The 107,939-nt window shown below is 43.5% G+C and overlaps 1 protein-coding gene across 21 annotated transcripts; it reads left to right on the forward strand.

Annotated features, from left to right (window-relative positions):
- The first annotated feature begins 18,085 nt into the window (after positions 1-18,085).
- MAPK8IP3 (mitogen-activated protein kinase 8 interacting protein 3) lies at positions 18,086-100,392 on the forward strand. 21 transcript variants are annotated; one of them, XM_065732251.1, is made up of 31 exons: positions 18,088-18,461; positions 31,019-31,139; positions 31,912-31,982; positions 33,138-33,229; positions 38,738-38,761; positions 41,540-41,684; positions 46,386-46,632; positions 49,270-49,372; positions 51,835-51,953; positions 65,513-65,524; positions 68,790-68,847; positions 69,786-69,938; positions 71,904-71,985; positions 73,632-73,783; positions 74,397-74,453; positions 74,898-75,068; positions 75,694-75,820; positions 76,393-76,488; positions 77,643-77,804; positions 78,722-78,887; positions 79,335-79,520; positions 80,123-80,309; positions 90,042-90,164; positions 90,425-90,505; positions 91,033-91,100; positions 92,507-92,655; positions 93,500-93,671; positions 93,803-93,916; positions 98,661-98,840; positions 99,102-99,245; positions 99,801-100,392. In XM_065732251.1, the coding sequence occupies exons 1-31, from the start codon at positions 18,144-18,146 to the stop codon at positions 99,920-99,922; spliced, it is 4,002 nt and encodes a 1,333-aa protein (XP_065588323.1). In that variant the 5' UTR covers positions 18,088-18,143; the 3' UTR covers positions 99,923-100,392. The 21 variants fall into 21 exon arrangements, with proteins under 21 accessions (XP_065588342.1, XP_065588323.1, XP_065588324.1 ...); XM_065732252.1 differs by having other exon boundaries at positions 73,635-73,783; XM_065732254.1 differs by having other exon boundaries at positions 73,653-73,783.
- The last annotated feature ends 7,547 nt before the right edge of the window (positions 100,393-107,939 follow it).

Genomic DNA, 107,939 nt, shown 5'->3' on the forward strand with positions numbered 1-107,939 from the left:
ACCTCCTTATTCCAGGCAGCCCCATGCCCCAACCCCACTGACAAGACACCAAGGGCTCATCACCGCCAACTCCAGCCTTCTTCTCTCTACATACTAGTGATACCGCTCTAGATTTTAAGAACCAGATTCCCATTAAGTTCATAACACCAGGATATGCTCTCAATGTTTGGTTTCCCTGACAGAGTGAAACTCAGCTCTCCTTTCTTTCACAGAGTTCTGCCTCCTTTTGCTGATGAAGTACAGACAAGATGCTTCTAGCTCACTTGCACAGGAAATTTATTAATGAATCTACTAGCAAATACTTGAAAAGACATAATTTATTTCTTCATTTTCTTAATGGGAGAGAAAAAAATACAGCAAAGCATGAATACAGCAGGCAAGGCAGAAGCACTCAGTGCTTTGCAGCAGACCACCCTGTGCTTTGCCACCGTGCCAAAACACCACATTTAAGCCATCTGCCCAGAAATTAAAGCTGCAGGGGCTGGAAGGAATATACATCCTCAAGCCAGCTCTGTACAGAGATGCCGCCTCACTGGGGATGCTTGAAGAGCATTAGCAGCCTCCTGCCCAGTGGGGCAACCAGGGAGGAGCCATAGGGTCTCCTCATCCTCTGAATGCCACGGATATCAGGGTCTGAGTGAATTGCACGACAGGACTCAATACATGAATGATCAGGCTTCAGTTTATTACCCGGACAGCCTTATTCTTATTCTTTAAGACAGGGTGTCACACTCCAATATAAAGGAGGGCAACGAGGTTCTTAGATTATGTATATACCCAGTGTGAGATTAAGAAACAATGGTTCAAATGTTGGACCGACCAGTTTATTACCACTATAAACCAGGGAGATGGGGAAGGCGGACACTGTTAAGGGTGATGGGGAAGGGAAGGCAAACGATAGGAAAGATAGGAAAGAAGCAAGGATTTGTACAACGCGGGGAAAGTCACCATCCAGGATCCTAGGGGCGGTCCGGTTGCAAGCAGCTCCAATGGTCCAAGGCAGAAGAGCAGGGGCGGCAGAAGCAGGGAGAACAGCAGCAGCGACGGGCAGCCTTGAGCAGCAAGCAGTTGTCCTGGAGAAGCGGCACCGGGTCAGCGCAGGAGAAGCAGCATGGGGAAAGTCCAGGAACAGCGTCAGTCAGCATCAGAGAAGCAGCGAGGGGTCAGCACCGGAGAAGCAGCAAACAGTGATCAGCACGTGAGGGTTCAGATGGTAGAACAACTCGAAGGAGCAGTGAGGTCCAGGAGAAAGCAGCATGTCTCAAGCAGCAGGCCCAGGAGGGAGTTGGTTTCCGATGGAAGAACACCAACACAGCAACAACAACACCAACAAAACCACAACAATCTCATGGTGGTTGATCCCTCCTTTATCCTTCATTTCTCTTGCCTACTGACAAATCCCGTGCTAGCCTGCCAGGCAATCTTCTCCTGAGATGACTATCTCCCCATGGAGATGAGTACCACACAAAAGAGTGTTCAGCGGCCATTGAGCTGCAGCTTATCTCTCTTTCGTTGCCCATCTGCTTGTTCCTTAGACAAAGAATTTCACAACCCTTGCCCAGGACTAGCTTGGTCATGTTCGGACATGTTCATCAGCAAACTTTGAGGCAATGGTATAAAATATTAGTCTCTTACACAGGGGCGTACAGAGAATAGCACATAATCACTGGCTGAGAGCCTCAGAGAATGACAACTTTAAGCAGTTCCCAACAATTAACAGCAGTGAGAAACCATCCTGAAGGAGGTAACTCTTGATATCATCCTAATCCTAAGAAACCAGGCAGAATGCGTCGGCAGCGGATGTGAAAGGCAGTGCTGGCCTTGTTGAAACTTGTTTGAAACAAGTGAAAGTCCCTTGTTTCAAAGTGCACTTTTCCTCTCCCACTCGCCACAGACCATCTCCTGCTTTTACTTTTCTCAAGGTTCACACAGTGTAGTTTCCTTTGAGCACTGTATCAGTGTGGCCAGTGCATAACACAGAGCACAAAGGGAACACCTGCTAGCTAAACAGAATAGACTATCAAGGACAGCTTACTCTAAAAAATACCTATAGTTACAATCAGTAGTCCTGTGAGGCCCTCTTGGCTGAAGGCAGGATGAACAACATAATCACAGAAGTTTCCCATAGACAACTTGGCAACTTGGGTTGCTCAGCTGAAGCAGTTCATGTCCGCTTTGAGTTGTTTGTCACTTGGCCTAGGAGCATCATGACCTCCTATCAACATTTAATACTTTTCCATGAGTATATAGTCTGTGCTGCAGTGCAAACTGTGCTTGTACATATCACTGTGACCTCCCTGCTCCTGTAGCCATTTCCCAACACTCTGAAGTCTCTTCTGGTTCCTGCTGGCTAATTTCCCATGTGGTCCGCATACATGGCATGGGTCCCCCAACTCTCATACAGTAAGGGAAAGATGTACATCACTGGATCTGCAGCATGTCCACAGAGATCATGCCAAGGGCTCTGGAAACACTCAGGGAGGATGATGCTAACCCTTGTGTTAGAACCACCATCGTGGTCACAGTGCCACATACCTGACAGATGCTGCCACCACCACTCATCACCCACTCTAACCTTATGGCCAGGGGAAAGTCACTCAAGGGGAGCATATAGCATATCAGCAGGCAGGTTGTCCGTCCAGGTCAACAGAGTCAATGTCTGGGCACAGTCAGTTATTCTGGCAGCAGCATTTCACTGCCCACTTCATACAGCTGATGGCCAACTTCAGAGGGCTCAGACCCCATGAGAGTCCACCAGACAGAGACTTGCATCACCAAAGTGCCTAGCCTCCTTCTCTTAAGTTCACAGCAAGCTTTTTCCTCACTGGGCATCTGCTTCAGCTGACATTTCCAGCCCCAAACAGCCCAGGCTGGGCAGGAAGGACGCAGCATTGTTATATTTCTAAACCAGGAAGCCATCCTGCCCTTTAAAGCTCCCCTAGTGACATGCTGCAGACTCATGCTGTAGCTTAGCAAATGGAGCCAGCAGCAACATGACTGTGGGTGACATGTGGGTGCCAGGAGTACATACTCAGTGTCGCAGCTGCTGGCCCCAGCTCCAAGGCAATGCGTCATGCCATGTCATAAACAAATAGTACACTTACATTTTCACTGCACTGCACCTACAGCAACACTTGGAAGCCTTTCATTAACCATATATTAGGGATGGCAATGGCCTGAGAGCCAACACTTCCTCTTGGATCCCAGCACTCTATCCATAGCCTGTGGCATCTCTTAGACTGCCTTAGACTCATGATCTTAGACTGTCACAAGTCCACGTGGCCAGATGAGATTCACCTGAGAGTGCTGAGGGAACAGGTGGAGGTGATGGCTGAGCCGCTTTCCATTATCTATCAACACTCCTTGTTGACTGGTGAGGTTCTAGAAGACTGGAGGCCTGCCAATGTGACTCTCATCTACAAGAAGGGTTGTAAGGGGGAACCGGGAAACTACAGGGCTGTTAGGCTGACCTTGGTGCCAGGGAAGGTTCTGGAGCAGATCTTGGAGCAGATCTCCCTCAGATCCCAGTCTTGAGGGAGATCACACAGCATGTGCAGGACAAGCAGGGGATCCAGCCTTGTCAGCATGGGTTCACGAAGGGCAGGTCCTGCTTGACCAACCTGATCTCCTTCTATGATCTAGTGACCTGTCTGGTGGATGAGGGAAAGGCTGTTGATGTGGTCTACATAGACTTCAGCAAAGCCTTTGACACTGTCTCCCACAGTATTCTCCTCCAGAAGTTGGCAGCCTGTGGCTTGGACAGGTACATTCTTGGTTGGGTAAAGAAGTGCTGGAGGGCTGGGCCCAGAGAGTGGTGGTGAATAGAGATAAATCCAGCTGGCGACTGGTCGCAGGTGGTGCTCCCCAGAGGTTGGTGCTGGAGCCTGTCCTCTTCAATATCTTCACTGATGACCTGGATGAGGTCACTGAGTGCACGCTCAGTAAGTTGGCAGATGACACCAAGTGGGCCGGAAGTGTCGATCTGCCTGGGGTGGGTAGCAAGGCCCTTCAGAGGGATCCAGACGGGCTGAATAGCTGGGCTGAAAACAATGGGATGAGGTTCAACAAGACCAAATGCCAGGTCCTGCACTTTGGCCACAACAACCTCAAGGCAACACTACAAAGCCTGGGGCAGATTGGCTGGAAAACTGTGTAGAGAAAATGAACCTGGGGGTATTGGTCAGTGCTCAGCTGAACATGAGCCAGCAGTGTGCTGAGGAAGCCAAGAGAGCCAATGGCATCCTGGCTTGCATCAGAGACAACATTGCCAGCAGGAACAGGGTGGTGATCATCCCCCTGTATCAGCTCTGGTGCAGCTGCACCTCGAGTACTGTGTTCAGTTTTGGCCCCTCACTGCAAGAAAGACACTGAGGCCCCGGAGCATGTTCAAAGAAGGAGAACCAAGCTGGTGAGGGGTCTGGAGCACAGGCCTTATGAGGAACAGCTGAGGGAGCTGGGATTGTTCAGCCTGGAGAAGAGAAGGGGAGACCTTATTGCTCTCTATAGCTACCTGAAGGGAGGCTGTACTGAGCTGTAGGTTGGCCTCTTCTCTCGTGTAGCTAGTGACAGGACTAAAGGGAATGGCTTCAAAGCTGCACCAGGGGAGATTCAGGCTGGATGCTAGGATATACTACTACTCTGAAAGAGTGCTCAGGCACTGTAATAGGCTGCCTAGGGAGGTGATGGAGTCACCGACCCTGGAGGTGTTCAAGGTACATTTGGACATCGTGTTGAGGGATGTGGTTTAGTGAGAGCTAATGGTTGGACTGGATGGTCTTACGGGTCTTTTCCAACCTTGGTGATTCTGTGATTCAGTGATTCTGTGATTCTCCAGCTAACTCACTGCAGTCCACTCTGCATAGGAGGAATGAAGCCAATGAGCACAGGCTCTTCCAGATGTGTGACACCAAAGCTCTGCAAGCACATGTGGGCCCAAAAGAGTTTTCTCTTTTTATATTTGAAACCTGATCATAGAATGGTTTGAGTTGGAAGGGACCTTTAAGATCACCTAGTTCCAACACCCATGTTATAGGCACTGAGTTTAAGTGTTTATCCTCAGAGTGATTGAGTATAAGAAGTTGAGGTGTCTGGAGAGCAAAGAGGCTTTAATCTCACCATCCATTCATTTGAGACCTACCAAGACTTCTACCCTTTATTTAAGTTAAGCATTTGAACTAAAATACATATAAATATATATACAGTCAAAATTCCCAGCCAACATGCATTTACCAACATAAATTACTTTCAAAGAGAGAAGTTCAGTTCAACTGATTTTCAATGGAAACTGAAGCTTTAATTAGAACAATAATTGTTAAAGAAATACCTGGGTCATTCACACTGCTATTTCCCTTGGTGTAGGCACTGTGGACCACCTTTCATACACCTAAGCTCCTATTGTTCTCATGTTTTCATGAATCACAATGCCCTGGACTTGCATCATGAAGGTGTTCACTGCAAGAAAAACAAACACACATTTCTATGAGCATCACCTGTTGCATTGCTTTAAAGGGGCATCAATACTTTTTTCACACATTTTTCTCTGTCATCCAATGATGACCAAATACCTGAAGTTAAAACAACCATTCCACTTCAGTCACAAAATTACCTGCTCCACAACAGATGCCAGCCTCCCAAGGGAGTCATAGTCATCTCCTCTTGTTACTACAGCACTGTCCAACTTCACTATAATCCACTTTGTGTGCTTCAGTTCACTGCAGTGTGCACAACTGAGTAGCATGGTGACAAATGGAATGTCAGTCCAACAACAGATGGATTAATTCCTTAAACTCTGGGTATGCTGAGGGAGATCTGTGGTTAAAGAAAGAAAAACAAACAAACAAAAAAACCCAACACACTGTTTTAAGTGTTTTATTCCAACTTCTGAGTCCCTTAAGTCACATAATATTTCTTCCCTTTCCAAGGCTCACAATACACACCTCTCAGTGACAGGGAATGAGAAGCCAGCTTTGAAGACACTGAAATAAAGCATGAGTGAATAATTTTTTTAGCAGCACTAACCATCCCTAAGGTATATAAAGCAATGCCTGATGTGTTAAGAGTTTTGACTCTGGGAATAAAAAGCCCATCCAACTCACAACAGAAGTACAAGTGCTACTTTTAAAACACTCGCCTTTGCCTTGCCCCACTAGATACTTTAGATTCTAGATACTCTAGAAACTTAGATAGTTTTCCTGTCTGCAGTACTGCAGAAAGCCTGACTGATAGAAAAAAAAACACAGCTTCCACAAAGCCTGTAAATCAGATAGTTTCTCATTCTACTGGGATGATGAACATATGAATTATAAGCCATCTGCCTACAGTACAAACAGTCACTGGAAGGAGCAGAGACAGTAGCAGCACTGCTCAGGTAAGACAGAGCACACACAAGGCTTGCATCTCACTTAAGATGATGAACAAGGGAATATTTCTCAGCAAAATCTTTGTTTAAAGCTTACAAAGGATTGTAAGGCAAAGCAGCCCATTATCAGCATAGCAGATTAAACAGAATAGTGTCTATTCAGGTACAAATGGCATTAAGCAACAGACTGGAGCCTTTCTAATTGACAAATGTCCACAAGCATAAAAACAAGTCCCAAATTAAACAGATGGAATAAAGGCAGGTGACAAGCACTTCCAATATACTTCATAGAAGGTTTTGCAGAGCCACAGTTAATGATATCTGAAGAGGCAATGGTGGAGATGCTCTTATGCACAAAGTGTGCTTAAACGTATAAGAAGCATTATAAGTAACGCTGCTTTAAAAGTATTTCCTGAAACCACATTGCCTTATCTTCTATCTATTTCTTCACACATTATCATTCAGAAACTGCGTTAAACCAGGTCAGCTTTTAGACAAGTATCAGTGCAGTAAGGAAAGGGGAGAATAATTCTGACATTATTACACAGAGATATGGCTACTGACACAACACCTTGGGACCAAAAGAGCGTCCTAATCAAGATGGCACACACTCAATCCTAACTAAAACCGTATCTTAAGATGCAAATACTTCTTCAATAAACTGAATCTTACTGCATGGGCAGACCTTATCAGATTTTATTTAATTTATTCAGTCTAATTTTTGTATTCTGTAATAGTCCAATAGATTCATTTATAACCTAAAATGGGTAATCTCAATGTTATTTCTGCTGATGTAAGACAGGAATTAACACAGTGCTACAGAAAAGAGAAGCTTGACACTTAACAATGTTTTACATTTGTTTGTTTGACATACAGCAGCTTAAATGATTGATCATAACTGAGAACGATACCAACTTGCCACTCTTCTGTATGAAGTAGAAAACAATTTGGAGATTAATTTTATTTGTTCCTCATTTTCATGAAGGAACACTTGTAAATGGAAATAAACATGTCCTACATAAGGAAGAAATTTTTAAACTTTTCTTCCACCATTGTACATTACTATGCAGCACGTGTCCACCCTACAGAGCAGAACAGAAAATAAAATCCATTTCAGAGCTTTCCATTCTCCTGTCAGGAGTTTCGAGGCTCAGAAGCTTCCAATAAGGCAGCTGTTCAGGGACAACCAGGATCTAAGAATACAGCACGTGTTCAGAAAAGCAAGGAAAAAGACAAGAGTCCTAGAATAAACAGAGAACTTGAATTGGTTTTAATTCAGTTCTAATTCCTAACCTAACTCTATTGCTAAGCTAACCCATTCCTTTTACTTTAGACCACAGTGAGATGCAAAATCAGCTCTCACGTTATTCATGAAAAGTATTTCTAGTGATGCAAATCCATTAATGTGGTTCATGCGAAATTAGGGAGCAACTAATCTAGCCACCCAGTCAACATTTTGGACAAACAGGTTTCCAGGCAGTTTAGTGCTGTATATCCAGTACTTTGCCAACAGTTTCACTTTCTTAGTATAAAAGGGAAAATGAACAAGACTGAAGTACGTGGCACTGCAAATCCTTTCAGGTAATCTGTGTGAGGCTTGCTTCCCAATAGTACAGATGTAGCGGTTCTGAATACACAAGATCCAAACAGGACCACAACAGAAACATTGCAGAACAAAAAATAACTAAGAAAAATATCAATCCATCTTCAGAATGCAACTGATGAAGTAACCAGAGCTGCTCGAATACTGGATACTGATTATTGCAGTGCTAAGGTACAGTTTGGACAACATTAACTATGACCTCAAAGAATACAGTATGTTTTAAAGTATATGGCTCTCTCAAGTTGTGCAGCAATGAAGGGACGGGAACCCAGCTTGATGCAAGCTAATGTTCATTTATTAAGCAACAACTCAAAGCTTATATATGCAGAAAAGCTGCGTGTGTTAAGATTTGATTGGGCGATGGTTACATTCCTTAAGGTTAAACATCTTAACAATACAAAGCACTCCTAATCATCGAAATAAACAGTTTCCTATCGCCTTCTGTTACAGTATCCTGTTTCTTTTCACTCCTCAGATGTGGTTATCTCTGCCTTGTCCGCTTATCTTTACACAGCCTGCATCCAAGGCTTGTGGTCAAATTTTTACGTAGCCAGCAGCTCTGCCTGGCTTGCACCCTTGCCATTATCCACAAAGTTGGATTTTTGTAACAGAACACAGAATTACAATAAACATGTCCTATTCCTAAATACTATCTATAGGGCACTTATGTACTCATACGCACGTTTCCTGCAACTATCTTTTCACTTTTAAATAACCCACATAAATTTTAGCCTCAAACCTCACAGTATGTGCCTTATTAAAGAAACCTGTGGACTGAAAATTGGTGTGGGGCATCAGGTATCATTAGACCATGCTTCCCAAGAAAGCATAAAGAACTTAAAAACAGAAACGCTCTTACTGGCATTCTTGACTTGAAATCTAAGTCAGAATGAAAAATACACCTTCTCAAACACCCAGCTGAATATTACAAAGTGTTAAAGTAACAGCAAAGGCACAGCTTCAAGCAGCTCCAGAAAAGGAAGCCACCCAGGCGGAGCAGCGCCTGCGGTACCGAATTCTCATCCACTCACCTCTTTCACGCTACCGGAATTTGTAGGGCAGTGATGATTACTATCAGCGTTATGTTAGCACGGAGGTTCGAGTTACTTCCAGGACTGACATTGCGGTCAGCGGTTCTCAGCTCCACCCAACGACAGCGCCGCTGCACTCTACTGCTCTCTGGTGGTCGCCGAGCGGTACAGCGGACAGTGCCCGCGCGAGCTACGCGGCGGAGCCCTGTGCGGTGGCTGCTTACTTGCAGGGCGCAGCGAGGTCCCGAAGGAGCTGTGAGACACCACCACGTGAAGGAACTCTACCGGCCGGAACTGGACAAGTGAAAAAGCCCGTCCAGCAGCTCCTGAGAAACTCTACAGTGCGCCTCTTGGGCTGACGCCGGAGCCACTTCGTGCCGGCCCCGGGATGCTGCGCTGCTGGGGCCGCTCCACGCCAGTAACGCGCGCCACAAATCTCCGAGTTGTTCGGGTTCCACTGCTGCTGAGAGCACCGGCTGGCGGACGGTGCAGGGCTGGGAAGGGAGGCGGACGCCTGTCAGTTCTCCGCGGCAGTGAGCAAATTGGATGCCGCGAGACACTCAGGAACAGCTGTGAGCCGAAACGGTCCAGTCTCGGGCTTGTGAACGCAGACAGAGATAAGACAGAGCGCGGAAAGGACGATCAACACCACCAAGAGCTACAGCTAAGCAGGAAATACTAGCGCTGCTTCTAAGCAGCTACCGAAACAGAACCGCTCGCCTGCGCGGAACAGAGCCTGCAATACCAAATTCTTTTAATGGGCGGCAGCAGCGAGCACTTCAGCGCTAGTGCGCGTGCGCGGTCTTAGGCAGGGCACCTGTCAATCCCGCGGCGCCATCAGCCAGTCGGATGTTGCGGTGTGCGCATGGGCAGCCGAGAGCCAAAATTGCGGCTGTTGGCGCGAGCTCGGGTATAAAACCGCTGAAATCAATACACAAGGGGCATTCTGGATTGGAACGGAGGGGATGATTGAGGGAATGGTGTTGAGCCGGTCGTCCAAAAATTGACTGCTAGCTATTTAGTGGGTTTACACGGGTAAACCCAATATTTTTATTTATTTACTCGGGTGCTATTTATTGGGTGCATGCAAGCTACCACCTGGAGGGCTAATCACAGTAACGGTTGGAGGATTCGCTGTGCTGATTGGTCAGAACTCAGAGATACCGCTTCCGCACGGCTGCGCGCATGCGTTATGCCACCTGCGGGACCGAAGCGCATCCACAGTGGCATTTCCTAACGCTGGCCGCGCGGGGGCAGCAGATACCACGCTAAAATCTCCCATGGGGTTGACGCGAGCTTGTACCGCAGTTCTCTCGCGTTCCGTTCTCTTGCTTCGGGCAACGTTAGAAGACGAGGGAGGAGAAAAATAGAAAGAAGAAAAAAAAACAACGGAGAAAATCAAGAAAATTCTCTGCAAACCCAGGAAAACTGTGCTAAATGTTTATGAATATCTGTAAAAAAAAAAAATTAAAAAAAAAATCAAACCGATGTTATCACCTTTGCGGTTTTTTTTTCTGTTCATCTTTTGCCAGCATCTAAGGTGATAAAAATAGCTGCTATCAGTAGGACAGTTGCATGCAGTGCAGCCAAGGGTGGTCTGGAATTCTTAATTGAGCAATGCACAACAGTTGATCAAATTTTAGAAAAAACACAGCAGTAACAGCTTCCATACTTAGACTCACCATTCTGAGATGCTATCTGGTTCCCCCAAGTCAATATCCACTGGATCCGTTTTGACATTGAGCCATTTTACATCACTTTTCTTCACAACTGGTGCCAGGATCTGCCTCAGGGTGCTCTGACCACGGGCACCACCATCATAGATTCATAGATACATTAGGTTGGAAAGGACCTACAAGATCATCTAGTCCAACCATCCTCCTATCACTATCCCTACCCAACTGCTCAATCCAATCCCTTAGCACCTCTTCTAAACGCTTCTTGAACAGCGCTAGGGATGGTGCCTCAACCACCTCCCTAGGCAGGCCATTCCAGTGCCTGACCACTCTTTCAGAGAAAAAATGTTTCCTCAGGTCTAATCTAAATCTTCCCTGGTGCAACTTGTGGCCATTCCCTCTCGTCCTGTCATTATTTATCAGGGAGAAGGGGCCCACCCCCTCCCCACCACAACCTCCCTTCAGGAAGTGGTAGAGTGCAATAAGGTCTCCTCTGAGCCTCCTCTTCTCCAGACTAAACAATCCCAGCTCCCTCAGCCGCTCCACATAAGACTTGTGCTCCAGACCCCTCCCCAGTTTTGTTGCCCTTCTCTGAACACGCTCCAGGGCCTCAATGTCCTTCTTGTAGTGAGGGGCCCAAAACTGAACACAGTACTCGAGGTGCGGCCGTACCAGAGCTGAGTACAGGGGGATGATCACCTCCCTGCTCCTGCTGGCTACACTATTTCTAATAGTGTTATTATAAAGGCCAGGATGCCGTTGGCCTTCTTGGCCACCTGGGCACACTGCCGGCTCATGTTAAGCCGAGCATCAACCAACACCCCCAGGTCCTTTTCCTCTCTACATTCTTCAAGCCATTCTGCCCCAAGCCTATAGCATTGCATGGGGTTATTGTGGCCAAAGTGCAGGACCTGGCACTTGGCTTTATTGAACCTCATCCCATTGACCTCAGCCCAGCTATTCAGCCTATCCAGATCCCTCTGAAGAACCTCCCTACCTTCAGGTAGAAACCCACAACCATTTTAAGAGCAGTGGGTTTCCCAGTCACTGTTTCATGGATTTGATCTACTCTAGACCTGAAGGAAGAATTAACAGGAAGTGTGAGTACATGTAAGTCATCATGAGGCAGGCATCTCAGCATCACCTCTGGGTAACAGGTAATGGATTTTTAATCACATCTCAATACAGCAGTAACATTTGATGCTATAGAAGAATAATACAAGAACATTTCTCAAGGAGGCAAAGAACTTTATGACCACCATCTTGGAAATGCAGCAGAATTTGCACACAGTGCTCAAGATGAGGTCACAGCAGAGCAGATAAGGTGGACAATCTCTTCCCTTCACCAGCTAGCAACGTTATGCTTGATGCACTCCAGGGTACTCTTGGTCCTTTTGGCTACCAGGGCGCACTGCTGACTAATTCAGTTTGTTGCTAACCTGAAGCCCCCAGTTCCTTTCCTCATGGCTGCTCTCCAGCCTCTCGTCCCCAAGTCTGTATGTAAATCCATGGTTGTCCTGTCCCATGTGCACAATTTGTCCCTTTTCTTGTCCAATTTCATGAAGATGGTGATTGCCCCAGACCTCTACTATGTTAGTATATTCTTTAAGGCCTCTCTATCCATTCCTAACTCAGTGCCATCTGCAAATTTACTTCATATGCATTTAAGTCTTCCATCCAGACCATTCCTAAAGCACTGAAGAGAACTGACCCTGAAATGGAGCCTTGAGAATCTCACTGGTGACTGGCCACCAGCCAGATGTAATTCCATTAACTATGATTCTTTAAATCCTAACTGTCAGTCAACAGTTCACCCACTGTATTATATATTTGCCTAGCTGCATGCTGGACATATTGTTCAGAAAGACATTGTAAGAAACAATATCAAAACCTTTGCTGAAATCCAAAACTGGCTTCACTTGGATAACCCACTAGGTAACCTTGCCATAAAAGGAAACATTAGATAAACATAACTTCCACCTCATGAACCCACGCTGACTATGACCAACGACTGCTAAGAACAATACCATCACTGACTGCAGTAGCAAGGAGGCATAGGAAAGAAGGCATCTCTTACTTGAGCTGCTCAAATGCCATACTGCGTAAACATGGCTTCATACAGGGCCATTAGTCCACTCTGGCCAGCTGTTGCACAGGTTCAGGCCTCTAAGACTGCAATAGCCTACAAAAATAAAAAACGTCTGTTAGGCAGTGACTTAAGTTGGTTCTAACCAACATTCAAAGAAAAGTGGGGCTGTTGCCAATCACTCACCATATCTTTTAGCTGACTTTGGCCTGAATGAAGTGATTGCTTCACATTCTGAGAAAGCAAGATCTTATGATGGAATCAGTGTTCTCCAGAAGCTACAGCACCAATGATGACCATCATCATCTCTCAGCCCTGATTCTGCAGCATTGACACCTGTAAGTACAGAGAACAAGAACTGGGATGCAGAATAAGATCATTGCTGGCCTGACAGTTCTGAGCATTACAGATATCTTACACTAATTCTTGCTGACAGAAGTGTTCTGCTTATCAATAGATGTACAAAGCAAGGCAACCACCCTCTAAAATACTCCTGTACACTTATTCTGACTGCTTAGGAGCTCTGTTAAAAACAGCATGCAATCTATACCTTCAGCTACTCCTTCTTTCCCTTCTCCCTCCCCCCTCCCCCCAGTTTTAATGACAGGCTCATGACTGAATCCTCACAGTACATTGCTGATCTGAGCATGTGGGATGGGTCTGGACAAGCCATAAATATGTCTTTTATAAAAGTTGTCATGTACTGAATCTACAGTGTGCTAGCAATGTAATTAGGCATAATAACATACATAGAATGAAATGTTTACAAGACTTAAGACCATAAATCATGGTGAGATGTGATATTCCCATTGCAGTTATGCTTTTAGGGTAGGTTTAAATTCCTTTCACTTTGCATAACATGTAGTTTGCAGGATGACGATAATGACTGGAATTACACTCATCTTTGAGCTCTAAATCAAACTAATGTCAGGAGCCTTTCCACAGAGCAGCCCCTGGTTTGCCTATCCTTCCCAGTTAAACTTGGTGCAGGAACTGGAAGTGGACAGGAGATGGCTTTCTGCTGCCATTGTGCTCAAATTCCACAGCCTAAAATCAGTGAATCTGAGATCTTGCAGAGTCCTCTGAGGTTTGTCTGCAGGGGTTTTCTGTTACTATTACACAGCACAGAATAGCTGGGACCTATCCGAGCACAGCCACATTAGCACTTCCTTTGCACTGATAACTCTATTATACTCAGGAAATGCCAATGTGCTGAAGGCAGACTGTCAGCCACACCGGGGTTACACAGATCAAATGCAGACTGCATTCCAGTCCTCAAGAGCTCCTTTGCCCTAGTCCCACTCTAGCACTCCTTCCCTGCATGGTCTCTGTGGATTCACTCAGTACCTGTGCCTCTGTTTCTTCAATCTCTAACAGAGAAACAATATCCAAAATAATGTGCAAGACCTAAATTGTATTTGTAAAGTGGACATTACAGAATGTACTGCTGTTAATCTTTGGTCTCATACATAACTGAATACAGCTTTTTAATACCTCAATCACTGATATGTGCATCACTGTAATCCCACTCTGTTCTGTATTAATTCCACTTGTAGGGTACGTTATTACAAACAGATTTCAACCTTAGCATGCATCTTCATTTGCTATATGGAAAAATTCCCAACATCCTCTGTTTTGTCACCTTTTTTTCTATTTTTTTCCTATGTCATAAGGCTATTCTGAATGGGGCCATTTTTTTTCTCTCTGCCTTTGTTTGCATAAGTTTAGTGCGCTGCTCTTATGACTCATGCTTGGAGTTTTTCATGTTACTTCAGTACAAATACACGTTTGAAACTAATTCTAAAAACTGTTTAGATGATGAGAACATGCATGGGCCATAGAAACCTTTTCTGCTGGTACTATAGACAATTTCTTCAATACACATAACTGGGATGATTTTGTTTCTTGTATGTGAAAATAAGCAAATCCATTTAAAATTTAAAATCCTCTCCAGATTGTCAAGACTATTTAAAGGACTAAATATTGCAAAGGCAGCTAGATGTACAAATAACAACTAATGACTGCAGAAAGCTGCTTGCCTATGAAAACAAATTTGTTTAATTACTTTATTAGATGTATTGCAAAGTGGAGATTTCAATGGCGCTGTAAAATAGTCATGTCTTTTTTTTTCCTTTTTTTTTCCCAGCATTTATGGACTTCAATAACTGTGACAAATCTGAAAACCTATTCCTGATTTTAAGCTGTTAGTTTAAGCAATTGTTTGTCTGATCTCTTCCTTTTACCAACCAAACTGAAAATGTTTCTTTGTAGTGAATGGGCTATAACATTCTCTTAACCTCTCCTTGGTCATTTTCCTTTATTATTTTTTTAGAGCATTAGGGACATTGAGACCCTGGAGTATGTCCAGAGAGGGGCAACGGAGCTGTGAAAGGTCTGGAGCACAATGGGGTCTTATGAGGAATGGCTGAGGGAACTTAGGAGGCTCAGGGGGGACCTCATTGCTCTCTACAACTCCTGAAAGGAAGTTGCAGTAAGATGGAAGTTGGCCTCTTCTCCTAGGTAATAGGGAGAGATAGAATGAGAGGGAATGGCTTTAAGTTGTGCCAGGGGAGGTTCAGGTTGGGTATTAGGAAAAAATTCTCTGAAAGAGCAGTGATGCACAGGCTGCACTGGCTGCCCGTGGAGGAGGTGAAGTCATTGTCCCTAGAGGTGCTCAGGAAATGTGGATATGTGGCACTGAGGGATGTGGTTAGTGGGCATGGTGGGGATCAGTTCATGGTTGGACTTGATGATCTTTGAGGTCTTTTCCTACCTCAGTGATTTTATGATTCTAACAAATGCTAATTGATTCTTAAGGAAAAGCTCTATAAATATGTATGTATCAAGAATCTCAAACTTCATCTGTCCATCCTTGCATTTTTAAGGGTCGAGTCTTGATTTGTAGAATTCTGAGGGAAAAAAAAAGTAAGAAATCAGGATTTGGATGAACGCTATCTGAAATATAGCACCATAGAAGTTTTCTGACTGTTAATACTATGCAATTAACATAAACAAACATGATTACTGTGAAGTTCTGCATCACCTCAATAGGTTCAGGCTGAAGTAGTGCCCCAATAATGAAAAAAAGCATCTCCTAATATCTAAAATTTTACTACAAGAACAAATTGGCTTTTCTTCCACACTGACAAGTCCTAGGGGTCTGTTCTGCACATCTAAAGCAGACAGACATGGGTGAAAATTGATTGAGTACCAGAGGGGTGGAAGAATTACTATGACTTTTTCTTGCTTTTGTGGGCATAAATATTGCATGAATGTTGAGGATAGGCACGTTGTGATAATGGAAGAGCAGTGTTGGATTCTACAGTTGAAAAAATCATTAGAATCAGTATCGTTAGAACTCGAAATTGCAACTGCCACCAAAAACAGTTTTGCTTTATATTTATATTTCAGTTAGATGGAAAACTCTGGAAAGTTCAGAGAAATAATAATGTGGATAAGTTGAGATAGACTGGAGAATTTCTGATCATCAGGTGATTGCACAGTTATTTTTAATATCATAAAATCTTTTCTAGGGCTTGCATTTTTTAGCAGCTTTTCTAATTATAAAATCATTTTCTCCTTTGCCTGTGTTCATCTCTTCCAATGATGTAAATTACTTACCTAGCGGATATGCCCTTTTTATTTCTTATTAGAATGCCTAAATGAGAAGCTTTTGAATTTCACAGACATGTAAAAAATTTAATGGGCTTATTTGCCTTTTCTTTGTCAAGAATCATAACCATATCTCCCTGATACTTCAGACTCTCTCTACTATCTCAGCTCAGCATGTAGTAAAAAGCAGTATCTCTCTCATATAGGTTATTCACAAAGATAGTTTGCAAAAGGGCATGAAGATGAATAAGGATGTAATGAAATGGGGTCACCATAGCAGTGAGAATGGGTGAATGCTTACACCATATGCATTTTGGAGAATTATTTCCCATTTCAAACCCCTTAGATTCTGTTAAAATATATTATGTAATTAATTACCACATATATGAATTGTCTTTTATGATATGAGCAGTGGATACTGGAAAGCAGTGTTTTACTCTGAGAATGTGTTTTGGCTTATGGAAATCTGCTGATGAAACTCTGTGGCTGCCCTGTTGCTTTCAGGGGCTCAGGTGCTGGAGTTTTTTAGCACTTAGGACAAACAGTTTTCCCTCTGTTTTTCCCACTTGATTCATTCCTGTCTGAATAGGCCCTTGATCCTTTCACAATTGAAACCACAGCCACTTCACCTTGAAAGAATAATTACCTAAATTGAAACAACTATTACATATGGATGCAAAGAAGTGACCTAATTTTCATAGACCCTGGGCAGAAACATGCCAGTCTGAAAGAGCTTGGAGCTTTGCATTAGTAATTGGGTTGCAAAATTAGGTTCTAACTTTTGACTCCACCCTCTTCCAGAAATATTCCTCCTAGGTCAGGCCTCAGGCTGAGCAACAGCCGTTTTAGATGATGCTCCTTGCCTCCTCATGAGATGGTGGAGTATTCAAAGGTGTAAATGTGGAAGGATTGACTTGCTTGAGACTTTCATAGCATTCACTTTGAATGCCTTCCCAGTCTGTGGCTTGTTAGGGTGCACAGGCCTGGGACAGCTATCTGCCATGGAGCACTCAGCAATGCGTCTGGGTCAGGATGCTGAGGACTGAGCTTTAATTCATTAGGAAGAGCTAAAGGGATCAAAACACAGCGGCAGATTTGCTGTGGCCACATCCTGGCACCGCAACGGCAGTGCGGCTATGCGGGTTTCTGACGCGGGCAGCAGTGCCTCGTGTGCCCGGGGGCTGCGAGACTCCGTGCGGTGAGGGCCAGAGGTCACAGCACGGCGGGGTGGGGTGGAGCGGGGCAGCCCTGAGCAGAGGAGGTGAGGGGAGGCCTTGTAACGGCTGCAGCTCCTCACAGGGAGCGGAGGGGCAGCGTCAGGGCCCGAGGGAGCAACACGGAGCTGTGGCAAGGGAGGGCCGCAGTGCTGAAGGAAAGGCTCTGCCCCAGAGGGCGGTGGACACGGCCTCGCGCTGCCGGAGCTCACGGGACACCGCTCTCAGCCATTGGGTTTGGGTGATGCCGCGTAGGGCCGGGGGTTGGGTCTGATGGTCCTTAAGGATTCCCTCCAGCTGCACGTCCTGGGGTTCCATGATTCTAGGACTTCCCGCGCGCCACCATAGCCCGGGCACGGCCCTGTACGCACCGAAAGCGCCGGAACTGCCCTACCCTGCCCACCCCACCCCACACGGCCGCAGCTCCGCGCCCCTTAGCCCCAGGGGCTCGGTCACGGGGCGGGGCTGCGCGACTCATTGGTTCCCGGCGGCGGCGGTGAGGCGGAGCCTGGTGGGGGTTTCGGCATCGGCGGAGCAGAGGGGAGTACTGTTAGGTCGGCAGGATGCTCGAGATCCAGCTGGACGATGGCGGCGTGGGGGGGTACCCAGGCGACGACTATTGCTCGGGCTCGGTGATGTCGGAGCGGGTGTCGGGCCTGGCCAACAGTATCTACCGCGAGTTTGAGCGGCTCATCCACTGCTATGACGAGGAGGTGGTGAAAGAACTGATGCCGCTGGTGGTGACGGTGCTGGAGAACCTGGACTCGGTGCTGACCGATAACCAGGAGCATGAGGTGGAGCTGGAGCTGCTGCGGGAGGACAACGAGCAGCTTCTCACGCAGTACGAGCGGGAGAAGGCGCTGCGCAAGCAGGCCGAGGAGGTAAGCCGGCTCCGGGGCCCGGCCCCGCCGCTAGACCCCGGCCACCATCTTGTGCGCGGCGGCGCTGGCCGGGCCCAGCGCTGAGTGGTGTGGAGAGCTGGGGGGGGCGCGCGTCCCCGAGGTGGCGAAAGTCCTCGGTGGAAGGGGGATAACCCCGCATAGCTGCGGTGCCCCCAGTTCGAATACCGGCGGCACGCGGATGACTTGAAAATTTCTGCTGACTTGTGGTTTGAAACACGTGACTCTTAAATCGTTAATTTCTTACCTGTGCTTCTCCTGCCTTATAAATGGTGGCCTGTCTCGTTTCAGCAGACTAAAGGCAGGCAGACGCCTCTTCCAGCGGCAGCAGGATGCTGATGTTCGGGAGTAGACCACTGCCTGTACCCATGGGGCTCTTCTCTTGCCCGTGGCCCTTTCCCCAGGGCCAAGCCGCGGGGCCCTGACTCCGCGGGGCTGCGCCAGGCGCTGTGTGGGGCTGTGGGAGTACAGTCGCAGGGGGCGGACAGCCTCAGGTCACAGGGCCTCCGGCGGGGACAAAGGGGAGGAGGTGAAGTGTACTACCCTCACCATGTGCATCTTTTCGGCCATAGGTGAGGCCTGCCAGCCCTGGCTTCCAGGAGCGGTAGTCTGTGCAGTGGGTTAAAGCATTGGTGATGCTAAAAGTCTGCTGGCCCACCATGTCATCCTCATTTATTTTCGAGACTACTGAAGAAATATATATTAATTAATATATACATCAATGTTTATATATATTTGTATGTGTTTTATATGTAAATATATATATTGGGTTTTTTTGCTTGGATATAGTAAATGAAATATCTTCAGAACTCCAGAACAATGTAAAGCACCATACAGTATTTTTATGGAGGTTTTCTTGTTGCTGAATAATGATGTATGAGAATCTTGCTGACTGATTGGTGAGGATGACGTGAGCCCAGAACACTTACTGTCCATTACTAATTCTGAAAGATAGAACCAGGCAATTAAGATTTTTGCCTCAACTTTTAATTGTGTTAATTAATCAAATTTATAGCTAATCTTTTCAAATTTTTTGGAGGACGCATAGGGATTGAAAAATGATTCCAAGTATGCATGACATAATTCCATAGAGTCAGTATTTTGTGGCTTCTGAGAATTAAATATTTGGAAATGTACCATTCATGGGGAGGAATGGGATGTCAGGTGGGGAATGGAACAGCCTGTTGGAATGATCTTGCTTCTTTCTGCCCTTGGCTTAGCAGGTATGGAGTGTGCTTCTTTCGATTGTGCCTGTTCCTGGAAGCAGATACAGTGACGACAGTTACATCCCCTGCAGGGATGCTCGGAGTCCACAGTGGAATGCTGTTGGCCAAGATATAGAAAAGCACTCTGTCATTCTCAGGCTGAATGGGCAAAAAAGTATCTGCAGATGGCCTTGTTAGCAGGAAGGAATAGTTAATGTATTTCTTATGAGAACAAATGAGTTTTGCCCCTCTGCTGTCTCTATTATGAGCTCATGTATGTAAGATACAGATGTTACTTCCCTTTGCCTGTGACTAAAAGAGCATCACTTACCTGCACCTGTTTCCTATAATACCACTTACTGTGCAGTAGATTAAATGTTATGGAAGTGAAAATCCCTGCTTTTTACAGAGAATTCTGCTGTTCTGCTAGTTGTAAATAGATAAATGCTTTCCCCATCAGAGTGTGCCTTGCAGTTCTGCAGCAGGGGGAACCCATCTCTGCCCCCAAGCAGCTTTTGGTGCTGTGTGCTTTGCCTGTGTGCGTCCTGGGTCTGCAGCTTCCAATGCCACCTTCACTGGGGGATCCTTCACTGGGAATGAGGTTTAATCCTTCACCCTTGATTTTTCTACCTGTGTTAATGATCATTTCAACAACTAAAGCAACACTGGGATACTCGGAGTTGTTGATGAAAAATTCATTTGTTCTTCTATTGCAATATCATGTTGGAAGACCTGGGTTTCTAATTACATTGTTAATTTATTGATTTAAAGTGAGCTAAAACCAGAAGTGAACGTTGTTCTCTGGGATAAAAATGGAGTCTTGTATCCTCTTGTTACCACTACTGTAGAACAATCAAATCTTGCTTTTACATGAGTGTGTAGGGATTGTGTGTATGGCTCTGTCCTGTTAGGGCTGTTTGCAAATCCTTCATTTCCCTTCCACTGAGTGCTTTGAAGGAAAGATTTCTGTCCTGGTATTCTTCCAGGTGTTTCCCCATTATGGTTGTATATACTATCTTTTAAAACAATCTTTTCCAAAAGGAAAGCTTTTCTAGATACTTTGACTGCAGAGTGACTCAATATTTTCCATTTGCCCTAAAATAGGGCAGCAGAAGCAGTTGGACAAGAGCACTGAAATCAGAAATTCCTTGAAATGAAGCAGTGCTGTCAGTCTGTGATTACAGGACTTAGAACGTAACATTTCTTTTTCTTGACCTCTGAAATACTGAAGATGTGGAACAGGATCAGATTTTTGGTATTTTTGTGTTCTTCCATCTGTTTTGTATTGTGTGAGTTTAGAGCTGCAGTACAAACTGCCAGTGAGCTGGGGGTGCCCAGGAGCAGGCTGGATAGGGCCTATGGGTGGGACTGGGTGCTCCTTATGTTCCCTTCCAATCCAAAACCAGTCTGTGATTATGTATTCATTAATCTTGAGATGAAGTTCCTGTGGTGCTATTAGGCCATTGCCCCCAGGAACTTAGAAAGGTGGTAACCACTTTCAGGATGTGAGAAACATTCAGAATCAATAATTTCTTGTAAGGCAAAGATCTTCATGTAGAAAAAAATCTATTTATTATTGCAGTAATGGGCCATGCCCCCTTATGGCAAGGGAGGAATTGTGCAGCTTATCACTGAAATCTACTCTATTAAAAACCCTCACTCTGACACAGGTGATACCTTTCGCTCATTGGTTGAGTGTATCAAGCTCACAGTTTTTCTTGATGTGGTTGCTAAAATATTTTTCCATATCAGTTTATCATCTACCTGTTGTTCTTTCATTCTTCAGTGGGAAACAAGTGAACAATGCATATTAGGCCCCCCTCCATTTTACAGGGGTGACTGGAGGACAATGCATATTAGGCCCACCTGCAGTTCCCTTACATTACCTTGCCCTGGTCTTGGTAGTCTGATAGCCAGGCTACTTGGCAAACTTACTCTTCCCTGTACTAAGCTATACCCCAATGATTCATTGTGAAGATCGGCCCCTGCAGTCTATACCTGAAAGTCTATACCTTAGTGTTAGTGTTCTGCAAAAATGCAGCCTATTTCTCATGAAGAGATATTTTGCTTTTCGTCACAATCAGCACTAAGGTCACATGCACCAAGTTAAAGAAGTGTGTTTATCTCTACTTAAGTTTAAAGCAATGAAATAAGTGAGGTGATACAGCAAGAATAATACAGAATAAGGCATTACACCATCAGTGGTTACATTGATATGTGAGGATAGCAGTAATGATTAAGAAAGACAAATCAGCAATTACCTGAATACTTTACCATTGTCCAGATCTCCAGTTGCAGCAAGGACTTGGAGCTGTTCCTGGCAGTTGGGGGGTCCTACACAGTGTGTCCACTCATAGGCGAAGTCTCCAATTTTGCTACTGGGGTCCAACTTTTATATTGTTGAATAAACAAGTTTACATGACAGTTAGGCAGAAACATAAAATCACAGAATAGCTTCTTTTGGAAGGGACCCCAGAGATCATCAAGTTCCTTCTCTCAGTCACAGACAGGGCCATCAATCTCCAGTTCTGCTACTAGACCAGGATGCCCAGGGCCCTATCCAACCTGGTCTTAAAGACCTTGGGTGGAACATCCACAACCTCTCTTGGAACATTTGGTTTCATTCTCTTTTGTTTTCCATCTCAAGCCTGTCCAAGACTCAAGGAAGAACCAAGAAAGTTTGTGTCGTACTAGGCCTTGACACCATTTAGAATAGACAAGGAAAGGTTAATACATTCTCATAATACTTTATCTAAGCTACATCCCTTGCTAATGAGAGGTTTTGTCCAAGGTACATATTTTGCTAATGCTGCACGTATTTGTCTAATGATCAAATACTGATGATATGTAACACTGAGTTCTGAGATTCATCTAGTGTTCAATTTTAGTTTGAAGCTTGCTGTTCAAGCTTTTGCAGTTCAGGAAAACATAAAGGACTGGTATTTTAAGACTGCTGTTATTATAACACTGGGGTTAGTTTGAGGAAAAACACTCTTGGTAACGCAGAAGCAGCATGTCCTTCCTCATGGCTCTTCATCTTTCCCCTCTAAAATGTTTCTGTGCTGAACGTGTCTAATAAGCAGAAACTCCAGGTTCGTTTAATGTATTAGAGGTGTTCGGATCTGGCAAACAGTTGCTGGAAATTACTTGCTAAATACAGTTCATTATTGTAAATGTTTCTAATGTATTATGTGAATTCTACACTAATGAGACAAAATGCATTTGGAGACTTTTAATTTCACAAGTTGTATCCATCTTCAGAAAGTTACCTTAATGCTGGTTTTGCCAGGCCCAGATGAAGATGGCATCCTGCCTTGAGCAGGGGCCTCGGAATCAGGGGAACTGGGAGGGAGGGAGGAGGTGGACAGCAATCAGCCTTCCACAGGCTGTAGGTACCTACAGCAATTGCCTCAGTGCTGAGGTGTGAACTGCAAAGGGTATGTAGGTCAACTCACTCTCCTTGCAGGACTGAGGCAGGACCATGCAGGCCTGCCTCAGTGCGGTATGAGCCCACATCCTGGATGCCTACCTGTGCAACCTGGTCTAGGAAGCATTCTTTAGTGGTGGGGTTGGACTAGATGATCTCTAGAGGTCCCTTCCAGCCTCTACAGTTCTGTGATTCTTTGATCCCTCAGAAAGCTTCCACCTCTGCTACTGCAGCTCCTTGAAGATGGAGGGATTTTTCTTGAAATTTCAGATTGGTTATTTTATTGGTTATTTTATTTCGTTTGCAGTGCACTTCTTTTTTGTTTCTCTTCTAATTGGGGTTTGGCCGTCCCTACCTCAACACACTGCTCTGTGGGACAAATGCTAGGTTCATAGGTTCATAGGTTCATTAGGTTGGAGAGGACCTACAAGATCATCTAGTCCAACCATCCTCCTATCACTATCCCTACCCAACTACTTAATCCAATCCCTTAGCACCTCATCTAAACGCTTCTTGAACAGCGCTAGGGATGGTGCCTCAACCACCTCCCTAGGCAGGCCATTCCAGTGCCTGACCACTCTTTCAGAGAAAAAATGTTTCCTCAGGTCTAATCTAAATCTTCCCCGGTGCGACTTGTGGCCATTACCTCTCGTCCTGTCATTATTTATCAGGGAGAAGAGGCCCACCCCCTCCCCACCACAACCTCCCTTCAGGAAGTGGTAGAGTGCAATAAATGCTTGGAATGCAATAGATGCTTGGTGCTGGAAAAAAGTGTGCATCCCCTGGAGGACAGGATCTCAGCATCAGAGCAGTCCAGCTACCCTCTCCTCTACCACACTTGCAAAAGCACTGTCTGTCAGGCACAGTCTGAGTTCATCATACTTCTGTCTTCAATTGTAAATACAGTGAACTAATCTGTAATTGGATTTTTTTTTTTTTCACAGTGTATGCTGCTGTGAAAAAGGCGTTTCATTTTTGCCTCCTTTTTCAGACTGCTAACATTTTTGATTTTGGAACTTGGTAGTTAAGTGGGTTGAAAAGGCTTCTGTACAATGCATTTATTAACAGCACACTCAAAAGAAATGTACAGTGTCACATGGCATGTTTGAAACTGTTGTGGAAAGGTACCTTCCCTTTCCCACTGCAGAGAGAGATGTCATTTTGGAATATTTAGTGGTACTCTTTCACCCATTATTTAGAGCTTAGGAAAAAAATGATTGAAGTAAAACTGAATCCTTTTTTTCTATTTGATTGTTTATTGGTGTAAATTAGATTATGTCTTGGAGAAAGCAGGACACGTGTTTAAGGAACATCCAAGCTCATCATGTTGCAGCAAACATGTGATGGGAAGTGCATGGTGCACGCAGACATGGAGATGTGTGTGCAGACATTGCCATGTGTGAGATATGGAGGAAGTGAGTTGCTGGGTGCTGACAGGGCACAGTTCCTGCACCCGGCCATGGTTCTTCCCTCTTTAATCTGGAGCTGCATTTAGGGAAGCAAGGAACCATAATGGCTTGAGGAATGAATGTGCAGATTTTGTGGTATTTGTTGTAGGGTTACCTCTGGTAATAAAATAAAGAGGATTGTGTTTCAGCATTTAATTTGATGCATGACTTATCCTGTGATGTTACTAAAGGAAACTGTATAGGTTTTGTTTCAGAGCTAGATTAGAGTAAGCAGGTTCAGAGCTAAGGTATTTTCAAGGAACAAATACATTTAAGTAGCTTTTTTCTTTGTAAATTTGAAGGAGTTAAAATTTGTTTTGTTGTGATGAAGTGATGGTCATTGGTGGCCTCAGCCTGGGTCTTCCTGGCAGGGCATGCAGCTGGCTCGCATTCAGCATGTACCAGAACCCCCAAATCACCTTTCTGGAGTTACTTCCCAGTGTCCAGCCCCCACTCAGTGCACAGACCTGGGACTGCCCCATCCCAATGCAGAATCCAGCACTTCTCTTGTTAATCCTCATATGGCTGCCAGTGCATGTCTCTCTAATTTGTCAAGCGCTCACTTCAAGGCCTCTTTTACCCTCCAGGGAGTCAACAACTCCCACTAATTTTGTAACATCTACAGCTTATGTGTAGGACCTTGCATAGTAATTTTTCCTCTTAATCTGTAACTTGTTTTGTCTCCAGAAAGTCACCACTTGTAGGAGCATAATAGTGGAAGGGACTTGATGTCTCAGCATGTCCAGTCCCTCAGTGTTGCAGGTGATTGCCTTACATAAGCTGTTTCATAAATTTATCAAGTTTTGTCTTAAAACCATTAGTTAAATCTCTTGCCTCTACTCTTCTAAGAGTAACCTCCTTCTGAGTTCCACTTTTTAAAATTTGCATTTAAACAATTTAAATTTAAATTGTTTTTACTGGTTTGTTCTTGTGCCAGCACTGTCTTTTACTCTAAGTAACTTCTCCCTCTATTTATGCCTTTGATGTATTAGTAGAAACCAGTCCTGCCCTTGGTCTCTATTGCCTCAGCAGTGCAAACAGAGCTCTGCTTGCTGCACACTGGAGAAGGGCAGCTTGGAACCAGGTGCCACACAGAGATGTCTCTGCAGTCAGTTGCTGACATGTGGTCAGCCTCAGCTTCCCTGACCCCTGCATGATTTAGGTAACACTTTGCCATGCCTGGTGTCTTGGTTGATCCTCACTGAGCACATGGAGCTTCAATAACAGGTGACTTTCCTGGAAGGCTTTAGCAGTGTGGTAGCATGAATAGGTTTATTGGAGTGTTGCATTGCCTTTCTCAAAATCACAGTGGTAGATTTATGAGGTGATCACCCTGCTCGTTCACTTGTGTGACATCCTGCTCGCTGGAGATGGTAGCATGTCTGTCTCTTTGCCTTCTCACACTGTGTTGCACCTGGCCTGAAGCACAGTCGCTCTGTGCTCAGCTCCTTTAGCTCGAGACTTCTTGTCTTGCAGCCAAAATGTTCACTGCTATATGCAAGCCCTTGCTTAGTCCCAGTATCTCTCTGGCCTTCAGCATCACCTGGTTCCTCCTATGTGATGTTTTGATTCTCTTCATGAGTGACATCTCCCAGTCCTGTCTCTCCTGCAGCACTTGAGTAGTGCATCCTGTCTTGTCAGCCCGGCTTACCACAAGGCTGTCTTGTAGAGCTCTGCTAGCAGCCCATGTTGCCTCTGTGTTCCTCTACAGCACTGGTCCTATGGCTTGTGGGGGCACAGATTTATCAGGGCTGGGGGTTGGGAAGAACCCTTCCGCCTCCCCTGGCTCTGCTGTAGCACCAGGCTTGCTGCAAGGGGAGCATCTGAAAGCAAAGCTGTTCTATCCTTGTAAAGAAGGCTCAGCTCTCTTGGAATAGGAATGCATGAGATAGTTTTGTTTATATATACCAAAATAACAATTTTGTTTCACAAAAGTATTAAGCGACCAGTCTACAGCTATAGAGTAGCTAACTCAGAGAAGATGTATTTGTGAATCCTTGAAATTAGCAACTGAAGCAAAAACCTTTAAGAGCTGCAGTTGTCAAGGAAATGTTACTTTGTTAGGACTGTGTGCTTCTGTTCAGATAGAAATGTTTCTTTAGGAGAGTTTGAAGATAACAAATAGTTGAGTAGGGGGCATAGCTCAGGGCATCTGTCCATCTGACAGTGCAGTGTACTGCTGGGCTAGTAAATTGTGAATTCAAGGTTGAAATACAATTAAAATGGCTTTACAGTGTATCAGAAAAGATGGGGAGGAAGATACTGTTCTCTATGTTCTTATGTCGATGTACCTGCTAATGGCCTTTTTCACTGTCAGCTTTACTTGAGATCAGAGACCTCAGCTGAGTCCATATTAAATGTTTTTATGTTTAAATTTATGTGTGAGGATCTTCATGTGAATTGGTGTTAGGTATTGTGAATAGTCAATACAGAAATATTCATAGAATTCATAGAAAGTATAAAATGGTTCCTGATACCAAGGCTGGTTTGTATCATAAAGTGTATGGTGAAAGTGCTCTGAAGTTCAGGCAAAGCTCAGCAATGAAAATACATGAGAGTTCTGTATCATGGCTGTTAAAACTGGAACATTATATCTGCAGGACATATTAAAATGTGGAGAACCCAAGCAGAGCATAAGATAAGACTGAGAATGCCTTTGTCTATTGCTAAGCTTTGTCACAAGTATGAGAGAGATTTCCTAGCAACCATGAAATTTGATGTGATAATTACTTGAGAATTTCAAAAAGCATAGTGCGGACAAATGTTCAGAATTACTGATTGCTTCATTTCAAAGTTGAAGCTGAAGTTCTTTTTTTCTTCAGCTGATCATTTGCTACCAGAATTTGTTTGTCTGCAGTTTCTGTTGGCAAACTTAAGGGAGTGTAATAGTTTGGTCTTTTGAACTCTACCTTAACTCGAGGTAGTTACTGCAGATAGGATGCTGAGATCCTTCTGAGATGGAGAAGTGGTACAGGCTGTGCTTTGATTTTGTGCTTCCCAATGGCATATTTTCCCATGATGTAGTTGCTGTTTGGGGGCTCTTGCACAGGGATGACGAATGGTGGTTTACTAAAGGGCAGTAGGTTTGCTCTGATGGGGAGGCTGCAGGTACAGAGGGGTATTGTGCTTGCTCTCCAAGGTGCTGTTATGGTGAGGAGTGGCTGTGCTGTTGCCCGAGGCTGAGCAAAGCAACAGAGCTGTGGCTCCTGGGCGGGGCCACATTGTGCTTTCATGTGCAGGAGTGTTTGCTGAAAGTGATGAGGCACCTGGCTGACACTGATTGTCTGAGCCACCCTCAAACCTAGCAGGTCTGTCACTCTGGGGAGACATAAATGGCAATGAAGAAATGGAACAAATTCTTTTAATTTTATTGCTGTGTGTGGGCTGAGGGTTCAGTGTTTGTGAATGTAAATAGATTGGAGCTGTCCATTTTCTGATAGAAACTAGGAACTTTTCACACAGTGGAGTCACATTAACACTCATATAGAAATGATGTATGGTATACAAGACTCCATTTCTTAATCATCCCCTTTTGCTTTGCTATACAAATGTCTTTATTTTCATACACATTTTATATAAGATAAAGATCTTGACATCTCTTTATGGTGTGAGGTTGTTAACTATTTGTTGATTTTTACAGAGCTCTGTAAGAGAAGTGAACAAATGAAGGTGAATTCAGAAAGTGAGAAGCAAGATTCTTTTTATAGTGAAGATGGAAATAGAAGCTTCTTCCTGATTGAGCCTGTTGCTCACAGCCACATTTTTGAGAAGCAGCTTACTTGAAGCATCCTCTTTCTAATAGTTGAAGTGGAAAGATGACAGTTTCCTTTCTTGAAGCTCTGATATTACTGTATGACTTGGAATTGCCTGTAGAGTGACTTGCTGTTTGGATGTCAAATAGTACATGGAAGACATCTGCTTCATGAGAAAGTAACCCTCTCTTTTCAAACCTCACATTGAGTGAAGCAGATTCTGTTAGGAGAGTAGAGCCCTCTGGAGAATCTGTCTTGGATAGCACTTAGCAGGCCCTCTGTTCATGAGTATAATGGCACTAGAAGGTTAGTTTTGAACAGGTGAGAAGTCAAATAACTGAGAGTTGGCCCATTTCTTTGTTTTGGCTTCCTAAGACAGAGTACTGTCAACATAACATCCTAAATTGCCAGTTAGTTACTGTCCAAAATTGTGAGTTGGATGCTGCACAGCCTCTGTTGCCTCCTGTAACACTATAATGGGATAGAAAGTACTGTGATAATAGCAGGGTGGCAAAGTCTTTGGCTACAGCAAATGAGAACAAGCCCAAATCCAGCAGACACAGAAATGCAGGAGCTGCTTACACCTGGAAGGACTCAGATATCTCCAGGAAGAGATGCCCTCACCTCCACTGCCAACCCTTAAATGAGATCTGGGAAGGGGTGGATCCTTGCTCCGCCCCTTCTAGTCACTCAGGTACATTGCATGCACCTGAGCTCCTCTGGGTCAGCCCTGCCTTTCTTCCAGGTGTTTCATCATTGTCACAGGCTGTGACTTGGCATTTCTGCTACACCTCCCCAGCCCATGGGCTTCCAGTGCATGGGAAGGGGGGAGGAGTGTGTCTTCCCTGCCCTGAAGACAGCTCTCTCAGGCAGCTGTGCATCCTTGCTGTTCTGATGGGGTACTACACTGCAGCACTTCCATCTGCCCAGCATGAGGGTAAGGTGACAGTGGCTGAGCCATTGCTAGTCCTGTTGGCATGTAGTGTGTGCTGCCAGCCAGCTTGGATTAAGGCACTGTAATGAGATTTTTGCATATACGCATTTCTAGCTCACTCTGCTTGATTTATTGTTAATGTGATATAATTATTTCTGACCCCTTGCTACTATTTTTAGTCATTTTCTTCCACTGAAAGCCAGTAATGCAGGAAGCTAAGCCATCTCCAGTGTGCTGCTGCTTTTTGTAGGAATACTCATTCTTTCACTTTAAGTGAATTTTATGCTAGATGTTTTCCATTTAATAATGAGTGTGTGAGTCATGTTGGTTGTTGTAATCTAGTTCTGAGTTATTATATACTAGTTGTCCTGCTTGAAATCCAGGGAGAGTCTCTAGCAAGACTAACTTGTACATATATAGCAACTTTGTGTTTCACCTTTCTGTGATAACTTTAAAATTTATCTGGTTCTTGTAAATGCTGAAAAATTGCTCTTTGAAAGCTAGTATAAGGGTTCTGGAAAAAATAGTAATGCTGTGCTCAGCTTTGCTATCTAGAACAACTGGAAGTGGGCTGTTAGTTCTTCCAGTTCATCCGTCTATTTTGTTGTAATGGGGTAAAAAAGAAAGGAATATTTCTCCTTAAACATCACTGGAATTATCTGTTACATTTAATTTCTGTTTTCTTTGCTACATCTCTGTAAATATAAAGCTAGGAGCTGTGCAGTCATTGAGGTGTTGGTCTGAACTGAGCTCCTTGCAGTGGGAAAACTGAAGAAAATCAACTACAGCATCTGACCCTGTGTATAAGATACCTTGTGATCTCCAGAACACCTCAGAGCGTTAAGCCCATGTTTCCTAACCAGCACTGTGTTTTTTTTCTCTTGTCAGTGTTAAAGTGAAAGAATGCAGTCAGCAAATTTGCTGTTCAGATTTTAAATGTAGTACTCTGGGCATTTTAATTCTGAATGTAGTTTTCCGTAAATAGTACATCTCATTTATTTTAAGGTATCTTTAAAAAGTCTATAAGGCTACATGGTTTTTGTTACTTTGTATTTTCTTTGGCCAGCTCTGATTGTGCTTAATTTGTAAGTTTATAATGAAGTATAGTGTCCACAGTATCTGCTTTCAGTAAATCATTGGAAATTGTGCTGTTTCTGAGGCTGCAAGCATGAATTTGATTCATGTCAGTATTCTTCATCCTTGTCATAGAATGTCTTGGGTTGGAAAGGACCTTAAAGCCCTTTTGGTTCTATGCACCCCTTGCTGCTGGCTGCCCTCTGCCACATCAGGCTGCTTAGGGCACCATCTAGCATGGCCATGAATGCCTCTAGGGATTAGGTACTCACAGCTATCTGGGCAGCAGTGTCAGGGCCTTTCCTTTCCAAGTAAAGAATTTCCCCCTAACATCTAATCTAGATCTCCCCTCTTTTAGTTTAAAACCATTGCCCCATATCACTATCAGGTTGTGTAAAAAGTAACTCTCCCTTCAAGTTTTGGAAGGCCATAGTGAGGTCCGTCTAGTGCCTTTTCTTCTTGAGATTGAACAAACTCAACTGCCTCAACTTTCCTTCATAAGATAGGTACTTTCTATTATAAAGGTACTATTTATAGTTTGATTAAATGCTGTTGTACTACTTAAAGCATACAGAAATTCCTATCTCTTACTGTATATATATACATACACAATATGGGAGGAGAGGAGGGGAAAAGTCATAGCACAGATATGTTATATTTACTCCTCTTCCTTCTCTCCTCTGATTTTTATCTGTACAGAAATTTATAGAGTTTGAAGATGCACTGGAACAGGAGAAGAAAGAGCTACAAATGCATGTGGAACACCTTGAATTTCAGACTCGACAGTTGGAGCTGAAGACCAAAAACTATGCAGATCAGAGTAAGCAAAGTTGTTTTTCAGATATGATTATAGTTTGCCTTTTGTAAGCATATACTTGCATATATATTTTTCATGTGCTATTTTTGTCATTTGTTTTAAAGTAATTTATTCAAGGCCTGAAATCTATACCTGTCCTTTTCTTAGGAATAAGAATTTTGAGCCATCTACAGGGTGGGATGTATCCCCACTAGTTTAGTACAGGTTTCATTGGTTCTCTTACATGGAGCATGTTTAGTCTCTCCAACAGCGTGATCTGGGCCATTTTTTGGTACCTGGTTTCTAGTTTCTTCTTGTACTTGAACAGAATCTCCCTGTTTTTTTCCTCATGTAGATGAATCAGATTTATGTATTTGTTTATGCAAATATTTCCTTAATAAGCAGAACTGCATTTTGTTGGTTGAGGTTCCCATCATGTTCTGTGTAACACTTCTGCTCAAACAGCCGGAGTCACCTACCCCAAAGGATAATTTAAATTGTTGTCAAACCTCCACATTTATAAGGCACCAGGCTACTGCTCAAGATCTCTTTTTGCACTCATATAGCACCACCTGGCCTACCTCTTTTGGAAACACAGCTGCATCTGAAGTGAGTTTGTAATGAAAACCATGTACTCTAATGTGCATTACTTTGTTTCTTTTTGCTTTGTTCAGAAGGTAGGAATTCAAAATAGGTATGCTGTGCCGAAAATGTAGTACAAGTTTTGAGATTTTTATAAATTCTTTGAGGAACCTGATGTGTATGTTAGCTAATGGTTGGAATCTTTTCTGTGCAGTTTCACGGTTGGAGGAGCGTGAATCAGAAATGAAGAAAGAGTATAATGCTTTACATCAGCGTCACACAGAGGTAAGCTGTTGTCTGTTTCCTTCTAAATAAAGAAACTCTTCGCTTACCCATAAAATCATGTCAATGAATTTGGTTTTATCCTGGTGGTGACTAGAGCTTCTGAACCTTGAGATCATCAAAATTGGGAGGGTGCAAAAAGGATGAAGCCACACTCTTTTTGGTGGTGCCAGTACAGGAGTGTGGGGTAAATAACTCCTAAGGATGGTACTCCGCAAAGAAATAGTATAGATGATGGTATATTTTGAGTAGTTCTATATAGACAGTATACAAATAATACAAAAGAGAAGATGGCTCACCTTCAGGATGTTGAGGCTTGCAGGGGACTCCACATGGGAGGGATTTCCAAGAAGAGATCCTTCCCTGGTGGTGCGCAGCCCTTAAATGGGGTTTGGGAGAGGTGGAGCCAGGCTCCACCCCTTCCAATCACACAGGTATATCACCTTCACCTGTGGCCCCATGGCTGACTTGGTGCTCACCTCAGGTAACCAATCAGTGGTTCAGACTGTGATTCAGCAGTTCCCATACTAAGAGTCAGAGGGTACGAACTGAAACACAGGATCTTCTGTCTGTACATCAAGTAGCTCTACTGTATGTGCAGGTGATCAAGTGCTGGCACAGGTTATGTAGGGAAATTGCGGAACCTCCTTAATTGGGGATATTCACAAGCTCTCTGAGCATGGTCCTGTGCAACCTGCTTTGGGTGGCTCTGCCTAAATAGAGTCATTGGACAACATGACTCCAGAGGTCCCTTCCAACCTCGTGGGTCAGTAATTCTGTGAACAGAGGTCTCCTACCTCACCTCCCACTGCTAACCAGCCTTGTGGAAATCTATTCGATTGTTGGACATACTTTTTCATGGCTTAAGACTACGTTCAAGTCACTTCTGACACAGTTCTGTGACAGATTTTCTGTCAGATTTGTCCATTCACTTATGTCACCAGTTTAAAAAAAATAAAAGCAAAGACGAGTGCTCATTTTTATATTTAAAAAGAAAAAAGGAGAATTGGAAATGGATTCTGTAATATATATATATCTATATTCAAAAAACAGAAACCAAAGAATGTCCCAAGTTGGAAGGGACCTATGACAATCATTGAATCCAATGGAGTCTTTTATTTTATTATGTTTGGCTCATGTTTTTTCTCCTCTTCTCAGATGATCCAGACATATGTGGAACACATCGAAAGATCCAAGATGCAGCAGGTTGGGGGAAATAATCAAACTGAGGGCAGTCTACCTGGGAGAAGGTAGGACCATAACCTCTCCATATAATGTTTGCCATCCAGGAGCTTATAAAATGAGTGCATATTTGCAAGAGAAAGAAACCAGACAAAGGATCTTTCCCTGTGGGCATGGATTGTTTCTGAAGCTTTTTGTTATGAGTTGAGGGTGAGTTGTGAGTAAGTTCTCTAAGATTTGACAGAGAGGAATATTTTGGGTTCTGTTACAGAGCTGAAACTTTATTGTGCTGCTGCAGATGGAGGTCTTCTGGAAAGATATGTTTGTATTCTCAGATAGCATGTAAAAGACTTATCTATGAAATGGATATAATTTCTTCCCCAGTTTCTTCAACAGGAGATTTCTCTGAGTCAGTCACTCAGTAGACCTACTTGTGCCCAAGAAAGTGATTTTTTTTCCTCTGTTTTCTTAGTTCCAAACTGGTAAGAACCAGCCTCTGTTTAAAGGAATGGCAGTAGTGGGAATGAAGTTCAGTATATAAAAAACACTATTTTTTTGGAGCCTTAGACTAAATTTAAAGCACAGAAGTTCCAATTGCAATCGTTTAATTACAGATATGTTCTATGTATCAATAGTTTTTCCCACAGGGTGTGAAAATAAAAAAAAAAGTGTTGTTCCATAAATGCTGATCAGAGAAGTAATAAAACAAATAGAGCATGCTGTAAATCTGTTCAGATTGAGCACAGCCTATTAAGTCACTGACACATATAAAAAGATTATTTCAAATGAAGAAAAAAAAGAAAGAAAATAAATTTATTTAGAACGAAAGGAAAAATAAGGATATTTTAGTACTTTATGTTTAGATCTGTAACATTTCAAAACTGGGCTGTCCATTGGGTTTGAGATCAAGAAAGAAGAAGGAGGTGTTAGGTCTTGAAATAGGAATTGCAAGCTTCCTGGAAGCGGTGGCTTCCTTTTGATGGATTAGCATGCCTTGGAAAAAATTGTGTTGTCAAAGTTTTGACTGTGTATCTTGTGAAGAAGAAAAGGGGAGAAAAAAAAGAGACACAAACCCCTTCCCCCAGGAGATAGGCTTGAAGGATGTGGAAAGAGAGAAGTAGAAAACATGAATTTTCAGAAGAGCATGGGACTGCTGCGTTATTCTTTATACACACGATGTTCCTTTCCCAGTCAGCACTTTATGTTCTCAGTAAGTTTGCAGATGACACCAAGATGGGAGGTGGTGTGGATCTGACTGAGGGTAGGGAGACCTTACAGAGGGATCTAGGTAAGTTGGATTGCTGGGCTGAGATAAATGGGATGCGGTTCAACAAGGCCAAGTGTTGGGTCCTGCGCCTTGGCCGCAATAACCCCAAGCAGCATTATAGGCTTGGGGATGAGTGGCTAGATGATTGTGAAGAAAGAGAACTGAGGGTGTTGGTTGATGCTCGGCTAAACATGAGCCAACAGCATGCCCAGGTGGCCAAGAAGGGCATCCTGGCCTGCATTAGAAATAGTGTGGCCAGCAGGAGCAGGGAGGTGATCATCCCCCTCTACTCAGCACTGGTGAAGTCACATCTTGAGTATTGTGTTCAGGTTTGGGCCGCTCACTACAGGAAAGATGTTGAAGCCCTGGAGTGTGTCCAGAGAAGGGCAATGAAACTGGTGAGGGTCTGGAGCACAAGTCTTATGACGAGTGGCTGAGGGAGCTGGGATTGTTTAGTCTGGAGAAGAGGAGACTCAGGGGAGACCTCATTGCACTCTACAACTTCCTGAAGGGAGGTTAGGGTGAAGAGGGGTTCGACTTCTTCTCCCAAGCAACAGACAAAACCCTGGGGAAATGGCCACAAGTTGTATCACAGGAGGTTTAAATTGGACACAAGATAAAACTTTTTCTCTTAGAGAGTGGTCAGACACTGGAATGGTCTGCACAGGGAGGTCGTGGAGTCGTTGTCCCTGGAAGTGTTCAGGAGGCGTCTGGATGAGGAGCTGCGAGATATGGTTTAGTAGCCTGTGGTAGCAGTGGTAATGAGAAGATGGTTGGACTAGATGATCTTATAAGTCATTTCCAACCCTGTGATTCTATGATTTTGCCAGAGTGTCATTGTATGAGAGGAAAGTGGAGGGATCAGCCTCTGTTTCGGTACTGGTGTGCATGCAGAGCTGGTGTTGGGAACAGGAATTTTGTTCACAGCTGTTGGTAACGTAAGTTCATTGTGTTAGAAGGAAGGGAGGATGCTGATGGAAAATGGGATCAGTAACTGCAGAACATCTATGTTTGAGACTTCTGCTGTCAGATTACTTTGTATGAGCTCTTAGGCACACACATGGTAGAGAAGAAACAGGGTAGACTAGGTCTTGGTCAGTCCAACTCTCTTTTCCCACCTACCTGAAAGGTATGGATGTTTGTAGAAAGAATAGCTGTCTTGATGTCTGCATTTATCTCTTGTTGCTGTCTCCATGTCTCAGCTGGGAACAGGGGGAACTGTGAGCTGCTGAGCAGGCAGGGTGCAGCATAGCTGGAAGCAAAGTGTCAGTGTGTGCTCCTGTTTCTTTTGTTTGGCAGAGATGGCTCAGCTCCCCTGCCATGAAAAATATTCAGCAGCATCTCAGGCAGCAATATAGCTGCAATTAAGCAGCTGTACCCTAAACTCAAGAGACAGAGAGGCTTATCTAGGTTTTCTCCTACATACACTCTCAGATGGACAGTACAGTTCTGTATCAGATCTAAAAGGAACTGGAACAGGAGCATTCTGGTCTGGCTGACCTCTTTCCGTAGCCATAGAAACAAACCTTAGAGCTGGGAATCCTCTGTGGAACTATTTTTCCAAAATGAGCAGTTCATAAGTTCATAAGGTTGGAAAGGACCTATAAGATCATCTAGTCCAACCATCCTCCTATCACTATCCCTACCCAACTACTAAATCCAATCCCTTAGCACCTCATCTAAACGCTTCTTGAACAGCGCTAGGGATGGTGCCTCAACCACCTCCCTAGGCAGGCCATTCCAGTGCCTGACCACTCTTTCAGAGAAAAAATGTTTCCTCAGGTCTAATCTCAATCTTCCCCGGCGCAACTTGTGGCCATTCCCTCTCGTCCTGTCATTATTTATCAGGGAGAAGAGGCCCACCCCCTCCTCACCACAACCCCCCTTCAGGAAGTGGTAGAGTGCAATAAGGTCTCCTTTGAGCCTCCTCTTCTCCAGACTAAACAATCCCAGCTCCCTCAGCCGCTCCTCATAAGACTTGTGCTCCAGACCCCTCCCCAGTTTTGTTGCCCTTCTCTGAACACGCTCCAGGGCCTCAATGTCCTTCTTGTAGTGAGGGGCCCAAAACTGAACACAGTACTCGAGGTGCAGCCGTACCAGAGCTGAGTACAGGGGGATGATCACCTCCCTGCTCCTGCTGGCTATACTATTTCTAATACAGGCCAGGATGCTGTTGGCCTTCTTGGCCACCTGGGCACACTGCCGGCTCAGCCGAGCATCAACCAACACCCCCAGGTCCTTTTCCTCTCTACATTCTTCAAGCCATTCTGCCCCAAGCCTATAGCATTGCATGGGGTTATTGTGGCCAAAGTGCAGGACCTGGCACTTGGTCTTATTGAACCTCATCCCATTGAGCTCAGCCCAGCTGTTCAGCCTATCCAAATCCCTCTGAAGGGCCTCCCTACCCTCAGGCAGTTTGACACATCCTCCCAACTTGGTGTCACCTGCAAACTTACTGAGGGTACGCTCAATTCCCTCGTCTAGGTCATCAATAAAGATATTAAACAAGAGCAACTGCTTTGTGACCTTTGCTCCTTCAGAGTTTTTGTTTGCTTGCTTGCTTGTTTGTTTTTAAAAAGGCAAGCAAACACTAAAGTTTTGTTTTACTATTTTATTGTATCCCATAGTAATTAAAGATACTTGTAGCCTTAGCTGCAATACGAGTGTACAGCAGGAAAATAGTAGTGCAAGAATTCTTCATTTACACTGAATTGAGTGACAAGAAATTGATGATCTCATTTGTAAAACTCCCAAAGCCTTTTTACAGCATGTAAATAAGGGAGGGGATGCCACAGTTAATTTACCCTTCCTCTTCTGATGGCTGAATAGTCCTTCCAGGAAAGAGCATCTTAATGTACGTCTTCTAGAGAGGAATAACTAAAGGTTGTGTTAGTTGTTGTTAAGTGGACTGAATAGTGAGTTTTCCATGCTGTGGTTTCTGCAAAGCAGTAAATTAGTGTCACATCAGAGAGTGTCTTAGAACAATAAAACTGATCACAGAATAGTGTTTGGAGTCTAGCATTCTGTCCAATTCCCAACTGAAGATGATGCTTTTCCCATGGAAAAATATGGACATGTATAGAAATCTATAGAGGGAAAATAGAGCAGAAGCTAGATGATAGCCTCCTTTGGCAAGCAGTGACAGGTACAACATGTATAGGAGGAGAAGGCATGGTGTGAAAACTGGTAGATTGTAGTTGTTTTTAGGACTGTGAGAGCACATGTTCCTGACAGCTCCTGTCAAAGGCTGTTTCTGTTTTCCTTCTCTACCCCAAACTGATCCTGGTCACAGTTGTAATGTGTATTAGACTTTTTTCCCTCCCCAGTTTTCTTTCTGTAAATAATAGTGTATCTGTGCAATTACTTAGATGGTAAAATATAAAAGTATTGCAGGCAAAAGCTGGCTTGACCTTCCTCCCTGTTTGACTATGCTTGTGGCAAATTAAGAATGGACTGCATGGTAGAAACTGTTTTTGATGAGTTTTTTCTTCCCTAATTGTGAAAAAGATAAAATTAGTTGTGGCTTTTTGTTACCATCCAGTGAATGAAATGCATAGTGAGAAGTGTTTACTAGTTATATCTGTAAGATCACCATTCTCTGGTGTAAAGGGCAGAAGTTTCATTAAGGTTTGCCTCTGTGTTGGAAGAACACTTTTACACGTGACATATTACTAGACTCCTGGAAAAATGGAGAGAAAAAAAAAAAGAGATCTCTGTCTGTTAAAGCACCTGCCAGACCTCCATCTGAGTCTGTAGGAACAAATTAGAAATGGTCTTCTTAATCTTCAAGCTTTGCACTGTTTGTGTGTGTGCTGTGTTTGTATAATTGTGAGGGATGTGTGTTCTTGTGTCTGCACAGCTGCGTGTGGGTGAACACCAACATTTGTGTGTTGGTACACTGATGTGTTTAGGAGGGGATATGAGTGTAATCTCTCACCATCTTCCTAGGTGTTTGTGTGTGCAGTCAGTTACCTTCACCTGTGGATGTGCATGGGTGTGTTTTATATAGGTTATATAGGCTATATAGGTGCATATTTGCATAATACCTTAAATACACCAACGATGCTTGTTTGTCACTTGAGGGAAGATGATGCAAGAACTGCTGGGGTATGTGTGTCATCTCAGGAGGGGAACGAGCATAGTGAATATACTTCAAGTACTGTAAATTAGAATGCATGCATATACTGTCTATGACAGGGCTGCATATTTGCATGACCCTCATTCTCTAATAGGTGTTGCTTTGTTTTGTTTTTTTCTTGCTTTTTGTGCAATTGCTGCTCTGTTTTGGCTGTTTCCTTTGTTGCTGCAGTCATCGCCAGTCGTGGAGGAAAAGGTAAATCCTATTGCTGCATCTTGACTTTGTTAATTGTAGTTCTAGAGGTGACTGTTGGGTGGCCATGGCATGATGCTGAAAGGTTCTGTGCTGGCCTGTTTGCCCTCTTTGTGTACTGACATCTGCATTAGATTCACTTAAGCGTGGTACACTTCTCTTGACTAGTGCGGAGGGAGCCAGCAAGCTGCTGCATCAGGAATGAGCTTGTGCACTCAAAAGCAGAAGGTGCAGAGGTTGGGTCCCAAACCAGGATCATCCCTGTGTGATTGGACATCTGCACTTCGCTTTCCAGAATATTCTAAAAAGTTGTCTTTTCTCTGTTAACTTAGAATCATCAAATCACCAAGGTTGGAAAAGACCTCCAGTCATCTAATCCGACTGTCCTACCACCAATATTTCCCTACTAAACCATGTTCCTTCCTACCACATCTACTAGTTTCTTGAACACTTCCTGTAGGAGTACAAAATATGTATATTTTCTAGGCAGGGCAGGAAATGCATGTCACCATTAACTGTCAGAAAGCATATCTGACTTTGAGCAAGGCAGTGAGTTCTGCGCCCTCAGCCTACAAAGAGGGCCGTTCCTATCTTTTAATGATGGCAAACCTAGTAGTTCTGTTACATTTTCTAAGCTTTAGGCTATTACAGAAGGAGCATTCTGATCCAGGTTTTGGCTACTGCAAACCCTTATGGAGGCATTTGCTGTTTGCTTTGCAACGCAAGGTGGAGCTAACCAAGTGCTCAGAGTCCTCCTAGACTAGGAGTCCAGGGTGGGTGTATGAACGTCGCTCTGAAGGGCTGTAGTCAACACTGAAAATTTATACCAACCCTGAGGATATTCTGAACTACTCTGAGGACTGGTAACACCAACCTCAGGACTGTAAAACTGAAGTTAGTCTTCCTGCAGTTTTTGCTCTTCCCTGGGAGATGCAGACAGGGCTGGAAAATATTTCCAGAGAAACAACAGAATGAAATTTTAAAATGCAGCTTTCCTAGCAGTCTACATCAAAATACTTTCCTAAAGATCCTACAGTTTCTGTTACTACTCAGACTTCATACTTCTTCATTAGCAAGGATAGTGAAGTTTGTCTGTGTACATTCAGTGGGGATCTGACATATTATGTAAGGAGGAAGTATAATTTATCATCAGTGACAGCATGTGTTTGGGATGGCCCTTATTTCTTGTAAGTGGCAGTGTAGCCATGTTAAGCCATAAAAGTATAATCACAGAAGTGTTTATATTCTGACTGCACCACTTGTTTTGCAGAAATAAATCGTTTTTTAAGAGTATTTTTGAACTATACGAACTTTTCTCAAGCTATAATACAGCTGTGAAGTGTGATGCCCTTAGGATCATCATTTTCATAGCTATATGCTGCTTTTGTAAGGAGGTTTATCTATGAAACTTCTCTGTATTAATCGTTAGGATTTTCAGAAGATATTAATGGAGATTCTTAAGAAAAGTGTTTCCCTAATCTCCCTGCTGGACCACACTGAAAATTCCTTTCAGCTTGTTCTGCTTTTCCCAGATGGGACACAGCAAGCAGCCACTCCTAGCAGGAGCCACACTGACACAACCATGCAGCATGCTGTGTCAGCTGGACAGTGCTCAGAATGGAAAGGCTGAGCATTTGTCTATTCTATTAGACAAATCGCTTTTGCTTTATAAATGAACTCTTTTCTGCCCCTACCCCCATGTCAGTGTGTTTGAGTAGGACTTGGGGGGGCTTAGGTCCAACTGCTCTTGTTTTCACCCATGTTGATAGACCACAGAATCATAGAACAGTTTGGGTTGAAGAGACCTCTGGAGGTCACCTAGTCCCACCTATGACGGTAGTGGCTTAGCTGAGTCTTGGTAAAATGACTGCTGCGTCCAGGAGCAGCCTGATAGAGAAGGGAGGTGCATCAGTTTCTTGCAATGAGATGCTTTTGCTGCCCTGTTTCTGGAGTATTCATACTGACAAGATACTTTATTTCCTTGATTTTCCACCTTCACTGCTTGCTTAACATTTTTTCCCACTGGAACGTGGTCCCAAAATCTGTGCCAGCTTGCATATTCAGAATCAAATCCACAGCTCGCTGGTCACCTGCATTTACCAGAAAATACAGTGATGAAGAAAACATTACAGACTTCTAACCTTATGAGTGATGTGTTTATTTATAAGTTTGTTTAAATTCTGAATTTTGAGTGAATTGTAGTTGGACGCAGCCAGAGGATCACAGACTGCAAGTATTGCTTTGCCTGCTTAGTAGTGGAAATGATCCGAAACCCACTGATTTCTGCTGTTGATGCAAACCAGATTTGGGGTGGAATGTACAAAACTGGCATGTAGATGACTCACTTCAGCCTCTTTCCTGGGTCAGTGTTGACCTTTTTGTTGTGGGACTGTCTGCTGTGGCTTGTTTTCCCACAGTACATCCATTTCTCATAGGATACATTGGTTTAAATTGGCTCAATTTAAATTCCTGGCACTTTTGCATTTCCTTAAAACACTGCATGGGGATGGTGATGTCAGTTGTGCCTGTTTTGGTCACTTGACCCCCTTTAACTTTCTAGGAAGATGTTGGCTCTACCAGTAGACAGTCTTGGTCTGAACAGACAGCACCAAGGAGCTGTGAGGGTTGGGAATCCACACAGCTGCTCAATTAGGAGGAGTGCAGTTCAGTGCCTAATAACTAATAATTTCGCTTGAGCTAGTGTGCTGTTTCTTTTCTGTAAGAACCTTGTAAACAACTAACAGATTGGCTTTCCCTCTCTCTTTCTGTTTCTTTGTTTAGCAGGAAGGAACGTCCTAACTCTCTGAATGTCTTCCCCCTCACGGATGGCATGGTACGTGGTCAGATTGGGGCCAAGATCATCCCAACACTGGACCACTGGCACCTGAGTGACCTCGGCCAGCTGCAGTCCAACTCCAGCTACAAGGTTTTATAGACCACCACAGTGCAAGGGTTTCCCACTCTGCCACTGTCAATAGCATCCCATGTTTTCATTAAGGTGGAGATTAACCTATGTCCATAACCTTTTGCAGCCTCTTCCTGCTGTGCATTTACTTCTGTGATGTCTATGCTGGGCTGAGGATGTCCTATCACAGATTTGGTGTACAATGTGGGAGGGATTTATACAGCTCCTCATGCTTGTTACCTCCTTGTCTCAGTGTTAATCTCCTTTACTTGGCTGGCCCCAGATTGAAAAGAGTGTGTTTGGAGGCAGCTAGGAATATAGGAAAATCAAAACCTTCACCTTTTTTAGCTTATTTGTGAGAGGAAACATGGAACGTTTCACCTCTCTTCCCCTTGATAAGAACTAGGCTTTTGCTCCTCAGCTGGGGTCAGGCATAGGGTTGCACTCACTATTCTGCGATTGTTCTTTTTGTCTTATTGCTTTTCTGACCTTCCTGTTTTCCTATTTTAAAAGGAGTACTAAACCTCTCTGACTGCCCAAGTCCTGCACTGTGCTTAAAGCTCTTCCTAAGACATCTAATCTGTGGCTCTAGACTTGCATTGTCTACATCCAATATACTTGTCACATTCAGTGCACTGGCTTTCTTCATTGGAGCTTGCCAGAAGCCTCACAGCTTGGCAGCTTCACTGATGCAGCTGGATAGTTGTGACTGTAGCTTCAGGTGCTCCACTCTTTTATTTGGAGACTGCTCTTAAGCCAAAGACCCAGAGGTTGTGCTCTTAGCTGTCTGATCTGTGCATTTCTTTGCAGTTTAGGCTACGCGTGATGAGCCACATTTCCCACATGCTGTACCTGTAGATTTCTCAAAGTCTTTGCTCAGAATCCTACCAAATTTTTCTCTGAATGATGTTTCCCAGGTGCCTGGTGACAGGCTGGACAGCCAGTAATGCATTCATGCTTGCAGTATGTACTCTCTGCAAAGCTTCTCATCTGCTTTTAAAATATCTTGCAAAGTGCTAGTCAGATCCTGCACTCAGATCTGGAGAACTTTGCTGCGATTAGGGAATAGCAAAACCACAGTGCAGCAGGATGAGGATGTGAAGGTATGGCTTCAGATAGTAGACTAGGGTATGCAAGCACAGTGCTGCAGGTATGCACACAGCAACCAAAATGCACAGAGACCATACTTCTACTTTTGGAAATAATTTATTGCTTTGGAGCTCTGAACAGTGCACTCTGATTTGAATAAATGCAGTATCAAGCTCTCTAGTAATCAGACTCATGTGGAGGGTGTAAGCCTCAAGAGGAGCTGAAAGGTAATTGAGGTTAGATCTACCTTCCAGACAGAAGGCATAATTCTTTGATCTGTACCATTGCAGAGCTTCTGGAAGGTTTTCAGTGAGAGCTGAGTGAAACTCATCAGTAATTCAGGATCTGCATTTCAGGAGAATATAATAGGAATCCAGATAGATTGTAAGCTTTGGTTTCCAAGCTCAGGTAATGGAGAATTACTGACTTGATCACTTTATAATTTATTATTGGTGGTGTCAGGCGAAAAGTCAATTTCTGGTAAAATGAGAACATTGGACAGAGATGTATTTGCGTGTAATTGATGGGACAGGTCTGGGATTTGTGTTGCTGCTTGTTAGGAAAATTCAGCAGTGGGAAATGCATTAAGGAGGTCAGCTGATAGTGTGCAGATAGAGCTTGGGCTGTGGAAAAATTGGATAGCTAGTGTGTTGTGGCAGATTTCCTAAGAGTATGGAACAAACGAACCTATGAGTAATAAAAAGGACTGATTAGTTGACTTGATGGATTTGCAATTGGGAACGGAAAATTTTCCTCCTGCGAGCTACTTGCACACTCTTGGACTAAAGTGCTATTTCTCAACTAATCTGCATGACTGAAATCTCAGCAGTGGTGCTCAGGTACTCCTTGCTTTTTCTTCATCTGCTCTGGTATTTTGTTGACCTCAACTACAGACACACACATAACTTACTTTTCCAATATATGTATCTTTTCTGTCTAGTTTTCCTTCTTCATGGAAGCCATATGTTAGTATATTTTAATTGTCCTTGTATACTTATTATCACTATTTTCTATTTAAGTTGCTGTCTTATTTTATTTTTATGCTTAGTTGCACATTTATTTTACATAATAATTTTGAGATGAAATTCCTTAACGTTTTTTGTTTTTATGTACTATGCTTTCAGTGTTATAACCATACAATTGTGACTACTCATGGTGACATATGACTGCTATGAATGTTGAGCCTTTGCAATGCATTTTGGAGGTCACTGCTACACATTTGATGTTTAGGAGGTTGACAGGTATGGCTGTAGGTAAGTGGTGGTTGTAGAGAGCATTCTTTGGGTGAGCTATGTATGCCTCCTAGACTCTAGAGGAGAGCTGTACAGTTAGTATAATATTAGGCATTAATGGAGCAATCATAAGGACAATAGAAGGAAGATACCAGAAAAGTCGATAGAGCTTCCGCAATGAAAAGAAGAGTGCCTTGATAGTGTTTACGTTTGGGAGGAATTTCTCCAGGGCAGGCTGGTGGCCTTAATAAAACAGTCTCTAGATGGCTATAAACTATCGATATATAATCAATCGTATAGTAAGTGAAAAACACATGTAATTATTCCCTGATGTGTTTTGGGTGAGAAGAAGCTACAAGATGTGTTTTCAATACAAATATCACTCTATAGACACCAATTATGTAGAATTTCTATATGACATTAGATTCTAAGTGCAAAAAATTACGTATGGTCTCATCTGCATTTCTCATCTGCATGTCTCTTTTGCAGTGCTAAAATCCTCATAGACTTTGGTTATGCTTACATGTTGTGGGTACAAGAAGAAGCTCTGAATCTGTTAATCCAACAGAAGTTATGTTTGGGTGGGGAAGAGGTTTTATGATTGCACTTTACACTTGGTACTCTTTGTCCTTTTGTATGACAGAAAGCACAGCAGATAAATTGTAGCTGAATTGTTATAAGGCTTACTGGATCACATTCCCAAAAACTGAGGGTGGTATTTTTTTCTTCATATGATAGAAAAGTAGCTCACATAACAAGAAACTGAAGTAGAGATGAGAAGTGAGCTTTCCACATGTAAAATGTTTCTATCTCAGTTTTCTTTGTAAAATGTGCAGGGAGACAATTGGAACATGCATGTGGGAATATGGGGACTATTTGGACTGACAGTGCAGAAACCAAACAAAACATCGATTTTATTGAATGGTGCCATATTAAAAATAAATCTTTGGTTTTTTTAATAGATGCACAGATGCAGTATAAAACCTTTGAATTCTTTGGTACAGTATACTTTGGTATTTTAGTATAAGCAAACAGAGGCCAGTCTAATTAAAGGAAGGTATTAGTAAGATTCCAGATTAAAAAAAAAAAAAAAAGGCTGCAAAGGGTTAATATATTTCACTATTTTCTCTCATCCCATCTTGAATTGTTTTGTTATGTTGTGTAGTTAATATCGGTACAGTAGAACAGGACTTGTAAATCGGTGGAGTAAACCAGCATCACAGCTCCTAGGTTGGGAGTCCTTGAAGCAGCTGCTGAGCAGTCTGAATCTTTGTAGCAGTTGCACAGGCGGGGAGAGGCAAGCAATGACGATTATAGCTGAGTCTGGGTGTATAGCTGCTGAACGTCACTGCACCCAATTGCAACTCATTAGCACATATAACTCTCCAAGTTCATTTTGCTGTCTCCCTGCAGGCAGCAATTAGAGTGGGCTGCCATGAAGAAAGATCTCATTTGGGCCTTGGAATGATTACTGCATCGGTCAAGACATTAATTGGCTGACTTTGAAGCATTACTACTTTTATTGACAAACAAGGGCTGCAATTTAAAATCCTCAGAGAGCCTTACAAATATCCCATGTTTTTCAAGAGGTGTTACAAGAAATGGAGCTGTAATGTCTGTAAAGCTGAGGCTCATTTGTGCACATTCTGCAGTGGAAGTCTGTCACCTATGTTAATTCATCAGCTTCTTATTTTTGAGTTTCTGGGTCTTGCCTTGTCATCTGGGGAGACCACACCTGTTTCTGCTGTGTTGTAAAGCCAGACCCATGCCTGGCTAGCTTCTACATAACATTGTGTCTTACCCTGCTAGCAAAATCAGACTATCAGTTTGATATCCACTTTGCTTCTGCAGTTTGGTTTCAGAAATACACTGCTGTTCTATCAACACAAGGGATTCTCATCCTGGTTATGTTAGTGACTTACTATAATGACAGTTTCTGGATCCTCTAAGAGGTCAAATCTTTCCCAAGCAACATCCGTGTCACCTTCCAGTTTTGGGAAATGCTGTCCTGGCTTATTGCAAGTGCCAAAGCCCTTCAGTTTCTGATGTAGTCAGTGGCAATTGGAGGTGCTTTTCATTTATGAAAAGGCCATCTTAGAGGTGCATGATGAAGAGGTCATATAATTATGTGACTTGTGAAATAAGTCTTCATAGTAAAAGAAGGATGTCACTCCTTTCACAGGTAGGATTTGCTTGCTGAGTTAAGCATGAGAACTCAGTGCTGTTTTGGCTGCAGAGCCATATGTTACCAGTGAATGTTGGATGTTTAGTTGGTACAGTGAGCAAGGCTCCTTTTGCTTAATGTTCTGAGGCAGCCATATGCCAACAAATAGGAGATTAACTGAAATATATAGCTTTGCTTTTCCCTTTTTATTCTTTCCTTACCCTGGAATTGCCATAGTGTCCCCAAGATGAAATGTCTGAATCTGGGCAGTCCTCAGCAGCTGCCACACCGAGCACCACTGGAACCAAGTCCAACACTCCCACATCATCTGTGCCCTCTGCTGCTGTCACACCCCTGAATGAGAGCATCCAACCCATCAGTGAATACAGTGGCATGACTAAGAGCAACAAGAGGACACGAGAAAAGCGGAACAGCCGGAACATGGAAGTCCAGGTCACGCAGGAGATGAGGAATGTCAGCATAGGTATGGGAGCTGGAGCTTGCATATTTGATCATTAAAGCAATTTACTTCACAGTGCTTGCCTCCTTGTGTTGCAGGAGGAGGCTGGGAGACTGAAGGGTAATCTCAGATAGAATTAGATGTGAGCTTTTTTCCTGAGTAATGAATTGTAAAAAAAGTTAATAACATGAATATTTTCACAGGTATAGAGGGTGGCAGTAGGCTATTGAGTTCATTTCTATGCAGGTGTGTACATCCATGTCATAGAACCCCTTTCATGAGCAAGCAAGTCCCATCTTTGTCAAAGCTTTTGGGAAGCCGTTTCTGGACCTCATCAATATTCTAGTTAAAACATCGTTAATTTTTTTTCTTTGGATTTATTCTCAAGTATTTTGTACTGAGCTGTTTATATACCAAAAATGTCAGTCAGGTTAAATAATTATTTTCCCTCCCATGTATTTACCTTGAACACTGATGTATTTTAAAGTAATAATTATATTCCCATCCAGCTGCTTTTCAAAGCTAAATAAGTTGTTTTCTCTTAGTCTTTTTCTCACTTAAGGAACCTTTGGAAAGTTACAGTTATTTCTTTTCCACTTCCTGGAGTCCTGGAGCAGGATTGAATTAAATCCTGGAGCAGATTGAATTAATGACATCTATTGAGGAAAGCCATCACCTAAGCCTTTTGCTTGCTGAAAGAAAAAAAAGAATGTAAGAACATGAGAAAAGCTACTTTCAGTGCTGTTTAATAAAGCAGTACTGATGTAGTATGTATCAGCATCTGTGAGGCTGTATTGTGTTTAGACTTGCAGCAGCCTTCAGAAATGAGAAGTGGTATGGTTCTTACATGTCATTTTTGATCCTTTTTGAATTTAAGTTAAACTCAGTGATGACCATAAGGAAAAAGTCTGTGCACTAGCAGACAAGTGAGCACAGGTTTCTGAGGTTAGCATCAGATCCAGAACCTTTTTCTCTGTAATACAGAGGAAATTCTGGTGCTAACATTCACCAGCTGATTACTAACAAATTAAGACTATAAGATGAGTCCCATTCTGTATTTTTATTAGCAGCCAAGGAGCTTCCAACATCATGGATTTCAGTCTGCCAGAAACCAGCGTAGTATAAGGGTGTATGGCTTCTGCATAGTCAACTGTGAAACTGTTATTTCTTGTGTATCCTGGCTTCAGGGCAAGTCAGTAGGCATTAGTAACAAAGGAACTGAACGTGTATGTGGTGACTGAGATCAGAAGTCAGAGCTAACAAGAATAAGTTTTATTGTATGTGCAAGAAAAAGGAAATTGCTTTAGTAGGTCTAGTGTTGATTTTGGATTTGCTTCAGAGTTAAGTTTGCCCTACAGTATTTCTCAGAGTTCAGTAGTTCAAAGGTACTATAAATAATTGTCCTTAATTTACATTTGCTTCTGAGAAGACTGTTTACCATCAGGAGCTCTCTTTTAATTCTGAAGGAAATGCGCGTGTAGAAGTTTAAATTTCTTGGATCATAGCGTAGAATATGCTTGAGGCAGATAGTTGTGTCTTTCTTTGTGTGCTCTGCTGTTCAGCTGTTTCTCACATGTAATGCAGAACACATCTCTGTGGTGTGGAGAAATTCAGTTACTTGCATAGAATATGTAGTTACAATTCATCTGTTATTAAAATGTCTGTTAGTGATGCAAATGTCTTAAAGAGGAAACTACAAAAAATATATTCAAAAGTATTTGGTATTTGCAAAGATTTCCAGGTTGAAAAGAGAAGGAACTATTTGTTTCTGTGAGCTTGAGAACTGTTGTGTATGGATGCCTAATTTGGCAACAAAAACACATGAAGCTTTGTCTTCAGCATGTCATTGCTTGCCAGCTAACCCACAGTGCCAGCCTAAACCAAGGAATGAACACTTCCATTGTTGTAGTATTTGTATATTTGGCTTCTGAGGCAGTTTGGAGAGGACAGAAATGTCACCTCTGACACATTAAAGGGACTAACGTACAGATGATGTCCTTAATCCTTCAAGAATTTCATTTGTAAACGGTCATTGTGTTTATGTTGCTTGCCTCAGCTTTTGAACATTTTGGTTTCTGTTACATGTAAATTGACAGGAGGGGGAAATTCCTTACGTTCTTCCTCATATATTGACCTCAAGCTATATATAATACAGAAACCAGACTAGATTTCATGCATTGTACAATGCAGTTTCTAAGTGAAATTTCACTCTACTTGATAGCTAAACTAGTTGTAGATTTAAGAATTTGTGTTGACTTATTATTTGTATTTAAATGAGCCAAAGCCAGTTCATAGCTAGAGTGTTCTCTGTGAAGCCATACAATTTTGGCTGTCTACACAGTGACTGAAGAATTTTTACTGATCCGTTAAAAGATGATATGGAAGTTATTTTAGTGGATTAAGTATTTCTGGTTGTTACGTTTTGATGAGGATCTAAGCCAGCTATATTGATGGCACTGTCGTATTGGAGGTGGCATGCTTATGGTCTTTCTGCCCTAAAGATATGAAGGTATCTTTCCAGCACAGGTACATTTGGAACTCCAGGTGATCTGCTGCTTTCTGTTTCTATTTTAATGATTATATCGTGAAATTCTCAAGCCATGGTATTAGAAGCTGCAGAAGGAGCACTTTTAACTGTAGATCATGTGTTGTTTCACCTAGGTATGGGAAGCAGTGACGAGTGGTCTGATGTTCAGGACATCATAGACTCTACTCCCGAGCTTGATATGTGTCAAGATCCCCGTCTGGAACGCCCTGGTAACAGGTATTTGTCTGACTTTCCGCTCCTGGCCTCTTATCTTGTTTTTCTGAGTGAAGACTAGATACTGTGGTTCAGAGTTAAAGATGTAGCTGTTTCAGAAAATCTATATATCCTGCTTGATGCAAAAATGAGGGGATGTTTGCCTTCTTTGAGTTCTCCAGGGAATACACATATTAGGCTGGTATTCTGTTGACTGGCCCAGGTCCAGGCAGCTTTGAGATGGGTTAGGTTGCCTTGCTAGACCAGGGAGCGCAAAGAAGCATAGTAACTAAAGGTTAAGCACAGAAAACATGAGCTTAAGTTTTCAGGGAGAGGAAAAAGATACATTTGTCTAATGAGATCAGTTCTAAATACAGTTTAAAGCCTCAAGGCTTTTAGTTTTGTGGGGTTTTTGTTGTTTGTTTTTTTAAGTGATGGAAGAACAGGAGCAGGGCTGCTGTGGAAGGGAGGACAAACAGGAGCAACCCCAGTGGGCAGCTCCCATCATTGAGTAGGGTACAGGACTGGAGCAGGGTGCTAGTAGGCTCCATTTGCAGCCCCAGACAAGGAGGGGATGCCTTAGGTGCAGAGAATACTCAGTAGCAGCAGCAGACAAAGATAAGGGCAATTATGCCTATCTTATAGCTCAAATAAGGACTGAAGACACAGGCCTGAGGTTAAAGGGATGCCTTGGACAAACAGAGGATAGTGTGTTTAAATGGGAAGTGATCAGTCAGTGTGGTTCCTGCCTAGAACCTGGCTTGTGCTCAGCTGGAGAGCTAAAGGTTATTAATTTTAGCTCCATATATATCTGAGAAGCATATAATAGACTAGAATTATTAGTCTAGCTTCCTTGATTCATTTACAAAGGTCTAGATAATTTTGTAGGGTTTTTTTTTACTTGTTTTTTTTTACTTGTTTTTTATCCAGTGGGTAGCCTGGCAGTATGACAGCAAAAAAGTATGCAGAAAATAATACTCTGACAAAGCTACAGCAAGATTCCCTCACAGACCAAATATGAACTGGATTGCACTTGTTGGACACTCTCCCCTAATCTTCTAAAAGTGTATGTGAGCAGCAGTAATAAATGCCTTTCTCAGTTAAACTCCCTTCAGAGTAAGTAGGATGTGTGGACAATTGTTAGTCAGCTGCAGGATGAATCTAGGTAGCCAGAACAGGTCTGTGTGAGGAAGGCAAAAGTAACTGCTGTGGTTACACCAGTAATTGGTTTGAACCTGAAGAAAAGATGGGAGTGGAGAGTATTGATGCACTGGGAGCTCTTCAGGCAGTGATCTCTGATCCAGGTGGAGATACTGAAAGCTACAGGACTCTGGAGCTGCTTCTTTAAAAGTAGAATATTTTTGGAAAATGTATTGTTTCAGAAAGTGGAGTGCTAAAGCTGAATGATGTCTTCAGGTCAGATTTTGAATGCTGGTTGCTTCTTGTCAGTTGTGCTGCCTGTTAGACTGCATCAGCTCTTTAGTTCTGATGCAGTTATGGCACCCATCAGTACTCCTTAGTGTTCTTAGGTACCTTGGTAGCTTTGTAGTTAATGCAGTTTATTTCTTTTTCTCTGCAATGTGCTGCACCTCTTAAATATCAGAGACAGCTACTGTCACACATTTGTAGTCTCCACGCTTGATCACAGACCTGATTTACCTAAGAACAAAGCTGTAGAATGTGGGATGTTAAGCAGTGGTGCTGGCCTTTTTGCTAGGCTGCTGGAAAGATTGTACAGGCTGGTTCCCCTTGTACATGGCACAGCACTTAGAAGCAATTATACCCTCTTCAACACCGATTGTTGGAGTAGGCACTGTCAATCCCACAGCACACCTCACTCTCTTATTATGCCTTCCTTCAATGGCTGTCTTCTCTTCGAGCCATGAGACTGCCAAGGCGTGCAAGATGATTCTTCCTAGAGAAGATGTAAAAATGTGCTTCCATATGATGTAATTAGATAACATTAACTTTGATTTACCTTTAATGAAGTACATTTTGCTGACATATGAGAAAACATTTGTGCATATAGACTCATCCAAAGAAGAAACTAACCTGTCAGGCTGATTTCACTTACTAACAGGCAAAGAAAAAAGAAAACCATGGCTGTTTACAGCATTTGAGTCCACATTTGATCTTACTGAAATGAGGGCTGCTATGTAAGTAGGAGGGTGTGTAGACATCATTGCATAGTCTTAGAAGTCAGAAATGCAAGTTAATATTTTCTATGAAATATTGAGTCAGCTATTTGAAAATCAATCAGCTAGGCGAACTTTGAGGTTATGCACAGTAGGTACTTGGTATGTGGAATAAAATGTGCTTTTTCCTTTTTTTACGAAATTCCCTCAGTCAGCCCATGGTGAACAGGTGGGATCCACTCATAGTTTCAATTGTAATGGTCTGTAACACTCAGTATTTCACAGAGTTATGTTCTAGCTTAAATGTTGCCAAGTAACAGGAATCCTTCCCTTTTCTTCTTTTAACCACAGCCCAACCCAGGGGATTGTGAACAAAGCATTTGGCATCAACACAGACTCTCTCTATCATGAACTTTCCACAGCAGGATCTGAGGTTATTGGGGATGTTGATGAAGGAGCAGATCTGCTAGGTAAAAGCTTATTAGAACTGTTCTGTTTTCTCTGATGCAATGACAACTCTGTTAAGCTTCTAGAAGCATTTAGATTCTCTTTTTTTTCATAACTTGGATATTTTGCCTTTAAAAAATGTCATGGAATTTGGGATACACTGTGACTGAAATATGTACCTACAGCACCTATTTTTACCCAATGATTTAAGTTAATTTCTATGAAACTTTTATTTGGTCTGTTTTTGTGTCCTTAAGTTATTTTCCTATAGAATTCTCCCACATGAGCAGTTTGAAGATTGCTTCTTCCACTCCTCCCACAAATTTTCATTCCAATAATTCTGCACTCTAGCGCTTCACTTGGAATAAAGGTCCTGTTGGAAGTTTGCAAGAAAATAAATCATTTAACTTAGCTTTAAAGGAACGATTGTTCTTTGTTCTCTTATAGTATTTTCTGCAGTTTTCAACTTTTTGTAGTCAATCCAAGAGAGATTTGCATTTCTTTTTAGACTGATTTTGAAGGAGCTTGTAATATCTGAAGTCTGGTTATGTTCTTTGTTTCTGATGAGGACTTAGAAGCAGTCAAAGAAGCAGCTTTATGTCAGACAGCCCTTGCCATACTTTCTGGTGTTGGACTCTAAATATGCAGACATTAATTCATGACAAAATTTAAGCTTGTTCTTAAGTCCTACTGAATATTTTCAGGAAAAATATGAGTGGTATTTGAATATCCCAGTAACATAAGCTACTGACAAAGTTCATAATTGTGTATCACAGAATTGTAGGGGTTGGAAGGGACTTCTAGAGACTAGAGATCATCTAGTCCAGCATTGCCTACCAAGGCAGCTCCCTAGACCATGTTGCACAGGTAGGTGTCCAGGCAGGTCTTGAGCACCTACAGAGAAGGAGACTCCACAGCCTCTCTGGGCAGCCTGTTCCAGTTCTCTGTCACCCTCATTGTGAAGAAGTTTCCACACACATTTTTGTGAAACTTCCTATGCTTCAGTTTGTGATTGTTTCCCCTCATCCTATCACCGCACACTACAGTGAAGAGTCCGGCCTTGAACCTTTGCCTCCTCCTCCTTAGATATTTATAGACATGGATCAGATCCTCTCTGAGTCTTCTTTTTTCAAGGCTGAACAGACCCAGGTCTTGCAGCCTCTCCTCATAAGAGAAGTGTTCCAGGCCCTTTATCATCTTTGAAGCCCTCTGCTGGACTCTTTCAAGGAGATCCCTGTCTTTTTAGTACCAGGGAGCCCAGAACTTGACACAGTTCTCCAGGTGAGGCCTCACCAGGGCCAAGTAGAGGGGGAGGATCACCTCCCTTGACCTGCTGGTCATGCTCTTTTTAATGCACCCCAGGATCCCGTTAGCCTTCTTTGCCACCAGGGCACGCTGCTGGCTCATGGCCAACCTGTCACCCACCAGGACACCCATGACCCTCTCCTCAGAGGGATCCTCTCCAGCAGGTCATCCCCCAGTCTGTACCAGTGCAAGCGGTTATTCCTCCTACACTTGCTTTTGATAAATCTTATCTGGTTCCTTTCTGTCTAACTCTCCAGCCTGTCCAGGTCTCACACAGCCTTCCAGTGTGTCAACCATTCTTCCCAGCTTTGTATCTGCCAACGGTTTACGAGCAGGTTTGGCCCGGTTCCGTGACAATTGGTGCGGGGGACCCACGGACCCACGCCCCAGGAAAGGGGAAGGGGGAAAGGGAAAAAAGAAAAGGGAGATTTTTATCTTTCCCTTTGAGCGGAAACATGTAAAAATGCAAAGCATCGCACAGTCCTCAGGGGAATGTAGTACTTCTACTCTTCTGAGACAGGTATACCTGGAACTATCAATGATCCATGAAGCTGGAGCATTAAGTCTTTAACTCTAAATGCACTACATGATGTTATGATGTGGAATACCAGTTCCAAAAATCATAAAACCATGACATTTCACCCTTTATTCCACATCACGACATCATGCTTGATGTATATATAGAAGAACAATGATTAACATGCATTAAATACACACACACACAACATATATACAAGTATATGCATGGAGTTTACTGACTGCACTCCCCTGACATCAAATTCCCTTGTGGTACACATTGAACATCCCCATTCTTGTGCATCACCCACCAAGTGGACCCAGGTCCCTGAGAAAAGACAGTTCCATGGAGAGGTTTGCCCTTTCCAGAAGCTGGAAGGACCCAAACCGCTTTTCCAAACATGTTCTTCACATGTACTACAGGGACCTTATCTCCCTCTACAGTAGGTAGAGATCTGGATTGGGCAGGACCATCGCAATTGATGGATCCTCTGGTGTTGACCAACCAGGTGGCTTCTGCCAAATGCTTCTCCCAGTGCTTAAATGTTGTACCACCCATTGTTTTCAATGTGGTTTTTAGCAACCTGTTGAACCTTTCAATTTTACCAGAAGCTGGTGCGTGACAGGGGATATGATAAATCCATTCCATGCCATGATCTTGGCCCAAGTATTTACAAGAGAATTTTTGGAATGAGTCCCATTATCTGACTCAATTCTTTCTGGAGTGCCATGTCACCACAGGACTTGTTTCTCGAGCCCTAAGATGGTGTTTCGGGCAGTAGCATGGGGTACTGCATATGTTTCAAGCCACCCAGTAGTTGCCTCTACCATGGTGAGCACATAACGCTTACCATTGCGAGATCGTGGCAAGGTGATACAATCAACCTGCCACGCCTCCCCATATTTATACTTTTGCCATCGCCCTTCCTCCCAAAGAGGTTTCATCCTCTTGGCTTGTTTAATTGTGGCGCATGTATCACAGTTATGGATAACCTGTGCAATAGCATCCATAGTGAAGTCCACCCCTCAGTCTTTAGCCCATTTATATGTTGCATCTCTTCCTTGATGGCCCGAGGTCTCATGCACCCACCGAGCTAAAAATATTTCACTCTTGTGTTGCCAGTCCAAGTCTACTTGACTCACCTTAACTTTGGCAGCTCGATCTACCTGATGGTTATTTTGTTGTTCTTCAGTTGCCCAGCTCTTAGGAACATGAGCATCTACATGGCGCACCTTTACAATCATATTCTTTATTCAGGCAGCAATGTCTCTCCACAGTTCAGCAGCCCAAATTGGCTTACCCCTTTGCTGCTAGTCATTTTGTTCCCATTGCGGTAACCACCCCCATAAAGCATTTGCCACCATCCATGAGTCAGTGTAAAGATAAAGCACTGGCCACCTCTCATGTTCAGCAATATCTAAGGCCAGCTGGACAGCCTTTACCTCTGCAAATTGACTTGATTCTCCTTTTCCTTCAGTGGCCTCTGCAACTTGTCGTGTGAGGCTCCACACAGCAGATTTCCATCTGCAGTGCTTACCCACAATGTGACAAGATCCATCTGTGAACAGGGCGTATCTCTTTTCGTTGTCTGGTAGTTCATTATATGGTGGGGCTTCTTTAGCACGTGACATCTCCTCTGCTGGCGTTGTTCCAAACTTTTTACCTTCAGGCCAGTCCATGATCACCTCCAGGGTTCCTGGATGGTTGAGGTTCCCCATCCGAGCTCGCTGTGTAATCAGTGCAGTCCATTTACTCCAAGTGGCATCAGTAGCATGATGGGTAGAGGGAGCTGTCCCTTTGAACATCCAGCTCAGCACTGGCAGTCGAGGTGCCAGGAGGAGCTGCGTTTCAGTACCGATTACTTCGGAAGCAGCTCGAACCCCCTCGTACGCTGCTAAGATCTCCTTCTCAGTTGGAGTGTAGCGGTCCTCAGACCCCCTGTACGCCTGACTCCAGAATCTGAGGGGTCGGCCTCGGGTCTCTCCAGGAGCTCTTTGCCACAAACTCCAAGTGGGACCTTCCTTTCCAGCAGCAGTGTAGAGAATGTTCTTTACATCCTGTCCCATCCGCACTGGCCCCAGGGCCACGGCACGGGCTATCTCCTGCTTAATTTGTTCAAAAGCCTGCTGCTGCTCAGGGCCCCACACAAAATCATTCTTCTTCCACGTCACCCGATAGAGAGGGCTCACAATGAGACTGTAGTTTGGAACATGCATTCTCCAAAAGCCCACTACACCCAGAAAAGCTTGGGTTTCTGTCTTACTGGTGGGTGGAGACATGGCAGTAATTTTGTCAGTCACAGCTGTTGGGATGTGAAGATGTCCATCTTGCCACTTTATACCTAGGAACTGAATTTCTTGTGCAGGCCCTTTCACTTTGCTTTGCTTGATAGCAAAGCCAGCTCGTAGGAGAATTTGGATAATCTGCTCTCCTTTCTCAAAGACTTCCTCTGCTGTATTACCCCATACAGCAATGTCATCAGTGTACTGCAGATGCTCAGGAGCACAACCCTGTTCCAATGCAGCTTGGATCAACCCATGACCCATGGTTGGGCTGTTTCCACCCTTGGGGCAAACGGTTCCAGGTGTATTGGACACCCCTCCAGGTGAAGGCAAACTGTGGTCTGCATTCTGTGGCCAGAGGAATTGAAAAGAAGGCATTAGCAATGTCATTGGTGGCATACCACTTGGCTGCTTTTGACTCCAGTTCGTACTGGAGTTGTAGCATGTCTGGCACAGCAGCACTCAGTGGGGGTGTGACTTCATTCAGGCCATGGTAATCTACTGTCAGCCTCCATTCTCCACTGGCTTTACGCACCGGCCATATGGGGCTGTTAAAAGGTGAGTGGGTTTTGCTGATCACTCCCTGGCTCTCTAGCTGACGGCTCAAGTTATGAATGGGGAGCATGGAATCCTTGTTGGTATGGTACTGCCGTCTATGCACCATTGTAGTAGCAGTTGGTACCTGTTGCTCCTCCACTTGTAGCAACCCCACAACAGACGGATCTTCTGACAGTCCAGGCAATGCAGACAGCTGCTTACCCAGCAGCTATTTCAAAAGGCCATTGATACCCTTTGGGATCCTTAAAATATCCCCTTTTGAGGTAATCAATACCAAGTATACATGGAGCCCCTGGGCCAGTCACAATAGGATGTTTTTGTCAGTCTTTACCAGTGAGGCTTATTTCTGCTTCCAACACAGACAATTCCTGAGAGCCTCCAGTCACTCCAGAGATACAGATCAGTTCTGTCCCTCAGTGACTCGAGGGCATTAGAATGCACTGTGCACCAGTGTCCACCAGTGGCTTATATTTTTGTGGTTCTGATGTGCCAGGCCATTGAATCCAAACAGTCCAATACACTCTATTATCCCTTTCCCCCATCTGGCTGGGGGGCAGGGGCTATTGAGGCTGGTAGGTACTTCGCTCAGTTCTGAAGGAGTTCCGTTCAGACAGGAGGATGTCTCGCTCAAACCGGAGGGTGTCTCTTTCAGGTTGGAGGGCACATTGCTCAGATTGGAGACCAGCTTGTTGAGACTGAGGGTTGTTGAGTTCTGACTGGAGGGCATCTCGCTCAGTTTGGAGGGCATCTCTTTTGGGCTGGAGGATGTCTTTCTTGAACTGAAAAGCAACTTGCTTGGTCTGGAGGGTGTCTCGATCAGACTGGAGGCTATCTAAATTGGACACGAGAGTCTGATTGTCAGATAAAAGACTCTTTTTCTGGATCTGGACATTATCCCTTTTGGCTTGGAGACTCTCTTGCTCTATTTCAGAAACTCTATGCCTCTCTGGGATAGTATTGAATGAGGTGCAATTGGCATAAGCCAGATCACAAATAATTTGGACCTCCTCAGATCTGTCTGAGCCGCAACATCCCTGTCTCAAATATCTGCTTAGTTCTCAGGATCTTGCAGGTGTTCAGGGAAAAAGTCCCAGTACATTTTAAGCATTACAAGGGAAAAAAAAATGAAATGCAGCCTCTTTAAGAGCAGTTTAAAAAAATAAAGCATTTTTTTTTTCTTTGCTAAAACAAGCTAGCAGCACCCAAAAAAAGTTTACATATATCCCAGAACTGGCAGTATGCCCGGACTTCAAGGTTGTGTTTTGCCGTACAGCACCTGCAGTACAGATAAGCTTCCTAACAAAGCTCTCTCTGAGAGCAAAGAGAGATTTGTTCTAAAAGTATGTCTCTGCCTGGATAAGGCAGCTGGTTTTGCCTCACGTTGGGCGCCAAAAATGACAACGGTTTAAGGGCAGGTTCGGCCCGGTTCCGTGACGATTGGTGCGGGGGACCCATGCCCCAGGAAAGGGGAAGGGGGAAAGGGAAAAGGGAGATGGGCCTAGAAACAAAACAGCGGCAACAGTCTGAGGAGGAAAACTAATTTACTAAATAAGATATCAGAAAGCAAAATAACACAATGTAATACAATGTAATTGGAATTAAAGCTAATAAATCAAATAAAATGAGCAAGAGAGAGTGTCTGATAAACCAAAGGTCTTACGCTAACGCTGAAGGCGAGACGGCCGCAAGCACCCACTGCTGAGTCGATCCCAAAGGAAAGAGAGCGTCCCGTGACTGCAGACAGTTTTTATCTTTCCCTCTGAGAGTAAACACATAAGAACGCAAAGCATGGCACAGTCCTCTGGGGAATGTAGTTCTTCTTCTGTTCTGAGACAGATATACCTGGAACTATCGATGATCCACGGAGCTGGAGCATTAACTCTTTAACTCTAAATGCACTACATGATGTTATGATGTGGAATACCAGTACCAAAAATCATAAAACCATGACAGTATCGTCAGCAAACTTGCTGAGTGTGGTCTCTATCCCCTCATCAAGGTCATTGATGAAGATGTTCAACAGGACCAAACCCAGCACCAATCCCTGAGAAACACCACTAAGTACAGGCCTCCAATTGGACTTTTCTCCACTAATCACAACCCTCTGAGCTCTGCCAGTCAATCTCACTGTCACTGCTTGATTAAAAGAACTGTGGGAAATATGAGGACTCCTTTTATGAAACTGAGCTGCAAGAAATTTGGTGCAAAACTGAACGTTTCTGGTATTTATTGATGTAAAAGCTGCATTTGGTTCTGGAAGCATAATATTTACTGGAAAGGTTTTGGATATACATAAGTAGCTGTGACAGTAATGCCTCTTATTTATTTCATGGAAAACACAACAGCACTGTTTGATAGAGCAAATTTGAAGCTACAAAACACTATTTTTCAACTTGGTCACTAATATTAGTTATGCATTTTCAGCAGCAATGAGCTGAATGCTGTGCTTTTACAAATCTGTATCTGAAAAGAGCTGCATGCTGTGCTTTTACAAATCTGTACCAGTTGAAGTGCCTGCTGTTGCCACTGCTGAAATGCACAACCCACCACCTCACCATGCCAGCACCCACTGTTTGGTCTCCATTAACATTTGCAAGTGTTGATGAATGTCAGTGGGTGCTGTTCTTTTTGTGGTTTTTTTGTTTGTTTGTTTGTTTTGTTTTTTTGCATGAAGTAATTAAATTACATACTTGTCATGGTTTTATAATTTTTGTTATACTATTGATATTCCACATCGTAACATCATGTAATGTATTGGGAGTTAGAGTTAATGTTCTAGCTGCCTGGATCATCGATAGTTACAGGTATGCCTATCTCAAAAGAGAAGAACTATATTCCCCAGAGGACTGTGCGATGCTTTTTGCATTTTTACGTGTTTCTGCCCAGAGGGAAAGATAAAAACTGTCTGTGGTCATGGGACTGTCTCTCTTCCCTTCGGGATCGAGCTCAGCAGTGGGTATTTGTTGCAGCTGTCTGCCTTCAGTGTTAGCATAAGGCCTTTGGACACTCCCTCTTGCTCATTTTGATTCATTAGCCTCAATTCCAATTATATTGTTATTTTCTTTCTGATATCTTATTTAGTAAATTAGCTTTCCTTCTCAGATCATTGCCGCTGTTTTGTTCCTAGGCCCATCTCCTTTCTCCCTTTCTTCCCTTTCCCCCTTCCTCTTCCTCAGGGCGTGGTACCCTGCCTCAGTCACCGTGGTACCTGGTCAAACTGGCCCGCAAACCGCTGACAGCACCTTTGCTTCATCTGTGTTTCCATGTCAAAAACCATGGTATCAAACTGCCCCTCTGCTGCCATCTGTCATATAGCAACAAAATGTAATGGAATATTGGTGGGAAAGCTCAATCCCTGCTGCATTACCACTAACATCTCTTGTGACATCATGGGCTGACATAGTAAAATAGGAGACATTACTTTTGGAGCAGCCCTTATGTATCTAGAACATGATCAGCTGAATCACTGCAGAACTGCAGCTGCTCTTCTTTGCAAGAATTAAATTAGAGGAGTACTTGTATTACCTCTGAATGAGTATTGTATCAGGAGCCTCTGAAAGGGTATGTTTCTACAGAGAGGATAGATTTTAGCTTGTTCACTAAAGATTTAACCATGAAGAAGTGGTCTGAAGCTGAAGAGTAGGTTAGTATATCACTTCTTGCTCTGAGACATAATCTCTGAAATTGATGTTGTAAGCAACCGTGTGACTGGAATATAAAAGCAAGATCTAGACTGTGATCAGAACTCTTGAAATAGCTGCCTGATACAGATATAGATTTTTTTAGAAGCATGATACCAGCTCTGTAGTATGCAATATAACTTTTATGCATGGTTCATTGGTGTTCATGATTGTTTCTAGAAGTCTTAAGACATTTATTGTTTAACACCTCTTCCACCATGGTGGAAGGAAAAGGCTACAGAAGAGTAGAGATCAAAGAGCTGGCTTTTGTGGTCTGTGACTGAAACCAATGCCTGCCGATATTGAATATATCATAACTTAAAAGAAAAAGGAAGAATTCTAGGTTTGAGAGTAATCCTTATGTTAGCAGTCACTGTAGAAGGTCTCGATCTCCTGCTCCTAGTGAAGGTGACAGTAGCAACTACATGTGGCAATTAAAGCTTCATCTACCTAATGTGGAATGAATTTTGTTTAGTCAGCACCTATGCATTATTGGGAGATTTCTGCGACAGACTTGAAGAATTAAAAGCAGTCAAAATCTTGCTATATAGCATCTTGATCCTTATATGCTTTCTTGTCTAGAAGAATATATGATATGCTTGGCTGACATGGCTTTCTTTCCCTAAATCACATATATCCTCTTTACCACCCATTGCTTTCTCTCTCTCTTTCAAAATGGCTGTGGCATCAGGGAGTGTGAGCATCTAGGAGTCATTCAGGAGAATGACTTGCTGTGTGAATTGCTTGAGAAGACCCATTTGCCACTTCTGGAAGCCTGTCTTCTGATAATCCACTCCCCAGAACCTTATGACTTGTCAATCAGTGAGAAATACAGGCTGTTTTTGAAGGGTCCAAGTGTTTAGTTGCCCAGTTGAGAATTTGCAACTTATGCCACCATAGTTTCAATTAGTTAAAGGTGTTCACCTCTTCCAGTAATAAGACAGCCCAAATATCTGTAGACATCTTGAGTCATCTGTTATTTGGCAGGTAACTTTTCTAAGAAAATAATACAGACTTTGTACAGTATGTTCACATAAATGTGGCTTGTGAAGATCAAATTCCTTTCTACCTAAAACCTAAACTGTCAGTGTGTACATACTGAGTTTTTAAATTTAAGCATAAGGTTACTTCCCTGGCTGGAAATTATTTACTTAGAGGATGATGAGACTCTGGCACTGCTTTCCAGAGAGCTGGGGGTTCCCCACCCCTGGAGGTGCCCAAGGCCACATACAGCTGGGGCTATGAGCAACCTGGTCTGGTGAGAGGTGTCCCTGCATGCAGCAAGAAGGTTGGAACTGGATTGTCTTCAAGATTCTTTCTAACTCAAACCATTCTATGATATGTAGAGATAGTTTGTCCTTACATTACCAAATACACAGGGAAAAAAGGGAGATTTCTTAATCCTTACATTTCTTTTGCTTAGGAAATAAAGATATCTTGTCCCCTAAATAACAAAAACAAAGGTTTTTTTCCTGGCTTACACTGCTGTCATTACGTTTCTGATATTTTGTATCTGTTGGTCTTTCTTTGAATGGTAAGCATATTTTGAGCCTAATTGATGTTGGGGTTCTTTTTTCTGTTCTTCATTTATGAATTATTCTGGAAAAAATATGAAACTATGAAACACCTAATATGTATTTTAATAGAAGCATTTGAAAGCAGGAGCTGAACTATACGTACATGAATTAAATGTTTAATGGAATAGATCTGCACATCTTCTGCCTCCGTCCTAGGGATGTGTATACAGTATCCTACATGTATGCAATATTCTATACATTATCAAAGGGAGTAATACTAAAGTTGGTGTTGCTGTATGTTTTCAGTCATGAATGGCTCATCTTCTTATGGGTCTGCCCTTTTCTTTATGGATGAAATAGAAGGATGAGTGCAAATGAAGAATTTAAAAACTCTTTAGAGGTTTCTCTTTGTGTTCGTAACTCACTTATAGAAGAGAAATACATTAAACCTTGGTTGCATCTTCTCAACAGAGATACTATTACATGTAATTTGGCAGCTTTTCTGTACTCTTTCCTGTGACAGTTTTCTGATTTGCAAACAGAAGAAAAACCCTTGCAGATGATGACATGGTGCGCTTCTTTTAGTTCCTTCTGAGATCCTGGAGTGTGATTATATCAGTTAGCTGAGTGAGTTTCATGGCAGAATTGTCAATCTCATTACTACTACTGTTGAGTTCTGGCTACCAGCTTTGTCTTCTTGAAATTTATCATCAGTGTTAAAAGTTTTGCCTTTCTTGTTAGGTAAAGTGGTGCTTTTTCTTCTGAATCTTTTTGTCTAAAGATCCACAGAAGAAATTTTCCTATATGGACATTGTATAAGAAACAATACCCGTAAACCAAAATACTTCTTCCTGGGTCTTATTTAGAGAAATAGATAAAAAATAAAATTTAACTTAAGTGAAAATTTAATACTTCCTCTAGTCTCTCCCAAAGGTTGAAAATCAGCCTGCAAAAAATACTCTTTCTTCTGGATGCAGTTTCGTAAAGAAAAAGAAATCTCATTAAAGAGGACTTAAGAATTGAAGGATCTTCCAGCATTTACCCTTAAGCAACAGCTGGCAGACAGGTCTGTTTCTTTAATGGAAAAAAATGACTCCCTTTGGATATCTTCTAAGTTATCAGCATCTCTTGGTAGAAAATTGGCACCTTTCATTGCGATTTTGAAATATAAAATCTATTTTTCCCTCTTATTCTAATAGAAAACTGCTCTACATAAATGATCATAGAATCATAGAATGTCTTGGGTTGGAAGAGACTTCAGAGATCAATGAGCTCCAGCCCCCATGCCATGGGTAGAGTTGCTACCATCAGATCATGCTGCCCGGGACCCCATCCAACCTGGCCTTGAGTGCCTCCACGGATAGGGCATCCACAGCCTCTCTGGGCAGCCTGTGCCAGTGCCCTCACCGCCCTCTAAGTAAAGAATTTTTTCTTAAAATCTCCCCTCTTTTGGATTAAAGCCATTCCCCCTTGTTCTGCTACTATCAGACTTCGTAAAAAGTAATTCCTCCTACTCTTTATAAGCTCCCTTCACATAACAGAAAGTTCCAATGAGGTCTCCCCACAGCCTTCTCTTCTCCAAGCTAAACAAGCCCAACTCTCTCAGACATTTTTCATAGAAGTGCTTCTACCTCTTAGCATTTTTCAGGACTCCTGGGTCCTCTCCTGTAGCATCCTTCCTTTGCTCTGTGCCCCAGACCTAGATGCAGCACTGCTGGTAGGGCTTCCGAGGACAGAGCAGAGGGGGACAATCCCCTCCACGCCTGCTGCCCCTCTGGTGATGCAGCCCAGGATGCAGACTTCTGGGCTGTGAGTACACACTGCTGCCTCATTTCCAGATCTTTGTCTACCACAACCCCCACATCCTTCTCTGCAGGGCTGCTCTCTGTGAGTTATTCTCCCAACCTGTGCTCTTACTGGGGATTGCCCTCAACCCAAGTGCAAGATACTTAGGTTCTCATGGCTACTCTTTTCCACCCTATCTAGGTCCCCCTTGATGATGTCCCTTCCATCTGTTTTGTCAGCTGCGCCGCTGCTTGCTGAGGGTGCACTTGATCTCATCATCTATGTCACTGATAAAAGTTGTAAAAGAGTACTGATCCCATGATGGCCCTCTGGGGGCGGCCACTTGTTGTCAGCCTACACCTGGACATAGAGTTTTTGACAGCAACCCTCTGGTTATGACCATCCAACCAATTCTTTATCTGTGGAATGGTTCAGCCTTCAAATTCATAGCTCTCCAACTTAGAGATATGGATTTGATGTAAAAATCCTTTCACAAGTCCAGGTAGATGACATTAGTTTTTGTAGGATGTATTCTGTAAAAACATGTAGAATAAGAACAATTATTTACTAGTGTAATTGTTGGCAATTCCCTTCTTTCTCAGTACAGCCTTTGGAATATTTTCACCATCTAGGTGGCCACTTTCTTGCCTGATAACTTATTAATTGCATAATTGCATTAACCAGCTGCTCTTGGGTAGCTCCCCCTTTCTCTCACGTCCCCTTTCCCGATTGTCATTATTTCAAGAGACTCTGGACATGGGTGAGCAGTTGGGTTATGGCCACTAAGAAATCCTTTTTTTCAGTGTTACAATGCCTATCTATGTTTGCTTTGGAGATTAAAATCTCACTTCAAGTAACAGGTGTTTTTATGGTGAAGACAGAAATTCAGTTATATTAGTGGTAAGTTCATGTATATAAATATTGTTTTTCTATAGAGAAGTTGAAATGAAATTATCAAAACTGAATCCTGGCACTGCTGTAGGAAAGAAAATATTTTAAAGTACTACTGATTGTCTTTTGCATACTGAATTGTTGTTGAAGAATTGTCGTGTTCAGAGAAGGGCAACAAAACTGGTGAGGGGTCTGGAGCACAAGTCTTATGAGGAGCGGCTGAGGGAGCTGGGATTGTTCAGTCTGGAGAAGAGGAGGCTCAGAGGAGACCTTATTGCACTCTCCCACTTCCTGAAGGGGGGTTGTGGTGAGGAGGGGGTGGGCCTCTTCTCCCTGATAAATAACGACAGGACGAGAGGGAATGGCCACAAGTTACGCCGGGGAAGATTTAGATTAGACCTGAGGAAGCATTTCTTTTCTGAAAGAGTGGTCAGGCACTGGAATGGCCTGCCTAGGGAGGTGGTTGAGGCACCATCCCTAGAGCTGTTCAAGAAGCGTTTAGATGAGGTGCTAAAGGATTTAATTTAGTAGTTGGGTAGAGATAGTGATAGGAGGATGGTTGGACTAGATGATCTTATAGGTCCTTTCCAACCTTATGAACTTATGAACTTATGAAGTGCACATTTAATTTCAGCAAATCTGGCTGGTAAGAAGATTACTGTCACTAAGAAAAGGGAAAAGAGAAGACAGTGGAAACTGGCCATTCTGTGTTTAGTGCTGAGTGATTGAGAAAATAAAGGTTTATCCAGTCCAAGATGTGATTACCTGAGATTTGTGTATGGAAAACTGGGAGAAGCAGAGGCATGTGATTGTCGCTGTAACATGGATTACCTCCCCTTGATTTTTTTGTCCTTTATGTAGGGCTGTGCCACCTACAGTCATGGTAGTTCCTGTCCTTACTATTTCATGCCTTTTGACATTGAAATGGTTGAATCATTGTTAATTTTTTAAAAAATTTTAATTTTGTTGGTTTCAGTCACTGATTGATCCTTTTTACGCTTCCTTTTTCCCCTTGTTTCTCTGTGCTTCGCTGGACATGGCCCATAGGGGAGTTCTCAGGTGTGTATCTCTCCTCTGCTCAGTTTACTTTGTATGTTTTTACCTCGTTGAGACTGAATGACATGGTATACACGTGTGATACTCCCCTGCTCTTGTCCAATCATGGCTGGCTTTGCTGACTTTCTCCCTCCTTTGTCTTGCTTGGTTCCTTGCACTGGCGGGTCCCTGAGCAGTTTGCTTTTTCTTCATGTGTTTGCTGTGATTTGATCTGCTTTTTGTGTAGCTTTCTGCAAGTTTGCTCCTGTGTATTACACTGTCTTGTCTCTCAAGGTCTTGAGAAAATGACACTGCACCTTTCCTTTGCTCCAGGGTACAGAATGCCTTTTTTTAAGAAACTCAGTGCATACAGACCCCCTTCTGCCACAGCTACAGTAAAAATAAAGACTTTAAAGACTTTATTCTAGAGAGGAGAGTGGCAGAGCCACAGTTTGTTGTTGTTGGTTTTCGTTTTTTTTTTTTAAGTTTTGTCTTTTTGGTAGGAATTTGAAGTGCTACCTCTGTGGCCTTTCATGTCATGGTCTTGCCATGTGAAGGTCAGCAGGCCCTAAATTGCAGAGTTTTCACCTTTATATAGAATGCAGTTGGACACTGATTTAAAATTCAGGTGAAATCAAGGAAATCTCTCTTGATTTCTGTGCCAACTGGATTAAGTTTCACCTGTAATAAGGACAGGTGACTTAGACAGATATGACACAAAATCTGTAGCACAATACTGTACAGCGATGAGCTCTGTCACGTTCCTTTACCCAACACCTTGTAATGTTGGGTCTCTAAGGTTAGAAAAAGTAAGAAGTAATGGTGTCATCCTTTCTTTTAGTTCAAGATTGTTTGTACTCTGTTACCGTAAGCCACTTTTTCATAGTCTTTTCTCTCACTGAAGTTGCACTGGAATTTATCTCAGTAACAAAGTGGATTTAGGCCTGTGCAAAAAGGCTAGGTAACAGTTCTGATATCCCTCCCCTTTTGTTTTTTCTCCCACCCCTGCCCTTCCTTCACTCTATTAATTATGTCTGTTGAATTGCCTTTATGGTGGGGTTGGGAAGCCCAAAGATGTTTAGTCCAGGTTAAGAGATGAAGATGGAAGGAAAAGATAAGCTCATCTTAAGCTTGTCCTGAACTCTCGGGCATAAGTCTTCATTAGGTGCAACTGATCAAGGTGGATACTAGTTTATGCTGAGCATCATGTATACTGGCACCACACATGTTTGCACAAGCTGATGAGCTGCTCTGTTTGCTATTTACAGATTGGTACTTAATGGCTGCTTTTTTCTCTTCCTTTTTTCCCCTTTGTCCCCCTATCTTTCTGTTCCCTTTCTCGTATGGGATGGCTCTCATAGTACGGGATGATTTCTTTGGTAAGGCGAAGGCCTTTTTCCTTTTTTTCTTTTTTTTTTTACCTCTTCTTTTTTAACCATGCTTTTATTTTATTTTATTTTATTTTATTTTATTTTATTTTATTTTATTTTCATTCACTCAACATCCCCCAGTATGTCTTGCATTACCTTGTTTTTTTTGTTTGTTTGTTTGTTTGTTTCTTCTATGTATGATGGTGTTATCACCTCTCCAAGAAACAGGATGCAGCTGGTCCATAGTTGTGATTTAGGGATTCTCTTATTTTCCTTGGTGTAGTTGATTATCCACTTTGATGTTTCACGCTTCTTGCCTGACTGTGGGAGGTGCGCAGTGATTAATGGCTCTCTCCTTTGTTCTGCACCACAAGGAGTAAAGAATTCTCCTTTTAGTCACTCTACAGTGCCATTTTGCTTTCTCCATGAATTAGAGCTTTGTCATTACAACTTGTATGAGATTATCTCCTAGTATCTTACACAATGGGATGGGTTCATCCATTTCTTCATCGCAAGACCAGACCTTCAAGACCTCCCACTTGCTAAAGCATCAGACTGGGGCTGAGTCACACACTAATTAGGTAGTTCTGGGATAATAGCTGACCCTCTTCACCAGGGTTCCTTTCTCTCCCAGAGACAGACTCAAGAGTGATTTCTAATCCATGGATGAGAAGAAAATCGGTTAGTGACCACCCCACCAATAACAAAAAAAAACAAGCATGAGGATGATGATGCCCCTCAGCACTCAGTGTCCTCATGCCATTTTACTAGTTAAATACTTGTTTAGTCACTTGTAGAATTATTCAAAAGATACAAGAGAAGTATTTAATAAACAGATATCTGTATTGTGATGTCTACGTTTTCGGAACAGAAGAAAGGGCTATAGCTCATTCACTTAACCAAGCCAAAATACACTTCAGTTTTCATGTTTTTGTTCGCAGTATTCCTTGAAACACCAAGGATACATTGCCTGAAACATCAAAGTTGTTAATTATCTGTCTACTGATTAAAAAAATTTGAAAATGCTGCTTGTTATTCCTTCCTGCTGGGAATTTGCTTTTGCCATCAGAACTTCATGCCATCTAACTGTGGGAAGAGCATTTGTTATGTGGAGTGCTGTGATGTGTTCTCACTTGTATGCTACCATGTTTCTCTAACTTCCATTAACTTAAAGTTTGTTTTGTGTTTATTTTATTGTGAATATCAGTCAGTAAATAACAATTATAAAAATGTTGATGTTTTTTCTGTAAAGGGATAGGTAGTTCAGAGGACAGGATGAGGAGCACTTCAGCACAGACACGGATGGTTATGATGCCTTTTCGTGCCCTGGGCTTGTGTTGAGTAGCAAGCTGCAACACTCAGCACTGTCCCTTAAAGAAAGAGGTCTCTTTGTCTTAGATTCTCAGGTAGCCTTTATATCTCGTTGAAAAATAGAAGTACATCCAGTAAGACCCTGGCAGCAGGAAGCAGTCCGGTTGTGGGTTTGGTCCCTAAATTCCTTTCAGATTGTTTTTACTAAATTCAGTCTTTACACTTAACTCCAAATCTTTCAAAGTGCATGCAACCTGACCCTTGTGCTGCAGCCCCCATGCATTCTTGTCCAAAGTGCAGTATGTCTGATCTAGGTGCTTTTTTGGGAGTGGTCCTTAAGTCATGGTCCTGAGATTTCAAACTGTAAATCCCTGTGAAAGAACTGTTCAAGTAGAGCACTGGACAACTTCAAGTCCTTTTAGTATTGCCACGGTGAAGAGCTGGTAACAGGAAGCCTTTCAAGTAGATTAATCTGGCTGTAGGGAAGCCTAACAAAACTGATTTATTTTCCTCAAGCATGAGTCAGTGCCACCCAAGCTCCATATTCCAAGGCGAGCAGATGAAAACCGCCTGACCTTTTTTTTTGTTTGTTTTTGTTTTGTTTTCAGGAATGGGTAAAGAAGTAGGCAATCTGCTGCTGGAGAACTCACAGCTACTGGAGACCAAGTAAGAAACTGTTCTGTGCTCTGAACTGCCTGCCTGGTTATAAGCGAGATATTGTCATAAAGAAGGTTGTGACTAGAACTCCAGCCTCAATATTGCTTGCTGGTGTATCTGGCAGGGTCTCTTGAATACATGTTATGCTTTGAAATTGTGGAAGAGAAAATCCTTTCCTGAGCGATTTTCCAAATGGGGCATGTGCTGTAGGGTCTGATCCTGCCTGAAATCAGTGGCAAGCTTTTCTTTCATTAATTTCAGCAGGAGTCTAGATGGGCCTGTGTCTGTGAGGACACTGCATTTTGAAGTTTTTGTTTGCAAGGTTTGCTATTTGGAAATAAACTTGTATTTCTATTGAGAAGAATTTTCGAAGATTTGATAGCTGATAAAGAAGAGCAAGGCAATGTAATTTGCAAGTCCTTTGGGAAAGGCTGGCAAGCTAGAATCTAAGCAGCTGTGAAGAGGAAGGAAAAGTAATCCTAAGAGTGGTAGCTGAAGAACTTATTGGAATGGGAAGCTGCTTATTTTAAAGATTTTAAGGTGATTCTTCAGAACTGGTTGCTTAAGAATGTCATCATCATCTCCAGCAGTCAACAACTGCAAATAATATAGGTTCTGAAAGATATGTTTCAGATCTTAATCCTCTTATAATAGATTTTAATCTCTTGCAGCTGTTGTCTTGTGTGCGCTTTCTACATCTTTTATGAAGCACCTAAAGTTTGTCTGTTAGTCAGAATTCAGACCTGGACAGACCTCATCTTGATCAGTTATGTTCTTCTGCACCTCTTTGTTGTCAAGATGTGCTTTTTCATGTCTATAGCCTGACTTATCTCAGTATGCTCGTTTCAAGTTTCCATGTAGTGCCTGTTAGTTTAGTTTCAGGTCTCTCTTACAGACAGCTTCTGGTTTTGGGCATTTTTGCTTATTGTCCCTTTCACACCTTTAAGAAATGCTTTGAACGTTGTGAAGAATGATTTGATTGCCAAGGTGGACCAGTTGTCTGGAGAGCAAGAAGTGCTGAAGGGAGAGCTTGAGGCAACAAAGCAAGCCAAAGCCAAAATGGAAACCAGAGTCAAGGAACTGGAGGAAGAGCTGAAAAGGCAAGTGATTCCCAAGCAGGGAGCTGGGAGAAGCTGAGTATTGAATTCACAGCCTCTGTGACAGGACCTGAGAGAGAAATTTGTGTCAGTCAGCTTTTTTCACATTTCATTTGTGGACATTAGTGTTAGAATTCAGAGGTAGCTTACAGAGTGTTTCATAGCTGATAGTATGTGGCTGAAATATTGTCACAGTGTTATCCGTGACAAGGACACAAGGAAAAAAAAAAAACAAACAAAAAAACTGCAGCTGCCTGAGCAGAGCAGTGCACTCTTGGGGGGGGGAGGGGGGGGGGGGAGGGGCAGGAAAGAGAAAGGGAAGGGTGTGCAGATAACAGATAAGTCTTAAAAAAAAAAAACAGCAACAATTTGAGGAGGAACGGTAATTTTACTAAATTTAACAAAATCAAACAAACTGGGAGAGACAAGAAGTATCCAAAATCTGAGATCTTACATTAGTAAAACTGCAGAGGAAGTACACATGCTTTATCTCCATGACAGGCCAAGAGAAACCACATCAGGGAGCGGCTGGTGTCCAGTCCGGAGCTCCACCCCTCTTCCGCTCCCCACCAGAGCATTAACTCTTTTAACTCCCAACATGATGTTCTGATGTGGAATACCGCCATCAAAACCACAAAACCATAACAAATATTTCTTGTGTTTTTAGATTGTTTTTCTTGTTTTGAAATGAATTACTGAACCTAGAAAACTTACAGATTTTTCCTCCCCAGTGTTAGGATTCCATCACAGTGATTGCAAATCTAAGCTCACCAGAGTGAAGCTTTCAGCATTTCAGTTTGCAATTACAAACAAACAACAAAGGAATTTCTGAAACAGTAGTTTTGAAGAAAACTGTCAGGAGCTAGATCCTGTTGGTAGCCAAGATTATGCTGAAAGGCATGAATGCCCATTCATTTAATGAGAGAACAAGTGCAGATTCTCAGAAACGGTATTTAAATGTCAGTATTGTTAATTGTCTCAATGTTCTCATTAAGTCTAAGAAGAGGAAGCAAGAATTCTAGAGCTTTGTGCAGGTGGCATTTGGACAGATCCCATTTCTTATTATTAGAGAAACCTAAACCTGAATGCCTACAAGCCTGTGAAGCTTTCACTTCCATAAAGGTGTGCAGCCCCATTGGTCTCCAAGCTACATAGTACAGCTGATACAACTAGTTAAAATGCATTTGTGACAGTGAGATTCAGAAGACAGTGTTTATTTTGCATCTCGAATCTGGAAGGTTGCCTCCTTTCTTTTGAAATTCTCGAGCACAGAGTTTCTAAAACAACACAGTCTGGTTTCTTTAGCTTCACCAGCAGTGGAAGTAGATCTAATTTTTTGAAAATGACTTTTTGAGTCTCCTAATGTGTTATGTAATACATAAAATATGTTATGGACATGGACTTTTAACTGTCCAGTATGCTTTACTAGGAAATAAATTCAAATGGGACTGGCCCTCAGTATGAGGCTAAAAAAATTAAAAGCATTCAGATAAATACTGTAAATTTGTATTTATGTGTATTTGGAGTTCATTTCTTTGCTGTGATGGCAAACTGTCCTTCATATTAGAGGCTTTTTTACCGCATTGAGAAGAGCAGACCAGAATAACTTCAGCCAGCATTAGTTGCTGATAATGGCTCGATTTCTATGTGGTTAAGATCTCAAAAACATTTGAATATAAATTATGGCTCCAAAAAGATGTGTCCCAGTGGTCAGTATTTTGGGGCCTGGTGCTTAAATACGTGTTCCAAAGAGAGGGGGTGATTGTCAGTGGAGCTGATTCCAGCAACATGCTGCAAGACTGAGGAAAAATATCACAGAAGTACCTTATAATTTGTTTGTGTCACTCACAGTTGGAAAATGGTTTCTTTCTGATGCAACCAGATATCCCCCAGAGCCCTCTCATACAGCCCACCAGTTGCAGTCACACTATCACGTGCTGGTTTGATGCATTTCTTCCTGTTTCCTAGAGTGAAATCTGAAGCAATTGTTGCCCGACGAGAACCCAAAGAAGAGGTGGAGGATGTAAGCAGCTATCTCTGTACAGAATTGGTATATTACATTACTAAAATGCCTGTGGGGAAAAGGGGTTTATATACTTATTCTGTAATACTTGACATAAGATTCTTGAGATGCAGACTGATCTGTATGTCATAGAATCATAGAATCACCAAGGTTGGGAAAGACTTCCAAGATCGCCCAGTCCAACCAGCCACGTACCACCGATGTTACCCCACTAAACCATGTCCCTTAGCACAACATCTAAATGTTTCTTGAACATTTCTTTGTTAACGATGACAACAAAGCTGCTGAACTGCAAGTTGTTCCTTTGCCATTATCTTTGCATGTAACTTGCAAACTTTGGTTTAGCAGAGATCAGCAGCTGACAGAGTGACAATGCAGTGCACAGCATGGTTTCAAAACACCAGTGTCTGTGCAGTGCTCAGCTCACCATCTTTCCATTTTACCTGATTTTCCTCAGTTTTGAATGACAGTAGCTTAGTGTATGGTGTACCTCACACAGGGTCTAGTGATACTCAGGCTTTACCAGAAGTGCTAGTCTCATGTTGGCAGTGAAGCTGTAAACAGTGAGGACTTTGTGCAGTGGAACAGGTTTTACAGACAGCTTTTTAGTAGTAATTGCCTTCTTTTCATAGTTCTGTCAGCTCTAATCTTGCAGTGTTGTTTTTCTCCTGTTTACTTTTATGTAAGCCAGTACTGCCTATTACAGAGTACAGGCAGAGAAGTCTCAGGTACTGTCTTCCAGTTTTGGCTGAGTTTGAGGCTCTACAGCAAAGTGCACAGTAGTCAAAAATAAAGCAAACCAGAGAGTAAGAGTGTTATCATCTGTAAATGTCTCCTGCCGGGGTAGGAAATCAGAATCATAGAATGGTGTAATGGGTTTGGTTGGAAGGGATGTTAAAGATTGTCTAGTTCCAACCTCCTTGAGCTTGCCAACCACTTGTTAGGTTGCCCAGGGCCCTGTCCAACCTGGCTTTGAAGATAGATTAGATGCATTTCTTTTTAATATTATTGTATTCTTCCTTTGTAAAAAGTATAGAACTAAGTTCAATTCTAGACTAATTCTCCTGACTTAATTGAGGTGAAATTACTCTGTTGAGAACATAGGTAGATAGGAAAATTTTCAGGTTCTGCTTGTGAAATTATGAAGCGATGTTTGCCTTCATTGAGAAGACAAATTTTATCACCAAGAGAAGGCCATTCTTTAGTTGTGTGTGCCCTGTGCCTTTACCAGTGCATGCTAACAGAAAACCATCCTCCTAGCACTCTAGAGTGAGGAGATAAGAGATAACATTATCTTCTGTTCTCTGCTGCTTGTCACTGAATTTGCTGAAGAATGTTTTTCACTAAAACTTTGTTTTCCAAACTTTATGGAGCGATGGACCACTGTCAGTTCTCAAAACCTCTTGCAGATTACCAAAGCACTTTAGTGGCAGTATTCCCTGGTAGGTTCTTCAATTTGGTGGTGGTTCTAGTTCTACTTTCCCTGGGTTTTCAGAACACCCAGATGTCCATGGGCTGTAGTTTGGAGATCATTTGTCTGGAATGCCTCACATGGGAAAGGTGAGGGGGAGGTGTAGTCAAGCAGAGAAGGAAGAGCACTAACCAGTATGTCTTTCTGTCTCCTGACTTGCCCTGTACTAACATCAATCCCCTTCCATTTTTGTTGGCTGAAGCAGTGCTCCTCCCCTCTGCAGGACAACATTCCCATTGCTCAGCGCCGGCGCTTCACCCGTGTAGAAATGGCCCGGGTTCTGATGGAGCGCAATCAATACAAAGAGAGGTTGATGGAGCTCCAGGAGGCTGTCAGGTGGACTGAGATGATCAGGTGAGGATGGATATTGGTGCAACTCCCATTAAGGACAGAGCCTGGTCATGCTGGACCTTTTCCTTTTAGCCTTAATTGTAAGAACAAGAAAGGAGAAATGTGCTGAATGTTTTCCAAACTAGATTCTTCTCATACCTAATCCTTTCTGTCATATTCCTGAACCTGGGCTGCAAATTAAGAGTTACCATTTTTTGGAGGTGCTGGACAGTTGTTTCTCTTGCTAGTTTCTTGTGTGCTAATTAAGCTCAGTGATGCTATAGGAAAAAGGTTTGCTTCTAGTTATTAATAGAGTTCCTTTGGCCGTGGCTTAAAATGACTGTAATGCTGGGGCTTGTGTTAGGATTAGAGCTTATTATTACCAAACTGGTACTGTGGTGGTGATACTGTAGAAGGGGGTTGATAAAGCACTTAACAGAGCACTTCCTGTTAACTCTGAAGTATAAAGCAATTTAGTGTGCTTTCATTAAAATGACTGCATGTCATTTGCTGTGTATTTTGAAATATTGAATTCTGAGTTGTGACATTCCTTCCTTGATGCATATGGCCTGCTGGTTGGCAGAAAATTTGGTAAAAGGTGTTAAAATTAAATTGATTGTTTTGTATTTGTCCTTAGAGCTTCCCGTGAGCACCCTTCCGTCCAAGAGAAGAAGAAGTCTACCATTTGGCAGTTGTAAGTTCTTTGGTGGTCTGTGTTAGATGAAGAAAAGGGGAAATGTTGCCAGTTCTACTTTATAAGCAGCTTAGTAGACTCTTAACTCTCACATTAATGAGAAGACAATTGAAACTTTTATGAGGTGAACGGTTTTGCTTTCTTTGTCCTTAATGAAATTAAAATCAAATCAGAGCATCCCTCTTAGTTTGCTTTACAGGCTGACAGGGGTTCTGCTTGCCTTGGAATGGAAACATATGTACCCTCATAATCAGTTCTAATAAAGGAGGTTTTTCAGAAGGTACATGTTTTTGAAAACTAAAAACACATTATGTTGAACAAACAGAAGAAAGTCAGTTTTCATGAATGACTTAAGGCATCTATTGGCACCCCTGTTGTGTGTCTATAGTATGTGTTGTCCCCAGGCTCCTTTTCTCATATTTCTTGGCATTTTCCTGTCCCTAGCTTTAGCCGTCTGTTCAGTTCTTCTTCAAGTCCCCCTCCAGCTAAGAGGACCTACCCATCTGTGAACATCCACTACAAGTCTCCAACCACAGCAGGGTTCAGCCAGCGACGCAGTCACACCATGTGCCAGATCTCCTCTGGCAGCCGCACCCTGGAGTTCTTCCCTGAAGAGTGAGTTAAGTGCTGTGTTCCAAGCCAGGTCAAAAACTGATACTCAGACAACCATTGTTTATATTAAAACACCTCCTTAGAGCAGACCGGTATTTCATCTTACCTTTGCCAAAACTGAATTCATTGTGTTGAAACCAGCAGTTTCAACAACAATTAGTGCATATTTTCCCTGTCAGCAAAGTTTAAAACGGACAGAAAAATAGTTGAAAATAATGAAGGAGGGAAGAAATCAAAATGCATTCCTCATCCAGCTATTAGGTCGGGAAACTGTAACAGCTAAGCAAAAATTGATAGAATCTCAGAGCTATTCATATGAAAGATTGATGCTGTGTCTGATGGGCTCATGGAAGACTGAAGTGGAGGTGATAATGGTTTCGCCTGTTGCATCATTCAGGTAACAAGAAATAGGAGATTAGGGTTGCCTAGGTCTGTCTGCTTCAAAACCATTTTTCTCTCATTTCCTTTATCTCCTTTTCTCCTTGTGCAAAGATGGACTAATACTGCCTTGTACTCTTAGACTCTTTGCCTGAATTTCCTCTCCCTGTTAAGGGACAACAGTCCATTAACCTTCTGCCTGTGTTTTTAACCCCAGACTGAGAAATAATGCTGTTACTTCTCTCCTCAGTGACTGCACATCCTCAGCACGCCGTGAGCAGAAGCGGGAGCAGTACCGCCAGGTCCGGGAGCACGTGCGGAACGATGATGGGAGGTTGCAGGCTTGCGGCTGGAGTCTCCCGGCCAAGTACAAGCAGGTAGGTGCCATCCCCAGAGAAGCAGAGAAGTAGACTTCATCCCTCTTAGTGAAAATGTGGCTCTCCCACTGGTAACCTTAGCCATAATTTTTAAGTATTCCAGTTGTGGTATCATGTGCATGGCATTTTCTGCATGATAATTGAAAGCACATAATAAATGGATTTTTTCTGTGTCTCCACCAAAGTCAACAGGAGAGTATTTTTCCTTTTGAAGATACTGAAAGATCCTAGCCTAGAACTACAGCATCCACTCTTTGTCCAAAGTCGAATCCTTATTTTCATTTCCTTCATTATTATAATTGAGTTTCAATATCAGCTGTTTTATTTACGAGAACTCTACTAGTTGCTTAGTTTAAAAGCCAAATGCAGTGCTGTTTGTTCCTCATTCTCCTCATCAGTAAAACAAACAAAAAAGGTCATCAGCCTCATTTGCTGCCCTTGAAACAGCAACTGTTGTTGGCAACCAGCCCTGAGGCTAAAAGGCTTGGCTCTGCCATGTTGGTTAGAGCTCTGTTGTCATGGCCTGGTGTTTATGCCCTGGTACTGTCTTTTTTGTTTTCTATTCTCCACAGCTGAGCCCCAATGGTGGTCAGGAAGATACTCGCATGAAAAATGTTCCTGTGCCTGTATATTGTCGCCCACTTGTAGAGAAGGACCCAACTATGAAGGTATGTTTCCACTGTGTACCTTTCCAGTACAGAAAGGGGCATGGAATAAACAGAATTTATTTGCTAAGTATACAATTTCTATGACAATCTGCATTTTTTTCATTCCCAATTCTATCTTCTGATTCTTTTTTGGAAATAGTAGTTTCTAGTATATGTGGGGAAAAATACCTCTCATACGTAATATCAGCTGATCCACAGTTCCACATCCAAATTTGTCTTACAGTTTTTGGTTTTTTGAGGCATCTCTTTCATAATATCAACAACATGTGATTTAATACTTCTAAATAAGGCTTTTGATAAGTCTCTTACAGATATAATATAAAGCAGTGTAAAAATCCATGAAAAGTAGCAGGTTAAACATCGCTCTTCCTTTGAGTTCCACCATTGATCAGGAATCACTAGCAACAGGCCAAAATTATCAAGGGGTGTCTTCTGGGAAGCTTTATCTATAAATACTTGAATATTCTCAGTAGAATCTCAGATGAGAATAAATGACCCTCTTTCTGTAAGTAGCACGTTTATCTGCTGTAACCAGTTGTTTCCAAATAAGCAGTTGGTCATTCACCAAAATGTAGAGCTGATGTTTAGACTTCATTGTGTTGCCAAAACTGTAAGAACATTTTTATGCTATTTACTGTTTTTGGTATTCCGTTCAGTATATTTCTTCTACTAGTTTTAGTTCCCTGAACAGATCTCTGTGATCAGACAGGCAGTGATTTTGGGCTAACAGATATGTGAGGAAGCAAGTTCACAGGGATAGGAAGGAGAACTAGGGACCAGAAGTGCACTGTCTGTGCATCCTCAACCAAGTACTCACTGTCCACTTTGACTGAGTACCCGCCTAGTTAGAAACAACTGCCATATCCTGCTTGCTTTGCTACACTGCCTTAGGAACACCAGAGTCAGACAGAGGACATTTCAGAAGCTTGTTTTCAGTTATGTACCTGATTTCTTATATCTGTTTCTTTTAAACAATAGTCACATCTGTTAAAAATCATAATGATTTTTGTGAGGTTTCAGAGATGTTTTTTCTTCTCACCACTTAGTCTGACTGGGTCTCATAGCAGAAATCAACAAGATCTATTGTTTCTACCTCAGTGTTATAGGTTTTTGGTATTGTACACAGTATGCTTAGGATTCCATTTGTTGTTTAGCTGTGGTGTGCTGCTGGAGTGAATCTCATGGGATGGAGACCTTTGGAGCAGGAGGCTGGGAATGGGCAGAAACTGGATCCTGGGCAGGATCCTCTCACTTGTGATCGGGAAGTGGAGGGTGAGAACAGCAAAAGTAACAATACATCTCCTGAAAAGAAAAAGGTCAGATTTTTTTGCTACTATTATTATTTTTACCAGTGTTATTTCTCATTCTATCTCTTACACTCCCTCTCTCTTCGCACTATGCTATGTAATGCTCTGGGTGAAGTCTTCTACTGTCATTACTGCTGTAGTCTTTCAGAGGTATTGTCTGTTTGGGGAAGGTTGGTGGGGCTCTCTTATGCATGAACTCTTAGAAATTTGGAATAAATCATGTCGGGTACAATTTTCCAATGTTGGTTTTTGAAACGTTTGGAATTTTGAAAACATTTTAAATAATGATTGAAAAGGACTATTGAGGTTGCTAGGAAGACTATAGAGTCTTCATCTCTATTAATTAAAAAGAAAACCACACAAAGCCAAACAGCAGAAAATGCTTTAAGAAGAACATAGATGTAGCAAAGTCTATAAGTTCATAAATTGAAGTTCATAAATTGAAGTTCTTGGGATTTATTACAACTCTTGTTTTTTTAAATGTTGTTCTAAGGGGTTTTTTAAGACCCACCTATGGAGTACATATATATATACAGATGGTACAACATTTTATCCTTCCTTGTTTGTGGATTTTTTTACAGCTGTCTCGCACTGTCTGTGATCAGCCTGCTTATACAGACAGCTTCAGTGCATCCCAGCTTCATGGCGTTCTGTCTGAAGTGAATGTTCAGGGATATTAGTCAGATATCTCAGAAATTAATGACTGAGTTCCCCTGGTCCTAGGATCTTTTGGCCACTCTTACAGATATAAGTGCAGCAATGTGAAGAAAATTTGCATTACTACTGTTGCATCAGCTGGGAAGAGAGTGGGGTCTTTGGAACTGATATTGTGATTCATGTATGCACAAATGTTGCCAAGCAAGACAATATGCTTGGTCTGATCTGAGGGGAGCTCTGATTCTGCTTGTGTGTTTGCTCTCCTGAAGGCAAAGGAGCTCCATGAAATGGATGCCACATCTAGTCGTGTCTGGATCCTCACCAGTACACTGTCAACAAGTAAAGTTGTAATCATTGATGCCAATCAGCCTGGCACAGTGGTGGACCAGTTCACTGCCTGCAATGCTCATGTGCTCTGCATCTCCAGCATCCCTGGTAAGTAGGATCCCTGTGGTCCGCGCAGGGTCACCAGCTGCTCAGCTAAGGAGTGACAAATATAGCATCCTCACATCAGAATTAGTCTTCGGAAGCTGCTGCATTCTGTAATTGTTCCTCACAGCCTTAACTCCAGAGCTTGCCTTTTTTTAAGTGGAATCTTCACTTCTGAACATTTAGTAAGTGATTTCTTCAGCATGCAAAGGATGTCTCTTGGGAGGAAGAATGAGGCTTGCCCACATCTGGGAGGGCTCTGTAGGTGGCCTAGTTGCTGACACTAGGAATAAAGGGATTTGCCACAATACTGGCTGATGCTGTGGTTCCTCTGTGGGGGTAGTGAACCCTTAGCATCAGCATCCAACCATATGGTGACCTCAGGACTACTGGGACATGTAGATTTGGCGGTGACTGCTAGATTTATGGGAGAATCTGTTTTTTGCCCTTCAGCGGCCAGTGAGAGTGACTATCCTCCAGGAGAGATCTTTCTGGAGGGAGATGTAAATTCTGATGAATCGTCTGGAACAGATGGTGTCTTGGCAGGAATCACTCTGGTGGGCTGTGCAACCCGCTGCAATGTGCCACGAAGCAACTGTTCCTCGCGTGGTGACACACCTGTTCTGGACAAGGGACAGAGTGAGTTTTGGAATATAAAAACTAACGTCAGTCAGTAATAGCTAGTTCCATGTGATCTGGTCTTACAGCTGCATACTCCTGTTCTGACTTAACTAATTCAGAGATTTCAAAGAAGTTTCTTAACGTGAAATCCAAGGACTGCTTGGTACTTTTCCCTTTAGAGCCATCCTTTTCTGAGTGATCCACAACCTAGTTGTGGGGCTAATATAGCAGAATATTTTGAGCAGGCGATGTTAGCCCTCTTAAATCTCCTTCTGTTTTAATTGCTTTCTCCTCTCAGCCATGTCTTCAAGTCATGTAAGCCTGTATGAAGATGTAGTGCTCTTGCTGATTACATACTACTGGTTACCCACTAATGTGGGTAGCCTCGGAGAACTGCTGATATTCTGTTAGTTTCAGGTGGTACCTCACTGGAAAAATGCCTCTATTTCTCTCTCAGAGCAGCACTCTGGAGGAGCTTCTGTTTGTGATGTAGTCTTTGGTTTTGACTCTAATTTATAAATAAGGAAAGTGAAAGAAATTAAGACCTGATTTCTTTCTAGCTAGCTTTCAGCTCAGTCCCCCTGCCCTTTGTACATCCCACACTATTCTTTGTCTCTTAGGTGAAATGGCTGCTGTCTGCAATGGGAAGATCAACCAATCTCAGTCTACAGAAGAGGCAACAGAAGCTACAGAGGTGCCAGAGAATGGTACAAGTGAGACAGAGCCTGTTCAAGTCCGGCCTGGACCCCTCACAGAGCACGTGTTTACAGACTCAGTCCCTGTACAGGCACCTCTTCAGCAGAACAGGTAGGCTATCTGGGGCCAGTGTGTCCCTTCAGTTACAACCAGTTCTGTCTTCATAAGCTCTTTAAGAGAGCAAGCATCATCTTCTGATAGTGTCCAAAATTCTTTCAGTTTTGTGTCCAAACAGTATTAAAGATAAAATGATGAGGGTAGGAGGAAATAAAATAAGTATGGTTCAGGCAGCAGAAGATTGTGTCAGCAATTATTTGATCTCTTGATGATAATTTAGACGTGGTATTGAGACAGATCTTTCAAAATATACGTGCACTTAGTGTTCTTAACAAAGGGACTTTTTGATCCGTGTGTGAAAGTGATCATTTGTTTATTCCATTAGTAACTCTGAAGTGCTTAAAGTTGATGAGACATAGTCAGTGCCCCAGAATTATTAAGATAAATGTCCCTAATACAGTGGGCTGAGCAGTTGTTCATTTCCAGCTCCAACAGAAACTACTCAGAACAAAAATTGTTATAGAAAATTACTGCCGAACAGTAATTTAATTTATTTGGCCATAAAGTGGTGGGTATTTGTTTAGACAGGGGATGGGGAAGGAAATTTTGCATATTCAGTAGTCAAGCAACTGAAAATCACTGAGGGGAAGGGTGTGCTGTGTGTGTACAAGTGCACTTATCTGTTTGTGCAGAACCAGACAGCGGATGAGCATTCTGTGCATTACAGTTAAAAGCCTTTTATGGGAACTGCTGAATCATGACCTGAACCACTGATTGATCACCTGAGGCAAGCACTGAGTCAGCCACAGGAGCACAGGTGAAGGCAATGCACCTGTGTGACTGGAAGGGGTCAGGTCTGGCTCCAGCTCTCCCAGACTCCATTTAAGGGCTGACCACCACCAGGGAAGGATCTCTTGTTAGAGATCTCTCCTGTGCACAGTTTCAGGCAAGCCTTGACCTTCATTGACAGGTGAGCCCTTCCTAATTTAATGCTTGTCTTTATACCATCTGGATAAGCCATACAAAAATGTACTGTCTGCCTTCAGTATATCATGTAGGTACTATTCTTACAGGGTATTCACCTTATAATTGGGAAGCCAGGCAAGCTTGGAAAAAAAAAATCATCAACTGATATGTCTTTTGTTTGGAATATCTTCAAATGGGACGGGGGAAAATGTTACCCCCCTAGAACAAATGCTTCCGGGTCAGATCCTGGGACTTATGGGGCACCCTATTATGGCTTAGCCACTATTGTTGACAAATGGGGACTCCTGTGGGTTATGGGGACTGTTTCTCCTTTTCTGGCCTGTTTAATGGATTATTTCCAGGGTCTAGATATGGGTGTAGTTATTACAAAGGAGTGTCAGCTAGTTGCATCTGCTGTGGCTTGGCCCCTGGTAATAGTGCTGCACCAACTGGAAGTAACAAATAATAATGTAGAACGTGAGAAACAACTATTAAGAGACCGTATCAAGAGATTAGAACAGCAGTTGGGCACATTAACAAGCAAAAAAACAGAACTAAATGCCCCAACAAAACAAATACGTAGCATTTCAGTAGAGGACACTCAGGTCCCTGAGATAATGAACCTGGGTACCTCGGAGGACAAGGTCTCTAAATCTGATCTGGAAACTCCATCTACAATGGATCCCTTTGAGATCCACCCAATTATAACACAGAAAATAATTAAAAAAAAGAGGGAGACAGACCAGCAGGGATCCCTCCTGACCAATGGCTCCCTGCTGAAATATACTTGCATGTAGCAGCTTGACGATATACAGCGAATGAATTGGAGGACCTAGAACAACGGTTCCATCAAAAGCCTAGGGAAAGCATACCATCATGGTTACTAAGATTATGGGATGCAGGAGCTGAAAGTGTATTAGTTAATGGGACAGAAATGACCAAGCTAGAATCTATAACCATACACTCAGCCCTGAAGCAAAGATTATATGCCACTGTCCAGTATAATGAAAATCACTCTATTATAGACTGGTTGATGGTGACATGCCATCTAACGTGGCTTAATAAAACAGACATACAACTTCATAATGGTTTATGGTCCTCTGTGGAGGACCTCCAAATGTACATTTGAGAATTGGGTATGAGGACGTATTTGAAAGTCCAGACACAGAAGAATGTATGGGAGCTATGAGAGACCTGATATTGCAGCAAGCCCTTCTTAACTTTATGTGACAGTGGTCTCCATTATAAATCCTCTAGTAGTTTCAGAGGCTGCTGCGGATATCAGGGTCCGAGTGGATTGCTCTCGGGCGGGGAGCACGACAGGACTCAATACATGAATGATCAGGCTTTTTTTTATTACCCGGACAGCCTTATTCTTATAGTGTTTAAGACAGGGGCGTACAGAGAATGGCACACAATCATTGGCTGAGAGCCTCAGAGAAAAAACAACTTTAAGCAGTTCCCAACAATTAACAGCAGTGAGAAACCGTCCTGAGGGAGGTAACTCTTGTTATCATCCTAATCCTAAGAAACCCAAACAGGAATTCGTTGGCGGCGGGTGTGAAAGGCAGTGCTGGCAGGGCGTCCCCTGTTCAAAGTGCACTTTTCCTCTCCCACTCGCCAAAGACCATCTCCTGCTTCTGCTTTTCTCTAGGTTCACACAGTGTACTTTCCCCTGAGCGCCGTATCAGTGTGGCCAGCGCATAACACAGAGCCCAAAGGAAAGCTAAACAGACTAGACTACCAAGGACAGCTTATTCTAAAAATACCTATAGTTACAATTATCAGCAACCCTGTGAAGCCTTCTTCACTGAAAGCAGGGTGAATAACATAATCACAGAAGTTTCCCATAGATGTCTTGGCAGCTTGGGTTGCTCAGCTGAAGCAGTTCGTGTCCGCTTTGAGTTATTTGTCACTTGGCCTAGGAGCATCATGACCTCCTATCAACATCTAATACCTTTCCATGAGCATATAGTCTGTGCTGCAGTGCAAACTGTGCTCGTACATATCACCGTGACTTCCCTGCTCCTGCAGCCATTTCCCAACAAGAGGCCATTATCCAACAAGCATCCCAACTGGTAGCAGACCTGGGAGAAACGGAGTGCGTACGAACTAGGCACAGTGTCTGCATGGTGGAGTAAGCCAAGGCTCTCCCAATTAGAATACAGAAGACTGCCCCATGGACACCCTAATCAGTCCCCATATGGGTGTCTCCTCAGGAGGAGGAGGCCTTCCATAAGCAATTAGAAGTGGTGTGACGTTCCCAGGCACTGGTGCTTATGGGAGACTTCAATTATCCAATTATTTGCTGGATGAGCAACCTGGCCAAGCACGCATGGTCTGGACGGTTCTTTCAATGTGTTGAAGACAGCTTTCTGATGCAGGTGGTGGAGGGACCAGCGTGGGGAGGGGTGTTACTGGACCTTATCCTCACTAACAAGGAAGGACTTGTTAAGGAAGTAAAGTTTAGGGGCAGCTTGGGTTGTAGTGATCAAGAGATGGTGGAGTTCAAGATCCTGAGTGGAAGGAGCAAAGCAAAAAGTAGGATTGCTACCCTGGACTTTAGGAGAGCCAACGTTGATCTCTTCCGGGACCTAATTGGAGCTATCCTGTGGGCTAGGGTGCTAGAAGGTAAGGGGGTTTGTGAGAGCTGGTCAGCATTTAAACAGCTCTTCTTCCAAGCTCTGGATCAGTGTGTCCCTGTGAGCAAGAAATCGGGAAAGGGTGGCAGAAAACCTGCATGGATGAGCAAGGAGCTCATGCGCAAACTCAAAGGGAAGAAGGTCGGTGAAATGTGGAGAAAGGGTCTGACCATTTGGGAAGAATATAGAAAGGTTGTCAGGGCCTGCATGTCAGGGATGCGACAAGGAAGGCTAAAGCACATCTGGAATTGAATCTGGCAAAAGTGGTAAAGGATAATAAAAAAGGCTTTTTTAAGTATGTTAACAGTAAAAGGAAGACTAGGGAGAATGTAGGCCCCCTACATTCTGAGGGGGGTGTTCTGGTAACGGGGGATGCTGAGAAGGCGGAGATACTGAACACCTTCTTTGCTTCTGTCTTCAGTGAAAAAACTCTCCCTCAGTAATCCCAGACCCTGGAGGTTAATGAAGAGGGTCTGGGGAATGAGAGACTTTCCTTTAGTCAGGGAAGGGGTGGTCTGTAAGAGCCTAGGCAATGCTAGTGTTCATAAATCCATGGGACCCGATGGTATGCATCCACAGGTGCTGAGGGAGCTGGTGGAGGTGATTGCTGAACCACTCTCTATCATATTTGAAAGGTCTTGGAGAATGGGGGAGCTGCCTGAAGACTGGAGTATAGCCAATGTCACTCTGGTCTTCAAAAGGGGCAAGAAGGAAGATCCGGGTAATTATAGGCCAGTCAGCCTCACCTCTGTCCCTGGAAAGATGATGGAACAGCTTGTGCTGGATGCCATTTCCAGACAATTGGAAGAAAAGGAGGTTATCAGGAGTAGCCAGCATGGGTTCACCAAGGGGAGGTCATGCTCGACCAACAAGGTGGCCTTCTATGATGTTGACACTGGCTGGGTGGATGGGGGAAGGGCGGTGGATGTAGCCTACCTTGATTTCAGCAAGGCATTCGATACTGTCCCCCATGACATCCTTATAACAAAGCTAAGGAAGTGTGGGAAAGATGAGTGGACAGTGAAGTGGGTTGAGAACTGGCTGACTGGCAGAGCGCAGAGGGTTGTTGTTGGCGGTGCAGTCTGGAGTCCTGTAACCAGTGGTGTCCCCCAGGAGTCCGTGGTGGGTCCAGTCTTGTTCAACATCTTCATATGTGACCTTGATTAGGGGATAGTGGCCATGCTCAGCAAGCTTGCTGGTGATACAAAGTTGGGAGGATTGGCTGACAGGCCAGACGGCTGTGCTGCCATTCAGCAAGACCTGGACAGGCTGGAGAGCTGGGCAGTCAGAAACCGGATGAGGTTTAACAAAAGCAAGTGTAGAGTCTGGCACCTAGGGAGGAATAATTGCATGCAGCAGTACAGGCCGAGGGATGACCTGCTGGAGAGGAGCTCTGTAGAGAGGGGCCTGGGTGTCCTGGTAAATGGCAGGTTGACCATGAGGCAGCAGTGTGCCCTCGTGACCAAGAGGGCCAATGGCATTCTGGGGTGCATTAAAAAGAGCGTGGCCTGCAGGTCAAAGGAGGTGATCCGCCCCATCTACTCTGCCCTGGTGAGGCCTCATCTGGAGTACTGTGTCCAGTTCTGGGCTCCACAGTATAAAAAAGACAGGGATCTCTTGGAAAGAGTCCAGCGCAGGGCCACAAAGATGGTGAAGGGTCTGGAGGATCTCCCTTATAAAGAAAGGCTAAATGAACTGGGTCTGTTCAGCCTTGAGAATAGAAGACTGAGAGAGGACCTGATCCAGGTTTATAAATATCTGAGGTGTGGGGGACAAAGTGGTGAGGCCAGACTCTTCAGCAGTGTGTGGAGACAGGATAAGGGGAAATGGCCAGAAACTGCAGCACAGGAGGTTCTGCACGGATGTGCACAAGAACTTATTTATGGTGAGCGTTATGGAGCACTGGCACAGGCTGCCCAGGGGGGTTGTGGAATCTCCTTCTCTAGAGATATTCAAGACCCGCCTGGACACCTACCTGTGCGACCTGGTGTAGGGAACCTGATTTGGCAGTGGAGTTTGACTTGATCTCTGGAGGTCCCTTCCAACCCCTACGATTCTGTGACTCTGTGGAAACTGTGTTCAATTATCTTTTACAGGCCAGGGTTTCATTTGCTAAAATCAACGGGCAGCCCAACCATATGTTAGTACAGTTATGGAAACAACTAAGAAATGATGAAAAATTTCAGAGTACTCCCAGAAAATTGGGAGTACGAATGATACAAGAAGCACCTACTACAACCTGGAATTTGGCCAATTTCGTAGTATCGAATAGGAGAAAGAAAATCTCCACAGGTGTCTTAGGCCCCAGTGCCTGAGCTGCCTGCAGTAAAAGATCTTTATCTGGCAAAATTCATGGAGTGACAAGGGATGCTGATTCCCTTAGGGCCTGCAGATGGGTCCGGAGGCCCTATTTAGTACTGACGATATTTTGGACAAAAATAGATGTGCAAAGAGTAATGGCTGTGGTAGACATCAGTGCGGAAACATCAATTATATATGGAGATCCATTGAAATTTAAGGGTAATAGAGTGATGATTGGTGCGTTTGGGGGACAGACCATTCTTGTCACCCAAACATGGTTGAAATTGGGGGTTGGATGTCTCCCACCCCAGGAGTATGAAGTGTCTGTTGCTCCAGTCCCAGAATATATCTTGGGCATATAGTTGGCTCTCCAGACAACTATGGGGGAGTTCAGACTTTGGCAAAGGTACATTAGTATTTGGGCAGTACAGACAATATTGAGGGGCCCATGTGAAATTTGTTTGTCGAAACTGTACTGGATTACTAATGTAAGACTGTATAGACACCCACGGGGACTGGACAAAAAACCTGCACACAGCCCATACAATTCCCCCATATGGCCAGTGCAAAAGTTGGACAGAACATGGAGATTGACAGTGGATTATAGGGAATTGAATAAGGTCATGCCACGCGTCCATGCAGCTGTATCCAGTATTTGCATTCATCAATGTATTGTCATAACTTGGTGGCGCATGACCTAGCTAATTGGAGAAAACCTAATGATGTCAACCTGTATGACTACACTGATGGTCTTTTGTTAACATTCAACTCACTGGAGGCAGTAGGAGAGGCAGCAGATTCATTAACCACCTACCTATGTGAAAGAGGTTGGGCTATAAATCCTCGAAAGGTGCAAGGTCAAGGCCTGTCTGTAAAATTTCTGGGGGCAGTCTGGTCAGGAAAGACCAAAGTGCTACCCAGTGCCATTATAGATAAGGTTCAAGCATTCCCAGTCCCTACAACACCAAAGCAGCTGCAGGAATTTCTAGGTATATTGGGATATTGGCGTTCCTTTACACCTCATTTAGTGCAGTTTCTGAGACCTTTGTGTAGACTCACAAAAAAGGGCCAATCATGGGATTGGGGGAGAACAGAATAGGACACCTTCCAACAAGCAAAACAGGATGTTAAACAAGCCCAGGTATTGGGTATATTTGATCCTACCCTCCCAGCCAAATTGGATGTTCATGTTACTCAGGATGGCTTTGGCTCGTGCCTCTGGCAGTGTCAAGAGTTCTGTTCAGACACCCATTGGTTTCTGGTCTCAGGTCTGGCATGGAGCAGAAGAGAGGTATAATATGATTGAAAAACAGTTATTGGCTGCCTATTCCGCATTACAAGTGGTAGAGCCAATAACCCAGACGGCCAAAGTCATAGTTAAGACCACTATGCCAATTCAGGGATGGGTAAGAGATCTGACCCACCTTCCTAAGACCGGGGTGGCACGATGGGTCGCCTATCTCGGTCAGAGGAGTAGTCTGTCTTCCTCAACACTGAAAGAAGAGCTTCAGAAGATTCTAGGCACTATGACATATCACAGTGATGTACGGAAAGAAACCTTTGTCGCTTCACCACAGAAGAGTCCCGTCCAGGAAGGAAAATATCCCATTCCTGAAGATGCCTCATACACGGATGGGTCCAGCAAGGGCAACCCAAGCAAGTGAAGAGCAGTAGCATACCATCCTGCCACAGATACAATATGGTTTGAAGAGGAGGCTGGTCAGAGTAGCCAGAGGGCAGAGCTGCGGGCTGTGTGGATGGTTATAACCAAAGAACCTGGTGATAGGTTCCTGAATATTTGCACAGAGAGTTGGGCTGTGTACCGGGGGCTCACTCTTTGGTTTGTGCAGTGGGCTACCCAGGACTGGACTATCCATGCCTGACCAATCTCGGGTAAAGATATGTGGTTAGACATGTGGAATACAATTAAACACAGGACTGTATGTGTCTACCACATTTCTGGTCACCAACCCCTACAGTCACCAGGAAATGATGAAGCCAACACACTGGCCCGAGTTAGATGGGTTGAGAATTCACCATCTGAGAACACTGCCCGCTGGTTATGCCAAAAGCTGCGGCATGCTGGACAGAAGACCATGTGGGCAGCTGCTAAAGCGTGGGGACTGCCTGTACAACTATCCGACATTGCTCAGGTATGCCAAGACTGCAACACTTGCTCCAGGATGAGACCATGGTTGTTGCCTGAAACAATAGTCCATCTTGCTAGAGGACACAATTCTCTACAGAGATGGCAGTTTGATTACATTGGGCCCCTCCCTTGATCTGAGGGGGTGAGATATGCCCTAACCTGCATTGACACTGAAGTGGGCTCTTGCAGGCCTATCCAGTACTGAAAGCAAACCAGGCATATCCCATAAAAGCACTCAAAAGATTGATGGCTGCCTACAGGACACCACAAGTCATTGAGAGTGACCAATGGACTCACTTTATGGGTTCAATGATACAACACTTGGCAGAAGAGAGCAACATGGAATGGCAATTCCACCTACTGTACAATCCAACGGGGGCAGGCCTTATTGAATGTTATAATGGTTTTCTCTAGGCTACCCTGAAGACAGACTCTCAGTCTCTGCAGTGGTGGACAAAGAGACTCCATGAAACTCTGTGAGACCTGAATTAAAGACGTAGAGAAGGCAGACCCAGTGCCTTGAAAATGTTACAATCAACATGGGCCTCCCTGCTTAGGATCCAAATTATGGGCACTGATAACCGGGTAAGACCTCAGATTGGCAATGAGAATAATCTTCTGCTCCCTGCCCCTGAGAACCTAAAACCAGGCGCCAACAGAATAAAATGGCCCTGAAAGATACAGGTAGGACCACAGTGGTGTGGCCTACTTGTACCTTGGGGGAGATTATTGGAGATGGGAGGTACAGTAGTCCCTCTGGTAACTGGTACATTGCCTGCCGATATTGTGAGTCTTTATTACTAGAGGGACCCCCATCATGTCCCTATGGCAGATCAGGACACCCCCTTTGGTGCCTGATATAGCTGTGCAGCCACAGACATCTGTCCAAAACGTTTGGTACAGGTGGCCAGAGCATGCCCCAGTACAAGTTGAAGTGTTGACCCAAGATAGGAATATGGCCTGTATCTTGCTCTGGAGGATGGACCTTCCCCTCTTGGTATTCTTGAAACACCAATATTACTCCCCGTGAGTCTAAGTCTTCAGAATCGCCGGAAGGAACAAAATACTACTGAAGTGTCCCAGAGTTGCTGTAAGATCATATACAACATCCGGTGATGGTCTGCCTGGGACTGACAGAGCGTAGGATGGACCTGCACTATGTGACTGCATGCTACCAGTAAACACCACTAAGCTCTGGCCCAAGGAAGAACATGAGCCATACACTGATCATCACTCATCCCAGATTATCGATATGCATCGCAATGGGCACTTATATAAGAATTGCGATGTACTGGATCTCTGTATTAAAGAAGGCTCACCCTACAGTTAACTTGATCAGCAGTTCACATCGTGAAGGGGTGGAGTGTATGGGAACTGTTGAATCACAACCTGAACTACTGATTGATCACCTGAGGTGAGCACTGAGTCTGCCACAGAAGCAGAAGTGAAGGCAGTTCACCTGTGTGACCAGAAGGGGTGGAGTCTGGTTCCACCTCTCCCAGACCCCACTTAAGGGCTGACCACCACTGGGGAAGGATCTCTTGTTGGAGATCTTTCTTGTGTGGAGTTTCAGGCAAGCCTTGACCTTCACATGTGAGCCCTTCCTAATTTACTGCCATGGATAGGCCATACAAAAATGTACTGTCCACCTTCAATATTTTGTGTGGGTACTATTCTTTCAGAGTATTCACTCTACAAGCCTCTAACAACCTTCTTTTGCCCCTTAAGGGAGAATGGGCAGCTGAAGACAGAGTCAAGCACAGCAGTGCCAGATCAGGAGCTGAATGGGGATGCTGCTGGGACGTGCACCAGTGCTGCCCCCACCATGTGGCTGGGAGCACAGAATGGCTGGTAGGTTCCCTTTCAGCAGGTGTATTTCTCTGTTTCAGTTGTCCTTTGGCCTCTATTTTTCATGTCCTTACGCATTTAGTTTGCTTTTTGTATCTGTAACAGGTATTCAGTACTATTTCTAAGCCCTCAGCTCATCGTGGACACTGTGACTTTGCCTCACTGTACACATTTGTATTCTACCAGAAGAAAAAATCAGGCCTGGTTAGTGCTAAGATGTTGGGCCTTGCTGCTAACCCTCCCTGATTTGTCCTTTATCCCAGGCTTTACGTACACTCCGCTGTATCTAACTGGAAGAAGTGTCTGCACTCAATAAAGCTAAAGGACTCCGTGTTGAGTCTAGTGTAAGTACATACACAAAGGGATTCTGAAGGAGAATGCTCAATGCCTGAGCAGTATCTTCCATGGGGGTGTTAGCTCTTTGTTAGTCATCTTTTTTCTTACTCTTAAATGCATTGATTTGTCAGGAATGTTTTCCTGGGGCTTGTACTGAGGCACTTTTCTGTTTAGTTGCAGTCCTGAGGTATTTCCGTGAATGAGGAAATTACTATGGTGTAATTACAGTATCAGGAGGAAATAAATGGAAGTAGAAAAGGAAAATTTGAGAAGGTTATAAATTGAGTGACATTTATTGAAATGGAGTTGATAGTGTAGAAGAGAAGTTATTCTCAGCAGAGAATTGTTTCATGATCTGAGTACACTTGAAGTACAAGATAGGACTCTCAGCCCTTATAGTGTGTTCCTGCAAGTGCTAAACTGAACAGGAATTCTAGAGAAAACAAAAAAATGGTTTGCGTGGACATGAGAAAAGATTTGTTAAGTTCTTTTCTTCTACAGAGTTTTAATAGTTTTTCCTTTCCTGTGATTTCAGGCACGTGAAAGGAAGGGTCCTTGTTGCTCTGGCAGATGGAACACTGGCCATATTTCACCGAGGAGAAGGTAAAGATTAATATAATAAAGGAAAAACCAGCTGGTCAAGACTGTGACAATTAGGTGAATTCTATTCCAAGTCAAGAAAGAAAGGTGCTAGATTGCAGAGTACAAACACGTGGCTAAAATGCATAACTATTATACACCTGTAACCCTTATGCTCAAACATCTCCATACATCTCTGTATGTGTTGGAACATATTCCAAACATCATTTCCTGAGGTTTTCTGAAAATAAAAAAAGAATTGTGTAGAAATGCTATGTAGTATAGGTGGAATGAATGCAACATGCCTAGGAGCACATACTCTGCAGATGTTTGATGAGATTAATGCCTGTGGACCATAACCAGTATTACTGGGCATTCACAATTCAATGGTACAGTGTGTGCGAAGAAAGCTCCCAACATCTCTTGCGAGGCAGTGTCTGAGCAGATGATCTGTGCAGTGCAGGAACACCTGCTGGTTTCCAAGGAAGTTAGAATCTGTGTGAGTAGTGGCACTTGTCTCTCTGTATGCAGAAAGACAGAGCTAGGGTTTTGTGGAAGCGTGAAGTCCCAAACAAATAGAGCCTTCACAGTGCACATGGCCAGTTCTACTTGTGGGGGGGGAAAAAAGTTTGTGTAAACTGATGTGCCTTACTGAGAGCATTTCAAGATTTTTTTAATTGAATTATCTATTTCTTGTCCACTGTTGTAGATTTTGTTTCCCTGTAACTTCAGCAGTTCATGAGCTGTGCTTATACCCTGCAGCTCATGAGAATTTGCAAATTGTGAATAATATTTGATAATAAAGATTTATTTCTCAGTTGTTCTTTGGGTAACATTTTATCAACCAGATATTCTGGTTTTGTGCAATCTAATTTTCGATTCAGGTTTTCTCATGGGTCTGAGCCTGTCCACTGATATGTACTAAATGTTCCCATCAAAAAACGATAATGCTTCATCGCCTAGGGGTGAAAGACAGTATCTACCTGATGAGGTAGCAAATAAAACAAGAGAATAAATATCTGATTCCTTATCCTGGATTTGACATTTCAAGAGAAATCATTGTCTGACTGTGACAAGAGAAAGTCTCACCATGAAGTATTGCACGCTCCATTTACTTTTATGTTTCCACAGTCTTGTTAGCTTGTCTTTCTTCTTTTCCTTCTGGTGTTGTTATACTTGTTAAGGAAGACTGTTCACTTCATTACAGTAAAGGGATGTGTAAATTAGCCTGAGCTGGAGAGCTTTTAGCCTACCAAACTAAGCTTTGTTGTTATGTGCCTGCTAACTATAAGGCTGTGCCTGAAGCAGTATTCTGTGCTGATGGGGAATTCACAGACATAAGCAAGATCAGCTTTTAAGTTAGGCCTTGTATATCTAGATATAAATGGAATGGTAGAGGTCCATTTTTCTACACTTGTTTTTCAACTTAGATCGTCAGTGGGATCTCAGTAATTACCACTTAATGGACCTTGGTCATACTCACCATTCTATCCGCTGCATGGCTGTTGTGTATGACAGAGTCTGGTGTGGCTACAAGAACAAAATCCATGTTATTCAACCTAAGACAATGCAGATTGAGGTAAGAGAGCGAATGTGTGTGTGTGCGTGCAGATACTTGTATTTATTCTTCTATCCATTTTCTGCTGCAGAATGTGGTAACACAGTATTTGTTGTCAGTGCTGACTCTGGATGAAAACTGTCAGACTGTCAGTTGGGGTTATCTTGAGACCCAGTCTATCAGGGGGATGCTTATTCCTCCCTTGGAAGAGATTAAATCTTAAAGTCTGAACTGAGCACTGTCTTTGCCTTTGCTAATGAGGCCCTGGAGTCACATGCTATACAAACATGTATCTGTGCATGACAGCTGCCTTCATGTACAATCTAAGACTTCTCTGTCTGTAGGCACTGTGGCGTGAAGGAAGAATAAATCAGCAAATCCAAGTGGTTCCACTTGCATAAGTAAATATATAAATAAGATAATCCAAACCTTTTGGTTGAAACATTTGTGTAGTACAGTGGTGTTAGTGTGAACATACTTAACAGTGCTTGGAATAATTTACTCAGAGAAGTGAAGTTCACATCTGTGAGCAAAGGCAGCTTGCTGATCCGAATTTCTCTTTGAGCTGTTTGTTTCTAAATGTTTTTGTTCCCAAAGTGGTCTGCAAAGACTGTAATATTCTGTGGGGAGCCACAACTCTGTGCCATGGAACTCACTGCTTGAAACAAGGGACAATTTGTACCCTATATTGAACTTCTGAGGTCATATGCCATTGATACATTTTCTCCAAGGCCTTTGAAACCCAAACAAGCAATCTCACATAAGGAAAAGAGAATATATGTAGATAATATTATGTAGATAATTATATGCAGATAATTGAAGACCTTTTGTGAACTCATATTGCTCTACTCACATGGAATTTCAGAAATCCTTTGACGCCCACCCTCGGCGTGAGAGCCAGGTGCGACAGCTGGCATGGATTGGAGATGGAGTGTGGGTTTCCATCCGCCTGGATTCTACCCTGAGGCTTTACCATGCCCACAGCCATCAACATCTGCAGGATGTTGACATTGAGCCTTATGTCAGCAAGATGCTAGGTGAGGCAGTAGGGATTGTCTCTTGCTGGTCTTTTCTCTACTGAGGTCAGAGAGAAATTAAAATTCATTAATGGACCTTGCTGAAAAGTAGTACAGTCTTAACTGACTCTAATTTTTGTGCGCGCTTACAGGTACTGGAAAACTGGGTTTCTCATTTGTACGGATTACAGCCCTGCTCATTGCTGGCAATCGTCTCTGGGTGGGAACAGGGAATGGTGTTGTCATCTCCATTCCACTGACTGAGAGTAAGTGACATTTATCAGAGATTTTTCTGTGTTCCCCTAAAAAGAGCAGTGCTTTGGTTTTATCTGTGCATAGTGGTAAATGGTTCTGGTGGACTAATACTTTCTGGACAGTTTCATTGTGAACCTGACAAAATGTTCAGAGAGAAGAGCCCTGAGTATAAGTGACCCAGACCTTAAGTGTTCAACTGAATGGATTTAACCTGTTTAATACCAAATAGAGATTTGTTACTGTTCCTCTTCAGTTCAGTTGAAGATATATTTCTCTTGGGCACCAATGACATCTTCACCCTCTGTACAGCCTTCTCATTTGAGGGTAACCGTGACAGAGCAGGCTGGTGTGAACTGATTTTGTACCTACTGGGAAGCAGGATAAACAAAGCGCTGGGAATTCTACCAAGTCTTCAAAAGGAGGAGGCTGTGGGATGAGAAGCCACCAGGAAGATCTCCCTGGAAATTTTTTATCTGGTGTAGACATCTAAGGATCCTCATGAGAGTATTTTGCAGAAATTGACCTCAGAAAAAGCTTTATTTTCTTATAATTCAGTTTTTATTAGTCAAGTAGAAATCAGTATCTTAAGACAAGTTCAGTAGCAGCAGTTGTTAAAAGGTGCATATCTAGCACTGGAAGTTTAATGGAAGTTCTAAGTGAGCCTGTTCTATACCTGCCAGTCATCATCTAGCTTTTCTTAGTGGAAGATCTGTTAAAAATATAATGAGGAGTAGGACTTGAGGCGGACAACAGCTCCTTTCAGTGGAAAGCAGCAAGATTTTCTCATCAGTGCTAGAAGGACAGCTGAGAGGCAAATGGCTCTTGGGTAAAAGAGGCAAACCTGTTGCAGTCCTCTTGAAAGTCAGAGTTGAAGTTGTCTCCTGAGGCTACTGGAGCTGAATACCCCTTTGAACTGACACTGCTGTCATAATTCAAATTTAAGCTTGTTCCCTGCTGTAAACCAGTTGCACTATCTTTTGTTTTTTTTCTGTAAAAATGCGATAAACTGTAAATCTTCACTAGAAACTTCAGCAATTGATCTTTGTGTCTGTCTCAGATACTACGTTTGTCTTTGTAAGATAAGAGTAAAACAAGCAAGAACAGCGTGGAAAGTATTAGCAAGAACTAATAGAGCCCGTAGCTCGTGGTTTCTCCAAGTATATACATTTCTGTTGCTATCTGAGTTTTCTCCCAGTAATCGCCTTCTTCTTCTCTCCCATCCTGCCTATGTCTTCCTGTGCTCCTTTGTGTTCCCACTCCTTGCCTCTGCCTAGCTGTAGTCCTCCACCGAGGCCAACTCCTTGGGCTACGGGGTAAGTCCATTGCTTCCTTCCTTCAGCTTTCACTTCTTCTGCACCCACTCACTTTTGCAGTCACTTTCCTACCCTATCCTGCCATTCAGTTCTCCCCATCCGTTTTTCCTCATCTCTTTCATTTTAAATTAGTCACCTGAAAAAACTACCAGAGACAATATGATTATTTCATATGGCCTGAAAAATATTTATTCATCTCACCACCCATACTTCTGCTTTTTATGCCAAGACTACTTTACTGTATAGTACTATACAGTACTGCCTTTCTGATATGCCAGGTCTGAGATGGAGAATGTGAGGATTTATTCTTTAAGCTCCAGGAAGCAGGGAGTACACTGTTCTTCCAAGGTTGTCCTTGGTCATCCTTGGTTTTACAACAGTGTGCTTCTTACATCTCTTTCCAGGCCAGTGGTAGTAAGTGCTGTGGCACCTGCTAGCTTCAGATAGTCAACCTATACTTAAAAAGAGGAATTTGGATGAATACTGAGAATTGTTTGGTTTTGTGTCAGTTAAAGCAAGGCCTGAGTTCAGTGTTCAGATTTACACTTTCCTCAGCCTTTCTAGGGTCAGAAAGTGTTTATTCTCATTGTAAGATGTTCCTGTGGCTGTCCAGAAACATTATCGGTGCATCTCTCTTCCATTTAAAGTCTCTGGTAGTGATCACTGTGAGAAGCCAGATACTGAACTGGAAGAGCCTTGTCTACCGGAGCTCAGCCAGTTCTGACTGCTCTCAGTAAATCAAAGCACAGAGTTGCAGAAAGCTTTCATCTCAGGGATCTTCCCCCTGTGCACACTGATTCTCGTTCTTCCGTCTCAGCATCCCATCGTGAGTCTGCTAGGTAATAGCCTCCTTTGTTCCTGAGCCTCTTAATAACTGAAAACCAGCCTAAGCCAACATACAGAGCTACAGATAGTAAGTAAGCAATTCATGTCTCTCTATAAATAAACAGGAAGTGAAAGCCACCTGATTTTACTACTGTTTATTTTACTGATGTGGGTACATGCAGAAGTAAAGTGTTTCCCATCCTGACTTCTGAGAACTGCTGTCTTCCCTGGTGAGTGGAGGCTTTCCCACCCTGAGAGCCCAGGCCTGGAAGATGTTTGCCTCTGAGCAAACCTTGACATCCTTAGATGCGGACATTGGACATCTTTTTGATGTTCATTACTTGATTAGCTGATCTTCTAAATCAAGGACTAAGGAAGGCACTGACTCCACTTCTGTGACACTTGCTGGGCTGAGAGGCCTTTGCCAGATGCAAAGGCTTCTTTCAGCAGCCTGTGCAGTCATAGTTTGGCATGAGCAAAGGACTTGATTTGGAAGCAGAGCAACTTCAGTTCCCAAAACAGTAGTAGTTCTGCTATTAGTAGTATAGTATAGTATGAAGGACAAGAGCCCTTAGAGTGTCTCAGGTACATTGGATACATTTGCTTATGTTGCCAGCTGCCAAAGGCTGATCAAAGGACAGTGATTTCTGAAGGCTGGACAGGGTTGTTCCTGGAGAATAGGCCTTTATTGGAGCACCCCAGAGGCCTTGTATCATGTGCCCTAGAGTTACTCTTGTCCACCATCACTATGGAAGTGTGCATCATTAACAGACAAATTTTACTTTTTTTTTTTTTTTAATAATAAAAAGTAGTTTGGTACTATGAGTGAGTATAACCAGCCTAGCAGGGAGGGATTGTATAGTCTGGTATTATCTCCTTTGTTGTAGGGACAGGATGCAGACTAAAGGGACCTTGAGAACCTCGTGAGGTTTAACAAATCCAAGTGCAAGGTATGCACCTGGTCAAGGCAACATTCACTACCATTACAAGCTGGGGGATAAAAGGATGGGGCACAGCCCCGCTGAAAAAGACCTGGGGGTACTGATGAATGGCAGCTGAACATGAGCCAGCAGTGTGCCCTCACAGCCTGTAAAGCTATCTGTACTCTGGGTTGAATTCAGAGCAGCGCAGGCAGCAGGGCAAGGGAGCTCTGTGCTGTGAGAACTCACCTGGAGCACTGCATCCAGATATGGAGTCCTCAGTACAGGAGATATGGACCTGCTGGAGCACATCAAAAATGATCCAAGAGATGGAACACCTACGAGGGCAGGCTGAGAGAGCTGGGGCTATGCAGCCTGGAGAAGAGAAGGCTGTGAGGTGGCCTGAATGTGGCCTTCAGTATCTACAGGGGAGCAACAGAAAAAAAGGGGAGAGACTTTAGCAGGTGGTAAAAGAACAAGGGAAAATGGTTTCAAGCTCAAAGAGGGGAGATTTAGGCTGAATATAAGGAAGAAGTTTTTAACAGTGATGGTGGTGAGCCATGGGAATAGGTTGCCTGGGATGTGGTGGATGCACCATCCCAGAAGACTTGTAAGGCCAGTCTGGATCAAGCCCTGGGCAACCTGATATAGCTGTAATGTCTCTGTACATTGCAGGGAATTGGACTAGATGATCTTCAAATGTCCCTTCCAACTCTAAGGAGTCTATGATTATAACCGTTACATAATTCTGGGCTCAGTTCTTAGGCCTGTTTGTTCAGTATTTTGTCAGTGGTCTGGATGCAGGATGGAAGTGCATCATCAGCATGTTTGTTGATAGCACTCAACTAGGAGTTGCTTTTGACTCCCTGGAGGGGGAAGAGAAACCTTGCAGAGGGCTCTAGATAGGGCAAGAAACAACAGCATCAAGTTCAGCAAAGGAAAATGCCAATTTCTGCACTCAGGGTGGAGCAGTGCTGGACACAGGCATAGCCTGGGATATAAGTAGCTAAAAAGCAGCTCAGCAAAAAGGGATCTGGGTGGTGACAGCATGCTCAGCAAGAGCTCCACAGTTTAAAAAGGATGTTAAGGTACTTGAAAGCAACCAGACAGGAGCAACAAAGCTCTTAACAGGAGTGGGAGGGACTGGGAGGCATGTGCTGTGAGGGGAGGCTGGGGGCATTGTGCTGTCTGGTCTGGAGAACAGGAAGCCAGAGGCAACCTGTCTGCTCCATAGCTCTGAGGAGGGGAAGCAGAAGGAGGTGCCGTGCTTTGCTTCTGGGAGCCAAAGACAGCAGGTGTGGGAGCAGCCCAGAGCAGTGCTGGGGGAGGCTCAGACTTGGAATCAGGAAAAATCTCTTTACTATGAGGACAGGGCAACACTGGAGCAGGCTTCCTGGGAGAGGTGGGTGTTGCCCCATGCCTGTCAGTGTTCATGAGATGTTTGACTGATGTATTGAGATGCCTTCAGTAAAATGCTTTAAGTTTTGGTTAACCCCAAAGCAGACAGGCAGGCAGTGAAGATGATCTTTGAAGATCTTTGATCTTTCCAGCTGAACCATTTTATTCTCTAAGACCTTTAAAGAGATCTGAACCCATAAAGGTTTTCTTTCATGGCTCATGATTTTCACTTTGATTGAACCCCTTCTGTAGATGGGGCCAAAACTATCACTTAACAGTGTTCCTTCTCCTGTCCCTAGCCAACAAGACTTCACCCACCTCTGGAGAGGGTAGTCGCTCTGGAGGGGTCATCCATGTGTATGGTGATGACAACAGTGACAAATCTGCCAGCAGTTTTATTCCCTACTGCTCCATGGCTCAGGCACAGCTCTGTTTCCATGGTCACCGTGATGCTGTGAAGTTCTTTGTCTCTGTGCCTGGTAAGGATGAGCATAGTCCTTCCTCTGAGGGTCTGGTAGTGCTGTCTATTCTGAGGCAGGAGCTTAAGCTGACCTGCAGCAGAAGACTGCCTGTTCCATTTGTATTGCTTAGAGATCACTGTGGCTCAGACACTGGGAGTTCAAACTACAGTGTCTAAAAGATTTCATCAGCAGAAGGAATTGGCCTGCTCAGTCATGTTCGTGTGTGAGAGTGTCTGAGGGCTGAGCAGAGGCACTGATGGCACCTCTGTCCTGTCCCAGGCAATGTCCTAGCAACCTTGAATGGGAGTGTGTTGGACAGCCCCTCGGAGAACCCCAGTGCAGCAGCTACAGAGACCGAAGGGCAGAAGCTGAAGAATGTCCTGGTGCTGAGTGGAGGAGAAGGGTACATTGATTTCCGGATTGGTGAGTGCCTGATGTTGGGTGTGTGTGGAATGGGAAGGGGTGAAGGGCAACAATTTGTGGAGGAGAGGGATCACTGCTGTGGGAGAAGAAATCTGAAAAGTAGGGCAGTTTTTCTTCTGCCTCTTGCTGTGGTGGCAGATAGCAAGTATTTTGCTTGTACATCATGAAACTGCCAAACCTTGCCCCTGCCTGCAACACTGTGCTGACTGCATTAATGGCCCTGGAAAAATAAAAACACCTATACTATTGGTTACAAACACTACTGTCCCACTGTAGTCACCTGTGCTGCTCTGGGGCACTCTGTTTTAAGCATTGGCTTCCCAAATGGAACGTGGCTTTCCCTTTAGCTGGAGACAGTTTTGTTCATTCACAGAAGCTTGATTCAAAAAAGCACTGTTTTGTTATAGATGTTCTTCAGGCAAGTCTCAGCTCCCGCTGCCTGTTGTGAGACTGCAGAAACCGTAGCATGGATATTCACCTTCCCTGAACAATTCCAGGGCAGTGTAGCTTGAGATTTTCTTTCCAGCCTTTTTTACTCTGCTTTCTTATCTTCAGGGGATGGAGAAGATGATGAGACAGAGGAGAATACAGGAGATGGCACCCAGGTGAAGCCAGTACTTTCTAAGGCAGAAAGGAGCCACATTATTGTGTGGCAGGTATCATATATCCCAGAGTGAGAATTTCTCCTTTCCTACCAATGTAAGTGTCCCTGTTCCTGCCTGAATGCCACGATGTACATACAGAACGCCTGCGTTATACCTACTGCTGGAAACTGACCCCAAACAACTGCAACAGCACCTGCCTTGGACTGTGACCCCATTGTTAACTCTGAACTTGCAGCTTTCATCTTGGGCCCATGAGTTTTCTGCTCTGGAGCTAGTATCTACAAGGAGAAAAATGGCAGCACATCAATAAAGTGAAGCTTGGAGCCAGAGCTGTGCAAAAGCTTTGCCCTGGGGCTAGGGAGCTGGACAGGTGGTGGGACTGGTCCTCCAGCAGGTTGCCTTTCTTCCACCTGCATGAGAAGTAGTACGGCACCCTGGTGTTCCCTGCCAAAGCAGTGACAGAGAATCACAACTCCTACAGCACCCCAGAAGAAATCCTTTCTAGTTCACCAGTGGACATTCCACCTTATCCACTTATGCACAGAGTACACCTGAGCACAGAATAATATCCCACAGACTGACAGCAGCCAGGTACAAAGAGCCTTCAATAGAAATAAGAGTGTCAAGGTTTGGGAGGCACTTCTGTTTGTCTGCAGAAGGTGCAGGGCCATCAGTGCAGGGAACACGTCCTCCATTCTTGCAGATGGAAAGTCTCCCTCCTCTTCTGCTGCCGTTAACGTAGCAGTAGTGTGCTGGGCAACTGCAAGTGTCCAGAGATGATTGCTTGTTAGCTTCAGGTAGGTGACAGGTGTTTGATTGTGAAGGCCATGGGGCCTTTGGAAATTACTATGGGGTACTGGAACCTTGTTATTTGGAAGGGAAAAATGGCAGCAATATTTTAACTCATTCTTCCAAAAAATATCAAGCTGAAATGAACTGCTGAGTTCATTCTTTTTGTGAGCCTGAAAGGTTTAGGAGAAAGCTATCTCTACATAGCATTTATTGGCTTTTAAAATATGAGTGATGGCAGATAATGTTGGTGTGCTGTAGATTCTGCATTAACACAGTACCGTGACTCATCAGGTCCCCATCCTGGGAACTGCTGGCACCCTGCTGGAAGTAGGTGGCTGTTTTCCTTCACGTAGTGGCTATCAGGTTAGCAAAGACTGTGTAGATGCAGTCAAGCTATACAGGCTGTCTCTTGCCTAAGGTCACACAGATAAGGGAATTGAGGCCAGGTCTCCTAGCTCCTTTTACACAAATCACAAGCACTAACTTGGTTAATCAGTCAGTTATTATGAAAAGCTGGACCTTCATGACTCCTGAAAAGAATGACAGCCCCTCAGAGAAATTCTGACTGCACTCCTTCTGCAAGCTGTGTGTCCTGCTTATAGGAGAAGCAGCCGAAAGTGCAGCCAGGAAGAGCAGTTTTAAGCTCCACATTCAAAGCATGGCAGCTCCAGATGTAGAGGCAGTGGTTTGTTTTTCCTTTCTGACAGTTGCAATAAGTCCTTTCTCTACAAAGGCTACCTGTTAGCAGTGAATTTAGAAGATCCTGGTGGCTGTTTTGTTGGTTTCCTGAGCTGTGTAGCACTCTAGGTCTCCCAGGGATGTCCACCTCCATCTCTGGAAAATGTGACCTGTGCTTGTTGGCGTGACCCAGGCTGCTCCTAAGCTTGTGGTCTGCAGCTGTTTGTGTGCTGCAGGAACACAGCATTCACTGGGGAAGCTTAACATCTGTCCTCATTCAGCAGCACTGGAACGCTCTGAATCCTCACTTAAGAAAAGGCTGGGGCAAACAGTTCCCATCCAGGGAGGCAAGAGGACATACACAGAGTAAATAGGCCTCAGCCACCAAAGGACAGGGCCACAGTGCTGCCCACACTGCCTATGAGCAGCACCCACACTGCTCCTTGCAGAGGTAGAAAACCAGCCAGGCTGTATCCCCAAGCCAGCAGTGTGCCAGGATCTGTGGCTTCCATCTGGCTGATTCTGCAAACAGCCACTCACGTAGAGGGGAACGTGGGGAAGTGCTGACAGTGCTGGACTGCTTGCTCACTTCCCCAGAATGCTTTCTGCTAGAACTAACTCTCTTCATCACAGCACGGAGTGTAATAATAAATGTTTAGACAGACATAGTTTAACAATAGAGCCAGGAAAATGTCATAATATGGTCTCATTTAATGGTAAATCCAATTATTTATTTAGGTCTGTCAAACCTTGAGCATAGAAATACAGAATTGCAACATTCTTACCTCTTACAGTTTGTTCTCTATCTGATTTTAGCAGTAAAAGTGACAATATTCAATCTTCTGTCACCCACTGGTCCATTGCAACAAGGAAACCACTCTTGGTCATTTGCCAACAGATTCCTTCCCAGCTCAATGCATGATTTCCTCCAAGAGAAGAACATGTGTCAGAGGGGTGGCTTTAGCTAGGCAGAGCTTGCCTCTGCTGTCAGCTCCTGTGAGGATGTGGTGGCTGCTGGGCAGCAAGGTGAGGACTGGCTTCAGCACACTTCCCTGTCATATCTCCACTGTGATGTATGTAAAGTATCTTGTATGTTACAAAAGGATTTTAAAAAGTGTCTTAAGGCCTGTAAACTCCGCTGTTTGGTCTGAAGATGGCGTTCTGTAAAGAGGCCGCTGTATGAATATGTTCCCATGCTTTTTTCCCTATGCTATCAAACAACAAACCGTATCCGTTCTGTATGTAATAAATATGTTAACATCAGCAAGTGCCAGTACGTCTTGTTCCTGGAAAGGTCACTGGGATTCCTTCTCAGCCTTTAATAATAACATCATGACACTTAAAATGGTGGGAGTGGCGCCCATTCAGCAATTAGCAAGAAATGAGAGATGTGTTGCTCACTGTTTGACCAGGAGATGCTGGACATGAGCCGTGTGCCCTCAAAGCCAGTGCTTCTCCCAGTCAGAAAAGGACCCTTCAGCTGCAGGCTGTCCACACCTGTCCTCGTGGGGTCCCCTCAGACAAGCCATTGAGGTCATCCACCCTGCTGATAACAGGTGGTAGTTCACAAAGTATAATAGGAATGGTAACATTCAAAAATTAAGAAATCAAGTTCCCACTTGGCTTTTCCTCCCAGTCCCATCAGCATTTAGACAAGCTCATATTTATTTTGTAGAAGTGAATTCATTCAGGGGATATACACAGCAGTAATAGATGAGACAGAAAGGATAGTAGTGAAAATTATTGACTTAAGGTTATGAATGTTGATTGAGTCAACTACCAGCTGTTGGTCTTTAGGGTGAATTGCATTGAGCAGTTACTGCTGCCTTCCTAGACAATTCTAATTACTGCTTCCTCATTAGCTGCATTGCCTATGCATCCTTAGAGCACGCATGTAAAGTTGGAAATAGCAGCTGTCACGGGTTTGTGGGACAGTTTGACCCGGTACCGTGACAACTGAGGCAGGGGACCCATGGGCCCACACCCCGGAGAAGGGGAAGGGGAAAAGGGAAGAAGGAGAAGGGCCTAAGAACAAAACAGTGGCAATGATCTGAGGAGGAAAGCTAATTTATTAAATAAGATATCAGAAAGGAAAATAACACAATATAGTATAATTGGAATTGAGGCAAATGAATCAAATAAAATGAGCAGGAGAGAGAGTGTCCGATAAACCGAAGGCCTTACACTAACGCTGAAGGCGGACGGCTGCAACAAACACCCACTGCCGAGCTCGATCCCAAAGGGAAGAGAGAGTCCTGTGACCGCAGACACTTTTTATCTTTCCCTCTGGGTGGAAATATGTAAGAATGCAAAGCATTGCAAAGTCCTCTGGGGAATGCAGTTCTCTTCTGAGACAGGTACACCTGGAACTATCAATGATCCACAGAACTGGAGCATTAACTCTCTAACTCCCAATACACCACATGATGTTATGATGTGGAATATCAACAACACAACAAAAACCACAAAACCATAACATTCCACCCCTTATTCAACATCACTACATAATGCTTAATATATATATATATATACATACAGAAAAAATGATTAACAAGCATTAAATACAAACTCATACAACATACATATATACATATAATATACAATATATATACATACTAATAGAATTACTGAGGGCGCTCTCCCCACATCAAATTCCCTTGTGGTACACACTGAACATCCCCATTCTTGTGCATCACCCACCAGGTAGACCCAGGTCCCTGAGCAAAAACAGTTCCATGGAGAGGTTTGCCTTTTCCAGAAGCTGGAAGGACCCAAACCGCTTTTCCCAACATGTTCTTCACATGTACTACAGGGACCTTATCTCCCTCTACAGTAGGTAGAGATCTGGATTGGGCAGGACCATCGCAATTGATGGATCCTCTGGTGTTGACCAACCAGGTGGCTTCTGCCAAATGCTTCTCCCAGTGCTTAAATGTTGTACCACCCATTGTTTTCAACGTGGTTTTTAGCAACCTGTTGAACCTTTCAATTTTACCAGAAGCTGGTGCGTGACAGGGGATATGATAAATCCATTCCATGCCATGATCTTGGCCCAAGTATTTACAAGAGAATTTTTGGAATGAGTCCCATTATCTGACTCAATTCTTTCTGGAGTGCCATGTCACCACAGGACTTGTTTCTCGAGCCCTAAGATGGTGTTTCGGGCAGTAGCATGGGGTACTGCATATGTTTCAAGCCACCCAGTAGTTGCCTCTACCATGGTGAGCACATAACGCTTACCATTGCGAGATCGTGGCAAGGTGATACAATCAACCTGCCACGCCTCCCCATATTTATACTTTTGCCATCGCCCTTCCTCCCAAAGAGGTTTCATCCTCTTGGCTTGTTTAATTGTGGCGCATGTATCACAGTTATGGATAACCTGTGCAATAGCATCCATAGTGAAGTCCACCCCTCAGTCTTTAGCCCATTTATATGTTGCATCTCTTCCTTGATGGCCCGAGGTCTCATGCACCCACCGAGCTAAAAATATTTCACTCTTGTGTTGCCAGTCCAAGTCTACTTGACTCACCTTAACTTTGGCAGCTCGATCTACCTGATGGTTATTTTGTTGTTCTTCAGTTGCCCAGCTCTTAGGAACATGAGCATCTACATGGCGCACCTTTACAATCATATTCTTTATTCAGGCAGCAATGTCTCTCCACAGTTCAGCAGCCCAAATTGGCTTACCCCTTTGCTGCCAGTCATTTTGTTCCCATTGCGGTAACCACCCCCATAAAGCATTTGCCACCATCCATGAGTCAGTGTAAAGATAAAGCACTGGCCACCTCTCATGTTCAGCAATATCTAAGGCCAGCTGGACAGCCTTTACCTCTGCAAATTGACTTGATTCTCCTTTTCCTTCAGTGGCCTCTGCAACTTGTCGTGTGAGGCTCCACACAGCAGATTTCCATCTGCAGTGCTTACCCACAATGTGACAAGATCCATCTGTGAACAGGGCGTATCTCTTTTCGTTGTCTGGTAGTTCATTATATGGTGGGGCTTCTTTAGCACGTGACATCTCCTCTGCTGGCGTTGTTCCAAACTTTTTACCTTCAGGCCAGTCCATGATCACCTCCAGGGTTCCTGGATGGTTGAGGTTCCCCATCCGAGCTCGCTGTGTAATCAGTGCAGTCCATTTACTCCAAGTGGCATCAGTAGCATGATGGGTAGAGGGAGCTGTCCCTTTGAACATCCAGCTCAGCACTGGCAGTCGAGGTGCCAGGAGGAGCTGCGTTTCAGTACCGATTACTTCGGAAGCAGCTCGAACCCCCTCGTACGCTGCTAAGATCTCCTTCTCAGTTGGAGTGTAGCGGTCCTCAGACCCCCTGTACGCCTGACTCCAGAATCTGAGGGGTCGGCCTCGGGTCTCTCCAGGAGCTCTTTGCCACAAACTCCAAGTGGGACCTTCCTTTCCAGCAGCAGTGTAGAGAATGTTCTTTACATCCTGTCCCATCCGCACTGGCCCCAGGGCCACGGCACGGGCTATCTCCTGCTTAATTTGTTCAAAAGCCTGCTGCTGCTCAGGGCCCCACACAAAATCATTCTTCTTCCACGTCACCCGATAGAGAGGGCTCACAATGAGACTGTAGTTTGGAACATGCATTCTCCAAAAGCCCACTACACCCAGAAAAGCTTGGGTTTCTGTCTTACTGGTGGGTGGAGACATGGCAGTAATTTTGTCAGTCACAGCTGTTGGGATGTGAAGATGTCCATCTTGCCACTTTATACCTAGGAACTGAATTTCTTGTGCAGGCCCTTTCACTTTGCTTTGCTTGATAGCAAAGCCAGCTCGTAGGAGAATTTGGATAATCTGCTCTCCTTTCTCAAAGACTTCCTCTGCTGTATTACCCCATACAGCAATGTCATCAGTGTACTGCAGATGCTCAGGAGCACAACCCTGTTCCAATGCAGCTTGGATCAACCCATGACCCATGGTTGGGCTGTTTCCACCCTTGGGGCAAACGGTTCCAGGTGTATTGGACACCCCTCCAGGTGAAGGCAAACTGTGGTCTGCATTCTGTGGCCAGAGGAATTGAAAAGAAGGCATTAGCAATGTCATTGGTGGCATACCACTTGGCTGCTTTTGACTTGGCTGCTTTTGACTTGGCTGCTTTTGTTCATACTGGAGTTGTAACATGTCTGGCACAGCAGCACTCAGTGGGGGTGTGACTTCATTCAGGCCACGGTAATCTACCGTCAGCCTCCACTCTCCACTGGCTTTACGCACCGGCCATATGGGGCTGTTAAACGGTGAGTGAGTTTTGCTGATCACTCCCTGGCTCTCTAGCTGACGGATCAAATTATGAATGGGGAGCAAGGAATCCCTGTTGGTGCGGTACTGCCGCCTATGGACTGTTTTTGTAGCGATAGGTACCTGCTGCTCTTTCACTTTCAGTACCCCCACAACAGACGGATCTTCTGACAGGCCAGGTAACATAGACAGCTGCTGAATGTTGTCTGCATCTACAGCAGCTATTCCAAAAGCCCATCGGTATCCCTTGGGATCCTTGAAATGTCCCCTTCTGAGATAGTCAATACCGAGTATGCATGGAGCCCCCTGTCCAGTCACTATGGGATGCTTCTGCCAGGTTTTACCAGTGAGGCTTATTTCTGCCTCCAACACAGACAGATCCTGAGAACCCCCAGTCACTCCAGAAATATGAATCAATTCTGTTCCTTTGTAACTCGAGGGCATTAGAGTGCACTGTGCACCAGTGTCCACCAGTGCCTTATATCTTTGTGGCTCTAATGTGCCAGGCCATGTAATCCACACAGTCCAATACACTCTATTATCCCTTTCCCTCCCCTGGCTGAGGGCAGGGCCCCTCTATTGGTTACCTGCAGTGACGGGAGTGTTGTGGTTTTGTGGGTTTGATGCCGGTATTCCACATCAGAGCATCACGCAGCAGTGAAGGAGTTAATGCTGTGGGAGCAGCAGAGGGGCGGAGCTCCGCACCGGATGCAGGCGGCGCTCTGCCTGGGCGTGTTCCTCTGGGCTGCCATGGAGGTTCAGCACGTGTGCTTCCCCTGCAGTTTCCTCCTCAACGTAAGCTCACAGCTTTCGGTTTGGAAATTTTATCTCTCTCTCTCTCAATTGTTCAATTTTATTAGATTTAGTAAAGTTACCATTCCTTCTCAGATCGTGCCGTTGTTTTCTTGTAGACCCATCTCTTCCCGCCGTTTCCCCCTCCCCCTCCCGGAGCGCTCGGGCGGCCGCGTGGCCACTGACGCAGTTTCTTTTTCTCTCCCCTCTCCCTTCTCGGTCTCCCTTGGGTCACTGTCACGGATAACACCGTGACAGGGAGCAATTTCATTGGTGGCTGATCTCTGCTGTAGTTCTCTCACCCGTGCTCGCAGTGCAGGAGTGGGTTTTTTATGCCACTTCCTCACGTCCTCTCCGTTTTCTCGTAAGAAGCTCCACATGGCCACACGTGACATGATGTTACTGCCGTCATTTGCTCGTGCAGAGAGGCGGTTGCCTTTGGTGGCCGAGACTTTCAACAGTTTGATCAATTGCTTCATCAGATTCTTTGGGTCATGCTCGTCTTCATCAGGTGTTTCCAATACTGACACAGGTTCATCCCTATTCATCAGTAATGACAGTTCCTCCAGTATA

Source organism: Cyrtonyx montezumae, unplaced genomic scaffold (assembly GCF_038088225.1).
Source record: "Cyrtonyx montezumae isolate F1298 unplaced genomic scaffold, pur_monq_1.0 scaffold_16, whole genome shotgun sequence".
NCBI classification, from domain to species: Eukaryota; Metazoa; Chordata; class Aves; order Galliformes; family Odontophoridae; genus Cyrtonyx; species Cyrtonyx montezumae.

Bases quoted from the DNA above. Each gene is read 5' to 3' on its own strand.
- MAPK8IP3 (XM_065732251.1), top strand. From the start codon at position 18,144: ATGCTCGAGATCCAGCTGGACGATGGCGGCGTGGGGGGGTACCCAGGC. The intron at 92,656-93,499 runs GTAAGAGAGCGA...ATGGAATTTCAG, and splicing joins CTAAGACAATGCAGATTGAG to AAATCCTTTGACGCCCACCC. The intron at 93,917-98,660 runs GTAAGTGACATT...TCCTGTCCCTAG, and splicing joins CTCCATTCCACTGACTGAGA to CCAACAAGACTTCACCCACC.